Genomic DNA, 143,431 nt, shown 5'->3' with positions numbered 1-143,431 from the left:
TGGATCACTGAATTCTACCCCTGAAACTAATGATACACTATATGTTAATTAATTGAATTTAAATAATTTTTTTAAAGTATTAGTGGTAGTAGCTTTCTGAGAACTGTAGAACTTCAGTACTGAACACCACTTTCTTCCAGAAACCAATTTAACTATTTTTACTCAGGATATGAGCCTTTATTTGACATTTCCCAAACACAGTAGAAGTTGAGCAGGATTGCTTCTCCTCTTGCTTTCAGTGAAGAAGTTTAGCCTCAACATCACCTGTAGGATTGATATTGGGTGACGGTTCCTACACTGTGTTACCTGGACTGTTCTTATATTGAATTAATATTGAAGAAAAGTGTGAAATATGTAATAATTAAAGCAGCACATTTTTATTATTCATAACGTAATTTAGATCAGAGTCATTGGCCCATTTTTTAAAAAACAAATTTGTATGATTTTTAATTTATATATCAAACTTATATGAACGGGTTGTGATAGGGTTCTTTTTATATTTCAGTATGTAGATGATATAGAATTACCTTTCTTTGCCATTCCTTTTATTCTATAATCTAAGGTGAACCTCAGCTTGGCTTTCCCAGATTATCACATGTCACAATTAGTTTCTGAGTAAGTTATGATTAAAGTTTTTCAAATTAAATGTGACATTCTGGTCACAATCACACGACTTCCAGTAGTACTGATTTATCACTGGGGATTTCTTCTCAAATCCAGGGACAGTAATGACTCCTATCCAACCTCTCCACAAAATTTTGAGCTTAATAGAAATATATTTTTCCAAAGTAAGTGAGATACTATTTCTATTCTGAAATGTTCAAACTTGCTGAGAACTCTGAAATAATAATTAAGAATGACAGACTGGATTTAGGAATTTGGAGGCCACTGTTATCTTTCCTAGGAAGGAGACTTGTCTGTGAGCTGTGGGTGTCATTACATAAAATAAATGCAAATTTTGTCATTTCCAGAGCAACAATAATGAGGGAACTTCTCAAGGAACTAGAATTACTACACAGCAGCCACTTCAATTTACATAAAATGCTGTCAGGGCCTTCATTTCAAATGTGAGAAGTTAAGTAATCTTCCCAGACCTACAACACTAAGTTATGGTGCAAAAAGGAGAGGATGAAAGGTCTCCTGACTTGCAATTATCTTCCCACACCTTCAGTTCCTAAACACACTCACACATACATTTGTTGAAATAACTCTTGTATTCAAGTGAGAGAAATAAGTGCTCCTAAAGTTTCAAACTTGTGTGCACATCATTACCCAGCACAAAATTGGCTCACAATATGGGTCCGATAAAATGTTTCACATACAACTGGATCAAATCTTTAAAGTACTTAATTAAAGCAATCTTTTTAATTCAGGAAATTCTAAGTTTCAAAATTGGATCTCAATACTGAATCTCTGACCAGCAACCGATGATGCTTTTCATATCTGAGGCTGATTGGTTTTCAACACAGAGATTACCCAATCCCGAAACAAAAATCAATTCCTTGGTTGGTATTACTTTGCATAGGGGTGAAAGATGGTCCTAGGCCTCACTGAGACTTACCTGCTCCCCAAACCCTGTCCTCTCTGTTCTCCAGCATGGCATGTCTGTGGTCCCCTAGAGGCTTATCAATGGCAGCTTTAATGGTGATACTGATGATGCTGAGCTCTCCCCTGGCTTGGGCTAGAGACACCCCACATAGGTACATATCTTGGCACATAAGATATTGTGGGATAGGGGAAGGAAGGGAGTTAGCTTTGTCACCACATCCAGGCCATGTCCCCTAGAAAATTAAGACATTTTCTTCAGTGGCCACCCATCTTTATTATATGGTTCCCCAGTTCTTTCCACAACAAAAACCCTGCATGCTTGCCCTTTCTACAAGACCTTCGTAAGGGGCCTCCATATATATAGGCCATTTCTTCTTAATTCTCTTCTAATAAAATCTCTCCAGCCTTCCATCCCATTCCTTCAGGTTCTTGAGAAGATTTAGAAATAATGATGTCCAAATAGTTTCCCATCTGGTAGTTCCCTTTTTTTTTAAATTTTTTTATTTTTAGAGAAAGAAAGCAAACATGTGCACATTAGTGAGATAGGGGAGGGGCAGAGGGAGAGGGAGAGAGAATCCCAAGCAGGCTCCACACTCAGCATGGAGCCCAACCTGGGGCTTGATCTCATGATCCTGAGATCATGACCTGAGCTAAAATCAAGAGTCTAATCCTTAACCAACTGAACCACTCAGGCACCCTCTGTGGTTCCCTTTTTTAGTTGAGTTACACCAGTAAAAGTGTAAGTTTGCCTGAAAATTTTATGGGCAGTCAAAAGAAATTAGAAAGATCTCTTTTAGAAGATCTTGTGTTATGGCCTCAGCAGGATCTGTGATGTTGGTGCTTCTCTCTAATATGTAAAGATGAATCAAGGGGCCTCCCACATCATTTCCTTTTCTTTACTCCTGAACCCTAATGTTTATAAGGCCTGTATCTCTGTGCCGTAGGCTACATGACAGAAGCTGGGGTCTGTTTTCCCTCTATTTCTCCTGTGGAGAGCATCCTGGAACTGAAGCAGAGAACCTTAAAGCTTGAAATGACCCTATAGATAAGAAGAATCTGTGGGGTGTTCTTTGATGTCTTAAAGAACTTAAGCCTTCTTCTAAAAACCTGGCACAGATTAATGTTCACTATGAATCTATTTTGACCTTTCTATACTATCAGCTTCTCCTACATCTCCCCTTCTCTGACCTGAGCCCACAAGAAGCGATTCAACTAGTATAGAAAAAATTATATGAAATTCTATTTGCATAAGCCAAAAACAGTCAATTATCAGCAATTTCATATGATTCAAACTGTACACCCTGAGCAGGGTACCAATGGTGTGAAGTTTGCTTATATTCCTGGGGCTGAAAGTCAATAAACAAGTCAAGTAAACTCACTGGCCTCCTGAGTCTTAGCCCCAAATTTCATAGGTTCATTCACCATGCCCTCTCCTTAATTAGCCATGTTTTTTTCCTCTACTTCTAGTTCCTCACTATTCTTTCCCCAGCTATGTCATCACCATTACTGAAAATCCCCAATGTTTGCACAGACCCTCAGTACTATCACATTTCCACTGGATGAAATGAAATATAACAAAATGTTCTCCTTCTGAAAATCACCTTTCCTTACCTGCGAATGTTTCTTCTGACTAAAAGGAGAAAGAGGAAGTTTGTCCAAATTTTCATAGGAAGCAGAAGGGATCTAATGTGTCATCAGAATAAAAGAGTTTTAGAGCTTGAGCCCTTTATTACTCTCAGGATCCTACAGTGATCAAGTTCCAGAACACTGGGTTTATTCATTTAGACCACAGATATTCCTCCAAGCAACTATTATCTATTGGGTTCTGTTTTAGGATCAGAGAATTCTATTTGGATAAGAAAGAAAAGGCCCCTACAGTCATGGAACTTCCCTAACAACAGGGGAGAAAGACAATAACTGAATACATATTTAACAAAAAAGAGGACACCTGGGTGGCTCAGTCAGTCAAGCATCTGCCTTCATCTCTGTGTCAGGCCCTGTGTCAGGCGCCCTGCTCAGTGGGGAGCTTGCTTCTCCCTCTCCCTTTGCTGCTCCCCCTGCTTGTGCTCTCTCTCTGTCAAATAAATAAATAAAATATTTTTTAAAAAGTATTTAATAAAAAAGAAAAAAATTCCAGAGAGCAATACGTGCTCTTTAAAAAAAATATATTAGCGTTGTGAAACAGAGAGAATTGAATTTACTCAACTTCAGCACAAGGGCTAGGGAGCTCTCCCTGGAAAGTGACACTGGTTGACACATGAATGATGAGAACAAACCAGTCGTTTGAAGGACCTAAGCGACAAGTGTTCCTGGGAGAGGAAACAGGAAAGGCCAAAGTACGGGAAGATGTTTGCTGAGTTTAAAAGACACAAAGAAGGGGCGCCTGGGTGGCTCAGTCATTAAGTGTCTGCCTTTGGCTCAGGTCATGATCCCAGGGTCCTGGGATGGAGCCCCACATCGGGCTCCCTGCTCACCAGGAAGCCTGCTTCTCCCTCCTCCACTCCCCCTGCTTGTGTTCCCTCTCTTGCTGTGTCTTTCTCTGTCAAATAAATAAAATCTTTTTTAAAAAAATAAAATAAAATAAAAGACACAAAGAAGATGAGAGTAGCTGAAGTGCCCCGAGCAAACTGGGGAGTGGCATAAGATGAAGTTGGAGAGGAAGTAAGGAGCCAAATCATAGTAGATCCTGATGGCCATGATAAGAAATTTGATTTTTATTTAGAGAGATATGTAGACTACTTAAGGGATAAAGGTAAGTCCATTTATATTTTTTAAAAGATAATTCTAACCACCACGTGGAGACTGGATTGTAGGAGTTCACAAATGGAGTCAGGGAGACTGTCTAGGAACATGATATAACTCTCTAGGGAAGACATTTAGTGTGCTAATGGGTGACAAAGATAGTAGTAAAGGCAAAGTGAACAGGTTTGGGATAGATTTTTATATAACATGTTAATAAATTAAACGGGTGGAGTGGGTAGAAAATCAAGCTTGTCCCTAAGAATTTTGTCTTCCATAATGACTAGGTGGATGCTGATGTTGTTTATTGAGATAGGGAAGACTGAGGGAAGAAATTATTTCAAGTGGTGGTTAAAAATAAAGATTTTCTTAAAGTTTGAAATGATTTTTGACATTTATGTGGAACTCTCAGCAGTCAGTAGACTATATGAGACTGGAGTTCGGGAGGAAGCCAGGGTTTGGAGTTATGTATGTTGGTGTCATTGACACATGTGCTGGGTTAAATACCAGGAAAGCAGAGGAGGTCTCATAGGGACAGAGTGTGTACAAGACAAGAAGAGGCAAGAACCAAAGAGTCAGCAAAGGGGACTGAGAATGGTACCAGTGATGTGGGAGGAAAACCAACATACATGGAAGTCAAGAAAGTGGTTTTTTTCAAGGAGGAGAGAGTGGCCAGTTGTATAAGTAGGTAAGAAACAGTAGAAGAAGTAGGTGGAGTGAGAACATGACAGAGAAGTGAACTGGGTTTGGTGGACTTGACATTTGCAGATTTAATCGAGTATCCAAGATAAAAACTAGATTGGAGCATTTGAAAAGACAATGGGAGCTGAAGAAATGAAAGATGGATTAGAGATGACTCTTTTTTGAGTAGCTGATCTCAGGGAAAGCCTGTGCTCTGGGATCAGGAAGTCAGCTGGACCTAAAGTATAAGAATAAAAGAACCTGAAAAGAAGCTGGGAGAACTTGAGAATCAGAGACATTCAGTCATCAGCAAGGAAGCCCTGGAGTGCCCTTGCAAGCAGAGGTGACGTGTTATGCAAAAAGTCTTTAATTCATACAGGAAATAAATATTAGCAACCTACACTTTACCAGCCATTACCCTAGGTGATGAAGATGGAGTGATGAAAAAAAAAAAAATCTGGTTTCTATCAGCATAAAGCATCATAACATTTTGCAGTTACTACGTAGCAGGCCTATAAATATCAGTGTATAATTCCCATTCCTACCCTATCCTATCTGTAGCAGGTAAAAACATATATATCTATGGAATCTAAAATTCCATAGAATTTAAGTGATTTACCCAGTGTTACATAGTGTTAGAACACAGATTATACAGTATAAATCTAAGTATATTGAAAATCCCTCTTTTCTATGTCATCAGAGTTCTTTTGTATTTAGTTCATGTATACCCCATTATTATGCATAAACCAATGTTTCTGACTTTATATGTTCAAATGGTAATTAGTGATGAAGTTAATAGAAGAAAATTGCCAAATCATAATGAAGATATTATTTGCTTTAGGAGGTTAAGGTAGAAAGATCTTAGGAGGGCGCCTGGGTGGCTCAGATGGTTAAGCGTCTGCCTTCAGCTCAGGTCATGATCCCAGGGTCCTGGGATCGAGTCCCACATCGGGCTCCCTGCTCCTTGGGAGCCTGCTTCTCCCTCTGCTTCTCTCTCTCTCTCTCTCTCTCTCCCTCTGTCTCTCATGAATAAATAAATAAAATCTAAAAAAAAAAAAGAAAGAAAGAAAGATCTTATGAGTTTACATTCATAGGAGTTATAAAAATCAAACTGGTCATATAGATTGAGTAATTATTATGTGATCAGCATAGGAAGAGTCACTATTTAATTTCACACTTAGTAATAACACTGTGAGAATATGATATTATTAAATCTATTTCAGAGATAAAGAAAAAAGGCTCATGGATATTAAAAATTGACCCAAGTGGAAGAGCTCATGTTCAAATTCAAATTTTCTGATTCTAGAGCTTGGGCTTCTAACTACTGTTAGTGAATAGTACTAGATTGGGTAAAACTGATAAAATTTCTGATGTTTATATGTAACAGTGTGTATCTTAGAGTGGGGGAGAGAGGCGAGTGTTGCTAGTTGCCATATACAGAAAAAATTTGCATCCACTTTGTATTTATTACCTAAAAATTTCCATATGAGTTCACACTATGTTCAGGTTGTCATGGGCATGTATTGAAGAATACAAAGAAGTATTAAATACACTCTTTCTGAGATTTTGTTAACAAATTGGGCTAGGGTTTCCAAATAAAAAATAGGATGCCCAGTTAAATCTGAATTTCAGATAAACATTGATAATTTATCTGAAATCCAGATTTAACTGAGCATCTTGTATTTATTTGTATTTGCTAAATCTGCAACCTTAGAACAGGCACATGAACATAGACAGTGATAACCATATAAGCTGCAGTGTGAATAGGACAGCGACTTCACATATTTGTTATTTTTTAACTTTCTCATCTGTCAAGAATGTACTTAGAGAACTTCTGAATAGTAACATAGACCTTACAGGTCTGATCCAGACTGCACTCTTCTCTGCCATCATTTTATGGGGCAAAAGGAGATTTGCAAAGGTCTCTACTCAAAGTTTGGGGACCTGCTCATTTTTGTAAACTATCTATATGAGAATGTCATTATTTTCTTAGTTTCCCTCCTTCTGAGGGGGCTTGACTACAGAAATGAGAGTTCTACATCTGGCCAACGCTAGTAATTTTGATGCCTACCGGTTTTGGGAGCAGGAGACTGAAAGTCAGAAAATAAATTAGTTGGGACATTGAACAGGAATGAAATGGCCGTGGCTGTAGTTTACTACTATAGATAAGCAGGGAACCAACAGCAGGAAAACTAAGAAAGATAAGGTGAAGGATAAATTATGACTTGGTGACTAAGGTATTCTGGTACCAATTCCAGTGTGTAGGGAGGTTTTCCATACCACCAAGCAATTCTCCAACACCAGCTGGGTGTTCCTCAATTCAACTCAAGTCTGATGGTATCTACATGGAGATCCCACAGATTAAGGGCTCAGTCCCACAAGACAGCCCCCCCTCCTACTTTAGATGCCAATCAAAAGTTCAGGTTGTCACCTGTGATTCTGATGGCAGGGACATACTTTGGAGTTTCACATGACTCCCTATTTGGCTTTGACTAATTTGCTAGAGCACTTACAGACCTCAGAGGATGTTTTATTCACCAGTTTGTTATAAAAGGATAAAACTCAAGAACGTCTAGATGAAAGAGATAGGGCACAGAACTTTTTAGACCTCTCCAAGGACACCAGTCTCCCAGAATCTCCACGTGTTCACTAACCCAAAAACTCTCTGAACCATGACTTTTGGATTTTTGTGGAGGCTTCATTACATAAGCATCGTTGATAGATGATTGGCCATTGTGACTGAACTCCATCTTCAGCCTTTCTCCCTTCCCTGAAGGTCAGGGGGGATGGGACTAAAAGTTTCAACCCTCCAATCACATGGTCGATTCTCCTGGCAGCAAACCCCCACCCACAGGGGTATCCAAAGTCAACTCACTAATGTAACAAAAGACACCTTTCCTGCTCTTATCATGTAGGACATTTCCAGAGTTTTAGGAGCTCTGTGCCAGAAACTAAGACCAAATATACATTTCTTATTATAAATCACAATACAACAGTGACTGATTGCCAAGGCAAAGAAATCAGTAAACTTTGGTCCTAAACAAATTTATTTTGCTGGAAACACAGAACTGCACTGGGACCAGATTTTTAGAAAGCATATAAGTTTCATGTAGGATCAAGATTTTCAAGGGGTATGATACTGGAAAACTTTTCCATGTAATTTTCAGAGGCTGCATGATTAATAGTGACTTTTTCACCACAGTTTTCTTAGATGGTTTTCACATGGTTCTCACACAAGGACAGCTCACCACCCCCTCCCCGCAACCGTGTTCCTTCACCGCATGAACATTTGACAATATCTGGAGCCACTTATGGTTTTCTCGCTAGGGCTTTTTTCTGACAACCAGTGGGTAGAGGTCAGAGAGGCTGGTAGATAGTCTACTATGTCCAGAACAGGCCACCTCACTCCCCATCACAAAGATTATGTGGTCCAAAATGTCTACAGTATGTGGTTATATACAATGTGGTTGAAAACTGCTTTACACTGTACTGCTTCTAAAATTTCTAGACTCACACTTTATACACACATTCACCTTCTAATTCAGTATTTCATGGTTTATTTTAGCTTGTTTCATTACTTTAAAAAAACTAGACAGTTGCAAAAATTCACCATGTTTTTGTTGAATCCATTCAAAGTGAGTGCAACACTTCATTTTTATTTTTTGCTTCAAGCCAAATTTTTCAATATTTCATGAGTTTTTGCTCATTACATCTCTATTAACTTTAAACAACTTGCATCTTTAAGTCATAAATGGTGGTGACAGCCACAAATATTTTTCAGTAAAATGCGTCACATTTCTGCAGTAATTCTACTTTCCAGACCATTGGTGATATCAGGAGCTTCCATTTATCCATCTCACTGTTAGCCACAGGGTTATTCTTTAACTCTTTTGGCATTGTCAAATGACAAAACTAAATCAATTTAGTAAAATCTGTGATATCCCTTATTCAAGGGAAACTAATCCCTGGATTAAGGGAGTAAAGTTGACATAGTTTTGGAATATAGGTGAGGTCCTGAGGTGACGGTCAAGAAAGAAATCTTGAGATGTCTGTGGTGCAAAAAGGTGATTTTACTAAAGCATGGGGACAAGACCCGTGGGCAGAAAAAGCTGCATTACAAGGGTGAGGGGTGACTGATTATATACTTGGGAGTTGAGGGTAAAGAAAAAGGAGGTTTTTAAAGGAATTTTTGTGTGCTAAGGAGGGCCTACACGACACCAGAGACCTTGTCATTGTCAAGTTAAGGTTGTTTTTCCCTCTAGTAAAGCATTAACATTAAGACAGTTGGGAGTTTCCTGGAGGAATGTTACTCTGCCTATCGCAAGTCCATGTCAATAGGCTGCAGGTTATAAGAAAATTTTATTTTATTTTATTTACATTTCCTTCTACCTTTGTTTCTCACATCACTGTGGGTGGGTGGGTGATGTTAGGGCTCCAGGAAATTGAGCCTATGGGTCTCTGGAAGTTAGGCTATTGTTAAGAATGCTTTTTTTCTTGTAAATCACTAAGACATTTGTAGACTGAGGGAGACCAATGTCTTGCTGGACTGTGATCTGTATTAGTTAACCATTCGTGTTTTTTTTTTCCTTTCCTTAGTTTTAGGGCAGCCAGGAGTGCCTGAGGAATGTCACATATAACCCACCTGGGGAAGGGGGATTATGCAGGGTGTCAGCTTGTACTTTGTCCTCAGCTTGCCTTCTGCTCCCTCATCAAAGTGACTCACAAACTGTGGAGCACTTTCCCAAAGGATTTGGGAAAGGGTGAATTTATAGAGCTTTAGAAGAGGGAACATGGAAACGGTGCATGACTGGCTAGAAAATCAGGGATTTCCTTATAAGTTTAGCCAGTCTTATTTTCTAGGGTAAAGTGAACTAGCTAAACCTGAGTTTGGAGAACTGTGATTGGTATATGTTAAGTTTCCTTGACAGGTGTTTCTTGTAAGTGCAGGCTGACTTAAGTTTAGATTGGGGTGTGGGTGAGATACTGGGGTGGCCTCCCTCTTATGGGTCCTGATAAAGGAATTGACTACTTTTACAGTTCAACGACATAAAGACAAAAACACCAAAAACATATACATTGATATCATATATACCTATGTTTACACATATTATTCTACCGAAACACAAGTAAGAGCTCTGAGACACATTTGACCCCTTAATTCATCAGGTCAGATTTGCCAAATGAGTTTTGCCACCAAAAAAAACCCTGAATTTCCAAATTCAGAAAAGGGATTATGACCCTATAATAGGATCATGGCTTTACTCTCCTTAAAACTCTTCATGATTTTCCATTACATTTAGTATAAAATCAAAATCCTAATGTCACCCACAGGCTATAAGTGCCCAGCCCCAGGTGACTTCTCCAATACAATCTTTTCCCTTTATTCCTCTCACTGTCTGTGCTTCAGTGAACTTTTCTTCTGGTTTCTTAAGGAAGGTCACCATCAGTTCTTTCAAGATTTTGTACACTGTATTACTTTTACCTGAAACATGCCTCCCTTTCTCCCAAACACACACACACACACACGCGCGGGCACACACACACCCTCCAGTTACATCTAGTTAATCTTTCATGTCACATCTCATGTCACCCTTGAAACCACCTCTCTGGGACCCTAAGGTGATTGAGATCATCCGATTATTCTCTGTTCTAGACCTGCACACTCCTCTTGTGACATTTCTCACCCCCCGTATAAAGTCTTGCCTGGTTGCGTTTTGTGCATCACTTTCCCTCCATTTTAAGCTGTTTCCTTCTCTGGATTCGCAGGGGCGGCAGGGGCCCGAGCCAGCTCAGCCCAAACCAAGTGTTCAGGGGGGAGGGAAGCAGGTGGGACGTGTTTAAGGTCGGGGGTGGGGGGAGGGGGAAGGGCTGTGGGAGGCGAGGAGGGAGGCTGGTGTCTGTCAGGGGGAGGCGCTGAGGGGCGAACGCCCGCGCTGCTCAGGCTGGAAGGTTCGCCGCCGAGCCCGGAACCCAGCGACCCGGGAAGGCTCCCCTGAGACGGGGTCGCCGCGGGCAGAGGAAAGACGAGCCGTGGGCGCTGGTGGTTTGGGGGCGCGGGGGGGGAGCCACCGAGGGTGCCGCCGTCAGTGTCTTCCAGGAGCCCGCGGGTGACCGGATCCTCTCTGTCCCCACAGCTCATTTCTTGCACCTGTGTAAGGCCGATGTCATTATTCCAACGGGACGGAGCGGGTGCGGCTCCTGGTCAGATGCATCTATAACGGGGAGGAGGACGTGCGCTTCGACAGCGACGTGGGGGAGTTCCGGCCGGTGACGGAGCTGGGGCGGCCGAGCGCTGAGTACTGGAACCGCCAGAAGGACGTCATGGAGCAGAAGCGGGCCGAGGTGGACACGGTGTGCAGACACAACTACGGGGTGGGTGAGAGCTTCACGGTGCAGCGGCGAGGTGAGCGCGGCCCGGGGGGGAGGGAGGGGAGCGGGTAGTGGGGGGCTGCATGTGTGTGTCTGTGTGTCTCTGAAACAGACTCCTCCCGTCCGGAGTGAGCGTACAGGGTCTTGAGCAAGTACAACTTACATGGATCCACGTGAGAGTGCGACGTCAGGGACAGTGTGGTCTGTCTGTGTGACTGTGGGAACGGTGGTGTCCATGCATGACTGCGGAAAGGGTGTGGGAGGGGTGCGCTGTGAAGTGAGGGGGACAGAGAACGAGTGTGAGGTGGGGAGTGGGCCTGGATGTGGGGACAGGGAGGGAGAGTGTGTGGGAGAGGGTGCAGGAGTGGGGTGTCAGGCGTCCTTGCTGGCCTCTGACGGAGAGGTTTGGAGGGCACAGGAACTGGAGGTGAAGGAAACACTGACTGGGGCAGGCCATTGAAGAGGTGGGGAAAGCAGAGGAGAGTGTCTGTGGTTGGGGGTGGAAGTTACAAAAGGCTGATGAGAAAAGAAAAGATTGGGGAGAATGTAAGGAGGCCAGTCATACTCTGTTCCTGACACATGCCCTTCTTTTTTTTTTTAATTAAATTTTTTTTTTAATTCGGTGTAGTTGACATACAATGTTACATTAGTTTCAGGTGTACAACATGGCAACTTGACAAGTTATACATTATTCATTGTCCACCACAAATGTAACTACCGTCTGTGGCCATACAGCGTTATTACAATCTCATCCACTATCCTCCTTAGGCTGTGCCTTTTATTCCCATGACTTATTCATCTTATAACTGGAAGCCTGTATCTCCCACTCCCCTTCACCCATTTTGCCCATCCTCCACCCCCTTTCCCCTCTGATAACCAGCTTTGTTCTCTATATTTATAGGCCCGATTCTGCCTTTTTTTTTTAAAGATTTTATTTATTTATTTGAGAGAGAGAATGAGAGAGAGAGAGAAAGCACATGACGGGGGAAGGGTCAGAGAGAGAAGCAGACTCCCTGCTGAGCAGGGAGCCCGATGCGGGACTCGATCCTGAGACTCCAGGATCATGACCTGAGCCGAAGGCAGTCGCTTAACCAACTGAGCCACCCATGCTTTTTTTGTTTATTCACTTGGGTTTTTTTAGATTCCTCGTATGAGTGAAATCATATAGCATTTCTCAGTCTCATTTATTTCATTTATCATAATACCCTTTAGGTCCATCCATGTTGTCACAAATGGCAAGATCCCATCCCTTTTTATGTCTGCATAATACTTCATTGTATATATGTACCACATCTTCCTTATCCATTCCTCTATTGATGGACACTCAGGCTGTTTCCATATCTTGGCTACTGTAAATAATGCTGCAGTAAACATACAAGTGCATATATCTTTTTAAATTAGGATTTTTGTTTTCTTTGGGTAAATACCTAGGAGTGGAATTATTGGATCATATAGTATTTCTACCTTTTATTTTTCGAGGAAGCTCCATATTGTATTCCACAGTGGCTACAGCAGTTTGCATTCCCAACAGTGTACAAGGGTTCCTTTTTCTCCACATTCTCACCAACACTTGTAATTTCTTATCTTTTTTATCTTTGCCATTCCGACTGGTATAATGTGATATCATTGTGGTTTTGATTTGCATTTCCTTGATGATTAGTGATATTTTGAGCATCTTTTCACACATCTGTCAGCCATGTGTATGTCTTCTTCAGAAAATGTCTATTCAGATCCTCTGCCCATTTTTTAATCAGATTTTTTTAAAGATTTTTTAAGTTAACTCTACACCCAACATGGGGCTCGAACTCACAACCCCAAGATCAAGAGTTGCAGGCCCTACTGACTGAGCCAGCAAGACAAACCTAATCAGATTTTTTTTTTTTTTTTGGTGTTGAGTTGTATAAGTTCTTTATATATTTTGGATGTTAACCCCTTAGAGGATATATAATTTGCAAATATCTTCTTTCATTCAGTAGGTTGCCTTTTTGTTTTGTTGATAATTTTCTCCACTGTACAAAAGGTTTATATTTTGCTGTAGTCCCAATGGTTTATTTTGCTTTTGTTTCCCTTACCTTAGGAGACAGATCAAGAAAAATGTTACTAAGGCCAATCTGAGAAATTACTGCCTGTTCTTTTCTAGGACTTTTATGGTTTTAGCACATGCCCTTCTTAATTCTGAAAACCCTAAAATAAGTGTGCCAGTGTCTGTGTACATAAGCATTTCACTGAGAAAAAAAATTATCAGACTAATTTTTGAGGGCTGCGGGGGGACTTTGAGTCACCCTACTCCCTCTAAGGCTTTTCTTAGGTAAATTTCTTGGGACTTTTTCTTTTCTTGGAGAATATGTTTTCACATAATTGAAATGATTTTAAAACTACCTTTTGAATAATAATTTTGGTTCTTAACATTAAAATACTGATGTTTCTCTTTTTATAACACTAATAGTGTTTAAGTAGCTAATATTATTACTTTGTATAGTTACAATTTACCTCACATTTCCCCTTGTTAGATTTCTTTTCAATATTGACACTAAGTTGGAAATTTCTGCTTTTTTAATTTCTAAGATTCTTCTATTTTTTCACATATTTATATGTCAATTGTAAATACTGCTCAAAGTATTTTCTATTATCTATTATGTCTGAGATCCTAGCTTTCCTCAGTGATTTTATGGGTTCTCTATGTAGTAAGATTATTTGATTCAGCATTTTCTTCAGCTGATACTTGATTCAGCATTTTCTTCAGTTTCTGGTGTATATATTATTCTGTTTTTTATTTTCCATGTTAAGAATTTATACATTTTTACTTACTGAAATGTACTGCAAAATTGCTGGCAATGATTCACCATCAATCTTAAATCTACTATTTTGTGATATTATATAAATGTCCACCAAGTTTTCCATTTCTTTCAAAGCAATTGTATTAATTGAGGGCCTGGTAGTGCCAGAAATTGTCCAAATATTAAACACAATGTTAACGAATCCCAGATGCTGCCCTGACTTCAAATAACAGTTTAGAAAAAGAGATAATTATAAAGTGATAACAATTCCAGTAATAAATGTGGCTCTCTTTTTTGCCAAGGACAGGATTGATCAGCGGAGTGCAAAGATAAGAACTTTTTTAAAATTTTTTATTAACATATAATGTATTATTTGTTTCAGGGGTACACGTCTGTGATTCATCAGTCTTACACAATTCACAGCGCTCACCAGAGCACATACCCTCCCCAATGTTCATCACCCACCTACCTCCCCCTCCCTCCCACCTCCTCCACTCCAGCAACCCTCAGTTTGTTTCCTGAGATTAAGAGTCTCTTATGGTTTTTTTCTCTCTCTGGTTTCATCTTGTTTCATTTTTCCCTCCCTTCCCCTATGATCTTCTGTCTTATTTCTCAAAATCCTCATATCAGTGAGATCATACAATACTTATCTTTCTCTGATTGACTTATTTCGCTTAGCCTAATACCCTCTAGTTCCATCCACGTCGTTGCAAATGGCAAGATTTCATTTTTTTGATGGCTGTGTAATATTCCATTGTATATATATACCACATCTTCTTTATCCATTCATCTGTTGATGGACATCTAGCCTCTTTCCATAGTTTGGCTATTGTGGACATTGCTGCTATAAACACTGGGGTGCATGTGCCCCTTCGGATCACTACATTTGCATCTTTGGGGTAAATACCCAATATTGCAATTACTGGGTCATAGGGTAGCTCTATTTTCAACTCTTTGAGGAACCTCCATACTGTTTTCCAGAGTGGCTGCACCAGCTTGCATTCCCACCAACAGTGTAGGAGGTGAAAGATAAGAACTTTTTAGTGAGTGACTTTCCTTCCATTTTCCCCTCTCCTTCAAGATCATGCTTTATTTGAGACTCAACTCATAGAGATGCAAAACCATCTCATCTATTCCTGCTTCCCAGGGTGGAACCATTTCAGTGATTTTCTAAGGTGTGAAAGCACTGAGTAACATTCCCACAGACAACTGCTGTTCCCCAATTTATTCACAGTGCTTTGAATCATATTTTCTCTCATAGGAAACAAAAACAATAAATAGCTAACATATCATGAAGGCTGAGTTCCAGCCATTGCTTTACATATTTTAGATCCACTGACCCTCATAAAATCTTAAGAGGATTATTTTCCCCCTTTGTAGGTAAGACAACTAAAGCACGGAAGAATTCAAAAACTCTCCCAGGTTCAACCAGTAAGAGTCAGAGCTTGGATTTAAACCCAGGCAGCCTAGCTCCAGAAGTGACACTCTCAGTTAATATCTCTAATGTCAAGCAAAGATTTGTAAACACTTCAGTTCAACAATGAATAAGCATTTCACACTATGAAAAACATGCACACACACACACAAATTTCCACAACACCTGTCAAATCTAATGACCCATGCCGTCAGGATTAAATTCAAGACTCATGGCATTGACTCTCATTGGGCCCCATGGCCATCTTTGGGGGAGCCTGCTTGAGACTCAGCCTGGGACCAGAGACTGGAGGCAGCGAGGCAGCCAACCAGGAAGACTGACTCTGGTCTTCCTCACTGAGTCCCTCTACCACTTCTCTTGTAGTTGAGCCTACAGTGACCGTGTATCCTACGAAGACCCAGTCCCTGCAGCACCACAACCTCCTGGTCTGCTCTGTGAATGGTTTCTATCCAGGCCACATTGAAGTCAGGTGGTTTCGGAATGGCCAGGAAGAGGAGGCTGGGGTCGTGTCCACAGGCCTGATCCGGAATGGAGACTGGACCTTCCAGACCCTAGTGATGCTGGAGACAGTTCCTCAGAGTGGAGAGGTCTACACCTGCCAAGTGGAGCACCCAAGCTTGACGAGCCCTGTCACCGTGGAATGGAGTGAGAAGTTTTCTGACCTCCTAAGTTCCTTACCCACCAAGGAGGGGACTTTGCTTATTCCTGAGTATTAGGGTTCTCCGTCTTTACACCATGTTTTCATTTGCTCCATGTTCTCTTCTCTTCAGCATAGATCACTGGGGGTAGCTTGGTAATTGTTCCCACAAATACCTAACTCCCTGGGAGGCGATTATGCCTGGCAGGCAGAAAGAAGTCATCCCTGTTTTGAGCCCTCCATGATATCACAGGTCACAGTTCCCCCCTGACCCTGGGCACTAGTCCCCTTCCTCTGGCTGGGCTTCTACTTCTGGCACTGTTGCTCTGAACTGTTCATTGTGATGTAAGAAGAGGCACAACATCTACAATGTAGGGACCTTCCTGACATGAGGGAAATCCAATCTCAGCTCTGCTTTCTGTTAGCTCTGTCACCCTGGACAAGCTACTTAAACCTCATGGAGTCCCAGGCTCCTTGTCCATCAGATGTTGAAGTAGTAGGTTTATCAGAGCTATGATATTTAAATGAGCTCATTGCCTGAGTCTTGTGCATATTCAGTGTGATTTTTAAATCTCTTTTATGGTAATGCCCAATTATTCTAGTTCTTTCAAGGCAGACTTCTTCCCCCATTCTCAAAGCTCTGAATCCCAGTGTCTCCATCAGAGAAGTTGAATTTGGTGTAAAAATTGCTAAAACTGCTTCTTCCCTCAGGGGCACAGTCTGACTCTGCACAAAGCAAGATGCTGAGTGGAATTGGAGGCTTTGTTCTGGGTCTGCTCTTCCTTGTGGTGGGGCTGTTCATCTACTTCAGGAATCAGAAGGGTAAGGCACCTGTTGGTGAGACTCCCCCTGGACTTTTCTGGGGGAAGAAATATGGCTTTGTTTAAGTTTTATATCAGTGGCCCTGTATAAAACTATATTAACCTGGTCAACCTCAGATTTCCTGGAAATCCAGAAATCAACATTCCATGGTTACTATGTTGAAGTATAATAGGCTATGGCCTGTGGAAATAAGAAAAAGTTTAACAAGCATGGAGATCTCGGTAGAGACCCTGGAGCAAATGCAGGAAGAGCCACTAGTGAAATCGCCCTGGATTTGTGTGACAGAAACTTCATGGGTCACACCTCTCGCTTCCTGGCATCGTGGGATGTGGGTTGTGGTGTTAGAGAAATCTGAGGAGGGGACTTTGGGGCTGGGGACATTGTATCTGGGGACAGACTTGCCTCCATACTTTTAAGTATATGTGTTCCCCCTCTCTTTTCAGGCCACTCTGGACTTCAGCCAACAGGTCATGCTCTTTAATCCTCTTTTAGAGATAGACTTGGTCTTCTAGAACTGATGGTAGAGACAAGCCAGGAGACAGAAATAATGGGAGGATTGAAATGTGATCAGGCAGTTTACAGTAAAGCTTCTTTTCACCACTAAATAAGTGGTCTGCACTCTCTAAAGTAGCATTGGCTCAGGAAGACCTAAGAATATGTTCTTCTTACAGCAGTGCCCTTACTCGAGGCCCTGGAGGCTGCTTGGAGAGGTGGGTCTGGAAACAACACTCTGCTCTGTCTCTCCAGGACTCCTGAGTTGACGTGTGGATGGCGATACTCCAGGAAGAACCTTCCTTCCCAGCTTCTTCGCAGAGTGAAAGGCCTCCAGCTCTCATTCCTCCACACATACAGTGCTTTCTCAGATGGGGTTGGCCCGGCTTCAGTGACCCTGCAGCACCTGTCCTCCCTGTGGTTCCCTCTGCCCCGTCCTTGACCTGGAAGCCCCAGTGTGACTGCAGTACCTCATCTGCATTCTCTCCAGGTCCCCTTCTATGCAGCCCTTCCTGCCTCCCTCGCATGGGAACTCACCTGCTGCTCACGTGTCCTTATAAGCTTTTCTCAAATAAACATGGGGTGAAAATCATCTGCTACATATAGTTTCAAGGAAAAGAAGTATTAAAAAAAGACAAAGGGAGGATTCCATCACATTACAATCATGGTTTTCATTTATATTTCTGAATTTTAGTTACATGTGAATCTGAAGCTTTCCTTGCTTCCTGCCCTGTTTTTTCTTGGGTCTTCCACATTCTATAATTCAGTGTGCTTTCCTGAGGTGAAGGAAGCCCTTAATGACCCATATCGTGGTGATGTTCTATGTCTCTGTGTTCTCAAACACAAACACACAAGTTCCTTCACGCAATGGGATGTGAGAGAGGACAACAAATATAAGAAATGCAGGTTTCAGTTCAAAATGGTGACATACGAAGATCCTAAACTCACCTCTTCCTACAGACACACTGAATCTGTAGCTGCAGGGGGATCATTTTCCTCTGGGGGGTGGAAAAAAACACTAAAACAGGCAGACCCCTTTACACAGGGCAAAAGAGGGAGAAGCCACATGGAAGCCACATGGCTAAGATACAATCTCACCGTAAGCCCCACAGCCAGCAGGCAGCCACAGTAGGAGAGAACTCAAAATCCAAAGTTTCTCCCTGAGGAGTGAAGGGCGCATACCCCATATCAGGCACCCCAACTTTTAAGACCAGCACCTGAGAGATAAACCCCCAAAGCATCTGGTTTTGAAGACTGATGGGGTGAAGCCCATGGGACCCAAGGGGCTGTGGCAAATTGAGTGTTTGAAGGTAGAAGAGGGATGGCAAAGTATCTTCCAAACTGAGAAGGCACTTTGAGACCAGGAAAATGAGGCACGTGACTCCATACAGTTTACGTGGAGTTTTATTCAGGTAACTTACCGATGGGGGATCAGGCGGGCAACAATCCAGGTGCTGTGCAGCTATTCTCGGCAAAGTTTGGATCTTAGCCTACAGATTTTATAGACCAAGAGGATGTGCAGAGGGCACTGTGGTGAGGTCAAAGTGTCTTAACATTTAACAGCCCTCTGATGGCACCTGTGGGCCAGAAAGGGGTGGGGGGGTAGTGACTATGTTATCTCTACAATAAGTTATCAAAGCAACTTTACAGAAGACTAGAACAAGGGTTCCTGCATTCCGGTCAGAGCATACGCTAACCTCCAAGGCCTGGAACACTAATCCCCAAGCGAGGTCATTGCAAGGGGAAAAACAAGATGGAGGGTGAAAGAAGGGGTCAGTATTGTCAGCTGTCCTACAGAAGGAACAGCTCGTAAAGGGCCCATGCAGACTCACCTGCCCCACGGTCCAGCACAGAAGCGGCCCTTCTGAAACATGCCCCAACTTTATGTGAAAGACACTCATTTTTAATTTTAAGTTTTGGTCTGAGGGACAGGTGCCTGCTGGAACACTCTCTGAGTATGGATGCTTGTGAGCACCATCTTCCTACACTCCCTCTGCCTTGCTAAAAAGCCAGCAGTGCAGTCCTTTTTTATTCCCTTTTCCTTTTTTTTTTTTTAATCATTTCTCTTTCTTTTCTCATGGGAGGTCCCACCCTTGCGCTCCCCTCTGCTTTGCTCTTACCAATGAGCATCATCTTTGCGCTCTCCTTCTGCCATGTTCTACAGCACTAACATCTCCCAGAGGGGAGCTTCTACATATGTCTGGTGCCCTGGTTTTTATGCCTGGTGACCTGGTTTTTGCAGCTGCCACCCAAAGTTATGCCCCTTAATTGCCTGGCTCCAAGGGCAGTGGGACTTGTGTCTCAGGTTTGCATAGGACCAAGAGACAGTTCTTGGCAGGCTAATGCTGCCAGGGCACTGCATAGATAGCAGACTGAAACACACTCCCAGTCTTTCTGACAAAGAGGCCTATTTGCTTGGCCTGTAAATTTGGCATGAGGGGCAGGCTTCTGGTTTGGCACACTTATACAGTACTACAGAGGTGCTTTCAGGAAACAGAGACCATCTGATGCAATTTTGTGGTCTCCCTTCACCTTATTATAGCTCACCAGTATCTTATAGAAAGGAGGTTATGCCCTTCTTTGATACACTGCTTTTTGCTGCTGCCACCAGGGGAAACCTCTACTTCACCTGGCCCTGGTGGCTAACTGGTCTTAAACTTGCAGCTACCACAAAACTGTAACCAACAGAGAAAGAGTTCTCAAATAGCTCCCACCCTTAGGGCACAACAAGAAGCAACAGACCCAGAAGCTTAATTTTTCTGCAAAACAGGCCTATCAGCTTATCACTATAGCTGTAACCTAAGAAGAAGGCATCTAATTAAACACTCATCTAAGGGCTGACTGTAAACCTTTCTTGAGACCTCAAAGGGCAGGCATTATCCTTGTGCTCTCCTTCTCACCCCCAGATAGCCTGAGGGTTCTGGGGCCAGTGGGGTTTACACTTGCATGCATAGGACTGTATACATTTGCATTCTATACAAGTTGCTGTCTGAGAAGCTGGCTTCCAATCAGCCTGAATCTAGGTAGTACTGAGATCCTTCCCCTGGGGAGGTCTTGGTACACCCTTAACTACTGGGAGCTATTAAAACAGTCTGCTTGGACAATCACAAAGATTTGAAAGACAACCAAGAGATAGGGCAGAGTTGAACAATGAGGTTTACTTCTACATAAGGCCAACGCTTCAAGACTGGGGCAGGAGGCTCTTTCATCTAATGCATAGAAGCCAACACAGAGAGTCAAGCAAAATGAAGAAACAAAGGAATATGTTGCAAACAAAACAAAAAGATAATAACTCAGAAAAAAAACTTACTGAAATGGAGATAAGTAATTTACCTGATAAACAATGCAAAGTAATAATTAAAGTGATGCTCACTGAACTCAGGAGAATAATGGCTGAACACAGTGAGAACATCAACAAAGAAATAGAAAATATAAAAGAGTTCCAAACAGAAGTCACAGAACTGAAGAATATAACTGAATGAAAAAAAAAATACACTAAAGGGGTTCAACAGCAGACCAGATGAATCAGAAGAAAGGATCAATGAGCTAAAAGGCAGGACAGAGAAACTCACCCAATGAGAGGAGGAGAAAGAAAGAGAGAAAGAGAATAAGGGAAAGAAGAGAGAAGAAAGAAGAAAGAAGAAAGAGAAGAAAGAAAGAAAGAAAGAAAGAAAGAAAGAAAGAAAGAAAGAAAGAAAGAAAGAAAGAAAGAAAGAAAGAAAGAAAAGAAAGAAAAAGAAACTTAAAGGATTTGTGGAACAACAATGAGGACGCTAACTTTCACCTTATAGGGGTCCCAGAAGAAGAGAGAGAAAGGGGCAGAAAACTTATTTGTAGAAATAATGGCTGAAAACTTCTCTAATCTGGAGAAGGAAACAGACATCCAGACCCAGAATTTCCAGACAGTTCCAAATAAGATAAAACCAAACAGCCCCACACCAAGACACATTATAATTAAATGTCAAAAGTTAGACAAAAAGAGAATCTTAAATGCAACAAAAAATAAAATTAAAATTAAAAGCTTGTTACCTTCAAGGAAACCTTCATAAAACTATCAGCAGAGTTTTCAGTGGACACTTTAAGGAGGGAGTGGACCTAAGAACAAAGATTTCCAACCAAGAATACTCAGCAAAATTATCATTCCCAGAATTGAAAGAAAAAAGGAGCACTATTAGTAACAAGAAAATATGAAAGTATAAATTTCACTGGTAAAAGTACATATATAGTAAAAGCAGTGGATTAATACACAGTTTATGAAGCTAGAATAGAGGTTAAAAGACAAAAGTAGTAAAAATACCTGTAACTACAATAATTAGTTAAGGGATGCATAAAATAAAAAGATGTAAAATGTAATATCAGAAACATGAAATAGGGGAGAATTGTAAAATTTAGACCTTTAGTTCAAACTTAAGTTATGAACTTAAAATAGACTGTTTAAGTTGTTATATGTAAGCCCCATAGTAACCATAAAGCAAAAACCTATAATAGATACACAAAGATAATGAAAAAAAAAAAACTAAGCATATAACTAAAGAAGTCTAAAAACACGAAGGAAGAGAGCAAGAGAAGGAGAAAGGAACTAAGGAATTACAAAGCATCCAGGAAACAATTGACAAAATGGCAATAAAAACATACCTATCAATAATTTCTTTAAATGTAAATGGGCTAAATTTTCCAAAAGATGTAGTGACTAAATGGATAAAAATATAAGACCTATTCTACATGCTGCCTACAAGAGATCTGCTCCAGACGTAAGTACACACACATACTGAAAATGGAGGGATGGAAAAAGATATTCCATGAAGACCGAAATCAAAAGAAAGCTGGGCTAGCTATACTTAAATTGACAAAATAGACTTTAAAACAAAGATTGTAACAGGAGACAAAGACAGGCATTACATGATGATAGAGGGATATAACACTTGTAAGTATTTACACATCCCACAGAGGGACACCTTAATATATAAAGCAAATATTAACAGATCTAAAGAAAGAAATAGATAGCAATACAATAATTGTAGGGGATTTAATATCCCACTTTAATCAATGGATAGATCATTCAGACAGAAAATCAATAAAGAAACTCTGACCTTAAATGACCACATTAGGATCTATCAGATATATACAAAACTTTCCATCCAAAGGCAACAGAATACACATTCTTCTCAAGGTCACTTGGAACAATACTCAGGACAGATCATGTGTTAGGACACAAAAACAGGTCTCAATAAACTGAAGAAGATTAAAATCATATCAAGGCATCTTTTCCCTTTTCCCACCATAATGGTATGAAACTAGAAATCAATTACAAAATGAAACTGGAAAGAACATGGTCAAGATTAACATTATTGAAATTAGTATCAACAATAGCACTGAAGGAAAAAAATGTTGACAGTCAAAAGAATTTAGTGTTTAACTCCTGTTCTGGAAGGAAAAAAAACCAACTGCCATGTATTTAGCCTAGATAACAGAATCAACTGCCTATAGGACTGATTCTTGTTGTGCTTCTGTTATTTTTCATCACTTAGAATTTGTAAGAGCAATAAGGTCCTTATTTCTGGAGAAGCTTAAAATTTCTAATAGTCCCTATGTTATTTTCTCCTTTGATTATTAGAAAGCATGTTTTCTCTGGTTAATAATGTAACCATGGTTTGGGAGGAGCAAGATGGCAGAGGAGTAGGAGACCTAAATTTCATCTGGTCCCAAGAATTCAGCTAAATAGGTATCAAACCATTCTGAACACCTACAAACTCAACAGGAGATCAAAGAAAAGAATAGCAGCAACTCTATGAACAGAAAAGCGACCACTTTCTGGAAGGTAGGATGTGCAGAGAAGTAAATCCCAGATGATATTTGGGAAGATAGACCCTGGGGGGAAGGAAGACTCTGGCAGCCACTACCGGCAAGTGATAGAGCAGTGGAGCACAAAATTGGAACATTGAGAAGTCTGCTCTGCTGAGGGATGTCGCTCCAGTGGCTAAGCGGGGGGTGGAACCCTCTCTGGGACAGTGTGGTCTCAGGACCCTTGGGGTCACAGAAAGGCCATGGGTGCCTGAGTGTGGAGAGCTCCCAGGTTATAGGAGCAGAGAAGCCAGCTGCAAAAACGGAGCCGAGGAATGGGCTCTCAGCTCAGGGTTGCCATAAACCATGATCCGCAGCACAGTCAGGCCACTGCTCTTCCAGCAGGGACCCAACAAGCGGCAGATTGGGGGACACTCCCCTTCCTCCCCCCGGGAGGAGCGGCGTGGGAGTCCACCGCAGGAATCTGCTGGGTTTGGAGACTCCACACAGGGTCATGTGCCAGAGATAGAAACACTCAGTCACAGGCTGGGTGAGCACGGAGTGCAGCCGGAGACCCGGGAGACAGGAGTGATGGACTGCTTTTCTCTGAGGGTACACTGAAGAGTGGGGCCCCGAGTTCTCAGCTCCTCCGGGGCAGAGATTGGGAGGCCGCCATTTTCACTCTTGTCCTCCAAAGCTGTACCAAAAGCTTGCAGGGAACAAAAGCTCCCGAGAGCAAACCCGAGCAGATTACTTAGCCTGGACCAGCAAGGGTGGGGCAATTCCGCCTCCGGCAAAGACATCTGGGAACCACAGCAACAGGCCCCTCCCCCAGATCAGCAAGAACAGCCAGCCAAGACCAAGTTTACTGATCAATGAGAACGGCAAAACCCCAGCGCTAGGTAAATACAGCACACAGAATTCATGGCTTATTTCCCCATGATTCTTTAGTCTTTCAAAGTTAATTTTTAAAATTTTCTTTATTTTTTCTTTTTATATTTTTTTGAATTTTTTCTTTTTCCCTTTTTCAACCAATATCTTATCAATTCCTTCTTTTAAAATCTTTTTAAATTTTCATTTTTAGAGTCATATTCTATCCCTTCATTGTATTTAACCTTATTTTTTGTATATATATGATTTTCTTTCTTTAAAATTTTGGAACGCAGTTTCTTCTAACAGACCAAAATACACCCAAATTCTAGTGTGTGGCTCTGATCTATTCATCAGCCTGATCATATCCTTTTTTTTTTTCTTTCCCTTTCCTGGTTTTGGATCTCTTCTGATTTGTTTAGTGTATATTTTTCTGGGGTCATTTTTACCCTTTTAGCATATTGTTCTCTCATTCATCTATTCTCCTCTGGACAAAGTGACAAGATGTAAAAACTCACCTCAAAAAAAAAAAGAACAAGAGGCAATACCGACAGCCAGGGACCAAATCAATACGGACATTAGTAAGATGTCAGAACTAGAGTTCAGAATGACGATTTTAAAGATACTAGCTGGGCTTGAAAAAACATGGAAGATACTAGAGAATCCCTTTCTGGAGAAATAAAAGAACTAAAATCTAATCAAGTCAAAATGAAAAAGACTATTAATGAGGTCCAATAAAAAATGGAGGCTCTAACTGCTAGGATAAATGAGGCAGAAGAGAGAATTAGTGATATAGAAGACCAAACAATGGAGAATAAAGAAGCTGAGAAAAAGAGAGATAAACAACTACTGGATCACGAGGGCAGAATTCGAAAGATAAGTGATACCATAAGACGAAACAATATTAGAATAATTGGGATCCCAGAAGAAGAAGAAAGAGAGAGAGGGGCAGAAGGTATATTGGAGCAAATTATAGCGGAGAACTTCTCTAATTTGGGGAAGGAACAGGCATCAAAATCCAGGAAGCACAGAGAATCCCCGTCAAAATCTATACAAATAGATCAACACCCTGACATCTAATAGTAAAACTTACAAGTCTCAGAGACAAAGAGAAAATCCTGAAAGCAGCTCGGGACAAGAGGTCTGTAACCTACAATGGTAAAAACACTAGATTGACAGCAGGCCTATCCATAGAGACCTGGCAGTCCAGAGAGGACTGGCATGATATATTCAGAGCACTAAACGAGAAAAATATACAGCCAAGAATACTATATCCAGGTAGGCTGTCACTGAAAATAGAAGGAGAGATACAAAGCTTCCAGGACAAACAAAAACTAAAAGAATTTGCAAACATGAAACCAGCCCTACAAGAAATATTGAAAGGGGTCCTCTAAGCAAAGAGAGAGCCCAAAATTAACATCGACTAGAAAGGATAGAGACAATACACAGTAACAGACACCTTACAGGCAATACAATGGCACTAAATTCATATCTTTCACAGTTACACTGAATGTAAATGGGCTAAATGCCCCAATCAAAAGACACAGGGTATCAGATTGGATTAAAAAAAAAAAAGACCCATCAATATGCTGTCTGCAAGAGACTCATTTTAGACCCAAAGACACCCCCAGATTGAAAGTGAGGGGCTGGAAAACCATTTACTGTGCCAATGGACATCAAAAGAAAGCTGGGGTGGCAATCCTTATATCAGACAAATTAGATTTTTTTTAAAGATTTTATTTATTTGACAGAGAGAGACACAGTGACAGAGGGAACACAAGCAGGGGGAGTGCGAGAGGGAGAAGCAGGCTTCCCGCCGAGCAGAAAGCCCAGTGCTTGGCTTGATCCCAGGACCCTGGGATCATGACCTGAGCCAAAGGCAGACGCTTAATGACTGAGCCACCCAGGCACCCCAACAAATTAGATTTTAAACCAAAGACTATAATAAGAGATGAGGAAGAACACTATATCCTACTTAAGGGGTCTATCCAACAAGAAGATCTAACAATTGTAAGTATCTATGCCCCTAACATGGGAGCAGCCAATTATATAAGCCAATTAATAACAAAATCAAAGACATACATTGACAACCATAAAATAATAGTAGGGGATTTTAACACCCCCCTCACTAAAATGGACAGATCATCTAAGCAAAAGATCAACAAGGAAATAAAGGCTTTAAATGACACACTGGACCAAATGGACTTCACAGATATGTTTAGAACATTCCATCCCAAAGCAACAGAATACACATTCTTCTCTAGTGCCCATGGAACATTCTCCAGAATAGATCACATCCTAGGTCACAAATCAGGTCTCAACTGGTACCAAAAGATTGGGATCATTCCCTGCATATTTTCAGACCACAATATTTGAAACTAGAACTCAATCACAAGAGGAAATTTGGAAAGAACTCAAATACAGGGAGGCTAAAGACCATCCTACTAAAGAATGAATGGGTCAACCAGGAAAGTAAAGAATTTTAAAAATTCATGGAAACATATGAAAATGAAAACACAACTGTTCAAAATCTTTGGGATGCAGCAAAGGCAGTCCTAAGAGGAAAGTATAGAGCAATACAAGCCTTTCTCAAGAAACAAGAAAGGTCTCAAATACACAACCTAACCCTACACCTAAAGGAGCTGGAGAAAGAACAGCAAATGAAGCCTAAACCCAGCAGGAGAAGAAAAAATAATAAAGATCAGAGCAGAAGTCAATGAAATAGAAACCAAAAGAACAGTAGAACAGATCAACAAAAGTAGGAGCTGGTTCTTTGAAAGAATTAACAAGATTGATAAACCCCCGGCCAGACTTATGAAAAAGAAAAGAGAAAGGACCCAAATTAATGAACTCATGAATGAAAGAGGAGAGATTACAACCAACAGCTAAGAAATACAAACAATTATAAGAACATATTATGAGCAACCAAATACCAGCAAATTAGACAATCTGGAAGAAATGGATGCATTCCTAGAGGTGTGTAAACTACCAAAACTGAACCAGGAAGAAATAGAAAACCTGAGTAGCCCCATAACCAGTAAGGAAGTTGAAGCAGTAATCAAAAATCTCCCAACAAACAAGAGCCCAGGGCCAGATGGCTTCCCAGGGGAATTCTACCAAACATTTAAAGAATTAATACCTATTCTCCTGAAACTGTTCCAAAAAATAGGAATGGAAGGAAAACTTCCAAACTCTTTTTATGAGGCCAGCATTACCTTGATCCCAAAATGAGAAAAAGACCCCATCAAAAAGGAGAATTACAGACCAATGTCGCTGATGAACATGGATGCAAACATTCTCACAAAACACTAGCCAATAAGATCCAACAGTACATTAAAAGGATTATTCACCACGACCAAGTAGGATTTATTCCTGGGATGCAAGGTTGGTTCAACATCCACAAATCAATCAATGTGATACAATACATTAATAAAAGAAAGAACAAGAACCATATGATCCTCTCAATAGAGGCAGAAAAAGCATTTGACAAAGTACAGCATCCTTTCTTGATTAAAACTCTTCACAGTGTAGGGATAGAGGGTACATACCTCAATATCATAAACGCCATCTGTGAAAAAGACACAGCAAATATCATTCTCAATGGGGAAAAACTGAGAACTTTCCCCCTAAGGACAGGAACATGTCAGGGATGTCCATTATCATCACTGCTATTCAGCATAGTACTAGAATTCCTAGCGTCAGCAATCAGACAACAAAAAGAAAGAAAAGGCATCCTAATCAGCAAAGAAGAAGTCAAACTCTCACTCTTTGCAGATGATATGATACTTTATGTGGAAAACCCAAGAGACTCCACCCCAAAACTGCTAGAACTCATACAGGAATTCAGTAAAGTGGCAGGATATAAAATCAATCCACAGAAATCAGTGGCATTTCTATACACCAATAACAAGACAGAATAAGAGAAATTAGGGAGTTGATCCCATTTACAATTGCACCCAAAACCATAAGATACCTAGGAATAAATCTGACCAAAGAGGCAAAGAATCTGTACTCAGAAAACTATAGAATACTCATGAAAGAAATTGAGGAAGACACAAAGAAATGGAAAAATTTCCATGCTCATGGATTGGAAGAACAAATATTGTGAAAATGTCTATCCTACCTAGAGCAATCTACATATTTAATGCAATCCTTACCAAGATACCATCAACTTTTTTCAAAGAAATGGAACAAATAATCCTAAAATTTGTATGGAACCAGAAAAGACCCCAAATAGCCAGAGAAATGTTCCAAAAGAAAAGCAAAGCTGGTGGCATCACAATTCCAGACTTCCAGCTCTATTACAAAGCTGTCATCATCAAGACAGTATGGTACTGGCACAGAAACAGACACATAGATCAATGGAACAGAATCGAGAGCCCAGAAATGGACCCTCAACTCTATGGTCAACGAATCTTCGACAAAGCAGGAAAGAATGTCCAATGGAAAAAAGACAGTCTCTTCAACAATTGGTGTTGGGAAAATTGGACAGCCACATGCAGAAAAATGAAACTGGACTATTTCCTTACCATACACAAAAATAGACTCAAAATGGATGAAAGGCCTAAATGTGAGATAGGACTCCATCAAAATCCTAGAGGAGAACACAGGCAACAACCTCTTCGACCTCAGTCACGACAACTTCTTCCTAGAAACATCGCCAAAGGCAAGGGAAGCAAGGGCAAAAATGAACTATTGGGACTTCATAAGGACAAAAAGCTTCTGCACAGCAAAAGAAACAGTCAACAAAACCAAAAGACAACCGACAGAATGGGAGAAGATATTTGCAAATGTCATACCAGATAAAGGGCTTGTATCCAAAATCTATAAAGAACTTATCAAACTCAACACCCAAAGAATGAAAAATCCAATCAAGAAATGAGCAGAAGACATGAACAGACATTTCTCCAAAGAAGACATCCAAATGGCCAACAGTCACATGAAAAAGTGTTCAACATCATTTGGCATCAGGTAAATACAAATCAAAACCTCAATGAGATACCACCTCACACCAGTCAGAATGGCTAAAATTGAGAAGTCAGGAAACAACAGATGTTGGCGAGGTTGTGGAGAAAGGGGAACCCTCCTACACTGTTGGTGGGAATGCAAGCTGGTGCAGCCACTCTGGAAAACAGTATGGAGGTTCCTCAAAAAGTTGAAAATACAGCTACCCTTCAGCCCAGTAATTGCACTATTGGGTTTTTACCCCAAAGATAAAAATGTAGTGATCCGAAGGGTTACATGCACCCTGATGTTTATAGCAGCAATGTCCACAATAGCCAAACTATGGAAAGAGGCTAGATGTCCATCAACAGATGAATGGATAAAGATGTGGTATATATATATATACACATACACACACACACACACACACACACACACACACATATATATATATATATATATATATATATACACACACAATGGAATATTATGCAGCCATCAAAAAAAAACCCGAAATCTTGCCATTTGCAACAATGTGGATGGAACTAGAGGGTATTACGCTGAGCGAAATAAGTCATTCAGAGAAAGACAAGTATCATATGATCTCACTGATATGAGGAATTTGAGAAACAAGAGAGAGGATCATAGGGGATGGGAGGGAAAAATGAAACAAGATGAAACCAGAGAAGGAGACAAACCATAAGAGACTCTTAATCTCAGGAAACAAACTGAGGTTTGCTGGAATGGAAGGGGGTGGGAGAGAGGGGGTGGGTGGGTGATGGACATTGGGGAGGGTATGTGCTATGGTGAGCACTGTGAATTGTGTAAGACTGATGAATCACAGAACTATACATCTGAAACAAATAATACATTATATGTTGAAAAAAAAAAGGAAGAAGAAGAAGACAGTAAAAAGGGAAAAGTGAAGGAGGGTATCAGAAGGGGAGAGGAACCATGAGAAACTATGGAAACAAACTGAGGGTTTTAGAGGCCAGGGGTGGGGGGATGGGTGAGCCCAGTGATGGGTATTAAAGAGGGCACATATTGCATGGAGCACTGGGTGTTATACGGAAACAATGAATCATGGAACACTACATCAAAAACTAATGATGTAATGTATGGTGACTAACATAACATAACAAAATAAAATTTTTTTAAAAAGTAATCTCTACACCCAATGTGGAGCTCAAACCCACAACTCTGAGATCAAGAGTTGCGCGCTCTACCAATTGAGCCAATCAGGCATTCCATAGATATTTTTAATCAATAAAAAGATTAGCACCCATCATCTATCAGTCACTTAATAAGTGCTAGGGATGCACATTATTCCCCTCTACTTATTCAGTTTCACTTTCCAGGGTTTCGGTTACCCAAGGAAACCATGGTCTGGAAGCAGATGATCCTCCTTCTGATGATATGTCATAAGGTCAATGGTACCCTAATACTACTTCACAGTGACTATGTCACTCACCTCACTTCATCTCATCACATAGGCATTTTTATCATTTCACCTCCTCACAAGATGAAGAAGTATGAGTATAGTATTATAAGATATTTTAAGATAAAGACTACATTCACATAACTTTTTTATAGTATACTGTCTTATTTTATTATTTTTATCTATTTATTTTATTAGTGTTGTTGTTAATCTCTTACTGTGCCTAATTTATAAATTAAACTTTATCATAAGTATGTTTGTATAGGAAAAAATATGGTATATATAGGACTCAGTACCATCTGTGGTTTCAAAGATCTACTGGGGGTCTTGGGACATATCCCTGTCAGATAAGGGGGGATTATTGGAATATAGAAGAAAAATGGGGTTCAGATTCCAGTTGGTGGACAAATAGTTCCTTTTTCTTTTATCATATTAAGACCTGGAGGAAGAACATTCTAGACAAGAGACAGTGCAAAGCCCCTAAGGAGGGTATGAGCCTCACTTGTTTAAAGAACAAGATCAGTGTGGCTGGAACAAGATTAGAGAGTTTGTAGAGAAAAAAATCATGTAAGACGTGGCAAAGGCTTTTGACTTTATCCTAATGTTAATCAGTGCAGAGGTCTCCACCCTAATACTTGATTATCATATTTCATAAAGACAAATAGAAACACGAAATCTGTCAGTGATTTTTTCTGCTTTTTTCTTTTTTCTTTTCTTTTTTTCTGCTCTTTTTCTAAAGATTTCTTTATATTTTCAAAAATAAATCCAGACAATAGAATATTATTCAGCTCTGAAAAAGAACTATCAAGCCATGGAAAGACATCTAGGAAACTTCAATGCATATTACTAAGTGAAAGAGGCCAATCTAAAAAGTTTACATGGTGCATGATTCCAAGTGTATGACACTCTGGAAAAGACAAAACTATGGACACAATGAAATATCAGTGGTTGCCAGGAGTTGGGGGGAGGGAGGGATGAATAGGCAGAACACAGATGATTTTTAGGGCAGTAAAACTATTCTGTATGATACTATAATGATGGATACATGTCATATACATTTGTCAAAACCCACAGAATATACAACACCAAGAGTGAAACTAGTGTAAACTACGGACTTTGGGTGATAATGATACGTCTGTGTAGGTTCATTGATTGTAACAAACATACCACTTCAGTGTGGGATGTTAATAGTGAGGAAAGGGGTACGTGTGTAGGGACAGATGATGTATGGGAACTCTGTATTTTCTGCTCAATTTTGCTATGAACTTAGAACTGCTGTAAAAAACAAAATCGATTTGAGGAAAAAAATATACATACATACATACAAACATGTAAATAGAAATAAAGAGATAGCATCGAAGAGTAGAACTAAGGAGAAGCAAATCAGGAAGAAAGATATCAGGAAGTAAGAAAGAGCTAGTACTTTTCATTGGTAGCAAGAGGAATTAAGCATTCCTACGTTGAAAGAATGGGGAAAGAACTTAAATTTTTGCACTCTTGCAGGGCGGGGGTGGGGGATATAAAGCTGGCCCTGGATGTCCACCAACAGTGAGAAATGATGAGCAGTGGCCCCTCAGAATAGAAATGTGTTCTCTGAAAGCTCGGAGAAGAGACACCTAACCCAGACTGGGAGAGGGTGTTTATGTTGAAAGAGTATTTCAGGAAAGAATTTTCTGTGAGGAAACATTGACTATGAGTCCCGGAGTACATCACACAAGCCCTCACCTAACTGCCCACCCACATGCCCCCCCAGCTCTCATCTCATACCCCGCTGAGAAGACAAAGGCATTCGCATGCTACTTGTCCTTGGTAACCATAGCAACTTCAGATCTGCTATGACTTTGTGTCACCTGGACTTTGTCTGTCCTTAGAATTCCTAATCTCAGAGGTGGCTTTACACAGACTCTTCAAGTTACAACAGAATTAATAGCTCAGAAGTCTTTTATGAATAACTGAAACCTGATCTGACAGAGCCAGCTGATTCCACCTGACCCCAGCCTTCTTTAGATTTCTTCTTGACATCATCTTCATCTGTGTTCTATTATTAAGGCAGTCACTGCCAAGAAATGCCTGAGAAGATAGTGACCCAGGAAAATATCCTGGTTCTGGGTAAAGTCCTTCTAATTATCCTATTTGGCAAGAGTGTAGTACAAACAGATGTGGGAATGGAAGTAGGAGACAGAAAAGGAAACGGAGTGAATATGAGTGGGAGCAGTTGAGAACAGTCAAGAGAGACTGCCCTGGCGAATACTATATGAGTAAATCCAGATGCTCTCAGTTTTGGAAGATCCTTGGGGACATATGCCAGAAAGATACCATCTTCCTTGATCAACATCTCTCAGAATCTATGCTTTATGAGTAGATTTCAATATCAGAACCTTCTTCCACTACCAGAGCACCCAAGGTCTTATTTTGAATCTAATTTGGAAATCAAGAAATATATAACGAAATTATTCTGTAGTTTTATTTGAACCAACCTCAGTAATTTTCAGTATTCTCCAACGCATTTTTTCCTTCACTAGCAATTACTAATTAATCACTTAATTGCCTTGTAAAGTTTTCGCGTCTTATGTTTTAACCTATACCATCTTTGGACAACCATTTGTATTAATTATTTATGTGCCATTTCGAGTATACCTTTTGTCACAAATTTTCCCTTTCAAATCATAAAATGAGAGTATAAGGGGTATTCTCTTTTTCCTTTTGGGGAAACTAATGAACAAACTAAATTAGTAGATGCATAATCGTAAACACTTCAGAGGTCTGTTATGAACAGCAATTGACAGGTTTTGTAATAGAAAGCTGTGCATGTTGCTTTTTATTAGAATGGGTATGCCTTCCGATTCTCATAGGTCCATCAAAATCAGGTATGTTTCTTTTTTCTAATCTAGAGTTTAATCTCCTAATGATCTGTGAGCTCTTTTTTACAGTCCGGCACATGTAACCAGTTCAGGCCGCGACTCTGTGTCCGGCCCAGTCACCCCCATCTGCCTACACAGTTGCGTCCCCACAGGGGTCTTGACCTAACAAGCCCACAGGCACTTACACACAGTCCTATTCTTGGAACAGATTTCCCAAAAGCAGAGGCCCAAAAAAAAGTCTGTGTCTGAGACCTGAGGCCAGAGAGCTTTGTACTGTCTCATGCTGAGAACAGATTACATGCTCACAGACCATTTTGGCTTTTGCCCTCATATTATTCTTCTTTGATAGTCCCAAGCTTACTTAACTTATTAATGTAATGTACATTGAGATATCTATATTAAATATGTAATGTATACTAAACAATGTGTTGTAGTGTCACAAAATTTTAATTTATTTAGTAAATATTTAACACTATTTAGTGCCAGGCATTGTTCCATGCACTTAAGAAATAATAATCCTCATAAAAATCATATAGGATCAAATACTATTGTCATTCTTATTTTACAGATAGAGCTATTAAGGTATAGAGATGTCAAGTAACATGTCTATGTTCACATGATCATTACATGGCAGGATGGCATTTAAACTCAGAGGGAGAGGAAAAAAGTTATGTATTTTGGCCTCTCTACGTTTCTGTTACCACACCACACAAAAGTAGTGCTAGAGATTTGTTATGCATCAGTAGCCAGAGCTCACTCCGCAGGCCCAATGTAGGTGTGGTGCTCACAGAGGAAGTCAAAGTGAGTGTGGAACAGGTGGTGATTACTGCTGCTGTGAGAGGGTCAGGGATAAATTCTAAAACATCTCACTGCGTGAGTTAAGGATTCACTGAAAAAATGGAAAACTTCAATGCCAAGGATCAACCACATAAGGAAAGGCCACCCTGCCTCCTCCCACAGAGGCATCTACATTCCAGGGCTGGGACCTCACCTCCTTATTGTTCCCCCGTTTATAGGGCAAATGTGAGAAGTTGACCTGTCAGTGGGGATATTCAGATTGGTGCCAAGAAGAGAGGATTTGGGCACAGATATTTACAAGAGTTGTCGGTTGTCGGAGGTGGGGGGAGCTGCCTGGGTGGCTCAGTGGGTTAAGTGTCTGACTTTTGATTTTGGCTCAAATCATGATCTCAGGGTCATGAGATCTAGCCCCAAGTTAGGCTCCATGCTGGCCGGAAAGGCTGCTTAAGAGTCTCTCTCTCTCCAACAGGTGGATGGATAAAGATGTGATAGATGTGTGTGTGTGTGTGTGTGTTGTGTGTGCATGCACACACAACACACACACTCACAATGGACTATTCCTCAGCCATCAAAAAGAATGAAATGTTGCCATTTGCAATGACTTGGATGGAACTAGAGGGTATTATGTTAAGCAAAATAAGTCACTCAGAGAAAGACAAATATATGATTTCACTCATATGTGGAATTTAAAAAACAAAACAGATGAACATAGGGGAAGGGAGGGAAAAATAAAATAAGATGAAATCAGAGGAGACAAACCGTAAGAGACTCTTAACTCTAGGAAACAAACTGAGGGTTGCTGGAGGGAGAGGAGGGTGGGGGGATGGGGTAACTGGGTGATGGGCATTAAGGACGGCCCGTGATGTAATAAGAACTGGGTGTTATATACAACTGATGAATCATTAAACACTACCTCTGAAACTAATAATACACCATATGTTAATTAACTGTTTTTTTTTTAAAAAACGGAAAAAAAAGATTCTCTCTCTACCCCACCCCCCCTCCCCCCCCCCACCTCATGGGCACCCGTCCTCACGCTCATTCTCTCTCAAAAAAAAAAAAAAATTTTTTTTTTTTTTATAAAGAGTTGTATGGGAACACTGTGGGGACCTTCAGCCCATGGGAAGTTGTAATTCTTCTGGCAGGAAGTTGAATATTGGCCTCAGTTCAGCCCCAGCAGCTGGCAAAAGAGGCTCCCTGGGCCAGGCAATCCAAGTGAGTACATAGGTGGCCTTCAGCCTCTCTTCTCGCTGCATGGTGGTGAGTCGGGGTGGAGACCTGCGTGGCTGCTCAACGCAGAACACCAGGGTCAGAAACCAAACGAATGGTGGCTTCAAATATGAGCCACTAATTTAAGAAAAATACAAGGTCTGGATTGCAGAATTGCAGAAATTGATTCTCAGTCAAGTTGTAATTCACATGAATTCTTGTAGCATATCCTAGATAAGGGCAGCAATTTTCATGTCTCAAGAAACACCATACAGTGACGTGTGTATGAATATGCAGATGTGTATATATGTATATATATTCATATTCAGATAAGCTCTACATGTTAACAAAACTATTTATCTGAGGAGGAAGATAAAAAGAAAAAAGAGGACTCCAGTGAATGGGGTCAAGATAGAAGAAAAATAATTTATATAATTTAGACGCTTCTGACAAAAAGAAAATCTTTCTAGATTTCTGGCGACTAAACTGCTTTAAAGAGCGGATGAAGCCTTTTGTACAATAATTAGAACTAAAAGACTCAAAATAGAAATACTGTTGGTTTTATACAAATTTGTGAAAGGAGCACCAAACTGAAAGTAAAAAAACAGTTTACTTTAGCACTAATTGACCTAATGACTATGACAGTATTTAGACCAGTATGGCCTGCATTTTTCTACTTAATTCTTTCATTGAACAAATATTTATTGAGTGGCACTGTTCTAGGCACTGGAAATACATGGGGGCGGGGGGAATAGGCAGCATCCCTGCCCTCCTGGAGCTCAGTTCTAGTAGGACAACATTATACTCAGCCAAATGCGGGGATTTCCGAACTAGATCATCTCTATTGTCCCTTCTAGGCCTAGGGACATCTCATGGTGATTGGGAGGCTGGCCTGTGCCCTGAAGTCACTGAATAGCCAATTTGCCAAAAGGCCTTGCTTCTTGTTAACTCCTAAGTTTTAATTAGCCAGATTTTGTTTTATAGCCATAAGACCGTTTTACAGAATATCACATTCAACTTGTCTTTGACCTAGCTCCCTGTTGCTATAGCTGCAGACTTGCTCTATAAAGGCTGGGCGACAGCCCAAGAAGGGGAGGTTGGGGAAAAGAGAACCAACAGTGAAGGGACAAGCAAGAGGGCTTCTGTGACGGGGCTGGAAGCCTCGAGCCTCTCTTCCGCCTGCCCTGGATTTCTGTGTCCCCCCATAGCTCTGTTCAGACCCTTGCAGACCGACATGATACGAGAAACGAAAGAGACACAAAGGCTACATGGGGAAAGCCCCTTAGAAAATGCTAGATTTCCACGGGGATTCCCTCCACAGAGGAAGTTCAAAAATTTAAATTTTGGTCTCGATGGCCATCTGGTGGTCAAAGGGCCACATCACATCCTTTTGTTTAACAAAATCGGTTTCAAGTTTAAGATTGTTAAATTTCTTGTAAGAAACAAAACAAACGAGGGGCGCCTGGGTGGCTCAGTCGTTAAGCGTCTGCCTTCGGCTCAGGTCATGATCCCGGGGTCCTGGGATCGAGCCCTGCATTGGGCTCCTTGCTCAGCGGGGAGTCTGCTTCTCCCTCTCCCACTCCCCCTGCTTGTGTTCCGTCTCTCGCTGTGTCTTTGTCAAATAAATAAATCTTTAAAAATAAAAAAAAAGAAACAAAACAAACGAGCAAAGGGAGAAAGAGAAATCAAGAAACATACTCATAACTATAGAGAACAAACTAGTGATTCCCAGAGGGGAAGTGGGTAAGGGAGATGGGTGAAATAGGTGGAGGGGATTAAGAGTACAATTATTATAATGAGCACTGAGTCATGTGTAGAACAGTTTATATTGTACACCTGAAACTAATATAACACACTATGTTAACTCTACTGGAGTTAAAATTTAAAAAATAAAATAATAAAAAAGATTGTTAAATTTCTTAACTTTTTTCAACTGGAATTTTATTACAAAATGTGTCCATACCTGCGTCCTGTGTTATGTTAATAAAGCTTGTGCCCTTCCTAGGGTGAAGGCTTTAACATTACAATGAAGCAGAGGTAACTCAGACAAGGGGAGGCAGGAGAGTCAAAGGAGATGTGATGACAAGCATAAATCTGAGTGAAGTGAATGCCGGAGGGGCGACGAATGAAGAACTTGAGGTGGCCCTGTAGAAGCTGGAAAAAGGATATTCTCCTCTAGAGCCTCCAGAAGGAATGCATACCTGCTGACACCTCGATTATTCCCATATGATCTATTTCAGGCTTATAACCTCCGGGATGGCCAGACAATAAATTTGTATTGTTCTAACTCACTAAATTAGCAGTTATTTGTTACAGCAGAAATAGGAAACTGATAATGAAAAGCAATAGAGCTCAGAGCTCAAGTTCTGGAGTCAAAGAGATTTGAATTCTTATCATAGCTACATTACTTCCTACCCATATGAACTTGGGTGTTCGTGAACCTCTCTAAGCCTCTATTTTTCACCTGTAAAATGGGACTGCCCAATAAAGTCTGTGTGGAAAGAAAAAATGGGGAGGCAGTGAGGTCTGCTGTTGTTCATAACAAGCCTGGTACAAATATTTGACATTTTAAACCATGTCTACTTATAACTTTGTTTAAAAGGTTAAATGATTCCGGGGTGCCTGGGGTGCCAGTCGGTTAAACAACCAATTCTTGATTTCAGCTGCAGTCATGATCTCAAGGTCCTAGAATCAAGCCCTGTGTTGGGCTTTGAGCCATGCTTGGTGTGAAGCCTGCTCGGGATTCTCTCTCTGTTCCTCTCCCTCTGCCCCTCCTCCACTTGTGCACGTGCTCTCTCTCTCTCTCAAAAGAAAAAAAAAAAAGGTTAAATGAGTCTAAAGTGTTAAAATACTTAGAGAAATAAAAAGAGGAGAAAAAACTTTCATTTCTGTTTTGTAAGGTAAAAACTCTGATGCATTTCATTTTTAATCCCCTTCAAAAAAAAGTAAATACCATACTTGTGAGATTCATAGAAAATTGCAAATAATTAATATTAACTATATCAGAATATATGTTCTATATCAGAATTTGTCTACTACACATTTAATTAACTATATTAGGTTAAAAATGTTAACAATATTTTGCTAAATTATCACTGCAACTGTGTAACTTAAGAAAGTTTAGGAGATTGTCAGCAAAGGAAATAAAACCTGTCTTCTTCCTTTCTGCACAACAGCAAAGTAGGTGAAATATACAAGATTCTAAGTGTTCATTATACTGTTAACTCAAAACAATACTAATGTCACTTGATAGAATATACTAAGAAACTGATGAATGTCAATCACTCTACTGGACAGTAAGCTACACAAACTAAGAAAATTGCCAGTTCTGACAGAAAAAAAAAGAAAAAAAAAACCTTGCCAAGGATAGAAATAAACTCTAATGGATGATTTGAGATACAGAGCATTTGGTTAATAAATCAGGATTCTTTTTATGGATCATTCCTAAAGTATAACACCATTATGCCTTTTGAGTGCTTTATTAATGGAGATTATATCCACTTGAATAACCTTAAATGTGGATTTGACCCTCAAATAGCATGGAGGGTTTGTCTTAAAGAAAACAACACAGCAGAACTCTCCAGGAACACATGAGGAGAGGTACCCCTGGTAACAGAGAACATATAAATATTGTGGATCCAAGTACACATACCACATGTTTAAGAAAAAAAGGCCCTAGGAGTATAAAAGGGAATCAAATGTCAGTGTACTCTCTTCACAAAACTAAACTGTATGAACCATAGACCACAAGAAGTGCTTACATAGCTGAAATAGTATCAATTTGTGTTGAAAACCTGAAAGGGGAGTAAATACATGACAGAGTCCATGTTCAACACTGTATGTAGGCATTAAATGGAAAGAATATAGCCCATTATATATAGCCCATATAGTCATTCAACCAGTAGAAAAGGCAGCTGTAAAGAAAAGTATAATCCAAGTTAATGATGTACATTCGGGATAAAATCCTCAGAAAAATAAGAATAGAAAGGAACTTCCTCAACTTGATAAATAGCATCTACAAAAAAAACTTACAGCTAACATACTTAGTGGTAAAAGACTGAATGCTTTCCCCCCTAAGACTGGGAACAAGGCAAGGATTTCCACTCCCCACTCTCATTTAACAGCCCTGGGACTTCTGGCCAGTACAATAGCAAGACAAGGAAACAAAAAGCACGTAGAAGGTAAAGGAAGAAAAAAAATTGTATTTTCAGGAATCATGACTGGCTACATAGAAATTCCGATGAATATACATATAAACTACTAGAACTAAAAATTGAGTTCAGCAAGTTATAGGATATATGATAAACATATAAAAATCAGTTGTATCTCCATATACTAGCAAAGAACACACAAATACCAAAATTAAAAATATGACAACATTTTAAATCACTTAAGCCTTTCTGGAGATGGTGGCCTCCCAATAAGAATATGCTTCTTGCAGAAGTTCTCCAGAAGAGAAAAGGAAACACAAAAGAAGCAACTGGCTCAGAGCCCCAATTCCTACTTCATGGATGTGAAATGCCCAGGATGCTATAAAATCACCACAGCCTTTAGCCAGGTGCAAACAGTAGTTTTGTCTGTCAACTGCTCCACAGTCCTCTGCCTATCTACTGGAGAGAAAGTAAGCTTACAGAAGATGATCCTTCAGACAGAAGCAGCACTAAACCACCCTGAATCAAAGTGAGTGGGAAACCAACCCAATAAACACATTATAGGTTTTGAAAATCACTCAAAAATGAACTGTGCAGGTATAATTCTAACAAAACATGCAAAATTTGTATGCTGAAGACTACATAATACTGAGAAATCAAAGAATATCTAAATAAATGGAGAGACACACTGCATTTATGGAATGAAAGACCCAACATAGTAAAGATGCCAATTCTTCCAAATTGATAAACAGGTTCAACTCAATGCCTATAAAAAATAAAACAGCAAGACTTCCTTTAGATATGAACAAGATTATTCTAAAACTTATATGCAAAGACAAGGGAACTAGAGCAGATTAAAAAAAAGAATGATAATGGGAGGAATCTCTCTGCCTGATTTCAAGACTGATTATACAGTTGGAGTAATCAGGACTGTGATATTGGCAGAGGTACACACACATAGATCGATGGAACGGAATAAAGAACCCAGAAACAGACCCATGCAATGTCCTGAACTGATTTTTGAACAAAGGTGCAAAAGCAATTCAACAAAGGAAACCATTCAACAAATGGTGCTAGAGCAACTAGACTACTATAGGCAAAAGAAAGTATCACACATTATATAAAAATAAACTTGAAATGGATCACAGACTAATATGTAGTGTAGAACCATAAAACTTTCAGGAAAATATCTTCAGGATCTAGGACTAAGCATAAAGTTCTCAGACTGAACACCAGAAGCATGATTCATGAAAGGAAAAATTATAATTAAAACCTTTTTCTTTTAAAAATTAAAACCTTTTACTTTTTCCTTTGGAAAAGACCCTCTTAAGAGAATGAAAAGACAAGATACAGACTGGGAGAAAATATTTGCAAATCATGTAACTGATGAAGGACTAGTACCTAGATTATATAAAGAACTCTCAAAATTCAACAATAAAGGGGCACCTGGATGGCTCAGTCACTTAAGTGTCCAACTCTTGATCTCAGCTCAGGTCTTGATCTCAGGGTCATGAGTTCAAGCCCTGCATTGGGCTCCACACGGGACATGAAGCCTATTAAAAAAAAAAAAAATTCAACAGTAAAAAAACAAACAATCCAATTAGAAAATGGGCAAAAGACGTAAAATGACGTTTCACCAAAGAGGAGATACAGATGCCAAATGATGACATGAAAAGATGTGCAACGTCATCAGCCATCAGAGAAATGCAAATTAAAACCACAGTGAGGGGCGCCTGGGTGGCTCAGTCGGTTAAGTGTCTGCCTTCGGCTCGGGTCGTGGTCCCAGGGTCCTGGGATCAAGCCCCGCATCGGGCTCCCTGCTCTGTGGGAAGCCTGCCTCTCCCTCTCCCACTCCCCCTGCTTGTGTTCCCTCTCTCACTGTCTCTCTCTCTCTCTGTCAAATAAATTAATAAAATCTTTAAAAAAAACACAGTGATATATCACTACACACCTATCAGAATGGCTAAAATAAAAAATGACAATATCAATAGCAAAAACAAGGTTGCAGGAAAACTGGATCATTGATACATTACTGGTGAAACTGTAATGTGGTAAAGCTGCTCTGGAGAACAGTTTGGTAGTTTCTTTAAAACCTAAACATGCAACCACTATGCAACCCAGCAGTTATCTCAGAGAAATAAAGATCTGTGTTCACACAAAAACCTATACAGGAATGTTTAGAGCAGTTTTATTCATAATAGTCAAAAACTGGAAGCAAACTGTGGTATATACATAGCATGTGATGCTAGCTAGCAATAGAAAAAAACAAAGATACACACAACAACCTGGATGAATCTGCAGGGAATTATGCTGAGTGGGGGATAAAAAGGTCAATCCCAAAGGGTTATACAGTGTATGATTCTATTTATATAACGTTTTTGAAACGACAAAATTATAGAAATGAAAATGGATTAACGGGTCCAGAGGTTAAGGAAGGAGTAGGAGGAGAAGTGGGTGTGGTTATTAAAGTGCAAGATGAGGGACCGCTTGGTGATGGAAATGTTCTGTAATTGGACTAAATCAAGGTCAATATTCAGATTGTGACAATTTACTATAGTTTACAAGATGTCATGGATACATGAGATCTCTGTATTATTTCTTATAAGTACATCTTATAATCTACAATTATATCAAAGTGAAAAGTTTAATTTTAAAAAGCATATTAAATTTTCAACAAAACTAGATGATAAGGTACATCCATGCACCTCAAAAGACAAGTTGGTGGGGGCAATCCACTAACAGTCACAAGATCTCCCTGGAATTAGTGTCTGTGCTGGAGAATGTGGGTGGAAACAACCAGGCGCTTGACATGTCTGAGAATAGGATAAATCCCAAACAGTCAACAGATACTCATTGAAAAACACAGCAGATCAATACAAGAGCAGCAGATGAAACTAGGAAGGACCCGCCCAATCCAATAGTGGTTGAACACAAAGGGCCTGGGTAAGGTTAGAAGCGGATGGAGCAGTCTCACCCCTAGGAATTGTCTAAACTGACCATCCAGGAACTTTTCCAAGGCAGGGCCCTACACTGAGGAAAATACTGGGAGTAGTGGCATCAAAATTGAGCCAAGCAGAAATAAGGAGATGAAGAAAAAGAAGCTTGAAGAGACGGATGGAAACATAGTCAGGAACTCTCCCAAGCAAGCTGCCATATTTTTTAGCATTATGCAAAAATAACAGGAGAGCTCTGTGAAGTGGGAAGTTATCCTGAAGTATGCCACCTTCTAAAATTCAAGGAGATCAATTTCATATAAAAAGAGCAACAGAAAAAGATTGAAGCTATATCTTCTACAAAGTTAGTGTAAATATGAAGAGAATATGGAACAGAATAAGATCCTTACAGTCAAAGCAAACCAGAAAAAGCACACCACCAAAAAGACTAAACCATAACCTATTTAGAACAAGTTAAATGTCATTAAGAAAGTGTTAGAAGATATGAAATAGCAACATAAATCAGAATTACATAGACAATAATACTGTATTATAAGATGTGCTTAATGATATACTAAATATTGCTTCAATGACAATCATACTACAATATATAAGTGTATCAAAATAACACACTTGTACACTTGAAATTTATAAAATGTAGCATGTCAAATTTATCAAATAAGAAAACAGTAATTTTTTTTAAATTTCAGAAATATGGTCACAGTACTCAGGAGATAATTAGAAGTAAAATCCACTTCAAAAATGAAGACTAAACTAGAAAGAACAGAAGAACAAATAGACACAATGAAGAAGGCCCCAAAAGAAAGAAAGAAGGAAAAAAGAAAAAATTTAAAGAAAAAAGAAATGAGAGGTCAAGAGGATTCAAAAGAAAATGACAAATATTGAAGATTTGCAAAAAAAAATCTAATATGTAAATGGTAGGAGTTTCTAAAAAAGGAAAACTAAAGAAAATACTAAAAAATATAATTCAATAAAATATTCCTAAAATAAAAAAGATTTGAACAATATATTGAAAGAGAATATGGCAGGGTGCCTGGGTGGCTCAGCAGGTTAACTCTTGATTTCGACTCTTGACTTCAGCTCACGTCATAATCTTAGGGTCATGGGATCAAGCCCGGGGTCTGATCCACATTGAGCACGGAGTCGGCTTGAGATTCTCTCTCTCCCTCTCCCTTGCCCCTTCCCCATGCTCTCAGTCTAAATAAATAAATAAATAAATAAAATCTTAAAAAAAAAAAAAAGGAAAGAGAATATGGCTTATTTGAGAACCTCAACCCAGATGACCAAAACCAAGATGTATTCTAATACAATTTCTGAACATTAAAGGAAACAAAAGCACTACCTAGGCAGCTCAGCCAAAACAGTAACTGACTTGATAATTAGATTAGCATCATATGTTTTGATAACAATGTTGCATGAAAATGTAGTAACATTATTAAGGTACTCAAGACCAGAAAATAGGAACCAAAGTTTTTATATCCAGCAAAACTGTCTTTCAAACTATTAAATATAAGATCTTCCTAGCAAGCAACTACAGAAAGAGCTTCAGACAACCACAATGACTATATGGGTAGTTCACAGCTTTTTGTGTCAGGATCCCTTTGCAATCTTAAGAATTACTGGGAACTCCAGTAATTACTGGGTGGCTCGGTCGGTTAAGCGTCTGCCTTTGGTTCAGGTCGGGATCCCAGGGTCCTGGGATCAAGTTCTGCATCGGGCTCCCTGTTCAGCGTAGAGTCTGCTTCACCCTCTGCTCCTCCCCCATGCTCATGCTCATGCTCACTTTCTCTCTCTCTCAAATAAATTTTAAAAATCTTAAAAAAAAAAAAAAAGAATTACTGGGAACTCCAAAGAGCTTTAGTTTATGTGGGTTATGTCAAGCAATACTTTTCATATTAGAAATTAAAACTGAAAAACTTTTAATATTTATTTGTTCATTTAAATAACAGTAATAAACCCATGACATGTTAACATAAATAACATATTTATGAAAAGCAGCTATATTTTATAGCACAGAAAAAAGTGAGAGAAAAAGGAATTTTATTACATTTTTAAAGATCTTTTTAAAGATTTATTTATTTAAGAGAGAGAAAGAGCACACCTGAGTCGAGGGAGGAGCAAAGGGAGACAGAGAGAGAGAATCCCAAACAGCTCCATGTGGGGCTCCATGTGGGGCTCAATCTCACAACCCTGAGATCATGACCTGAGCCAAAATCAAGAGCTGGAGGTTTAATCGACTGAGCCACACAGGTGCCCCTAAAAAATCTTTTTAATGTCTCAGTTATGACTCACTTGGTCGTATATTCTCCTACATTCAGTCCGTAACAATATATTTTTACAGACTGAATATGTTTTGGTTAAAACACATGAAGAAAATGTGGCCTCACTCAGATAGGTAGCTGGAAAGAGGGGAAGAAATTTAATAGCCTTTCCGTTACTGTGTATATTCTTCTTTGATAAGATACTAAAACTCAACAAATGGTAGATTTTTACAAATTAGTTGCAGTGTGGAATCTGAAATCTTATCGATGATCTTTTCATGATCTGTTATGTTAAAATTCATTGGTCTACCTTGTACTTTGGACCTTCTAACCATGATAATTTTGCAGTATCATGCATTGATCATTTGGAAAGAGGTTTAAAGGATTATGCCAATCTCCAAAATGCTGACACGGTTCACTAAACAATATGAAAAGATCATATTTGGTAATATCACCATTAATCTCATCCAAATAATCTTTATTATTGGGAAGCTGTGGCAAACACAAATTTTCCAAGATTTCAATTTTCTCTGGAAAACTGATTTTCACTTTCAATATCATTTTCTTTGAAGTGACAGCCTTCTTTTATTTATTTTTGAGAAAATGTCTACCAAACATACCCAAGGCATAATAACCATAGTGTGTCTGTCAGTCACTCTTTCAAGAAAAATGACAGTCCATTAGAAAAAGAAGAGAAGGCCAGTTTTACCTACAACTCAAGCAATTACACAGTGCTTTTCCACAAGATAAATGTCTTTCCATCACTTTGCAGCAGAAATGCTAATTTGTCACATCGTGTATTAAAAAGATGCCTATTTGAGATTCAAAAGTTAGTAAAGCTAATGATTTTTATTGCTTCATCAAGGCTATCTTTAAGTGAAACTGGTCTTTTTCAGGATTTTTCACTGCAGGTGCATGGCAGCCAAGGATACCATGACTACTTGTACAGTTCGGTGTTACTGCCTGGATTCACGCTAAGGCACCAAAAGTTTTATGCACCATAGATTTTGCATCACCAGTACAAATACAGTGAAAAGAGCAAATAAGATCTTGTTATTATTATTAAAGAAAGTTTTGACCTTGCAGATCCCGCAAAAAGTTCTCAAGGACCTCCTGGAGTCCACAGACCACAACTTGAGAACCACTGCACTCAAGGGACACTGACATAAGGAATAGTAGTCGGCAGTAAACATGTTATTACTCACAGAACTAAGACTAAAAAGGGAGCAAGTATCCTGTGTCATGGTATATGATCCATTAATCTAGATATAGGATGACTATAAGAAGGAAAAATGATGAGAACAAAGCAAAAGGAATATTAACTGTTTTCCGTAGTCATTTTGGTGGCTGTATGTAGTATGAGTATCATTATCCTCAGACAGCTGTGTGCATTCACTTGGTAAAAGCAAGTGAGTATGGGTGGATACTCTAATTGTAAGTATCCCTGTGTCTTTGAAAACCAGAATAGTTTGTGTGGAAGAAAGGAGACACAAGTGTAATATAGAAGGGATTAATTTTTTACTTATAGATACATAAATTTTATGCTTCTATAAATATGAATATTGCACATAAACATTTTGTTTCCACCAGAAAGACCTGATAATAATGACGAACTCCTAACTCCACATTACGGTCTTAATGACATTTCCCACTAAAATAAGCCAGGGCTTTCTAAAACAATAGCTGGTTGCAGGTCTGGGCAGATGTACCGAACATCTTGTCATATAACAGATGACAAAGAAACTATCAAAAGACTTGTGTCAAAAGGACTTGGGAGCCACTTGAGGAAGTTTCCATGCACCTAAGGTGATACGACTGAACTCACGGCTAAAAACTTCCATGAGCTAAAATCCATTGAATACATTCATATCCTTGAGCTTATAATGATACAAAAAACAAAAAGTAAAACCCAACCGCTCATCTTTGGATAATAGTAGGAACCAAATTAGCCGGAAAACTAATAAAGGTAAAGAGTTAAACACTGATCCTTTCTTTCCACTGTACCACTGGGCAACCCACCAGTAAATGAAGGGAAGTGTCTCTTTACGGAAGCAATAAAGCATATAAATGAAGAACGAATGACAGAATGAGGATATCCCCATTCTGCAGCCCCCAGGGAATGAAAGGGCCTAGGCCAAGAGCACCAAGAGTGACGGCACCATAAAAGGAGACACAACTGGACGGTCTGTGCCTCATGGTGAAAAAAACACACTGCCGCCTACAGACATGCCAAAGAAATTAAACCTAAGTCTATCCAGCCTCTGCATCCAGAGGCCAACTTGCAGAAAATGCAGAGGACAGAAGGACATGCTAAACTGCCTGCAGCTGGTAAAATCCAGACTGTGGGAAACTCTGCAGGTCAAATGCCCTAGGCTTTTCAAAATATTAATCATAAGGGAGGGAAAGGGATGCAGAAGAAACCAGTAAAGTATGAGACACAAAAGACAACTAAGCTATGTTGTCATGAATTCAGACTTGAGTGAACAGGGAATTAAAAAATACAACAAAGTGGTTACTCTGACAGTCAGAACAGGATTACTTTTGAGAGGACAGAGTGGGGATTCGATGGGTCTGAGGTACATGGAGACCCCTGCATGGCTGGTAAAGTTCTATTTCTTGACCTGTGTGGTAATTACAGGGGTTTTGCCTTAAATAATTCATTAAACTCTACATTTTGTGTGGTTATCGGTATCTCAGTTTTATTTTACAGTAAAAAAAAAAAAGGTCATAAAAAACAATGAAAAAGAAACACTGCCGCTGAGCGTTTGTCTTCTGGAGACAGTGGGGAGCACGGCTGGAAAGAGGAAGACGTGAGGGTAACTCACAGGGCTCCTTAGTCCTGGGCTCAAGCCCCTCGGTACTACTTCAGGCTCCAGGGCAAGAAGCTTTGGTTGGGACTTTAGCATGGTTGTGGTGAAGGAACTGTGCTTGAGACCTGCAGGGACAGTGATCAGGGTCTCAGGAGGGAACCCACCCTCCCATCCTAGAGACTCGGCACCCAGGGCCACCCAGCCAGAGCCAGCTTTACATCCTATCCCCAAGACATCTCCCTCTAGCCAAAGCGTTGGGAGAACAATCAGCCATCCAAAGACAAGGAAGAAGACATTACCTCATCACCAGACAACTGAGGCTCCACATATCCTGGAATGAAAGCAAGAAACAGAATGCCTCTCATTAGGACCAAATGTTGTGATTACCCTGAATGGTGGGGGGTGACCTGAAATATCAGAACTCCGTCTCTGCTGACCCACACCCCAAATGTTTCTTGCTTCAGAAAGGACTATCCTGGCAATTCCTGAGAAGTACAATCAGCCCTCCCTGCCTTGCATCTTTGAAATTGGGGCAAGTGGGAAGTGGGAGAAGCCACAGGGCAGGTGGTGGGGGACTCCTGAGAAGCTCATTTACCTTTCTGAGCCCTGAGGCAGATGACAGTCCCCACCAGAAAGAAGATCAGCCCAAGCAGGAAGGCTGCAATTCCACTTAGCATCTTTCTCCAAGAATATGCAGACTGAGCTCCTATGGGAAGCAGGTCTTAAAATTAGTAAAAAGCTCCCAATATTTGGTGTGCCTTCCCAGAATCCCAGAACCTGTACTGGACACCAAATTAAATGCTATCGGGAAAAGAACTACATTTAGAAATGGTTCTTTGAAGCCAAGGTTTGCACCCATGGAGTTTCTGTAACTGATTCTTGCAGCCCACAAGAATGCCCCATAACCTACTAAGACAAAGTATTAGAGGTCACTAGTTCCCACAGTTGGAAATAAGTGATGAGGTGATTAGACCTCCTTATTTCTTGGAAGATACAAGCATAGACATCTGCCATGTCTTTGCCCACCCTAACCCGAGGACCCCGATTTCCATGACTCCCTCAGATCAGGGGAAAGAAGAATGAGTGTTGGGACCAAGATGAATGCGGAGGTCACACAGGCCCTGGGCTGAGGCAGCATCACCCTGTGTCGGACCCAGAGAGTACAAGAAGCTGCTTCTCACTCCACTCCACAGCAACAGGGCTCAGCAGGCTGGGATGATTAACAAGGCAGGTGTAGACATCTCCAAGTTCAGAAGTCATTTCCAGCATCACCATGGTCTGGAAGGTCCAGTCTCCATTCCTGATAAGGCCAGTGGACACGACCCCGACACTCTCTTCCTGCCCATTCCGGAACCACCTGATCTTGATGTCCCCTGGATAGAAACCGGTCACATAGCAGAGCAGCAGGTTGTGGTGCTGCAGGGACGGGGTCCTCTCTGGATACACTGTCACCTCTGGTTGTACTGGGAGGGGGAGAGAACAATGAGACATTGTGAAGGAAAACCACCAAAAGCCAGGACAGGTTCCTTGAGAGACTATCTCTGCCCCTAATCTCCATCTCATACCGCCCAAGTGGAAACTGGAAATGGGAAGAAATCTCTGCCCCCAAGACTCAGAAACTGGGTATGTCAATGCCCCAAGGAGGAGTTAGGCCTTATCAGAGACTCCCACAATTACCCCTTCTACTTGAGAGCCCACCGTGACTTAAAGTCCTTGAGAACTTTGGGGGTCTGGGACCAAGACCACAGTGACCAGACCTGTGAGGATAATGAGTGAATCACAACTGGGGGGGACGGAACATATATACAGACTCTCCTGCTCGTAAGCCATTTATCCTGAAGCAGGAAATTGCCCATCATAAGGAAGTAAAGCCCGTGGTCAGGTTCACATGTGGCAGATTCCTGAGCCCCACCAGGCCTCACCTTCCACCTCACCTTTTCTCCCCACAGTGAAGGGTGCACCTAGCTTGTAGTTATGCCTGCAGAGGGCATCCACAGAAGCTCTACTCCTCTCCAGTATATCCGGCCGACTGTTCCACAGCTCAGCGTCAGGCTTCCCCAGCTCTGTCAATGCCACAAACATTCCCACATGGCTGTCGAAACGTGCATACTCTTCCAAGTTAAAAATAAATCTCACCACAAACTGCACTTTCTCTGTCCCATTGATGAAGTAACAGTCAGCCTTTGCTTGAATCACAAAATCTTCTAGAAAACAACAACAAAAAAGACTGTAAACCAACCCCCACTTTTAGGAAACCATACATGGTAAATTATGCCAGACCACATGGATTTGAGGAGGCTTTTGATCTCAGTAAATAGGTCACGGTAGCCTCTTTTCCCCTGGGCCTCACCCTGGTTCCGTTTAGCAAAGAGACATCCATTGTGGAAAGAAGCCCGAGGCCCATCCTACTGGGCCAGCCAAACAGAAGACATGTAACCTAAAAAAGGCAAGCCAAAGAGAGAGTCCCAAGAGACATAAACATTCATTCCGCAAATATTTTTTGACCGTTTGTGTTTTGCTGGCACGGTTGGTTTCTCTAAGCCAAGTTTTCAGAAGCCCAAGGTTTTAACTCCCCTTGTTATCAAGTCGAAAACATCCATCCCCAAACGAAATAATTCAAGAGTACTCTTGTCCTTAGCAGGTGCATTCTATACATTCCTTCTGGAGTGAAGTGAAGGAGTGATGGGGGGGTGACAGGGACGACAAAGAAATGCAGACCAGGTAACCATTTTGATGTGAAACTAACTTCCCTTCTACTTTTCACTCACTATGGGTTTTCTCCAAGAATTTTCTTTTGGATCTTTCCCCTTGCACTCTTTTTTTTTTTTTTTCATAAGAGTCAGAGAGAGAGAGAGAGGCATAGGCAGAGAGAGAAGCAGGCTCCCCGCCTAGCAGGGAGCCTGATGCAGGACTCGATCCCAGGACCCTGGGATCATGACCTGAGCTGAAGGCAGATGCTTAACCATCTGAGTCACCCACGCGCCCTTCCCCTTGCACTCTTACTTAGAGATCTCACCCCTCTGCTGGCTCTAATAAGGTAATGATTTCATTAACTTTGTTGGTGTGAAGTAAAATAATACGAATCCATGATTCAAAGAGTAATATTACCATCAGTATCATTGGCACTATACCTACCATGCCAGTACTACAAGAACATGGTGACAGGAAATATACAGTTAGCTTAAACCTTCTTTGGGGGGTTTTACATGAAATAGTGCCATTAAAGGTGGAATAAAAAAAATACCTAATTCCATTGTCTGATTATGATTTTCTACTTTCAGAGCACCTTACTAATGTTGATAGTGATTAGTTTATTCTTTCATACAAGGTCTACTCTGTTCATGTTCTTCAAGGTAATTTAACACTCAAAAATTATGTAATCTGTCCTCATTGGTAAGAAAAAGTATAATTCTTATTCACTGAGCGCACAGCGTGCTCTGGTCTGAGTGTTTGTGCCCCTCCCCCAAAATTCATGTGTTGAAATCCTAACCCCCAAAGGTGATGTTATCAGTAGCAGGTGCTTTTGAGAGGTGCTTGGGTCATGAGTGTGGAGCCATCCCTCACGAATGGGATTAGCCCTTATAAAGGAGGCTCCAGAGAGATCCCAAGACCCTTCCACCACATGACACAGGGAGAAGGTGCCACCTAAGAACCAGGAAGAGAGTCTCCACCAGAACACAGCCATGCTGACACCTTGATCTTGGACTTCCCAGCCTCCAGAACTGCGAGCAATAAACTTCTGTTGCTTATAAGCCCACCCAGTCTGGGGTATTTTGGAACAGCAGCCAGAATGGACTAAGACACAATGATATCTGTCATAGATTTGAAGATCTGAAAAATTTTAAGTGACAAATTGGTAAACAGCCCCAGGTTATGTTTCAGTTGATCTGAGTACTAGTTCTATATCCAGTAGTTGTACCTAGAACCACTTACCCTCCCTGACCTGCTTTCCATTGAAAACAACACTGAAGCAGAGCTCGAAAGCATAGTGTTAAGTGACCAAAAAAAAGCAGAATGTGATTCAAAGCACAATGACATTTATTAAAATTTTAAAATACACATGAAAAACAATACTAGATATTTGTAAAGGCCAGCCTCGTAAAGACACACCAGACACATTAGAATGGATCTTTAAGGAAAGGAGGGTGTGGAAACGCAGACCACGAAAGAGGAGAGAGTCCTTGCGGGGACAAATGATTGCCAAGTGCTGTGAATTCACTGGGTAGGATTGATGCAATTCTCTGTATGCCCTCGAGAACAACAAAAATAAAAGGAAATTCAAATGGGTTGATAAGGCAGGTTGGTCAGAAAAGATCTCCCTGCAGAAATGGCATGAGTTAAGGCTTGAAGGATAATCGTTACTGATCCTGAGTTGTAAATTTGCTTTCATTTCTAAACCCAGAGGCCTCCTCCGGGAACTACTGAGCTGAACGTTAAGGACGGCAGCATCCTTCTTGAATCAGCTCTTATCAGCTAAAGTCAGCTCTAACCTCCAGTGCTCTTCCTTCTTACAGTTTAAATCAGAAAAAGAAAATTATTTTTGGGTCAGATTTAAGATCTGAACTGACCTTATTTTTTTCATTTGTGTTGTTTAATGGACATTATAAGCTCAGAGAGGTTTCTATTCTGGGAGAATAACGATCCTCTCCTACCCAGCCCGCCCTCCCAGGTTTGTTCCTCTTTTGTGTTTAAAGAAACTTTGACGTTTAAACAGGCTCTGTTTTTAGCGCATTATATCCTGTTTTCTACTGATAAATATGTCTTCAGGGTGTAATACTGCCTCATGTTCGCACAGCCCATCTCCTTGGCTAGAAAAATAACAGCAATAAATACCCAGGAACCTGAGGACAGGCATGATGCATTCAACTTCTCTTATTTCTAAAAACTGGGGTCAATAAATGCCAAAAGAAAGAAACCCGTGTTTCCAATTTCTTTTGTCCACATGTATCCCAGTTGGACAAATGTAAAAACAGTTGCAATCATCAGAGCAAAATCCTGTCTGGAAAAATGGCAACTATTCTCAGACTGGCCCCAGTTGATACAGTTCTTGAGACTGACATTGGTACAATAAGGACTCTAAGCAAGGCAAAATGTTTCCCTTCTTCCTACCACCCTACTCCTTGAAGCTGCAGCTCTGGTACAGGAAGTTCCTTTTCCCATCAGTCCATTGTGTGTGGTAAAGAGGGGAGGTTTATTTTAATTTCAAAGGGAAGAACACTTTGAAGGCAGAAGCCAGTTCAGTCTGGTCTGCAGCCTGGACCTACAGGGGAAAGCATCCCTCCCCCATGCCCATTCTTGCATACACACCTGAAAAAAATTTGCTCTGGTCTTACCTGGAGAGTTTCTGACTTGAGTCATGGAGGAATCCAGTCTGATTACATTCACTAGCAGAGCCACCATCCATGGAACCCACCCAGAACTCATTCTGTAAGGAAAAATAAAAAATTAGACAGTAAAATCATCAACTTCTTCAGAATGGGGCTTACCCCCACAAAACTCAGTGAAAAAATATTTATGAAGAGTATGAATACCTTTCTGGTTTCCTCGGATTGGAAACTCTTCACACTGATAACCAATCATGATAGAAGAGTTTTACATCATTAGATGCTGGGTAGACTACTTTCATAAAGTCGTGTATACCACTCAAGAATTGTTTACCTGCAGAATCACTGATGGTAGTCTAATGTATGTGGGAAATGGACTGTGAGAAAAAAAATTTTAAAAATAGTGTACATAGTATGTGGTCCTAGAAGAACTATGCAGATTGTTTATTATACATTCTGCTATCTTTTAACCAACAAGTCTCTTCTCCTATGGGGTGGCTGACATTGCCAACAGAGTGTGCAAATAAAGCAGAAAGTAGACAGCATTCTGAAGCTTTTGCCTTAAGAGGAGTTAATGACGGGATTATCAGAAAAGAAATAGAAGAGATTGAGAACCACCTAGACAGTATGATTTCCTATAAACCAAGAGAGGCCCACAAAAAAGAAAATGAAGAGAAGATTCTCAAAAGAATAAAATGCTGCAAAAATGTTCAAGAGGGGGGCTCCTGGGTGGCTCAGTCGGTTAAGCATCTGATTTTGGCTCAGGTCATGATCTCAGGGCTCTGGGATTGAGCCCCTGATGGGCTTACCGCTCAGTGGGATTTTGCTTGTTTTTCTGTCCCTCCCCACACCGCCTCAAATAAATAAATAGAATCTTCTTAAAAAATGTTCAAGAGGATAAAATATAAGAAGGATAATTTTGTTTTATAATTAGTGGAGCACCAACAACCTTCACCGGGACATAGCGTATTAGAAACGAAGGCAGTAGATATAAACAGTCCTTCAAGAATGTTAGAAGTGAAAACAAGGGAAAAGAGGGGACTCTGACTTGAGCAAAAAGCCACACAAAAGATAAGTTACCTTTAAGAAAGACCTTAACAGCTAAATGGGTGATGGGTATTATGGAGGGCACTTGTTGTGATGAACACTGGGTGTTATATGTACATGATGAATCGCTAAATTCTACTCCTGAAACCAATATTACACTATATGTTAACAAACTAGAATTTAAAAACTTGAAACGGAAAAAGAAAAAAAAAGGAAAGACCTCAACAAGTTTCTCAGTCAAGTGGAAGGCATCTGTACATGGGAGAAATTGAACATAACGAGAAGAAAAAAGAAATTACCCCCAGAATTCTTAATGGAATCCAAAAAAGAGATCGTCAGACTTGGTTATAAAAAGGAACACTTGTTCAGAGACTAGAATGGGGACAGGGAGATTGGAGGTGAGAAGGAGGGGAATAAGGAAGTTCTAGTTGTATGGCTTCAATGGACTCCATTTAGGACAAGGCAAAAATCTCTCTCTTTTTTTAAAGATTTTATTCATTTATTTGATAGAGAGAGAGAGCACAAGTAGGCAGAGCTGGAGACAGAGGGAGAAGAGAAGCAGGCTCCCCGCTGAGCAGACAGCCTGACGTGGGGCTCGATCCCAGGACCCTGGGATCATGACCTGAGCCGAAGGCAGACGCTTAACTGACTGAGCCACCCAGGGGCCCCAAGGCAAAAATCTCTTGCTAGAAAGGAATTGGAAGAAAATCTATTTGACAACTACAGAGAGAAGGCTGCTTTTTAACCAAAGTAGTCTATATTATTATTTATTTAGCACAGAGCCATCCATGCCCAATATTATGGACCATGCAGTGATGACACAGACATGTTCCTTATTCTCAAGAAATGTGCAACCTAAACAGAGTGACAAGGGGACAATCTACTGTAATGCCAGGAAGAATGAGATTAATTTGCTAATGTTTGGGTACATGAGAAGAGTAAATTTTAACTTAATCTAGAAAGAGTTCATGATAAAGTTGATAGCTGATACAAGCGATGTAACAAGCAGAGATTTTTAGAATTAGGAACACCCAGTACATGTGGACAACAGAAAGGAGATAAACAGTGAAATAAAAAGTTTATCCAGAATCCCTTTCAAAGTCCTGATTATCTGCAATAAATAAATACATGCCTACTACTTCATTGAAAGGGAAAAGATATAATTTTTTTTTAATTCTTCACTTCCCAAAGAGAACACACATGCTTTGGCGGGTATGTAAGGTAGGATTATGATGGTAGTTGACCAGGACACCCAGGAATACTTGACTTAATAATACGCTTGGGAGGCCCTCAGGAAATCTCTACCCATAAGTAGTAATGCCAAATTGTAAATCAAAGACTGACTCTGTTATTAGCTGGTCAAATCTCTGCTACCCCAGGAGAAAGTTTTATGATAAGTTTCTCTGAAGCATGAAACCCAAGCAAGGTCTCATGTTCCCTCTTAAATCCATCACTTGTACTGCTAGCCAGCTATAAATCCTGAAGGATTAAGAACTCTCAAACGTAAGAGTAATAGCATAGGTCACAAAGGGATTCTGCTCAAGATGGCAGAAATAGGATTCAGAAAAGAGGTGAAATGCAACTACGTAACCTTTAAACACTGTGGCCCTCACACTCTTAGTAAACATGCCCTGCCCTGGGATCTGACCAATCAAAATAATAATTCCTTCTCCTGGGAGATCACGACAGATAAAGAAAAAGATGGGGAAGTGGGGAAGACATCACTAGTGTTCACCAACATCTTCTACTTCCTGGGCACATGGAAAACTGTACTTCCTGGTTTCCCAGGACTGTGTGACTAGTTCTAGCCAATGGTTAGTGAACAAAAAGGTTCTTAGTCAAAGAATTTAACTACCATTGGATGACTCTTCTCTTCTTCCCTTACCAAGTCAACCAAGACAGCCTTACGTTGAAATGGTAGAATCAGAATACAAAAGCAGTTTAATTAGCAGAGTCATTATGAAGAGGAGAAGCCCTAGAGAGTCACCCAAACCCACAACAGGTGCTGTATGAATGAGAGTTTTGCTTGATTAAGGCTCTGAGGGTGGTTACCACAGCCTGGCCTAACTTAACCTAACTAATATAGGACAAGAACGAGAATGTTGACCTGCCCCCTCCACATCCCTCAAGTAGATTTGAATATTCATGAATTAGAAGCCTGAGAACAGGCCAAAACTGGTAGACTCTGTCCACAGAGCATCTGACCCATGACTGTGGGTACTTCTTCTAGAGGCATATGGTTGTGTTGCTACCACTTGGGGGGGCACGTGTGGAGCTGAGTGAAAAGGTGGTAATCAGAAGGAGCTCAAGCCACTGAGTTTTAACTTCCTCCCTTCCTCCAACCCACACCTACCTTAGTCTTTCCCATGTATTTTATCTCATTTGGAAGTGGAGAAGAACATTCTACTTGAAGCTAAGTGAATGAGAACCTGACATTGATATTATCAGAAGCAGCAAAAGCATGAGAGGGTAATAGAGGCTTAAGTCCAAGTCTGGTTAGCTCCTCTGCAGGCAATACTGTAGCTGGGCTTCTCAAGGATGAGAGAGACATCTTGAGGAGAGAAGAAAGAGTGAGGCCTAGAGAATACAGATAAAAGGTGTGCCTGTATTTGGATTTAGAGGAAGAGAAAGAGTTGATAGATGGTAAGAGGTGTTGAGGGGAGACTGGAGGATGTGGATGCTGAACCAGAAAGTTAGGAGGGCTGCTCTTTCCTACTTCTAGTGTAAACGTGTTTAAGGCTCATAAACTCTAAAACCTGACTTGCCTACATCATCATCATAATAGCTAATATTTGTTGATTATACATTATGAGTCAGTTTTCTAAGCACTGTGAATGTCTGTGTGTATGGTGGTGGGGGATGAGGGGAGAGAGAGAGAGAAAAAGAAGAATAGAGAGAGAATCATAATAATAACCCTTTGCAGAGATATTATTATGATCTCCCTTTTATAGCTGAAGTAGTGAAAGAATAAACCAAGGGTCACATAACTAGTAATTCTATCAGCAGTGCTTTTTCCATTGCATGGTATTTCTTACTTGGGGGCCCAGGAAAGCTTTATTTCTACTCCTTCAGTATCCTTGCAATGATAAGATGCACAAAGGAGCAAAATAACTGAAGGATTTTATTAGAACTACTTGGAACCAGAATAGACCCCCATCATATCCTACCTCACAATAGGAAATCAGTGGTCTCATACATCGAAAGCAAAGAGTGGCATAGAACCTATCTATGGGCACTAAGAAGAGAAAGCAGTATCAACCTATGAATCTCCCTTGTCCGTGGCCTCTGACACAAGCATCAATTCATGCAGTTAGAAACTTTGTTGAATCAGTTCTGGGGGAAAGCTAAAAAAGGGAGAGGTGGTGGCCTGGCTCCTTTCTCCCATGTTTTTGTCTTCGTGTTCTACTTGTATGAGCTTGAAAAACAAGGTGGGGCATTCTGATCTCCCTCTTCCTGTCTGATTTTAGCCAAGAGCCCTACCTAATATAGATACAGGCTCTTCTGTGATTTTTCATTCAAATTTGTATCTTGCATCCCTCTTCCTCGTTCCCTCTCTATTCTATTCTCTAGGGAGTGAGAGAAGGTAGGTATGATAGATGTGATTGTTTCCTTTTGTTTAGAGAGAGAGCACACACTAGAGTGGGGGCAGGTGGGGGAGGGGCAGAGAGAGACTTAAGCAGACTCCGCACTGAGCGCAGAGTCCAACATGGGGTCGATCTCACAACGCTGAGATCATGACCTGAGCCGAGATCAAGAGTCAGATGCTTAACTGACTAGGCCACCCCGGCACCGCAATGTGATTGTTTCTTGAGAGAGGTATAAAATCATTATTCTCCCTAGTATCTGACACAAATCCCCTCCAATTACTATTTTGGTGACTTTAAAGTTGACAGAAACTGTTCATTTACATTCATTTTCCTCTTCCTACACCTTCCTATCACAAGAAACATAAACCACCTTGGAGACATTAGAAAAATATTCTGAGTTACTGAACAGAAAATGAAAACATAGGGGCGCCTCACTGGCTCAGTCGGTAGAGCATGAGACTTGATCTTGGGGTCATGAGTTTGAGAAAATGGGGTGCCTGGGTGGCTCAGTTGCTTAAGCATCTGACTTTTGACTTCGGCTCAGGTCATGATCTCAGTGTCATGGGATCAAGCCCCACATGGGGCTCCTGCACGCTCAGTGCAGAGTCTGCTTGTCCCTCTCCCTCTGCTCCGCCCCCTTGCACTGTCTCAAATTAATAAATAAGATCTTATAAAAAAAGAATTAAAACATATTTTTAGGGAACACTGTGTGTTGAGACACAGTTTAACTGAAGGAATTGTACTAAGAATTTTGCCAGCTCAAAATACTTGCTAAATCCTCCTTCAGTGCTGATACAGTGAGGGGAAAGGTAAGAAGGAAAGAATATGAGAAACAACAGAAATCGTTGGGGCCTCTTTTTCGTGGCGCCTCGGAGGCGGTAGGCTGCTTCAGGATGAAGCTGAACATCTCTTTCCCAGCTACTGGCTGCCAGAAACTCATTGAAGTGGACGATGAACGCAAACTTCGTACCTTTTATGAGAAGCGTATGGCCACAGAAGTTGCTGCTGATGCTCTGGGTGAAGAATGGAAGGGTTATGTGGTCCGAATCAGTGGTGGCAATGACAAACAGGGCTTCCCCATGAAGCAGGGTGTCTTGACCCACGGTCGTGTCCACCTGCTGCTGAGTAAGGGGCATTCCTGCTATAGACCAAGGCGGACTGGAGAGAGAAAGCGCAAATCCGTTCGGGGTTGCATTGTGGATGCCAATCTCAGCGTTCTCAACTTGGTCATTGTAAAAAAAGGGGAGAAGGATATTCCTGGACTCACTGATACTACTGTGCCTCGTCGCCTGGGGCCCAAAAGAGCCAGCAGAATCCGCAAACTTTTCAATCTCTCTAAAGAAGATGATGTCCGCCAGTATGTTGTGAGAAAGCCCCTAAACAAAGAAGGGAAGAAACCTAGAACCAAAGCGCCTAAGATTCAGCGTCTTGTTACTCCACGAGTCCTCCAGCACAAACGGCGGCGTATTGCTTTGCAGAAGCAGCGCACTAAGAAAAATAAGGAAGAGGCTGCAGAATATGCTAAACTTTTGGCCAAGAGAATGAAGGAGGCCAAAGAAAAACGCCAGGAACAGATTGCCAAGAGACGGAGGCTGTCCTCTCTGAGAGCCTCTACCTCTAAGTCTGAGTCCAGTCAAAAATGAGATTTTCTATGAGTGACAAATAAATATGATCAGACATCAAAAAAAAAAAAAAAAGAAAAAGAAATCGTTGGAATTTGGGGTGTCAGAAGCAAACTTGTGATCTTAGTCTGTGAGAGTCCATTTGGGAATGAGGAACCAAAAGGCTGGGCCCTAATCAGCTATCATTTGTTTAATATGACTGCCGGCTGGGTGGATTCACCCAGCATATTGATTTATGCTTACTATGTGACACCTTTCTCCTAGGATGGTTTTGTCCCTCACATCATCCTGGAAAAGTGAATGTTGGTGGTTTTTTGTTCTGCTAATTTGTTTATTTGAACTCATTATTCTTAGGAAATACCCACTGAAATGATCATATAATGAACTTTAAAAAGGCTCTCTAGAACAAACCCAACCCTATCTTGATGTGTTTTTTTTTTCAATTTGTGCTACATTCTGTTTACAACAGAATGTTGTGAATATTTTTAAGGATTTTTGCATCAATATTAATAAGTAAATCATCTATAGTTTTATTTTCATGCATTGTCATAGTTTAATATTGATATTATACTTACTTCACTAAAAGAACACATTTGCTGCTGCTGAACCATTTAATTAGGATTAGAATTCTCTTTTTTTTTTCTTTAAAGACTTTAATTACACTGCCCTAAATATCTGGACCTGAAGTTTTATTGGGGTAGCTCTTTTACAATTTTTCTTGCTTCTTCATTGGAAATTATTCTATACAAATATTCTACCTCTAAAGGGATTGGTTTTGGTATAGAGAATTATTCATTCAATCCAAGTTTTCAAGTTTATTTTTATAAAATTGAATAAAACAATTTCTTGTGGTTTTTCCCCTGTTCATTATTAATTTTGTCCTTGTCATTTCTTATTTTCTCTACTTTTTTAGTAGGGAAATTAGCCAAATTAGGTTTGTCAGTGGTTTATTTATTCTATTGAAATTTTTTAGAGCTTTTGAATTTATTCTATTTTTCTGTTTTCTAGCTCTTCAATTTCTGCTTTTATTTTTATTATCTGCTCCTGTTTTCATGTGACTGATTGTGTTGTTCTTTTCACTTAATTCACTTGGTTTCCTTCTTTCCTTTAATTGATTTAAGCAATTAAGGCCATGAATTCTCTGCTGAGCCCTGCCTGAGCTATATCCCATGAATTTTGATATGTGATTTTTAATTATTTTTCTAGAAATTCTTCATTTTTGTTTTTCTCTCTGATCAAGAAAGAAATGGTTTCTTTGAGTTTCAATGTGGATAAGTATTTATCTGTTCTGATTTTTTTATTATTACCCAGCTTGTTCCATTATGGTCAGAGAATAGTATCTATATCATTTCTACTTTTAGGAACTTACTGAGGTTTTTTTTGTACTGTAATATATAGTCCATTTTCATTAATGTTTTGCTGGAACTTGAAAAGTTGTGTTCTCTATTTTTTTGTTTTGTTTTTTCTTTTTTTATTGTGTTATGTTAATCACCATACATTACATCATTAGTTTTTGATGTAGCGTTCCATGATTCATTGTTTGCATATAACACCCAGTGCTCCATTCAGTACGTGCCCTCCTTAATACCCATCACCAGGCTAACCCATCCTCCCACCCCGCCTCCCCTCTAGAACCCTCAGTTTGTTTTTCAGAGTCCATCGTCTCTCATGGTTCTTCTCCCCCTCCGATTTCCCCCCCTTCATTCTTCCCCTCCTGCTATCTTCTTCTTCTTCTTTTTTTTCCTTAACATATAATGTATTATTTGTTTCAGAGGTACAGGTCCGCGCTTCAACAGTCTTACACAATTCACAGCGCTCACCATGTGTTCTCTATTTTTAATGAAGAAAGTTTAATATAGATCCATCAGATCTAATTTTATACTGTTGGAATATCTTCTGTGATCATACTTATTTTTGTCCACTGAGAAAAGTAAATTAAAATCACCTTATACTAATTAATTAAAATCACCTAATACATTTCTGAATATTTTCCTTGCATCTGCCTTAATTTCAGCTTTGTGAGAGTTCCTTATGTGCTATCTAGAACTTAAATGCACATCTCTTATATATTCATTATGAATTTTACACTTCACATTATAAAGTGTCTTCTTGTCTCACTCAACTTTTTCCATTTGAATTTTACCTGTTTAATAATGGTGTTGTGATCTCTGCTTCTTTTTTATTTGCATTCTTTTGCTATGCTTTTCCCATCATTTTATTTTTTGAATAAATGAATGGACCTTTCTGAGTCACTCTATTTTAGGTGTTTTTTTGTATATTGCAAACAGCAGTTTTTCTTTCAATCTAACCTAAAACCATTTTAATTTTATATATCAGTTAAGCCCATTTATGATTAACATAGCAAATAGGTGCAGTGTAATTTGTGATTTGTAAGTAATATCATTTTGTTCAATATGCCATTTATATGAGTATTTCTTTTAAAAAATCTTTCATTGTGTCTCATGTTTTCCAAATTGCAGTTTTTCAGATATTTTAAAAGGTGTATATTTTGGGGTTGTCCTGATAATTTTATTCTTATATAATCCAATAAGTTTCCTCTTTAGGTAGTTTCTATCAGTTTGAACATCATAAAAGTGCTAGCATACCTCCTCTCCTCTCCTCTTCCATTTTCATTGTGTTTACCTTTGTACTCTTAAAGTGTTCTAAATATGAATACTTGTTTTGCCCATTTTGTGAGATAGCTTTAGATTCCCAGATATTATAGACAAGGCCATAAATAAGCTTATTCTATATCCTTAATCATTTTTCCACTCAATCTACAATTATTGAGAAATATATTTCTGTTTGTCAATTTCTTCTAATTCTGACTATATTTTCCTACATATTTTGTGGTATCTTTGTTAGGTGTAGACTGAGTCTGTTTTAGTATAATGTTCTAGTGACATCTTGGTATCATTATCCAATGATCGTCTTTGTTTCTACTAATGCCTTTGCTCTTGGACTATATGTTTAGGCATCAAAGTAATGACAAAACTTGTCTTCTGATAGTGTCTGTTTCATATATCTTATTGCATGTTTTGGTTTTAAACTTTTCATGTCTTTAGGTTTTCTTTGTGATTAATATGAAGAGCGTGTAACTGGATTTTGTGATCCCCTCCCACGGCTTCACGCTTCACTTTCCGCAGTTTCATGACACATGGTCAACTATCACCCACAAGTCAAGGATCCTCCTTCTGACAACAGAAGGTCAGAAGGTCAATGGTAGTCTAATGCTAGGTCACAATGCCTACATAACTTGCCTCACTTAATCTCATCACATAGTCATTTTATCATCTCACATCATCATAAGAAGGGTGAGCACAGTACAATAAGGTATTTTGAGAGAGAGAAAGAATACATAACTTTTATTACAGTATATTGTTACATTTGTTCTATTTTATTATTAGTTACTGTTGTTAATCTCTTACTGTGCCTAAATTACAAATTAAACCTTATTATAGGTATGTACATATAGAGAAAAGCAAAGTATACATGGAGTTCAGTTACTATCTGTGGTTTCAGGCATCCACTGGGGGGTCTTGGAACATATCCCCCACAGAGAAGGTTAGGAGAGCTATATTATTAATCCAATCTGAAAACCCCTTTCTTTTAACTTCAAATTTAAGCTATTTATATTTATTAGGATTACTAAACTATCTAGATTTGTTTCTACTATTGTTGTGTTTTCTATTTTGTTATGTTCTTTCTTTGCTTTTTTTCTCCTTTCATCACTTATATTAAATTGATTACATTTTTAAAGTATTCTCTAATTTCCTCTTACTGGCCTAAGGATTTAAGATTTTATTTATTTATTTGACAGAGAGAGACGCAGCAAGAGAAGGAACACAAGCTGGGGGAGTGGGAGAGGGAGAAGCAGGCTTCCGGCCGAACAGGGAGGCTGATGCAGGGCTCGATCCCAGGACCCTGGGATCATGACCCGAGCCAAAGGCAGACGCTTAATGACTGAGCCACCCAGGCACCCCCTGGCTTAAGGATTTTAAATTCTAGTTATATTAGTTAAGAGTTACCCCTACACTTTTTAAAGTTTTTTATTTAAATTCAATTTAATTAACATATACTGCATGATTAGTTTCAGAGATAGAATTTAGTGATTCATCAGTTGCATATAACACCCAACACTCATCACATCAAGTGGCCTCCTTAATGCCCATCACCCAATTACCCCATCCCCCCACCCACTTCCCTTCAGCAACCCTCAGTTTATTTCCTATAGTTAAGAGTCTCTTATGATTTGCCTCCCTCTGTTTTCATCTTATTTTATTTTTCCTTTCCTTCCCCTATGTTCATCTGTTTTGTTTCTTAAATTTCACATATGAGTGAAATCCCATGGTATTTGTCTTTCTCTGACTGACTTATTCTGCTTAGCATAATACCCTCTAGTTCCATCCATGTCATTGCAAATGGCAAGAATTCATTTTTTTTTTGATGGCTGAGTAATATTCCTGTGTGTGTGTGTGTGTGTGTGTGTGTGTGTGTGTGTGTGTACCACATCTTCTTTATCCATTCATCTGTCGATGGACATCTGGGCTTTCTCCATAGGTTGGCTATTGTGGACATTGCTGCTATAAACACCGGGGTGCGGGTGCCCCTTCAGTTCACTATGTTTGTATCCTTTGGGTAAATACCTCGTAGTGCAATTGCTGGGTTGTTGGGTAGCTCTATTTTTACCCCTACATTTTTAACATAGCTGCCTAAACTGGCAACATCCGAAGTTAAACTCTACCCTCTTTCCAAATAAGACAAAGGCTTAAGAATGTTTTACTTTATCTGCCTCCTTCTCATGTTGTGATTGTTCTATCAGGGTCTTAAATTTAATGGTCATAACTGTTAGTGATTTTTATAGTCATTTTTCATTCCTCATTCTGATTTACCAATATTTTAGACAGATGTTTTGTTGTTATTGTTGTGTGTGTGTGTGTGTGTGTTTCTCATCTTTGCTTCCTGTGTCCCAAATTTTCTTGCTGAATTTAGTATCCTTATGTAAGTGGTAATAAAAGAAAAACAAATGACAACTACCATATGATGTCACTTTTTATCCATAAGATTGACAAAACCTAATTTCACAACATTCCATGTTGATGAGAATGTGGGAAAACAGATAAACTCATATATTGCTGATGGAACTGCACATGAATACAACCTCTATGAAGGCAATTTTGCAACATATATCAATATTAGTAATGTATAGTCACTTGGACTCAGCAACTCCCCCTTTAGAATTTTATCCTATGGATATTCTTGCACATGTGTATTATAATGTCTATACAAGGCATTGCTTATAATAGCTAAAGACTTCCAGTAACCTAACTACCCATCAATAGAAGACAAGCTAAATGAAATACGGTACTTCCATAAAATAGAATGCTATATAGTCATGTATTTCTAAGTATAAAAACTAAAGTTCAGAACAGTGGATCTAAGGACCTGCTATTTGTAAAAATAGGGAACAAGAACATATACACATATTTGCTTAAATATACATGAAATTTCCCTAGAAGGATAAACATAAAGCTTGGAGCATGGATTGTGTATGCAATCTCACATATGCATCGAGAAAAGTAAAATTAAACCTTGTTTCCCATGGCAAACCACGGGAAGGATGGGAGAGAGGGTTTCCTCTGCATAGCTTTTTGTGGCTTTTGAATTTTATATCACATTAATATATTGCCTATTCACATAAATCATATCTTTAAGAAAGAATAGTAGGAGGGTAAGCAGATAGAGGGAGTATAGGCAACTCTTCTGAGGAGTTTTGTAGTAAAGCTGGGCAGAGTCCACCTTTTCCAAGCTTGGTGACCCAGGCAATGTACCTAAACCTCCATTTTCTCATTCTTAGAATTGATATAGTAATATCTGCCACATAGGATTATCTTGAAGAAAAAGTACAAAGATATACATCAGGCACTTAGCATAGCACTTGAATGATTATTGTCATTAAAGTTATTACAATTCATAAGTCCATAAAACTCTAGGTTCAAAACCCAGTATTTCCTAGGATCACTAGATGGGCATCAGACTCAATCAGATGGGTGCTTTTTTGGCTCACTCAGCGCCAAAAACCAGGAAGATCTTTTGTTTTGCTTACTCCCTACTCCTTTCTCCAAAATTCTGACAACTGCACTCTTCCTCCTCTTGAACCACACTGCCATGTGGACTGCAGGTGGCTACCTACTCCGCTGGGGAATAAAGGACTTGAAATTCAACACCATTTCCACACTGGGCAAAGCAGATGGGGTGGGAGGTGGTCCAGGGGCTCCAAAGAAATCTATGAGAGTTTCTTAGGTTTACCCTCTCCATTCATACCATCCTTTGGCAAGAGTAAAATACAACCGAATGGGAAAGATGCCGAAAGTAAGTGAAAAGAAGGGGAAGTTAAGGGGCAGGCAGATCAAATGGTGTTCAAGGGGAGGTGAGGTGAATGAAAAGAACTAGAACTCGGGAACAGACTAGAATTACCCATATCTGTGGTTACCAGACAGACCACACTTGTAGGCATTTGCCGAAGTTCCACACTTTGACCTCCAGGGAACATTTCTAGAATGTGTCCCTGACATAAGGCCTACTTGGGAGTTTCCCTGAGATAACCAACTTTCGAGACATCCTAAGATCCTGAGGTCTGCTGCATCTTTCTGAACTGCCCATCTGGATGCCTGTTTTCTTCCCAGTTCAATCACTGAGTAGCCCTGTGATTTCAGGCCAGTTCTCCTTTCTGTAAAGTAAGATTTGACTGCTATGTTACTTTTAAGATGCCTTCCAGGCTTAAACTATTAGGAGTCTTTGGGTGTCATACTAGGGATAGCAAAGAATTTTAACAGATCATCTTCTTCCATGAGGGCAACAGTCTCCCTAAGGTTGGGAGATATAGGAATGATTATTCCCATTGTATAAGTAAAGGAAGGATGTTTGGTTGAAAGGGGAAGGAATTAGGCTAGACTTCTCTCTCCTGTGGGTATTTCTCGAGACACAAACAGCAGAATGAAGCAAAGGCTTATCTGCATGAAAAAGCTCCCTACTCTCACCCTGCCTCTTTCCCAACAGTTACCAGGCAGAGAAAAAAAAAAAAGCAAAACATAAGTTCTTGCTAGTTCATTGCTAGAGCTGGAAAGTACCTGGTGTTTCTGGGAATGTGAAAGTTTCTCTTTCCTAGAATAGGAACCTTCAAAGGTAACTCCCTCCCAAAAGGCAGTAATGTACACAGCTCTGAATTCTCAGTGGTTGGTGTATAGAAAGGACAGAGAAGATTTACTCATTTGTGCAACAGACATTGGCTTATTGTCTGCTATGAATCGACAACCTGTACGAGGTTGTCAATATAAAGCTTAGTAGGACATATGGCCTTCCCCCCAGGAGCTCATGGTCTAGTGGGAGAACAGAGAGGTGGGAGGATAAGGAGTTTATTACAGGCTGTGAAATAGGTAAACGCTCGGGGGATAGAAGCACATGGAAAGGACACTTTCTCCTGACTGAGATCAGGAAAGGCTTCCTGGAAGACCTGACCCCTGAGTTAAACCTTGAAGGACTTGGGGTAAATCAGGAAGGGTGGTTCAGGAAACAGCAAGAACACACCATATGCAAAGGCACAAAGGCATGTAAGTTTGCTGCAGGAGTTCAATGCAACAGGAAAGGGTGCTGCAAATGAGCTGCACAACCTTGCATGCTGTGAGGAAGATCTGAGCAGAAAGGAATGAAGAGCGCTTGAAGAACTTTACGGAAGTGACGTCATCTTATGTGTCTGCTAGAAAGAAAAATTACTTCACAAAGAATGGCTGGAAAAGGTGAACCAATGGTGGGGAAACCTCTTTGGAAATGAGATCGTCTAAGACTAAATGAAAGTTTATAATAACAATGGGACTAGAGAGAAGGCAGTGGATTCAGAGCTATTTACTGGATCTGAGTATGAATTCGAGATTATGAACACATGATGTCATATAATTTATTGGTTGAGATTGTGGACCCGGGTCAGGCCTGGATTCAACTCCAACTCCACCACTGTATAACCTTGGAAAAGTTATTTAATCTCTTTGAGACTCAGTTTCCTCATCTGTAAGATGGGAATAATAATAACCAACCTCACAGGGTTGAGGAAAAGGACTAAATATGATAATGCCTGAAAAATATTTAGCATAGTTCCTATTCATATTAAAACTCTACAAATAGTAGATATTACCAATGTTTTATTAACACTGTTAATTAGGAAACTGTGTTCTACCCCTCCATAAACTAACTTCCCCCAAAATATCAGACATCAGTGCAAATAGAGAAAGATACAGAAAGGCAACCTCATGAATATTTATGTCATATTCGCTAACATTTATCTCAAAGTAGAGACAAGACACAGATAGGTAGCTGGCAAAATAGTAGCTATGGTGACCTCTGGGAAGTGAAACAAAGGTTAATTTTACTTTTCTCGATGCATATGTGCTATTTACATAATAAGGAAAATATTTTTAAATAGATGTATTATGCCACAATACACTACTCAGCACCAGGGAAATGATCTTGGAAACAGACGGCACCCCCCTCCCCCTCACTCCCAGCCCCAATAGGAGCACACACGGTCCAAACTTCCACCCAGCCTCCAGCTTCATGAACAACTACCCGGGGGCACAAGCCCAGGGAAACCCCGAGCACAAGCTACTCTGGGTCACAGAGATGGCCATGAGAAGGGCCCGGGGACGGGGCCTCAGTCCTCCAGTAGTTGCTGCACCAGGCGGGAATAGAGGTCCTGGCCCTCCATGAGCTGTGCATGCTCCAGCAGCTCTCCCTGCCTGAGCACCAGGATCTGGTCAGCACTCTGCACCGTCTGCAGCCTGTGAGCGATCACCAGCACCGTTCGGTCTCCATGGGATTTCCAGTCCTGCAGCTGAAGGGAGAAGATCATAATGCCTCAGAAAGGTAAGAACCGGGGCACTTGGGTGGCTCAGTTGGTTAAGTATCTGCCTTAGGCTCAGGTTATGATCCCAGGGTCCTGGGATCACGGCCCAAGTTGGGCTCCCTGCTCATCAGGGAGTCTGCTTCTCCCTCTCCCTCTGCTGTTCACCCTGCTTGAGCTCTCTCGCTCTCTCTCTCTCTCTCAAATAAATAAAATCTCTAAAAACAAAAAAAAATAGGGGCGCCTAGATGGCTCAGTTGTTAAGCGTCTGCCTTTGGCTCAGGTCATGATCCCAGGGTCCTGGGATCGAGTCCCGCATCGGGCTCCCTGCTCGGCAGGGAGTCTGCTTCTCCTTCTGCTCCTCCCCCCACTTGTCCTCTCTCTCTCTGTGTGTCTCTTCCTCAAATCCTTTGAAAATAATAATAATAAAGGTAAGAACAGGATGGGCACCATATCCCCACTGGGCACCATGTCTTGTGGCATGGGGTAAAGAAGGGGTGAAAGATGAGAAAGTCGGAAAGAGTGAACGATAGAGTCTGCACTGCCCTTCACTCTCAGCTGTCCTACTGCAGGAGGCACATAGAAAAGGGAGCTGTGGACAAAGAGGGGGTGTTCCCACACCCCATACTCTCCACTCCACTCCCCACCCCCTGCGAAAGCACAGACACTCTTCCATTCGTCTTGCCTCTGCCCAATTCTGCATAGGCTGCTCCTTCAACCGTGACGCTCAGGCCGCACTGCGCCGCCCTCCCACACTGGTACTCACGGCCTGCTCACACTGGACGTCCAGGGCACCGGTGGCTTCATCCAGGATGAGGACTCGTGGGTCCCGCACTAGGGCCCGGGCAATGGCCAGACACTGTTTCTGTCCCGCAGCCAACTGGTTCCCTTTTTCCCCTACATCTGAGGAAACGGAGAAATACCTTTCCTCAGACACAAGTGGCCACGACAACATCCTCCCCACGAGCAGGGGCAAGTGCACAGCTGGTCTTTCCACCAGCACCCATTAGGAGGCATGAGAGCCGGTGTCAGGAGGGCAGGGGTGGACACCTGCTGGGGTGGCCCTCGGAGAGGGAGCACAACTACCCCGTGGCCATTGGGAACAAAGACTCCCTAACAGGACAGGCAACTAGAGAGCTCCTGGTGCCGGGGAAGGCGGGGAAGTGGGAGCCAAGCAAAGGGCAAGGAAAGAGCAGACACAACCCGCACCCCCAAGAAGCAGCTCCAGTTCCTCTTCTGACTGAAGGTACCTGTATACAGGCCCCGCTCCATCTCCTGTATGAAGCCGGCCGCGCTGGCGGCCTGGGCAGCTGCCATCACCTTCTCATCACTGCAGCTCTTCAGCCCGTACGCAATGTTGTCCCTCACGGAACCAGAGAAGAGCACAGGCTCCTGCCCCACCGAAGTCACCTGTGCAGAGAGAGGGGATGGGAGCAGCGGACGGTGCCTTAACCCCCATGGCAGGGATTTTCTTTTCCTCCTGGTCTAGCTCCCTCAGAATGGGCTCCTTGTGTTTCTTCCCACGGCTCTCCCACACTCTCTGGACCCGCTTCTTCCCTCCTATCTCCTGTCCCTCTTCTTCCTCTGCCACCACCCACCTGTCGGTGCAGGTAGCAGTGTTCATACTGGGAGATGGGCTTCCCATCCAGCAGCAGCCTGCCCCCCGTGGGCTGGTACAGATTCTGCAGCAACGCGGCCACTGTGCTCTTCCCCGACCCATTGGGCCCCACCAGAGCCGTCATCTGGCCAGGACGGAGGGTGAACGTCAGCCCCTAGAAAAGCCAGGAAACAGTCAGAGGCTTGCCTCTGGGCCCTCCCCGTCCCGTTCTGCCTGAGGGAAGATCCACTTCTCAGAGGCAAAGGATCTACAGGCCGCGCTGCCAGGGAGCGCGTGGGGCCCGGGTTTCCTCCCCGCGGCCCCTTTCAGGCAGGCACCTTGAGCACAGGCTGGTCGGGGCGGTTGGGATACGCGAAGGAGACGTCTTGGAATTCCACCAGCCCCCGCAGAGTGGGAGGGGCCAGCGTCCCGGGCGGGGGCAGCTTGGGCTTTCGGTCCAGGTACTGAAACACCTTCTCCGCAGCCCCGACGTTGCTGAGCATATCGCCACACATGTAAACCAGGGACTGGAAAACAGGAACGGAAGGGTCAGCTAATCAAATGCAGCTTCATCAGAAACCAGCTCCCCAGCTCCTCCCTGCCACACACCGCCGGGCCAAGCTTCTCCTCCCCTCATCCAAAAAGGATTCCCTACCCCTAAATGTGCAATTTAGATGGAATTTAAAGGCAACCCAATACCCCAGCAATGTAAAGGATGGAGAGGTCCGTACTTAATTTGCAATGTAAAGGGTGGAGAGGTCCATACTCCTCCCGTTCAGCGCTACTTCTATCCCCAGACCTTCCAATGCCCATTCTGTATTACTCGCGCACAGCTCTGTTTTGCCTAGCTGGACAGGGGGCTCCTTAAAAGCAGGCACGGTGCCCACCTCATCTTTGCAGCCACCAGAGTGCCTAGCCCAGCTCTCCATACATAAAAGATGGTTCACAAATATCTAGGAAAATTATAAAATAACGACCAAGATGAAGTAATGATTTATTTTTGAAAACTGGTAAATATAGGGAAAGAACTAAATGCTATTCTGCCTTTCCTACTCAAACTGTACCAGTGGGTTACCAAAGAGTAGACGAGGGTAAGTCTCCCTGGATAGATGTATTCAAGCTAATAAGTGGAGGAATGGTAGAGTGTCACCGTCTTGCAGCCCCTCATGATTTTAATGGATCTAGGCATTGGGAGTTAATGGCTGATCCTACCAGACATACACGAGAGAGAGAAATGTAATATATACACATATGTTACATGGATGAGACAAGTGGAAATATAACCCCTGTATTTGATGAATTTTAGGAATTACTGTTATACTTTTTTGGTGTGAGAAGGCCTTCGTGGTTATATTTTTTTAATGTTTATGTTTTAGAGATACGCCCTGATGCATTTACAGATAAAACTATATCTTGAATTTGCTTCAGAATCATATGGGTGGGGATACAGTTGAAACAGAATGGCCATGAGTTGATAATTTTAAAGCAGGTGATGGGTACATGCAGGTTCATTACAGTTTATCTTTTTTTTTTTTTTGCGTATGTTTGAAATTCTCCATAATACAATGAGTTGGGATTTGGTTTGGTTTTGTATTTTTAAGGGATGCAAATAAAGGCCAAGGCCCAGAGGCCAGAGAGAAAAACAGGGGGAGCCGTGGTGGGGGGGGAGAAGAGTATGCCCAGGCTCCTGACTCACCTGTACATAATGGCCCGTGTCTTCCTGGTAGAGCAGGAAGGAGAGCAGCCCACCTTGGGTGAGGTCCCCAGCCAGGATCTGCTGCAGCCCACAGTTCAGCATCAGCACCTGCATCCCCAAGTGCAGCATCTGCAGGGCAAGAAGAAAGCACTAAGAGTCCACTCCTACCACAGCGGGGAACCCATTGCCTTCCCTGCCCCTCCCTGGCTCCTAGCCCCAGCCACGCAGCCTCCTCACCCTCTGAAAGAGTAAGTAGAGGGCACATTCCAGGTCTCGTTGCCACCACAGCTGCCGGCACCGCTCCAGGGCCTCCTCATAGAGACAGCACTCGTGCTCCTCAGCCCCAAAACTGCGCACCGTCTGCAGCCCTCCAACTGCCTCCCGCACCACCTGTCCTGCTTTCGCCACAGCATTCTGGATCTCACGAAGCACAACCTGCAAAAGTGAGCCAGGGGATGTAAGGGGCTGTTGGGGCAGAAGACAGGAGACCCCCCCCATGTCTCATCCTGCCCCGGGGATGCTCCCCCGAGCTACCTAAAACTATCTAACCATTCTCTTTCCCTCTTCCTTACATTTCTTTCCAGAAGGACTAATGAGAGTAGAGAGGGAGGGAACAAAATGTTACAGAGCTCTCAGTGCTGGGTAGTGTAGGGGATACAGGTGATTTTTGCTCCTTCATTTAAGGGAAGTCACACCACCCTTGTTGTCTGAACGAAGGCAGAAGGGATCATTTTCCTAAGTGGCCACAGCTAGTTAACAAAAGGTGGGACTGTAACTCAAAATGGATCAAAAACCTAAACCAGAGCTAAAACCATAAAACTCTTAGAAGAAAACATCAGGGCAAAGCTTCATGACACTAGATTTGGTGATGATTTCTTGGATATAAACCTAAAGTACAGGCAACAAAAGAAAAAAACAGATAAATTGGTCTTCATCAAAATTAGAAACTTTTGTGTATCAAAGGACTCTATCCACAGAAAAGGAACCCCACCGAATGGGAGAAAACATTTCCCAAATCATGTATCTGATAAGGGGCTAATATCCAGAATAGTGAAAGAAGTCCTACAATTCAACAAGTAAAACACAACGCAATTTAAAAAATGAGCAAAGAACTTAGACATTTTTCCAAAAAAAGATATAAAAATGGCCAACAAGCACGTGAAAAGATGTTCAACACCACTAGTCACTAGGGAAATGCAAATCAAAACCATGGTGAGCCATCACCTCACAAAAATTAGGATGGCTGTTATTTTTTTAAAAGTGGGGCATATTATGTATACAGAGGAATTTTACTCAGCCATAAAAAAAAGAAGGAAATCCTGCCATTTGCAACAACATGGATGGACCCTGAGGGCATTATGCTAAGTGAAATAAGCCAGGCAGAAGACAAATACTGTATGATCTCATTTATATGTGCCATCTAAAGAAAAAAAAATTCACAGAAAAGGAGATCAGATTTGTAGTTACCAGAGACCAGAGGCAGGGGTGGGGATTGATTGGAGGAAGGTGGTCAAAAGGTACAAACTTCCAGTTATAAGATAAATAAGTACTGGGGAATGTAATAAAGAAGAAACAAACAGAAGATAACAAGCGTTGGAGAAGGATGTGGAGAAATCGAAACCCTTGTGTATTGCCAAGGGGAATGTAAAATGGTGCAGGCTCTGTGAAAACAGTATGGTGGCAGCTCTTCCAAATATTAAAAATAGAATCACCATAGGATCCAGCAGTTCTACCTCTGGGTATACACCCAAAAGAACTGAAAGCAGAGACTCGAACAGATATTTGTACACCCATGTTCACAGCAGCATTATTCACAATAGCCAAAAGGTGGAAGCAACCCAAGCATCCAGCAACAGACAAATGGATAAACAAAATGTGGTCTGTGCATCATTGGAGTATTAGCCTTAAAAAGGATGAAAATTCTGACACGTGCTACAACAGGGATGAACCTGGAGGACATTACGCTAAATGAAATAAGCCAATCACAAAAAGATAAATACTGGATGATCCCACTTACATGAGATACTGAGAGTAATCAAATTCATAGAGACAGACAATAAACTGGTCATTGTCAGGGGCTGGGAGTAGGGGAAGTGGGCAGTTATTATTTAATAGGTACCGAGTTTCAGCTTGGGAAGATGAAGAAAGTTCTGGAGATGGATGGTGGTGATCCTTGCACAACAGTGTGTACGTACTTAATGCCACTGACATGGCACAATTAAAAATAGTAAAAATGGTAAATTTTATGTTATGTATACTTTTTTTCCCATAGCTATCTTTGGATCTCTATTTTCCCACATAAATTGTTTTTATTAATATATAATGTATTATTTGTTTCAGGGGTACAGGTCTGTGATTCATCAGTCTTACACAATTCACAGCGCTCACCATAGCACATACCCTCCCCAATGTCCATCACCCAGCCACCCCCTCCCTCCCACCCCCCCTCCACTCCAGCAACCCTCAGTTTGTTTCCTGAGATTAAGAGTCTCTTATGGTTTGTCTCCCTCTCTGGTTTCATCTTGTTTCATTTTTCCCTCCCTTCCCCATGCTCCTCTGTCTTGTTTCTCGAATTCCTCATATCAGTGAGATCATATGATACTTGTCTTTCTCTGACTGACTCACTTCACTTAGCATAATCCCCTCCAGTTCCATCCGCGTCATTGCAAATGTTATGTATACTTTACCACCATTTTTCTAAAAAGAGAGAAAGCGGAGCTGATATTCAGACTCAGGACTTCCTGACTGCACTTTCCACTTTCTCTACACTCCATCCAAATTCCTTTCTAATCAGGGGAAAACTCTACCTAAAAATCCTCTAAGACAGCATTTTTAATCTTTTGTGGGGAAGGTATGGACAGACCCCTTTGAGAATTTGGTAAGAAGCTATCCTGTTCCCACCTCCCACACTCTTGGTGGGAATGCAAGCTGGGGCAGCCCCTCTGGAAAACAGTGTGGGGGTTCCTCAAACAGTTGAAAATAGAGCTACCCTATGCCCCAGCAATTGCACTACTGGGTATTTACCCCAAAGATACATCGGGGTACGTGCACCCGATGTTTATAGCAGCAATGGCCACAATAGCCAAACTGTGGAAAGAGCCAAGATGTCCATCGACAGATGAATGGATAAAGAAGATGTGGTATATATACACAATGGAATATCATGCAGCCATCAAAAGGAATGAGATCTTGCCATTTGCAACGACGTGGATGGAACTGGAGGGTGTTACGCTGAGTGAAATAAGTCAATCAGAGAAAGACATGTATCCTATGACTTCACTGATATGAGGAATTCTTAATCTCAGTAAACAAACTGAGGGTTGCTGGAGTGGTGGGGGGTGGGAGGGATGGGGTGGCTGGCTGATAGACATTGGGGAGGGTATGTGCTCTGGTGAGCGCTGTGAATTGTGCAAGACTGTTGAATCACAGACCTGTACCTCTGAAACAAATAATACATTATGTGTTAAAAACAAAAAAGAAGAAGAAGATAGCAGGAGGGGAAGAATGAAGGGGGGGAAATCGGAGGAGGAGACGGACCATGAGAGACGATGGACTCTGAAAAACGAACTGAGGGTTCTAGAGGGGAGGGGGATGGGGGGATGGGTTAGCCCGGTGATGGGTATTAAGGAGGGCACGTACTGCATGGAGCACTGGGTGTTGTACGCAAACAATGAATCATGGGACGCTATATCAAAAACTATTGATGTAATATATGGTGATTAACATAACATAATAATAAAAAATAAAATAAAATGAGGCTTATAATTGTGGGGGAAAAAAAGAAGTTATCCTGTTCCCAGAAAAATGCTCTCTCTTCTTCTCTCTCATACACACACACACACACACACACACACACACACACACACACACACTTACATAAAATCCCAGGGGTCAGCACCCTTCTCAAGCCTGTCAGAACTGCTGCTCTTGAGGCTGAGAAGAGAAGACCTCTGGAGAGTTTTCTTCTGCCCCGGGGATTCCCTAACGTCCCCACATACCTGACGGCGGACATCGTACACTTTTTGAGCCGTTACTGCCAGAGGCACCTTGAGCAGAGAGAGGAGGGCGAGTCGCGGGGACAGGCTGAGCATGAAGCTATACAGCCCCACCACTTTGACCAGGCTTCGCAAGAACACGTTGGCATTAAGAGCAAGCCAGTTGCTCATCAATTTGGTATCGGAGTTCAGCCTCGAATTCAGCTCCCCTGGGGACGACAGAGCTGGTGAGGAAACTCTGCGTAATGCAGAACCCCCCGAGACTGATGCCAACCCTCCCCATTGACACAAGCCCGTCTTATAAACACCCCCCCCTCACTTGCAGAGTCTGGGGGAGGCGACCTCACTGTCCCATCCCAAAAGAGAACTCAGCAGCTCTTCAGCAGCTCCTGGCACAGCGAGCGGAAGAGAGGCTGTTTACGGGATACCCGGAAGGTAGAGAGGCAAGAAATGTCCAGGGGAATCCCAGACCTGGACTCCAGGCCCCACCTGTCTTAGTATCCTGGAAGAAACTGAGGTCCTGGCGCAGAAGGGAGGAGAAAAGCAGCTGCCGGACCCGCATATTGATTCTGGACATGGTGAAGGTGAAGCAGCTTCCCCGGCAGCCGGCACACAGGGAGCTGTGGAGGAAGGAGGGAACCGGGCTGAAGCGGACATGGGCGCTCGGGAGGGAACGAGCGCGGGAAGCAGAGGAGAAAGCACAGAATGAAAAGAAATACAAGGCCGGGGAAAGTGTACCAGGAGAGGCAGAAGAGAGGCAGAGAGAGAGGGAGACAAGGGGAGGGGCAGGAATGAACAGAGGGAAGAAAAACAGAACAGGGAGAGCTAGACGTGGGAACAGAATCATAACACATACAAATTCACGAGTATCTCTGGAGCTCACTCCGTGCTAGACACAGGGAAGACTATGACAGAAATGAAGAGATGTTGTCCAGAGAAATAGCCTATGGCCTCCTTCAGTGCTGTCCCTCTACTGTCCCCCTCTGTCTTGGTCTCTTTCCTCCCCACCCCAAAGTCTTTCTTCCTACTTTACTGGGGGAACTGCAGCAATGAATTCCCTTGGCCTCCCCTTCTCTGGAGCCCCGGAGACATGCTGTTCCCTCATCTCTATTGTCCCTGGAGTTGAGCATTCCTCTTAGGCCAACCATTTATACAACTAAACTTAAAGGAAAAATGTGAAAACAGAGAAGCAAGTATTTCACAAAATATGGTTTCTATGTTTAGAAGGTTGTTGGGCTAGTCAGACATAAAATGAGGAGAGTTTGAACTCCAGCGATCACAGTGAGAATGGCCAGAAAAGCGCCACAGGAGAAATACTTTGAAAGCAGAAAATGATGGGGCTAGTGTCTGAACATCAGAAAGGCATCAACAATACTGATGCTTGGAGCCCAGGAAACTGATTGTTTCGTACATGGGAATAAAAGAGGGAGGCACTTTCAACAAGACCAGGAGGGAGTGTAATACATTTGAAGCTCTGGGCATGTGGAGTGTAAGATGACAGTGGGCTGTCCAACGGAAATGTCAAGAAGACAACTGGACTACAAGACTAGAGCTGGGTGTAGAAATATGGGTCTGGGAGTCACTTCTGAGGAACTGGTTTCAGCAAAGAGTAGCAAGTATGGATTAGAAGCCTAATGTCAGGTAAGTATGGTGAAGGAAAGAATAAACAGATGAGTGTGTGAAATAGAATGGCGAATAAACAAATTCACACCTATTTTGGCTGAAGTATTTTATGCTTCGTGTACTAAAGGATCTGAAAACAGAGTTAGGAAATGCTAGGTCCCTGTAAAGGTGAAGGGCTAGCAAATGAACCCCATCAAGCATCACCTACCTCCCAATGGAGAAGAGACACATGAAAAAGATGGTGCTGGCAAAGGCATCAGGGTCAAAATCACCTCTCAGGATGTCAATGACATGACCCGAATAGTAAGGGATGACTGTCTCACCTGAAAGAGGCATGAAGGAGAACGGATGAACATGCTGGCACCAAGGGTCTTTGCCCACCTCCAATTCCCAATGCCCTCCTCCTGACTCACCCAGCACGGCAGCAATGAGGAAGCAGAAGGCTGCAACAAGGTAAGGCAAGTCCGGCCAGGAGAGCTTCAGCAGCCTCCACATCAAGTCTGTGTTGTTCTCCTGGCCCTGCTTCCTCTCCTGGGCTTCTGGGGAGCTCAGCAGAGCCCACATGGCCCAGCTTAGCCACGCAGCCGCATACCCCACCAGCAGCCAGCTCCAGGGGGCTGAAGCCACTCTGACTGGGGGAGCACTCAAGGCCCTTGGGACCAGGGCCCTCAGGGAGAGAAACAGCGGGGTCCCCAGGCAGAGCGGGGGCAGCAGTGTTCCCACAAATCCCAGCAGTCCTCCCACCTTTAGCAGCCACCAGAGCCCTCCAAGTCGCAGGGTCCCCTCCAGCCACAGGCCTGGAAGCCCCGGGGGAAGGAGAGCCCCCAGAGTCCCCTGAAGCAGCCAGAGTAGAGCCAAGTCGGCGAGCAGCAGGAAGGCGCAGGGTCTCAGGTCAGGGAACCGCATGGTGTTATCTAGGGGTAGAAGATGAGGAATTACAGAGCTGGGGTGCCCATCCTCGCCTCTATGCTCACCACCCTGACTCCGCTCAACCCGTCCATCGGCTTCTCATTTTACCCACCCCTACCCTGAATGATCCCCTGGGTCCCCGGTGCCCATCAGTACGGCCCGCTTCCGACAGAAGGCATTCTGCCTGTCAGAGGGATACTCATCCTTTAAAAAAAAAAAAAAGTGACACCCCCCCCTCCCCCTACGCCCCACCCCCACCGGCCCGCCGCAGCCGAGTTCCGAGGAGCCGCCCTGCGGTCCCCACCCGCCTCCCTTGCACTACCCGGGAGGCCAGAGGGACGGGAGGCGGGGGGCGCGGAGTGGGCGGCGGGTTGGGATGCGTCGGTTAGCGCTCCAGGCTTCCGGCCGTACGAACTCACCGGCGGCGGCTTCGGGACTGCAGCTCCGGGGAGGGTCTTTCGGCTACGTGCCTCGCACCGATCTTTGAGATCCGCTCGCGCTGGCTCACCTTCGTTCTCCCCTTCTGTGGTGCCCGAGGCACTCTGCAAGCGGGGGCGTCCCGGCGCCCGCCGCTTTCGCTTTCGCTTCCCCAGACCGAGCCCCGGTTCCGGGCAGGGCGGCCACCGGCGGGGGACGCGCGACACCTGCCGTCCGCGGAAGCCCGGGACCGAGGCGGGCGCGCACGCGCCCCGTCGCGCAGTGAGTCTTTCGCGGTTAGCAACCCTTACTCTGGAACAGAAAACTCCTGCAAGTGTTTTAAATTGTCATTAACTAAAACAAAGCTATTTCAAGGATTGAGATGTTTTGTAATTGGAGAACCACTGGATTTTCTTGCCTCGAGCTCTGATCCTGTTTTGAGAACTGCCTCTTCCTCCATCCAAAGCTCCTGTTTTAGGGTCTGGGATCAAAACAGAGCCAGATTCTGAGCGAGAAACACTCAGGACCTCTCCTAAATAGGAGGTCCCAGACACTTTCACCAGGGCCTAAGTGGGTTTCCACTTACACAGATTTTGAGCTGAAAGGCCCTGATTCTTTATATTCATCCTCAACACAGCTCCTTGAGCAGAGCTCATGTTCGGGTGCTTCTAGGTGTGTGTTTCGGATTATGTCTTGGGAGCATCTCTGGTATAGGAGGAGGATGGACTTTGTTTCCTGGTCTATTTTAACATTGATTAAGCAGTAGACAGGATTCTACAGTTCCTGCCTGACCCAGAGCCCATCTATGGAACATGCTGGTTTGTTTATTCCAGAAATAACTCTTCAGATTGAAACTATCCCCCCAACTCAAAATACCCCCAAAGGAAGGATCACTTGGATTCCAAACCACCCCTTTGAAATATTACTGGCATGTTTACCAATGAGGCACTTCTGGTTTAAAGGGTGGGTGGTGTATTTGAAGTAGAGGATTATTAAAATTTCTCCAACCGTGCGATTCTGAGATTTTAAGAATCTCTCCCTAATGGAAAAAAAAAAAAAGCTCCCTGTTCAGCTGCTAACTACTTTCAAGTTTTTTCTTTGACTAACTCTCCCTAAGAGGGGACATCATCCATGCTTCTTGCATGATTCAGAAAATCTCATTATGTCTGTCTCATTTTCCTAACCTGCTTACTTTTTCCTCATATTTCCCTCTTCAAGGAGGGAGTCCTCTTCCTCTTCAATCATGGTCCTGTCATCTTGCAACTGAGCATGACACATCATGAAATTGAACCCCTAATGTCCATCTTTGCATTCAATATCCAGTATCTCCAAAGTGTTATTTGAGGTAAATGTACCATGTTTCCAATCACCATATACACATGAGGTGGAAGCTTTTTCATCTGACTCCACAATGTCAAAAACAGTTGTTCTAGTACCCTACTCCCAGACACCCAAACCATTAACAATGAACCACACAGGAGTCTTCAGGTTGTGTCCCTATAAAAAGGACCCTAATCTAAATTACATGGCAAATATGTGTCCACAGACCTTGACCGGCCTTCCTGAGGGTATGGAGAGATGAGTGTGGAAGGAAAACCCAACAGAAATATTTGGTGAGGCCCCATTTTTTACGTTGGGGTTCGGGTCTGTTCTCAGGGAAAGCGTCTCTATTTCCTGCCCCCTCCCAACAACAACCCCAGCCCCAAGCCCACTCATCCACAACACAGAGGCATTTATAACCATTTTCCTTTATTGTGCTTAGTGGGGCTCCCAGAGGTTGGGGTAGGGGGAATGCTCCTTGAAACAGAGAACACGCAAAAGGGTAAACTCCACCCTACCCCACTGGCCACTGGTTCTCCCCCTCAGGGCTCAGGTTAAGGCTCCCCTTTCCTGTGGGGTGTAAGCTAGCCCAGGTTCCTGAGTTGGTCAGGCTCTACCAGAAAAGGCGTGCCTAGCCACGGCAGTTACTGACTGGTCTCCCGGTACTGGAGCAGCAGGTCACTGACGTCTGTACTTTCCACTTTCACCCAACCATCTTCCTTCATGTGGTACACTGTGGGCAAATGAGAATGAACAGGGAGTCACCTTTCACTCCAGCAAGTTCCTGTTAATGGTGTTATGTGGAAAGGTGACAATAACATACTCCCAAACATACGCTCAACACATACTTGTTTACTACCACTTCAGTGCCCCCCTTTGGATGCTGAAAATCTCTTCCCCACGCCTGGGCAGCTCAGTCAGTTAAGCCTCTGACTCTTGGTTTTGGCTCACTTCAAGATCTCAGGGTCATGAGATCGAGCCCGCATCAGGCTCCACACCCAGCATGGAGTCTGCTTGAAGTTTCTCTCCCTCTGCCTCTCCCCACACTCGCATGCCTTCTCTCTCTCTCTCTCTCTCTCTCTCAAATAAATAAATAAATCTGAAAGAAAGAAAGAGAGAAAGAAGAAAGAAAGGAAAGAAAGAAAGAAAGAAGAAAGAAAAGAAGGAAAGAAAGAAAGAAAGAAAGAAAGAAAGAAAAAGAAAGACAAAGAAAGAAAGAAAGAAAAAGGAAGGAAGGAAGGAAGGAAGGAAGGAAGGAAGAAAGAAAGAAAGAAAAAGAAAGAAAGAAAGAAAGAAAGAAAGAAAGAAAGAAAGAAAGAAAGAAAGAAAGAAAGAAAGAAAAAGAAAGAAAGAAAGAAAGAAAGAAAGAAAGAAAGAAAGAAAGAAAGAAAGAAAGAAAGAAAGAAAGAAAAAGAAAGAAAGAAAGAAAACCTCCTCCCTACCACTTTGTCTCCTGTAACTCTCCCAATCTCGGATGCCCCTTCCCCACCCAGGGGTGCGGTAGCATTGGTCTCTTACTGTTGACAACACCTCCAGAATAGCTGTCTCGGTGGGTGGCATAAACAATAGCCCTGCGGCCCAGTTCATAGGCCTCTTCAGGGCTAAGATCAGGCCGATAGCCGCTATCCATGACCCCATAGGCATAGGTATTCCCACTGCCAGTGGAGAACATATTTCCTGAGAGCCGAGTCCCATTTTCATTCACATAGTAGAGTCCAGGACCCTATAGGAAGCAAGAAGTTTCCCAGAGGGAGTTTTCAGTAACATACAGGTTCAAGTGTGAGCCATAAAAAGTGGGTAGAAGAATAAGAATTACGCGGGAACATTTGAACCAAGACAACATTTTAGTAACAATCATAGACCTTTAGGGGGAAAAAGTGGGAATCAGCTATTTTATCCAAAGGAACAAGCTTACGAAATAATGGTCCACATCTAGACCCAGAAATAATAGTCCATGGATAATGCTGGAACGGCTCTATAACCCAGTGTTCTATGTGCCACGCATCTTACAGGGGAGGGCGTGGGAGTGTACGATGAGGAACCCGGTCTCCTATCCGTCGTGGGGGAATAGGGAGAATGGAGAGCACCCACCTTCTTATCCCAGCCACAGATCATACTGCCCATGGACAGGTTCATGCCTCGATACTGGAACACCATGTTGGAGAGCAGTTTGGAGGCTGCTGACACTGAGATTCGCTCCCCGTTCCTCAGATAGTACAGCCTGGGTACAACAGGGTGGTGGGGCAGCGGACTCAGAGGTGGCAGGAGAAGGCTAGCTCTCGGAGCAGCCCACTCGATGTGCAGGAAATAATTAAAGAGATAAGCATTTGAGAAGAATGCTTTTGTAGGATCTAAGGATCAGGGAAAGATTTGGAATTTAAAGTATCCAAATCATATAAGAAATCCTAGCAAATGACACCATCCCACCAGCGTTGATGACGTCAGTGCTAAATAACTGACAACTTACCTGGCTTATTGGCAAGAGCACAGGCTGAGATTTGGGAGAAGGTTTTCTAATCACCAAAAGGCTGTTTTGTGAAATACTGCATTAGCACCAAGATGCTACATTGGCCCAGGGGGAAAGGAGGAGGAACAGTGATCTGGAGGTTCCAGGATCCACGACTGACCACAGGGCTTAGGAGGGAGATAGGAGGCCTGGCCTACCTGCACTCCTTGGCCAGGAGACGCTCCCAGTACTGACAGTCTGCAGCACAGCCAGACATGGTGCCGAGCAGGTAAGGGTTAATCTCAATCACCTTGTTAATCCTTGAGGTGCCTGGAAGAAGACGGAGCTTTGAGAGAGTTGGATTGACCCCACAGCTCTCCCAGTGTGTCTGAAATCAATATCTGCTTCTGCTTTGATGCAGATGTGGGGCTCCTGCTGAGAGAGGGGCCCAGCTTCCCAGATTCTGCCTGCTGGCGCGCGCACGCGCGCGCGCGCGCGCGCGCACACACACACACACACACTCACTAATATAATTTCCAGCGGTAGCCCGAGAATCCACTGCCACAATCACTCCTTGCTGGAATTTGAAGGCCAAAGTGGTAGTGCCATGGTTCATCTCAATCCGAAGCTTCCTTTCTCCATTCCCACCAAGGGACTGGAAGAATTCAGTGGGCTAATGAGAGAGAAAAGGCAGAGAAAGGGACACTGAAACCTTCTGAAACACAAGGCTCCAGGAAAGGTTTCACGAGAGACTGGGAGTGAGGAGACGGGCAGAAATTCTCCAGCCATTAAAAACTGGAACAGTTAATAACCAATCTCTACCAGGATATGACTTGGGAGAGGGAAAAGAAGAAGCACATGATGCCAACCTTTTCCATCTTCCAGCAGGATAGATATGAGAGGAAATAAATGCTAACCATAAGTAAACATTTTAAGGGCGACTTTAATGGGTGTTTTTTTTTTCCACTCATGGGTCATTTAACACTCTCCACACGTTTTATTAATAATATCCCCAAGCGATGCCCCAGACCTAGACGAAGTGATTGAGCCAAGACACACAACAGAGTGGCTGAGAGGAGGCTAACAAAGTTCCCCAGTTTTCCAAGGCACGTGAGAGCCCCAGGAGAAAGGCTTCATGATTCGTGATTCGTGATTCGTGATTCCTGTGTGAGGGAGAACTGGCAGGAAAGTTCTCTTGTCTCCCTCCACCACACCTCTTAACTCTTTGCCCTAATCTGTACTTTCTAACCCTCAGGCGGTCAGCCCCCGATTCCCACGTGGCCTCTTCCCTGGCACCGGGCCCTGGACGTGGCTCTCCTTCGCTGAAGGATGGCCCCCTCTGGGTTTCCCGGCCTCCCGACCCAGAGGACCCAGAGGGCGACCCTCCCTTCCTCTGCGCCCTCCTCCCCGCCTCCCCTCCAGGCCGGATTCTCTTTACAGCCCCGACCTGCATTCCCCGGGGGAAGGCGAGCTCCGGAGATCGCAGAGAGAAGCTGTAGTGTCCAGGGTCCGAGCGAAGCTGGCTTCCCAGGGCCGGGAACGCGCAATCCTTCCGCTGCCCTCGGGGGGCTCCGCACACCTCCAGCAGCGCCATTGTCGCCTAGGACCCAGAAATCGTCGGAGGAGGAAGCGAAAGCGAAAGCCTGCAGCCTTAAGGGGAGGGAACCAGAATTTTTTCTACATCCCCCTGCCCTTTCCGAGAAGAGGCCAGTGGGCGACTGGAGACCAGGAATATCATTTTGGGAACAAGTTTCTCTCCTCCGCCCTTACGTTAGTTGGGGAAACAATGGGTGACGACAGACTGTCAGAAGAAAAGGAGAAAGAGAGGGAGCGGCTTCGAAAGCCCCCTTCGTGCAGAAATTCCAGTGAGAGACACCAACACGCCGTCGGGTATCTTCTGGAACAGTTACGAAGTGGGTTTGGGGTTGTATCGTCTAAAGGCTTAGACTCAACCGGAAAGCTGCAAGCCAGCAAGAGGCTGGGAGTAGTTTCACCTCCGGGGCTTGGGGTGTTCATAGGAGCATCCTTTTATAAAAGTGGGAGGAAGAGGAGTACGTGGGGGCAGTGAGGCTTGAGGACAGGTTCTGGGGCAACCGGCGACAGAATATACCCACAGTGTGTGGGGGAAGGAGGCACCAAGGAGAGAGCGCAGTCTCTGAATCTTTCGACTTAGTCCCTCAGGGCCTCTCCTGGTTCAACGGTCTCCCTAACCTATAGCCACCCAGAAGAAGCGCCCTTTCTACCCGCACCTCCTTGCAAGACTGTTGCTCCACTAAGCACAGCGGAGAACGCCTCTAAACTCCGCCTCTCCTTGCAACCTCTGTTGGCCCAAACTGCCCGGCAACCGTTGACGTCACACACCAAGGCCCTCCCAGAATGGAAGAGATTTACTAGACAACCCCGCCCACTACCCTGAAGTTACCCCGGCAGGTGTCATCTCTGAGCCAGGCGAGCTCTTCGGGAAGGGACCAGGGCGGGGAAGGCGGTAAAGTCAGTTTCACGGTCGGCGCGCTTGCACTCCCTCTTCCGCTAGCTACGCTCGACCTCCATTTTCCCCCTCAGAAAGGCCAGGGCTCCGAACTGCAGCTGCTAGTGCTTGGAGGGTGCTGTATCCCACTCTGGCTCATCCTCGGGGGCCGACGTAGGGGCGTGGGAGAGTGGAGGAGGCAACCATAGGAAACAGACAACTTAAGGGAGGATATGGCCCACTTAGGACTGTGAAGCATTGAGGCTGCTGAAGGAGGGAGACAGCAGACGCCTGAAAAATTCACTGCAAAAGTTGGTGAGCCATTCGGTGCGCTGAAAACACGAGAAACCACAGTACAAAACACCAATTTTATTATAAATATCAAGAATCCAGAGGGTGCTTATGGGCCGGCATATGACTTTAGTCATATTGGAAAGCAGCTGATCTCCCCTTTTCTGTATATTCTAAAGTTCTCATTTCCAGGGTTCCACACCAAAATCCTGGCTCTGAACCCAGTTACACGAAAAAGTTCTAAACCCTGTTTTCTTCCAAGAAATCTGCATTATCAAGAGGAGTTTGGAGAGGGGGCAACACTCATGGCGGAATTTCAGGCATCAGCTAGTGAGTTATGTTCTAGGATGTCGCTCCTCCTAAAAGCAGCTGCCTACTGTGCAGCTCTGGTAAGCCATTTGTTCCCAAACTCTCCACTAGAGAGGAGAAAAGAAGGGAGGGAGACGGCATATGCAGGTCTCAGAAGTCTTTCATTCTGGAGCTTCTGACCCGCCAGGAGCCTGCATCATGGCCCAGAAGTGCCCCCTCCTCTCCATGAGCTGCTGGTGGGTTCCTGCTTCACAGATGGTGCCTCCTTCCAGAAAGAGGATTTGGTCAGCCTGCTCCAACGAGCTGAGACAATGGGTGATGAGAAGCACAGACCGAGAGCACCGCTCAGGGCTTTTGTACAGGAGCTGCTCCACCTGAGAAAAGACGCAGACTCTGTCAAGAGCCCAGGGAGACATCTGTGTTTCCAGAGCCCGGAAAGCTTTCACCAGATCACTGCCACCTCTGCCAACAAGCCCAAGGAGTCGCAGATTCTCGTTCTGAGTGCTTGTCTGTCCAGCCTTTGATTTGTTAAGGACTATTTACATGAGGTGGCAACAGTGGAAAAAAGTAAGGGCCCTAAGGTGAAACCCATAAGAAAAGAGTGAAGGGTATCGAATAGACTCTCCTTTCTACCTATAAACTGGGATTTTTATATTCTGTTTTGAAGAAATACAACTTAGTGGTAAAAAGCATGAACATTCAAGTCAGGTGGGCTTGACTTTGGGTCTATGTTCTGCTACTCAACAGCTCAGTGACATTGAGCAGGTGGTTCAGCCTCTCTTGGCCCCCTTTTTATCATCTGTAGGATGAGGATAACAATGCCCAGCTCACAGGCATTCACGATGAATAAAGGAGTGAAATAATACATGGAGAGGGCCTAGTCGCAGGTCTGGCACATAGTAAAGGAGTAAAAGCTCAATAGATATTAATATTATTAGGATGGCCTTCTTATGTTTGGCTTCAGAGATTCGGAGTCTATAGAGAGTGTCTCTGAATTGGTTCTAAGCATCTTGGGGAGCAGCTATTGGGAACTGAGATTTGCAAGGACAGGTTTGGATAATTATGTTAGTATAAATAACATAGGATGAGGGAAGGAAGGAAGACTGGAGGGGATATAGTCACTAAAAGAATGTCCCTCTCACCCGTAACTGGCTGTCTGCATCAAGGGCACTGGTAGCATCATCCAGGATGAGTACACGTGGTTTCCGGATCAATGCTCGAGCCAAGGCCACTGCCTGTCGCTGACCCCCCGATAGCTGGCTCCCCGCCTCGCCTACCTCTGCGGAGACAAGAGCCAAGGTGAGGGCTGGATAACCACATGTGCCTCCACGTGCTTGCCTGTGTGTGCACATGGGCGCACACTCACACATATACACACCAAGGACTGATGGATGCAGCTGGATAGGGAAGGTTCTGGAAAGGTGACCGAGTTCTGAGGATGTGAGCATGAAAAAGCCATAGGAACAAGACCCTACAAGTTCAAACTGATGTCAGCGGGTTGGAAAGAACTACAGAATAAAGGTTTCGGTAAAGATGTCCGGGTGAGGGTATGAGCTGAAAGAGCACCTGTGTCATAGCCCTCAGGGAGTTCAGAGATGAAACTATGGGCTCCAGACACCACTGCAGCAGCTATGATTTCCTCCACAGTTGGCTTCGGGACAAGGCCGTAGGCAATATTTTCTTGAAAACTCCTTCCAAATAGCTGCGGCTCTTGTCTCACTGCAGCCACCTAGGACAAAATATGATGAAGAGTCAGAGAACAAGGAGCACAGGAGTGTGGTTATCTAGAGACGGATGACTCCAAATCTCTGCTGAAAGCATATCACAAAATTACACACTCTCTCTCCTGACTATACCCCATCTCCACCCAAGGTCTATCATTCCCTGGTCCTCCTTTCAGAGTGCTCGGTTAGAACGTTCAGTGATGTCCCCCGCCCCCCCCATCTTCTTGCTCACCTGTGTGTGCAGGTAGCGGTGTTCATAGTGGGGAAGGGGCTTCCCATCCAGCAGCAGCCTGCCCCCCGTGGGCTGGTACAGATTCTGCAGCAAGGCAGCCACTGTGCTCTTCCCAGACCCATTGGGCCCCACCAGAGCCGTCACCTCACCGGGACGTAGGGTGAACGTCAGCCCCTGGAGGCCAGAGAATCAAAAAAAATAAGAGACAGGGGCACCTGGGTGGCTCAGTCATTAAGCATCTGCCTTCGCCTCAGGTCGTGACCCCAGGGTCCTGGGATCGAGCCCCGCATCGGGCTCCCTGCTCAGCGGGAAGCCTGCTTCTCCCTCTCCCACTCCCCCTGCTTGTGTTCCCTCTCTCGCTGTGTCTCTCTCTGTCAAAATAAATAAATAAAATCTTTAAAAAAAAGAGAGAGAGAGAGAGAGAGAGAGCCTAAGGCCTCTAACCTTGAGGCTGTCATTGTCTTATTACATAGTAGGATGTCTTACCCCAGGGAAGAAAGGGGGGAAAACGGGAAAATACAGCAACTCCTATCCTCCCACAGGCATAGATTTCTGTTCCTCAAGGATGATAGATAGCTCTCCAAGGAGCAGAGATGGAAGGCGAGGCAAAGGTCAGGACAAAGACCAAGCACCACTATGTCACACACTTGATATCAAATATCATGAGAAAACAGGAAAAAAAATCATATTCTAAATGACAAATGGAAAGAAAAGGAAAAGATAGTAGAGACAGATTTTGCTTCAGCAGTTCCTTAGGATGTGAGACCCTTTTCCCTGACAGCCTCTTCTTCCATTCCCCTTACAAATCCAAACAGGTTCTTGAGTTTGGGGCAGTTGTGTGGCGTAGATGGTGCTCATCTTTGCCTTTGAGGGGTTAGGAAGGATCTATCTGTACCTCGTGTACAGGCTGACGGCAGGAAGGAAGTTTAGGATGGTAGAGATGAGAGTCAGGCTGGTGAAAACCAAAGATTGGTAGGTTGTACCTGCAGCACCGGGACATCTGGACGGTTTGGGTAGGCGAAGGAGACATCTTGAAACTGGACAAGGCCCTCCAAGTTTAAGGAAGTCAACACACCACTGGCAGGACAGCGAGGAATCCGGTCCAGGTATTCAAATATTTTCTCTGAGGAGCCCACAGCCTTCTGTACACTGGGGTAGGTGGAGAGCAGTGCCTGGAGGGGAGGTATGAGTATTGAGAAGGGAGAGAACAAATCTGCTTGCCAGGGCGATGTGATATGAGAAGGGTAAAGAATGGAAGGTGACACAGACGGTGACGGGACCTAAGAAGGAAAAGCACTGGGGAGTGGAAATGGAAGGCTCTCACCTCTACAGCTGAGGTGAACTGCATCTGGTAGAGAATAAATGTGACAAGGCTCCCGCTGCTTACAGCCCCACTTGTCACCAGATGCCCACCAATGTATAAGATTCCCACCTTCAGCAGCATCCCTGAGATCTGTGGAGAGACCACGGAGAAAAGGGATTGTGGTTGAAAAATCTAGAGGGGGGTGCAAAGAACTAAATTCATTAGCATTATGAAGATAGAAAGTCCCTTTCCGCCAGGTAACAGCAGGAGGCTCCACAGGGGGAAGGGGATCATGCACCATGGAGGCTCCATGGAGTCTTGCTCAGCTATGCCATAGAAGTCATCACTGTCCTCCCCATCACCATTATCGCTTTGTGTGCAGAGCACTTATTTGCAGAGCACTCTTCACAAAAGGCTTTAAATGAATATGTCATCTAATATTCATAGCAGGAACCCTATAAACAAGGTTATACCATCCCCACTTTTTTAACCAACTGAGCCACCCAGGCGCCCCATCCCCACTTTTTTAAATGAGGAAACAGGGGCGCCTGGGTGGCTCAGTCAGTTGAGCATCCAACTCTTGGTTTCCATGCAGGTCATGATCTCAGAGTCCTGAGATTGAACCCCAAGTTGTTGGGCTCCCCACTCAGCGGGGAGTCTGCTTCCCCTCTCTTTATCCCTCTGCCCCGCCCCCTGCTCATGCTCTCTCTCTCTCTCTCAAATAAATAAATCTTTTTAAAAAACTAAAAAATAAAAATAAAATGAGGAAACAGTCTCGAGAAAGTAAGTTATTAGCCCATGATCACAGAGCTAGTAAATGGCAGCACTGAGCCGGGAATTCCTGAATGCTGCTCTGGTTCTCTTTCAGTGACGGAACAGATGCCCCTCATCCTTGGCTTCTTCTGTTCCCACGGCTCTCACTAGCACATCCACATAGTCCCACATGACGCAGGCCGGGTGCAGGACTTTATGCCTCAGGGCGGCCTGAGAGGCAAAGGAAGGGCCTGCAACTGAAAGACATGGCACCTCCCTAAAAGGGGGGCTGGATGGATTCTGTGCACCATGGTGACAGGAAGCCATCTGGCAGGTCTAAAAAGAGGGAGGCGGTTAGGAAAGCTGAGTAGGGTAATTGAGCCCCAGGTTGCTAGGATGAGAACACCGAACCAACACACTGTTCACTGTGCATATGGAGTAGGGCCATGGAAAAGGGAATGGAGTCGAGGCATCTCGGGGACAAGGGACTAGGCATTCATGTCCAGGTTGCTCACACTGATGGTCCAGAGGTTGACTGCATAGGCCAGAGCCTCCTTCTGATGGAGGGTACTCATATCCTGCAGCTTTTGGCTAAACTTCTGGGCCTCAGCCTCCTCATTGGCAAAGCTCCGGACTGTGGGCATAGCTGACAGCACCTCGATGGCCACCTGGCTGGACTCTGCCAGAGACTTCTGCACCTGGGCTGCCAGCACCTTTGGAGACATGGACAAGAGACGTCACACAGGGTTGGCAAACCATCAGGGACACTAGTACCTGAGTCACCTAGTTGGAGATTAAAGATGAGAGGAGGCAGAATAATGAAGGAAAGAGAAAGGGGCACAGTTGTTCTTTCTGGATACTAAAGGGGTACAGAGCAGAGGAAATTATTCAGAAGGGTCACAGGGGATCATAATCTTAAGACTGGTGATCATGTTCATACATACAGATTGTGGGCAGAAGTTGGAAGAGAAGACGCAGAGAGTATGGAGCTCAACACTGAACAATCTGGGAACATGGGCTAGAGGGAAGGTGGGGTATCAGTGAGGGTGCCAAGAAAGAAACCTGAGAGGAATTAATTCCACCCAATCTGGGAAATGAAGGTCTGTGTGGGGTGAGGCAACTCCCTGGACATACCTGGTACCATTTTCCCAGCTTCTTAGGCAGAAGGAAAAGCAGAGGCAGGGCGACCAGGGTGACCATGGTGAGTGACAGTGACCCCCAGAGCATGAGCCCCAAGAGACACAGCCCCCGCACCAGGTACCACAACAGTAGGCTCAGCTTCTCACTCAGAGACTCACTCAGGGTGGATGTGTCCTCTGTCACCCGAGAAGTGATGGCTCCTGCCAGGGTTTGGGGAGAAGAGAGTGGATGAATGAGAGGCTCAGAGTGGCGGGAGGGACTAGCGATGAGCCAGGGGGAGGAGCCAGGGGAAGGGGTCAGCAACATGGTGTTCTGAGAAGGCTGAGGAAAACAAGGTAAGGGGGTAGGGGAGTTTAGGGATCTCGGTGCAGGCAGAATGAGTGTTAGAGAGTAAAAACCTGGCGAAAGACTTTCATTTCAACCATAAAGAAATTGATGCCCATGTGAATTTCCATTTCTCTGACACATTTCTGTCCCGTAAAGAGCATGTATACCCCATGCTGCACAACAGAGGCAAGAAGAGCTTAAGCTGGTCATATAACAGAGCTGGAGAAAAACAGAGAGTGCTGCTAGAAAGCAGTCCAGAAAACTCTACCGAGTACTGGGCTGGGGATCAACCCCAAGCTCACCCCTATCCATATGTGACCATGCCAGTTTCAGCATTTTAGGGTCCAGGCCTCAGCTTCCTTCTCTGCAAACTAGGCAGTTGGACTCTGTGATCTCAAAATGTCCAGGTTTGAAATTCTACAGTTTCTATCTAAATATACACATAGGGATAAATTTATGGAAATTTAGATGGAAAAACTAGGTTTTTCTGAAGGTAAAGAATACAATACTCGAGGTATATCAAGAATAAGAAATGACAATGTCTATGTGAGAAAGAGAGAGAAAGATCAAGGTTATAAGTAAAAGAGGATATATGGGGAAAATAAAGAGTATACAGATGTGTAATGAAAGAGTTTCATGACACACCCGTTTGGTTCTGTTGGAAAAACTCCGTTTCCTGGCGCAGGACAGCCCGAAATACTTCTCCCTGAAAGTGGCTGCGCACACGGCCCATGGTGCTGTTATAGATCCCATCAGCCACGAACTCCAGCACGGCACTAGAGAGAGATGGGGGAGAAGGATCGGGGTGTGTTCGGGGGACGGAGAGAAGGTCCCAAACAAGTGCACTTTGGACAGCAGCCCCAACTTCCAGATCCCTCTTTTTCAGGGTCCCCCATTCTCAGCCTTCCATCTTCAGCCCCCAGACCTGGCTGTGGTGAGAATGGACATGAGCGTTATGTTCCGTGTGAAGGCAGAGGCTGTCCTGTCTTGTAGAATCCAGTCAGTGAGGTGGCCGGTGAAGAAGGGAATGGCCATTTCCCCTGGAGACCAAGAGGAGGGAGGGGTCAGTCACAAATATCAAGTCCAAGCAGAGCAGTTCCAAGCAGACTGCCCCCTTCCGCCATCCCACTCTTTCTCGAACCGGTCAGGGGTATCCTGGAGGGCCCCGGCAGAAAGAGGACACTGAGGACCCAGCCCTGCACCTGAACCCCGGAACTCACAACCCTGCGCCCCACCAGACCTTCAGAGATTTACACAGGAAGACCAGGGGTCATAGGCTGTGCTGCCCAGAAGAAAAGACTTGCCCAAGGTGGGTAGTGAAGCAACGCCTGAAGCAGCATTGGAGTCCAGGACTCCTGACTTCCCACCCAGTCCAGGGCTCTTTCCTTGACACCGGACTAAGTCTTCTCACGACCAGAGCTCGGTCGCCTTCTCCTGATCCACATTTCCCAGACCCCACACTAACCGATCTCACTGACCATTATTACTATGATCCTTGCCCGGGCCCCTAGTGTCCGTCCCTCTGCCCCTGCGTCCCTCTTACCAAGACTGGAGAGAACCAACAGGACCAGCAGGAGCCGGAGGCGTCGTATCTCGGAACCCAGACAGCCTAGAAGACGGCGCACCGCGTCTCCTGAACCCCTGTGACTTTCCGGCCCCCAAAGTCCGCTGAGCTTATGCCACATGGCGGCTGCGGGCAGTGCTGCCAAGTAACTGAGGGCGAAAGCGTCCAGGCGACTTCCCCAGTGCAGGAGCCTGGAGCTGTCAGAATCCCTGGGAACTCCCCACGAGCGCAGCTCTCGGAACAAGGCCAGTCCCGGCAGGGCCAAGCCCAGCGCCGCCGCCAATGGCTGCAGAGCGGCCAGCCATCCCCGGACTCCTGCGCTTTCCCTGCCGGAGCCCACCGTTGTCCGGAGAACACCACGGGCCCCCAGCCACAGCACAGCCCAGCGGCTCAGGCCCACCACACAGACCCGGAGCAGGGGCTGCTCGGTGGGGACCAGCACGGAGCATATTCTGGGGAGCGCCTCCCGGAGCAGCACCCAGTCGGCGAGAAGCAGCAGCGATACCCCCAGCCACGCCAGGGAAGCTCGGGACGAGCAGAGGCAGCCGCAGGGGCTGGGGGACCCTGAGCTGCCCATGGGCGCGTGGGTGCTGCCGGAGGTCGCGCCCCGGCCTGGGACTCCCCGCTGTCGGCGCCGGGCCGCAGGCTCCGGGTGCTGTCCGAGACTGTACCGGACAGGGCGCTATGACTCGCGGCCGGGAGAGGGGGGCAGGGCGGGCGGAGGCGGGGATCCCGGAAAGTCCCGGGACCGGCTGGTTCTGGCCGCGCTACTAGAAGCGGGCGGTTTCGCGGAAAGAGAAAACGAAAGCGGCAGCCGGCTCTGTAGATCCGCCCCGCTGCAGAATGTGGCCCGCCCAGGCTATTTTGGGAGAAGGCGCGGAAATCAGATGTGAGGTTCTTGGGGAGCAGCCTTGCGGCTGCACCTTCTCCATCACAAACACTCGTCGTCCTTCCTTTCTTTGCTTCGTCTCGCGAATTCCACTTGTCGGGACGTTTTTACCCCAGCCTCCGAACTGTCTTACCCCAGCCTCTTTCGTCACCTGTCTCCCGGCAGATCTATGCCAATTAGGTTAGCGCCGGGTGCGAAGCCTCACAGAGGGGACCCAGGCGCCCCCTAGCGGGCGTGGTGAAGGCGCGGGGCGGGAGGCACGCGCGGCCCGAGGTCCCAGGTCGGACGGAAACCAGAGACCCAGGCGGCAAGCGGCGCGGCGCCGAGATGCTGCGGATCGGAGAAGTCCACACTGGGGTAAGGAGTGCGGGCTAGAGGTTTAGCAGAGAGCTGGAGAAGGTGGAGAGACAGGGGGACGCGGCAACTCCGAGGAGTGAATGCGGGGACTGAAAGAGTGAGGAGGCAGCTTTGTAGCAGCCAGTGCTTGCAGAGATTCCCTGCGATGAAGAACGGGCATCTCTATTCTGAAGGGGGTCACGTAGGAGTCCGCCAAGGGACTGGGCCCGCGAGGCGGGTGGAGAAGGGGGTGCCGTGGCTCTTAGCTGGAAGCGTCAAGGGGAAGCGCCTCTAAAGCGCTTTCGCTTTCAACTCTGGACTGGGGAGAGGGGCTGGTTAAATCAAGGGAGGGCGTCGGAGAAGGTGCAGATTGGTGATGAAATGGTGCCCTCGGTGAAGTAGGACAGCACTCGGGCGAGGAGAATATGGGCACTGATTGAGAAGGGACAGCTCATCACACAGACTGCGGGGTAACTCATAGCCCTAGCCCTGATAACAGGGGTTCCTTGTGAGACGGTGGTGTCCTTCCCCAGCCTGATCCAAGAAGGCTCCCACCTGGCCCAGGGGCTGCCACGTTCCTTTCCCTGTGTCCTTCCCGCCCACTCCCACCCGCTTGCCCAACTGGGCAACTGAGGCTGTCCGCAGGCCAAGGCTGGCTGGCTTCTGCTCCCAAGCTACTGCCACCACTCTTGGCTTGGGGGCAGCTTTGTTTTAGAGGAATAACCTCTAGGATGGGGCTGCCCTTTCTCAATGGGCCTCAATTCATGGTAGATCAGTATGTCAGAAAACACACTCAGGGCAATGGCCCTGGGGTCTGGACTTACCTACGGAGTGATGACGATGCACTAAAACCATTTGCAAGGTAGAACATTCCCCCCTCACTGCCAGATGAGCAGTGGGAAATAGGAAGCAGAAGTCACAGCAAGAGATGGGAGTTAGGCCTGGGTTTTAGTCCCAGTCTGGGACCAGTCTGTTAATTCTGGGTGACCTTGACAAGTCAATCACCTCCTCCATGACTCAGTTTTCCTCATTTGAACCAAGGATCTTTAAGGCCCTTTCCAACTCAACAGGAGTAGAAAACATGTAGCTTTATCCCTTTCACCTTCTTTAGTTCTTTTCCTTGATTTCTTCTCTTAACCTGAAAAAGTGAGCTCAAACTCCCCAGGCAAATCCTCTCTTGGTACAGATCTCTTCCCCTGGCTACTGAGATACCTATTGACCTCTTGATCAAAATTCTTTAAATGAGGGGCACCTGGGTGGCTCAGTCGGTTAAGTGACTGACCCTTGATCTCAGCTCAGGTCTTGATCTCAGGGTCCTGTGTTCAAGTCCCACATTGAGCTCCACGCTGACCATGGAGCCCACTTTAAAAAAAGAAAAAAAAAAGAAATCCTTAAATGAAACCTTTATTTTAAACCATCTCGTGTGTTCCTGGCTGCTTCCCTCCTTACTTAATGTGTGACCCGCCTAACCACCGCACTCCTTGATGTTTCTGCTGTTTAATAAACTGGTTATGGGGTGTGAGGTGGAGAATTAGGGGCCAAAAAAAGACTTGAGCTTGTTTCCCAAGGTCACACTAACCTGCTTTGTGTTGGGTCTGAACCACATCTGCACGCACCACGAGCACACGTGGTGAAGGTCATTCGCTTGTGGGGCTGCCTCGCCCGCCAGTGCTTGGAAGCACCCCCATGAACCAAATGTCTGCCTCTGCGAACCTCATCCCCCTCTCTCTCTTTATAGTGGGAAGGATTCGACTTAGGAAGGTTGGGGCCCAGGGATAGGATTCTTTCCGTGTTGTGCCAGGACCAGGCTGTGACATTCCCCTGCAGCTGGGAGAGGAGATGGAGAACGTGGAGGGATGGAGGGGACATCCGCTCTGGCCTAAATTGCTCTATGATCTTGAGCCAGTCACCTCCCCTCTCCAGGAATGTTTCCTCATCTGTAACATGAGAGAATCAAAGTTCATCCTGCTCTGACATTTCCATCCTCTGTGTCTCCGCAGACAACCATCATGGCAGTGGAGTTTGACGGAGGTGTTGTGGTGGGTTCTGATTCCCGGGTGTCTGCAGGGTAAGTACCGGACAAGGTGAATACTTCTGGAAGGAAGCCAACGGCCCCAAATACAGATTTTTCTTACCCATTCATGAAGATACTGGTAAAGTGGAGTTTTGCAGAAATTGAGTTAACCTTCCAGAAAGGCCCCTCTGATGAGATACTGGGCAAGTGCTTGGGTCCCTGAATTAGTGGAGGAGAATCTGGGGCCTGAATGCTTATGTGGCCTGTCCCTACAGGGACGGGTATAAAAGAATAGGGTATGAGAAGGAGGTAGGACCCAAAGATTTCAGGGGCCCTCCTTCCAACTATATTTAGAGATAGAAAAGATGGTTCAGGGGTGCCTGGGTGGCTCAGTGGGTTAAGCCTTTGGTTCAGGTCATGATCCCAGGGTACTGGGATCGAGCCCCATGTTGGGCTCCCTGCTCAGCGGGGAGCCTGCTTCTCTTTCTGCCTGCCGCTCCCCCTGCTTGTGCTCTCTCTCTCACTCTCTCTCTTTAATAAACAAATAAAATCTTAAAAAGAAAAGAAAAGAACAAAAAGATAGTCCTGCCAAGCAGATATTCTGGTTTCTCATCCAACACACGTTGAACTAATTTTGTCTCCTCCATCCTGGCCAGTTTCCCCATATGCAAAATGAGTATATGGGGTTAGGTCAATATTACTGACTTTATGTCCCATAGAGCACATCCTCAAGATGGGTGTAGCAAAGAAAAATTGCTTAAGGACATGATTCTTCATTTACTATTTTTTGTCTTATTATAAAGTCTAAGCCTGAAAATGTCTAATTTTGATAATTACTTGCAGTGTTTCATTTATTTGAGGTGATTTTTTTTCTTCCTGTTTTAATCCAAGTATTAAATTTCATGGACTCCGGGGCTATTCTCTTGTCAAATAAATTTGAGAAACACTGGATGATTAACCTCAAAAATTCTGGCATTGCTAATGTTGATGACTGCTGACTCCTTCCCGGCAGAGAGGCGGTGGTAAACCGGGTGTTTGACAAGCTATCCCCACTACACCAGCACATCTACTGTGCTCTCTCTGGTTCAGCTGCTGATGCCCAAGCCATGGTTGACATGGCCGCCTACCAACTGGAGCTCCACGGGTATGAAGCTTTGGGGTCCTCAAGTCCACATTCACCAGAGTTGTCCCCACCAGCCAACCCCGAGACAGTGTCCCATTCCAGGAATGCTGCAGTGAAAAATGAAAACTTCTTGTTTGTGCTCCTGTTTTTATTAGCTTTGAACTGGCACTTGAATCTCCAATGTGGCTTCCGCCTCTGTAAAGTGGAGATAATTAATAGTACCTACCCTATCTCACCCGACGGTTATTTTGAGAATCAAATGATATATGTGAAAATGGCCTGAACATTGTAAATCACGGTCCCGCTCTAAATAGCGAGAAAGACGATGATGTGGCTCACCATATATCAGGAAGTTACCGGGTGAGAAACCAAGGTTATTGGTGCAGGAGTAAAGCTTATCTGCTTTTACCCACATGGGCACGGCCCTTGCAGCTAAGCGTTGTATAATTGGGGGATGGGTGGGTGGGACAGAGTAAAGGAAGGGAACGTTGAATCTTCTTACTGGTGGGTGGTGTGAGATTAGTCCCCCTGTCCATGTGGGAGAGGAGCTGGAGTTTGAACTCTTGCAACCACAGGTTTCAGGTGTCACGTGTCACTTGGCAGGGATGTTGGTAACGGCACAGGTGAGTGGAACTTCAGGAAATTATACTGACCCCTATTACTAACACTTCCTTTAGGTTGGAACTGGAAGAACCTCCGCTTGTTCTGGCTGCTGCGAACGTGGTGAGGAATATCAGTTATAAGTATCGGGAGGACCTGTCCGCGCATCTCATAGTAGCCGGCTGGGACCGACGTGCCGGGGGCCAGGTGCATGTCTTCCTATGTACCCCGTCCCTTGGTGTTCCCCACCACCCTATAGGGGGAGATAAAGGTTATATCCTTCTAGCAATGGGCTCCCAGGACACCGCCTCTGAAAGCAGAGTATAATCGCAACCGATGGGAGTAGGAGATGGGGGGCTTCACTGCAGGACACGGAGACACCCTGCCTGTCTCAGTGGCGAGGAAAGGACTGATGCTTCCATAGTCTCACCTGAGGAGCCCCCTCTAGGTGTATGGAACCCTGGAAGGAATGCTGACTCGGCAGCCCTTCGCCATCGGTGGCTCTGGCAGCACCTATATCTACGGCTATGTGGATGCAGCATATAAGTCGGGCATGTCCCCTGAGGAGTGCAGGAGCTTCACCACAGATGGTAACTAACCAAGTGGTAGGGTACCCGGGGAGGGTTTTTAAACCTGGGAAGGAAGGAGAGTGTGAGGAACACAGTGAGGAGTACATGGGTAACCGTTTAATTTAATGTCCAAACTGGAACACTTTTGAGAGGGAAAGGGAGCAGGACAATGCTAAACTAGATGGGATTCCAGAACCCAGGGCAGAAACCAGGACTGTTTTGAGTACCCCAAAATCAAAATATACAGTTACTATAAGAATCAGGGGTGTGCTGGAGCTGGCTTGGGCCAGCTCATGAGAGCCAATTGTTAAATATCCAAGAACTCAGGAGCTGCTTATCTAGCTATTTACAACTTGAAATCAATCCTGGTGGGAGTTTTGAGACCATGGGTACCAGGAGATGTTACATATAAAGGCTTATTTTTTTTTTAAGTTGATTTACCTGCACACCCCTTGATATGTGTCCCTAGGAGACGGGTTTTGAGGTCTGAGAGGGGTGGTAAGCACGTGAACGGGAGAGGAATGTGAAGATTCCTGAAGCTAAGTCATTCTCTCTCCCCCTCTCCACCCTGAAACTCTCTACAGCTATCGCTCTGGCCATGAACCGGGATGGCTCTAGCGGCGGCGTCATCTACCTGGTCACTATTACAGCTGCTGGTGTGGACCATCAAGTAATCTTGGGTAATGAGCTGCCGAAATTCTATGACGAGTGAATCTTCCTCAGACCTCCCTTCGTCATTTTGTAATAAACTCTCTCACACCAGAACCTGGAATGGTCAATGGAAAATGGGAGCTCAGGGAAATGAAGCTTAGGTGAGGGGGCCTCTTCCCTCCCAGGTGTTAGATACCCTTTCCATAAGGTGTTCATTGACATTGGAGATCAATACGTGATAAGTGTATAAAATTGAGGGATTTGTGAGTTTCAAAGAATAATAACAACAACCAAAACATTGAGCAAGTCATTAGCTAAATGCTTATAAGCTTTATCTCTTATAACCCAAACAAAAAGCCTTTATAAGATTAAACTACTAGGTCTATTTACTGACAGATGAAGGCTTAGAAAAAATAAGTCCCTTAACCAAAGTCATAGTGAATTCAAAAGCTGAAAACTGGGATTTGTTGTTTGTTTGTTTGTTTTACTATACGCCCTTCTCCCTCATAAAACATAAAATTTTCCATTCCCTCAAGCTTTGTATATCATGTCCCCCTTGAAATCTGCGATAATAGCCCAGCACAGCAGTTGACACTTAGGAAGTTATTAGCAGATGCCTGAGTAACTGTTGTTAAACAGGCTAAGTTCTGGCCCAGTTTTTGCCATGCACTTCCCGAGTGACAGAACAAATTATTCCCCTTCTGTGAGCCCTTATTTCCTCTTCTGTCAAACGAAGGCGTTGACTTCTAAGGTGGTTTACAGTATGAACAGTCAATGCCATTTTGCTCGTAAGTAAGCAGTTAAGAGGTATATTTAACAGAAATCATAATGAGCTCCCCAGGAAGCTTTGGTCTGCTTTTCTTTCTGGAGCTCAGATTTAACATAAAAATTCAAAGTACCCTAAAACAGTGCTATGCCCTTGGGAGCGGGTGTATTTTTTGTGGGGTGGGGGTAGGAGCAGAGTCTAAAATCATAGAGACTTGAGTTTTTTCTAGCCATGATATTTAATTTATTTTGAAGTTTAAAATAATAGTTTAAGGGGGCTTCTGGGTGGCTCGGTCTGTTAAGCGCCTGCCTTCGGCTCAGGTCATGATCTCAGCGTCCTGAGATCAAGTCCCGCATTGGGGTCTCTGCCCAGCGGGGAGCCCACTTCTCCCTCTCCCTCTGTCTACCGTTCTGCCTACTTGTGCTCTCTCTCTCTGTCAAATAAATAAATAAAATCTTTTTTTAAAAAATAAAATAATAGTTTAAGAGCCAATCTCTCCCGCTGATCACAACTAGAAAAACTCTGGAAAGCATACAAAAAGCAAGTGCTGAAGGACTCTGGAAAATAGACAAAAGCATGTGGGCCATGAGAAGAGCCAGAGCTTGGAGAGGAAATGCTCCCTCTGGGTGATTTTCAATTTTTTCTCTCTCTTTCATCTCCCAGGTTTGCCCTGAGAAGTCAGGCTTAAGGTGCAAAGCTGTAGTGCCCTAAATTGCCAAGAGAAACACCATAGTCAGTTCTGGCCAAAGGAATGGAGGAACCAGAGAAAAGGGGCCCCTGCGGGCAGGAAAGTGGAGGGGGTTTCCCACATGAGGGAACTGGAGAAGGGGATTCCTTAATTCTAGGTTGGAACTCTCACGAGTACCCGGTGACCCCTGAGCTACACATACATGAGGCACACCCAAAACAGTCCAGCACAGACTTTGAGAGCCGAACTAAGACTTAAGCCTTTAAAATTAGAAAACTATTTTTTCTTTTTTTTTTTAAGATTTTGTTTATTTATTTGACAGAGAGAGACACAGCGAGAGAGGGAACACAAGCAGGGGGAGTGGGAGAGGGAGAAGCAGGCTTCCCGCTGAGCAGGGAGCCCGATGGATGCGGGGCTCGATCCCAGGACCCTGGGGTCATGACCTGAGCCGAAGGCAGACGCTTAACGACTGAGCCACCCAGGCGCCCAAAAACTATCTTTTTCTTTATTGACCAAAGAATTGTGTCCTTGTGTCCCTCATTCCAAAAAGCGCTAATAGCTGCTCACAGAGGCAGACATGATTTAAAGGCAAACTCCTTTAACAAAAGGAGAAGGAGAAACTGGGACAAAGAGAAAATAAAGCTAAGAAATAAGTAAAGCCCAGGGGTCAAACTAAAATACAAATGAATATCTTTAAAAAAAAAAAAAAAAGGAGTACGGGAGCTGTCTTATACTGGCCAAAAGGAGCAAATTGTAAAATATTCAGGAATTTTGAAAGACAGTTGTTGACCATGGGTAGCTTCACATTGGTCTTGATGGAAGTATTTATTCTACAGAAACCAGGAATGTTACATGTCAGAATGTTTTTGGGTTTTTTTTTTCCCCCAGAGAGCCAGTTTAATGGGACATATTTTTATCACCCAGCTACAGATGGGTAAAAAAGAACTGGCTCTGAGCTACAAGGAAGTGAAAACGAAGAAGGAAAGGAAATTAGGTATGAGGTTCAAAAGATTCATTTAGGGGCTCCTGGGTGGCTCAGTCAGTTAAGCGTCTGCCTTCGGCTCAAGTCATGATCCCAGGGCCCTGGGATGGAGTCCCGCATTGGGGTCCCGCAGTGGACTCCATGCTCAGCGGGGAGCCTGCTTCTGTGCGCTCTCTCTCTCTCTCTCTCTGGCAAATAAATAAATAAAATCTTTTAAAAATAAATCAAAAGATTCATTTAAAAAGGTACAGCATAGGGAATATAGTCAATGGCATTGTAATAGTGTTGTACGGTGACAGATGGGAGCTACACTTGCAGTGAGCATAGCATAACATATAAACTTGAGGGATCACTATGTTGTACACCTGCAACTAATTGTGTGTCCACTATACTTCAATTGAAAAAAGAAAAAGATTCATTGAAAAGAAAAGCCAGGGGCTGCTGGGTGGCTCAGTCAGTTAAGCATCCAACTCTTGATTTGGGCTCAGGTCAGGATCTCAAGGTTGTTAGACTGAGCCCCGCATGGGACTCCATACTCAGCAGGGAGTCTGCTGAGGATTCTCTCTCTACCTCTGCCTCGGCCTCTCCTCACCAAGTAAATAAATAAATCTTTAAAAAAAAAAAAAACATCCAACAAAACTCCTCTCTATGTATGTATCAATTTTCAAGTCACACAGAGGATTTGCTAAAACACAATATGCATTAGGCCATAAAGAAAACTACAATAGATTTCAAAGTATCAGTATCTTTGAAAAAAGCTACATTTTGTAGCAATATTATAATAAAATTAGAACTTGATAACAAAAGGATACCTAAAATTCAGACAGTTTGCAAACTAAGAAAATATTGATAAATAACCTGGATTTACAAGGCAGTCATAAAGGAAATAACACATTTAGAGCTAAGTGGTAAAAATGTTGCATATCAAATTTTCTGAGATACAGTTAAAGCAATACTCAGAAAGAACTTTATAAAGGGACACCTGGGTGGCTCAGTTGGTTAAGCGTCTGCCTTCGGCTCAGGTCATGATCTTGGGGTTCAGGGACTGAGTCCCGTATCGGGCTCCCTGCTCAGCGGGGAGTCTGATTCTCCCTCTGCCCCTCCCCCCTCATGCTCTCTTTCTCTCTCTCTCTCTCTCTCTCTCTGTCTCATTCTTTCTCTCTCAAATAAATAAATAAAATCTTTAAAAAAGATAATTTTATACCTTCAAATACATTTATTAGAACAAGAAAAGTTAAACATAAATGACCTAAAAATTCTCCAAAATTTTGAAAAAGCAAGTGAGCAAGCTTAAAGTAATAAGAAGGAAGGAAATAATAAAGAACAGAAAGCAATTTAATAGAGAACAAAAGCTATGTAGTAAAAACTCACAAAACCAAAAGCTAGCTGCTTCTTAAAAAAATATTTGTAAGATATTCAGATTTAGAACAAGACTGATCATGAATAAAGGGGAGGAAAAAATGAAGAAACAAAATATGGAATGAAAAGGGGGGAATAGGTACAGATATAACAGAGACATAAAACATAATAAAGGGGGGGGCGGCGCCTGGGTGGCTCAGTTGGTTAAGCGACTGCCTTCGGCTCAGGTCATGATCCTGGAGTCCCGGGATCGAGTCCCGCATCGGGCTCCCTGCTCAGCAGGGAGTCTGCTTCTCCCTCTGACCCTCCCCCTTCTCATGCTCTCTGTCTCTATTTCATTCTCTCTCTCAAATAAATAAATAAAATCTTTAAAAAAACATAATAAAGGGTGTAATGGACACATATATGCTAATAAATTTGAAAAATTTTGATGAGATAGGTAAACTCCTAGAAAAACTTAATCTAATGCAATTCGCAGAAGAAATAAATTTTGAGTATACTGGTAAACATTGAAGAAATGAAAACAGTTGCTAATGGCATCTGATAAAAATAAATTTTTAAAGGCCCACATGGTTTCACAGGTGAGTTACACCAAATATTCACGGAACATACAACTCCTATTTTATGTGTTTTTTTCCCAGAAAATAGAAAAAACATTAAAACTGTTCAGCTAACTTTGTCAGGCTAGCATGATCTTGATTTCAAATTGAGGTATGGAAAATTCAAGGAAAGAAAACAATAGGCCCATCTCATTTTGAACATATATGGAAAAAATAAATAATTATCTATGAACTGAATTCAACAGTATTAAAAATAATAATACACACTATAGAGAACAAACTGATGATTACCAGAGGGGAGGTGGGCGGGGGAGATGGGTGAAATAGGGAATGGGGATTAAGGAGTGCACTTGTGATGAGCACCAGGTGTTGTGTGGAAGTGTTAAATCACTATATTGTACACCTGAAACTAATATTACACTGTATGTTAACTAACTGGAATTAAAATAAAAACTAGAAGGCACCTTGGTTGTTCAGTTGGTTAGGCGACTGCCTTCAGCTCAGGTCATGATACTGGAGTCCCGGGATCAAGTCCCGCATCGGGCTCCCTGCTCGGTGGGGAGTCTGCTTCTCCATTTGACCCTCCTGCCTCTCATGCTCTCTCTCAAATAAATAAAATCTTTAAAAATAAAAACTAGGGAAAAAATAATAATACATCGAGATGAAATGAGAAATCCTTAAATGCAAGGATGCTTCCAATATAATAAAATATATTACTATAATTCACCATAATTATAGACTAAAGAGGAAAACTCATCTGCTTTTCTCAATTAATAAATAATTTATAAAGTTTAATTTATAAAATTAAATATCCATTTATGATTTTTAAAAAACCCGTTAAGGAACCCAGAATCATATAAAACTTTCTTATCTTGGTAAAGGTCATATTCCAAAAAAATCTATAAGAAGCAGCATACATAATGGAAAAAATTTAGGTGCCCAAGACTATTATTACTAGTAAAACATAGCACTAGAGTTCAGACCAGTGCATAAGGAGAGAAAGGGATGTGAGCAAAACAGATAAATTTGCAGATCATATGATCATCTCAGAAATAAAAAAAAAAGCAACAGAAGCAGCAAACTATTAAGATAACAAAAGAATGTATCAAGGCTTTTAGCCTTTACAAAAATTACTAACACTTCCCTACACCAGAATAACCAATAAGAGATACAATAAAGGGGTGCTCAGTCAGTAAGCATCTGCCTTTGGCTCAGGTCATGATCCTGGAATCCTGGAATGGAGTCCTACATCAGGGTCCCTGCTCAGCAGGGAGGCTGCTTCTCCCTCTGCTCCTCCCCCCTGCTCATGTTCTCTCTCTCTCTCTCTCTCTCTCAAGTAAATAAATAAATAAATAAATAAATAAATCTTAAAAAATAGAATATGCGTTGAGGATTAGACTCTTTAAAAAAAAAAGAGATACAATAAAAGTTAGAAATCACACTAGCCAAAAAGACATGAAGTATCTACTGACTAGCTTAATTAAGAATTCATAGAGGGGCAGGGCACCTGGGTGGCTCAGTCGGTTAAGCACCCCACTCTTGATTTTGGCTCAGGTCACAGTCTCAGGGTCATGAGATCAAGCCCTGTGTAGGGCTCCACCCTAGGCGTAGAGCCTGCTTGGGATTCTCTCTCTCCCTTTCCCTCTGCCCCTCTCCCTGGCACACACCCACACTCTCTGTAAAAAAAAAGGATTTATAAAAAATGTAAAGCTCTAAAAGAAGTCATTGAATATGATTTGAAATAATGGAGAGTCATTTTGCCTTCTTGGATGGAACCACAACCTTATAAAGATATCAATTGCCCCCAACCTTAACTTTAAATTGAGTATAATCTCAATCAAAACTCTGCTTAATAAATAAATAAATAAATAAATAAATAAATAAATAAAACTCCATTTAACCTTTTTGAGGAAATTTATAAGTTTACTCTAAAATATATATGACATAATAATGGTCCTCAAATAGCTAAGCAAACCTTTAAGTAAACATACTTGTCTTAAACATTAAGGGGGATACTTGTCTTAAACATGAAGACATTCAATGGAACTCTAATTATAAAAAAAAGACATACTGTAAGTCTAATTTTTTTTAAATATATAAATTGGGGCACCTGAGTGGCTCAGATGATTAAGCCTCTGTCTTCAGCTCAGGTCATGGTCTCCAGGTCCTGGGATCGAGCCCCATGTTGGGCTCCTAGCTCAGCAGGGTGTCTGCCTCTCCCTCTCCCTCTGCCTCTCCCCCTGTTTGTGCTCTCCTTGTCTCTCTCAGATGAATAAATAAAGTCTTAAAAAAATATTTCAAATAAATAACTAAAATAAGTAAAAAATATATAAATTGACAGGGGAACAAAATTCCAAAATGAGGTATAGAGAGAGAGAGCTGAGAGACAAACATATTTATGCAGGAACCTAATATACAATAAAGTTGGCGCCATAAATTAATGGGGGAAATTGTGGGTTATTTAATAGGTGTATGTAGAAAGAGAAAAAACGGGTCACTATACAAAGAAAAATAAAGCTGGATCCTGACCTAACGCCACATACCCACATACAATAGCAGGACAGTTGAAGCCACAAAAGAGAAATGTGTAGCTTTAAACATAACAGAATAAAATATAAAAATGATTTTTGGGACTAGATAGGGAAGGATTTCTTTATATAAAATCTGTGAAACCATAATGGCAAATATTTTGTTATTTCATTACATCAAAATGAAAGATTTTTTTTTTAGCAGACACCATAGACAATTCTTATAAACAAATTGCAGGATAGGAGAGGATATTTGCATTGTCTGAAACCAATTAGGGATAATATCTAGAAAATACAGTGAACTGCAACTGTAACAAAAAGGCATCAACCCTAGAGAAAAATGCACAAAAGACATAAACATGGACTTTACAGAAGAGGAAACAAAGAAGCTGATGAGCATTTGAAGAGATAATCAAACTCAACAAAAATCACAATAAAACAGATTTATCCACTACTTTATACCTATTAGACTGGAAAACATGAGACTTTGATAATGCCAAATGTTGGTGAGGAAATAGGCATGAGGGAAGTCTCCCGCCCTGCCAGTGGAAATGTAAACTGGTGTAGCCATTCAGGAGAAAATTCTGCACTACGTAATCAAGTGAAAAACATTCTAGGATCCAACAATTCTGCTCCTGAAAATACACCCCCCTCAGAACTGTCTCCCTGAGGAGACCTGTAGGATGTTGTTCTTGGTGGCAGAGAGATAGGGGCAAACTTCATGCCTACCAGAGAGACCGTAGGAAAAATGCTGTGAGTGCACAGCAGTAACATGGAATGGAAACGGCGGACTGGGGCAGAAAAAAACAAAGGAATGAGCTATAAGCACAAAGTAACTCACTTTGAATAAAAATAAATACGCACAAAACAATACACATTTTTCAAGAATACATATAACAAAAACATATATACAAAATACATGAGAAGGGTTGCCTTCAGTGAAAGGAAAGAAACTGGAATTTGGGGAATGTGCATAAAAAGGAATAAATAATAAACATGGAGAAGATCTTGTATTGACCAATGATGACCATGTGCCATCAAGTGAGGAATATAATTCTACCATTTGCATATAAGATTTTTTTAGAGTTAACGACTCAAAGAAAATCATAGCTCTGAGAGCAATTTATTCTATATTTCCATGACAGATATTAGATAATTCCCTATATTTTCCATCCAACTAAATAAATATGGTTCAAGTGTTCGGTTGAAGATCATGATTTAGAAAGGGAGGGTAGAAATTAGAAAAACTTAGATTTCTCCCTACATTTACAGCATCCCTCTTCAATAATATGTATTATTTTTTTGTTCCAAATCTTTTAAAATCTAATCAACATGTTCTTTTACATAGAATGAGCCAGAATATATGGATTATCTTTGGTCCTCTTTACCAAATTCTTAAAACTGCCGGTTATGGGCATACATTGTAAGAAAAAGTGTCTTAATTCCACTGAGCTTATTCAGAAGTATTGGAAATTGGAAATTGGTTCAGCAGTGTTTATGACAGAGTTGTATGTGTAGTATAAGCGTGTGTGATACAGACTAAATGCTCTCAAAAACTCAGAGATGAAGTATGGATATTCAATTTTCATCTAAACTCTGTTGGCATGGAGGAGAGTGGATTTCCCTGGGCAGTGCCTTCCCTAGGAAATGTAATAGTCAGGGTTCTCCAGAGAAATAGAACCAATAGGATGTATAGAGAGAGAGACTTATTTTAAGGAATTGGCTTATGTGATCGAGAGGACTGGTAAGTTCAAAATCTGCAGGGCAGGTTGGAGATGCAAGGAAGAGCTGATGCTGCAAGCCCAAGTCCAACAGCAATCTAGAGACAGAATACCCTCTTCCTCAGTGAACCTCAGTCTTTTCCTCTGAAGTCCTCCAACAGATTGGAAGGTCACCACATTATGGAGGGTATGGAGGGTAATCAGCTTTACTCAAAATCTACTGATTTAAATGTTAAATCTCATCTTTAAAAATGCCTTCACAACAGTATCTACACTGCTACCCAAATATCTGGGTACCTTAGCCTAACCCAGGTGACACAAAATCAGCCATCACATGGCTCAAGGTGAAACTTCAAGGAAATGTAGTGGGCGTGCTGAGGAAGGAAATGGACTCAGTGTTAACCCATTAGGGCAGCTGAAACATCACTGAGGTGTGGCACTGACCTCACATCCCAGGTAACATGCTATCTAAAACTGGGTTTTAGATTAGGATAGGTACCAGACAAATGCTGAGTGATTTCCCTGAAGATTTTTTGTCCCTACCTGTATAGGCTGACTACCTCAGACTGCTCTAGAGAGCATACAAAGAGAAAAGAATAAATTAAAAGCTTTTCAACAAATCTCAAGACATGAATGAGAGATTTTTTTAAAAAACAATGTAGCAATTTGAAAGGACACTTTTTCTTCGAAAACCTGTAGATGAGGGTCATAGAGCTATTAATTGCATAACCCCATAGGGTCTCCCATGCTAAGAAAAGGCCACTGGTTGGGATGGATTTGGACCCTGAGATATGAAATGGGGACATATGAACAGACACAGGGAAGTCAGACAACTGTGAATTACCAAATTCCCTGAACATCTTTGCTGTCATGCCCACTGTATCAGTTATCTATTGTTGTGTAACAAATGGCACCAAAATTTAGCAGCTTAAAATAACAAACATTTATTATGGAGCATTATTGGGACAAGAGGAGAAATTTGAATATGGACTGTGTGTATTTGATAATTGTGTATCAATTTTACGTGTCTTGGGGTGATGGTGGTATTATGGTTATGTAGGAGAAATATCCTTGTTCTTAAAACACACTGCCAAACCACTTAGGGGTGCATTGTCATAATGTCCACAGATTATTCTCAAATGCTTTAACAAAATGGTTCCTCAACAATAAACGGATAAAAAAATGTTGTATATTCACACAATGAAATACTGTATAGTTGATGATTATGAATAAACTGATAATTCAATAACGGATAAATCTAATAGAAACAATATCGAGTGAAGAAGACAGGCACACACAAAAAATACGCAATGTATGTTTCAGTTATCTTTTGCAGTGTGGAAACCACCCCTAAACTTAGCGGCTTAAAACAAAAACAATCATTTTATTATCTCTTGGGAGTGTGTCGGTTAACTGGGCTTTAAGAATTACTAATGAAGCCCATGAACCAAAGCACTTATTCACAGCACACCCTCCGCACAGCATCTCTCATTCCATGCTTATGGTTTCTGGCTGCCTATGGGATTTGGAAATCTTTAGAATACTCTAAAATGTTCCCTACCTTATGCATCCTCCCTCCCCATAGTAAAAATCAGAAAAGTCAATGCCCTAGCCCTCTTTGAAGCTAGGGCACCAGTCAAAGTCATCCACCTGAGACTTCAATTCTAAACAACAGGAGGAAATAGAGATCCACTCTATAATCATGTTCCTGACAAAGGTGACAGGAAACGCAACTGACTTTGGGGGAAGCAGTGGTAAGAAAAGGAGAAGTTCCTGGAACAGAAGTGGCTGAGGAGGTGTCTTCAAACCCGGTTGTGGTAAAGCCCCGTTCCTAACAACAGAACAGCGGTGGGACAACAGAAGTGATGTGGTTTATCAGACGTATTCTGTGTGTGTGGCAGGGAGGAGTGGGGTGGTCTTGTTCTGTTTACAATGAGCTGCCACCGGTTGTCTCAGTATTTCCACTCTAAAAGCCTAATTCTGAGAGAAATATATTTTTTTAGACTTTTTGAAGGAGCCAGGAAGAATAAAAGAGAAATGATTCAAAGACAAAAACAAAAAAACAACAAAAAAAAGCAGAGCCAAGATGTATGTAGTCAGGAAAACTTGCTGTTAAAGATTAAAAATGGTTAATGTACAACAGGGCAATAAAATCATAACCTTGGCATTACCTTCTTTACCAGAGAAAAAGCAAAGCCATCCTACCTTATCAGCTTTCTCCAGATTAATCTCTAATAGTACAGGGCTGGCTGGGTTCTTTTTATTCAAGTTACAATCCCTAAGACACCCAGATTTTGATCAGGCAGGATTATGAGATAGTATCCAAGTATGATATTAAGTAACAAAGCAAGCAAAATTTTGCCTTATTTCTAATTTTTAGAACAGTTTTTCTTACACAATTCCTGCTCCTAAGGTACAGAATTGACCAAATAAGATTTTTCAGAAATGTTTTAATTCAGTATCATTAATTGGATGCTCTCTTTTATTTAGCCAGTTTAGGATTGAGACATAAAGACCTCCTTGTTGCATGTTTAACAAAGCCAAGGTCTTATTATTTATTTTTATTGACATGCAATATTATATTAGTTCCAGATGTACAACATAGTAATTTGACATTTATACACATTACAAAATGATCATCACAATAAGTCCTACTTACCATCCGTCACCATACATAGTTATTACAATATTATTGCCTATATTCTGTACTGCGCTTTACATCCCTGTGATTTATTTATTTTATAACTGGAAATTTGTACTTTTTAATCTTTTTCACCTATTTCATCCATCCCCCCATTCTCTTCTCCTCTGGCAAGCACCAGTTTGTTCTCTGTGTTTATGAATTATTTCTGTTTTGTTTTGTTTGTTCATTTCTTTTGTTTTTTAGATTCTACATTTAGTGAGATCATATGGTATTTGTCTCTCTCTGACTAATTTCACTCAGCATAACACCCTCTACATTTTTCCATGTTGTCACAAATGGCAAGATTTCATTCTTTTTATGGTTGAGTAATATTCCTCTGTGTGTGTGTGTGTGTGTGTGTGTATGTGCGCACGCGCGCGTGTAGCCACATCTTCTTGATCCATTCATCTTTGATGGACACTTGGGTTGCTTTCATATCATATCTTGGCTTATTGTCAATAATGCTGTAATAACTATAGGGGTGCATATATTTTTTCAAATTAATGTTTTTGTTTTTTTAGATGAGTACCCAGAAGTGGAAGTTCTTCTATGGTATTTCTATTTTTAATGTTTTAAGGAATCTCTACTGTTCTCCATAGTGGCTGCACCAATTTACATTCCCAGCAACAGCTCAGGAGCATTCCCTTTTCTCCATATCCTACCCAACACTTGTTATTTCTTGCGGTTTTTTATACTAACCATCCTGACAGATGTGAAGTCATATTTCATTGTGGTTTTTGATTTGTATTTCCTGGTAATTAGTGATGTTGAGCATAGTTTCATATGTCTATTGGCCATTTGTATACATTCTTTGGAAAATGTCTATTTGGGTCCTCTGCCCATATTTTAATTGGACTCTTTGCTTTTTGTGTGTGTTGGCTTGTACTAGTTCTTAATATATTTTGGATATTAACCCCTTAGCAAATATATTAATTGCAAATTTCTTCTCCTATTCAGTAGACTGCCTTTTCATTTTGTTGATGGTTTTCTTTGCTGTGCAAAAAGTTTTTAGTTTGGGGGCACCTGGGTGACTCAGTCAGTTACACTCCTGACTCTTGATTTTAGCTCAGGTCATGATCTCAGGGTCATGGGATTGAGCCCAGGGTCAGGCTCCCTCTCAGCACAGAGTTTGCTTGTCCCTCTCCCTACTCACTCTTACTTTCTCTCTCTCTAAAATAAATATGCAAAATCTTAAAAACAAAAACCTTCTTAGTTTGTTGTAGTCCCAACTACAGAAAATATAGTTCATTTTTGCTTTGTTGCTCTTGCCTGAGGAGATAGATCCAAAAATATATGTATATTGTGAAGACTAATTTCCAAGAGTTAACTGCCTGTTTTCTTTTAGGATTTTTATGGTTTCAGGTCTTATATTTAGGTCTTTAATACATTTTGAGTTTATTTTTGTATGTGGTGTAAGAAAGTGGTTCAGTTTCCTTCTTTTGCATGTAGCAGTCCAGTTTTCCCAACACCATTTAGGGTTTTTTTGGTTTTGTTTTGTTTTTTAATTTAAATTCAAGTTAGTTAACATATAGTGTAGTATTGATTTTAGGAGTAGAATTTAGTGATTCATCACTTACATATAACACCCTGTGCTCATCCCAACAAGTGCCCTCCTTAATGCCCATCACCCATTTACGCCATCCCCCCACCCACCTCCCCTCCAGCAACCACCAGTTTGTTCTCTATATTTAAGAGTCTCATGTGGTTTGTCTTCCTCTCTGTTTTTATCTTATTTTATTTTCCTTCCCTTCCCTTATATTCCTCTGTTTCGTTTCTTCAATTCCACATATGAGTGAAATCATATAATATTTGTCTATCTCTGACTTATTTCACTTAGCATAATATACTGTAGTTCCATCCACATTGTTGCAAATGGCAAGATTTCATTCTTTCTGATTGCCAAGTAATATTCCATTCCAACACCATTTGCTAAAGAAACTGTCTTTTCCCCATTGTATGTTCTCTCTTTTGTTGTCATAGATTAATCGATCATATAAGCCTAGGTTCAGTTCTGGGCTCTTTATTCTGCTCCACTGATCTATGAGAGTCTCTTTTGTGCCAGTACCATACTACTCTGATTATTACAGTTTTGTAGTATAGTTTGAAATCAGGAATTGTGATACCTCCTGCTTTGTTCTTCTTTCTTAAGATTCTTTGGCTTTGGGGGTCTTTTGTAGTTTCATACAAATTGTAGGATTCTTTGTTCTAGTTCTGTGAAAAATGCCTTTGGTATTTTGGTAGAGATTGCATTGAATCTGTATATCATTTTGGATAGTAGACATTTTAACAATATTAATTCTTCCAATCCACAAGCACAGTATATCCTTCCATTTATTCGTATCACCTTTAATTTCTTTCATCAATGTCTTATAATTTTCCAAGTACAGGTCTTTTACCTTCTTGGTTAAATTTATACTTATGTATTTGTATTCTTTTTTATGCAATTGTAAATGGGATTATTTTCTTAACTTCTTTCTGATAGTTTATTATTATTATTGTATAGAGATACAACAATTCCTGTATATTAATTTTGTATCCTGCAACTTTACAGAATTCATTTATTCCTCTAAAATTTTCTGGTGGAGGGGCGCCTGGGTGGCTCAGTTGGTTGAGTATCCAACTCTTGATTTCCACTCAGGTCATGATCTCAGGGTTCTGAGATCGAGCCCTGTGCTGGGCTTTGCACACTCAATGCAGTCTGCTTGAGATTCTCTCTCCCCCTCTCTCTCTGCCCCTCTCCCTGATCTCTCTCTAAATTAATTAATTAATTGAGTGTGTGAGGGGTTTAAAAAAATCTTTGTTTAAAAACTATGTTAGTATTTTTTTTTACGTGAACAGAACTAATCAAGGAAGGTTGAACTCCTGTTCTTTACTTGTCAGCTTTTTCCACATCATCGGTTTGAGAGACAGGGTAGCTCTTTTGATAATATAAAATTAATTTAAAATATATAGAGCCTGCCAAATGCACCTAATTACTTCTTCCTGTTTTATAAGGTAAAAGATTAAGCCTTTGGTGCTACCTAGTGGTGAAGTTGGTAATGACTACTTTTTTTTTTTTAAGAGTTAAAAGATATCGACAGTTTTAACTCCTGAATCCAGGATCTGGGTTTCAGGAAGGCAACAAAAACAAAAAATTTCTGACAGAAACTGATTACTTAATTAAGTGCACAAGTACCTGAGAATGAGCAATTGTTTTAGCTTTTGTTAGCCCAATAACCAGAGTGACAATAAAACATCTAAAAATAAATATAAATACTGCATGGAGCACTGGGTGTTATAGGAAAACAATGGATCGTGGATCACCACATCAAAAACTAATGATGTATTGTATGGTGACTAACATAACATAATAAAAATTTTAAAAATAAATAAATAAATAAATATAAAGATGATAACATGAAAATTATGTTTTAGGTCTCTCAGAAGCAAAGGGATTTTACTTGTTTCAAAAATAATTTGACAAAGTGACACAGCACAAAGCACTGAAAGTTATCGGGATACTGAATGAGAGTATTCTAAAATAAATCTCTGCTAGCTAGGCAGATTATACTAAAGGAAAAAAGAAACTTTTCTACATCTTTTTAAGAGTATAATGAGTATTCCAAGACCAAGTTTGAATTGCAAGTTTTCTCCGTTTTTGGTTGTTAATTTAATCCATCATTATGTATGTGTTTTAATCATACAGAAATATGTATATAATTGGATGACAATATTATTTAACTTCAGCTTTAAGATGTAACTATATCAATACAATACACTAATGTGTATGTTACATTGAATTTACCACCTTAATCTGAGTTGTGCAAAACAAAATACAGATAAGAGTATATATATAAAAGTTGCTTGATGATCCAGTATTTTTTTCTTTGTCTCTATGAATCATTTCTTTTTTTTTTTTAGATTTTATTTAAATTCAAGTTAGTTAACATAGAGTGTATTATTAGTTTCAGGGGTAGAATTTAGTGATTCATCAGTTGCATATAACACTCAGTGCTCATTACATCATGTGCCCTCCTTAATGCCCATCACCCAGTTACCACATCCCCCATCCACCACCCCTCCAGCAACCCTCAGTTTGTTTCCTAGAGTTAAGAGTCTCTCATGGTTTGCCTCCTTCTTCTATGAATTATTTCTTTTCAGAATTTTGCAGGTAATCAAAAGTCACTGGGACGCCTGGGTGGCTCAGTCGGTTAAGCGTCTGCCTTCGGCTCAGGTCATGATCCCAGGGTCCTGGGATCGAGTCCCGCATCAGGCTCCTTGCTCAGCAGGGAGCCTGCTTCTCCCTCTGCTGCTCTTCCTGCTTGTGCTCTCTCCCACTATGTCAAATAAATAAATAAAATCTTAAAAAATTTTAAAAACAAAAGTCACTTATTCATTCACTCAAATTAATCCAAAGTCATAAAATCATTTAAGTTGAGACTACAGGGCAACATAATCACTCTTGATCTTACAAATTTTTCAAAGAAGCAAAATTTTTAAATTTTACAAAGTAAGTAAAGTAAGTCAAATAATTTGCAGCATTGTCTAAAGTTCACAAGAACCAATCATTTCAAAAAATAGAAGCGTGTCTTGTGATAATGTAGTTAGATTAGCTACATATGTTTACATTTAGGTTTGCTTCCCAGAAACTGAGACAACAAATGAGTCAAAGAACAAGGAACAAATCCCTTTTTTCCCCAAAACCAATTTACAGTGATTAAAATCAAATTAATAGCTGTGTACGGTAGGGAGTACAAAGGGGTAGGAGGAATGACTACAAAAGGGCAAGAGGGAACTTGTGGGGCAAAAAAATATTCTGTATATTGTATTCTGTAGCAGTTCTATGGTATATACATCTGCCAGAACTCATGAAACTGAATGATTCAAATGTTTCCATTTGTTTTATGTGAATTACACCTCAATAAAGTTGACTAAAAACCATAAAATGAGATCAAAAGTTTCAGTTGTCAAGTTTGTGGACTTTAGCTACAGAGAACCAAAAAGGTCATTATGTCAAGCATAGCACAAACATGCCTTTTCCCTTCTCAATTTTTAAAATTTAGTTTATTTTAAACTAAAAATCAAAACCATTCACCCATTTCTACCACCCCGTATCCCCACAAATTATTTTTATAAGTCAGGTAGTTTATAATTCGCTTCCAACAAAATAGAAAGAGGACATAATCAAGTTGTAAGCTGTTACATTATTTAAAATAATTTTTGATGATACCTCACTACGGTATTTAGAAAATAAAATTCTGCAGAAATTCAAGCAGTTAAGCAAAATTGCTACAACAAAATTCCATCCATTACCACCTACTTATCTATGTGCACAAAGTTTCCAAGTGCTTATGTATATAAAAGGAAAATTCAAAATAAAACTAATGCTACATTTTGTCTCATTCTAGAAATAAGTATTATTTACCCACAGATATATTAAATTAATTGGGAAAAGCGCCATCTATCTCATAAAGAGATTCATTGTCAAGATAATTTTACTTTTTTATGGTTGATAATTACTTATAAAAGTGTCTAATAAATTTACTCTTTTGATCTATTGTGTACTATACCAAATTGCAATAAGTCAAACAAAAGAAGCATTTTTTTCCATTAACGGCATTTTATTTGCACATATGTATTACATCCCTAGAAAAAGAATCCCAGGATTTTCTCTCCTGTGTGTTTTTGTCTTGTTTCTTCATGGTCCGTGATGCCAGGTGAGGTTGTCAGGACAATGAAACCAAACTGGTAGGACGGGAGCAGTTTACTCTGTCATTTTTCTAGATCTTTCAGTAGTACATCAAATCTGGGACTGATCACTCCACACTTGTTTCACTTGCCCGTGAGGTTCCCAGTTCTGTGGTCATCAATGATTTCAAATTCGCCAATGTAACCGAGCTTCATCATCACAATGAGAAACTGGACGATGACTTTGGAGCATGGCCTAATAAGAACCTGGCGTTTGCCTCTCTTTTCACATTGTTCATGCTCTTCCAGGACATTCATGCACACCACTGCGGCAGAATGGAAAGATGGTGGAAAGAGCACAAAAGAAACATTTTAACTCTTAGAAATTTATGGCAATAGAAACTTATTTTGATAGATTTTGTTCGGGTTTTTTTCTAAAATTTTATTTCTAAGTAATCTCTACATCCAACGTGGGACTCAAACTTACAATCCTGAGATCATGAGTCACATGTTCTACTGACTGAGCTAGTCATGCATCCCTATAGATTTTGGTTTTGCAGAGAAGTAAAATATGGTGACCAACCAAAATATTTTGCATGTTTAAATTTAGGATAAAATTTAAGCAAGTTGAGAATAAAATTGGAGAAAAGAAAAACAATGCAAAATGTCTGAATGTTTATATTTATGAAACAGTTGCCAGACATAAAATCTTGGATACATTTTTAAATGACGTAACAGTTTTATTTTTTAAATACCAATAATGACCATAAACTTACATATGTTTAAACAATGAAAATTTCCTTGTCGACTTCAAAATGTATGGGGAGAAGAACTCGCTTCCAAGAAATAGAGTAGATGTACTTTTTCCTCTTCCTCCTGCTAACTACAACTAAAGACCATGGACATTATTGTAAAACAAGTATAAGAAGACTCTGAAAGGTGGAGAGAAAGCAGACTGGCTAGCTACTTCAGGACTCAAGCAATCACACGATGGTGAGGTCCCCAGATTCCCCTTTGCCTTAAGTATCTCAGACTTAGAGCTCAAAAAGCCAGCAACCCAGAAACACAGGAAAAACAGCCAACAGGAATAGCTGGGGGAAAAAAGAGGTGGGGGCAGCCTAGCAAGGCAGAAAATTTTAGACAATTCCTCTACTCCAGCTAAATCCCACCAAAAAATCTGACTCCACCTCCACCAGCAAAGGCCAATTGAGAAGCTTAGACTTCCAACCCTCCCACATAACACACACTCTATGTCAGTGGAAGTGAGTAGGGAACCTGAATGTTCATCCCTTCCTGGTGGCAATGGGCCCCCAGTCCCCAACCTCCACAGTGTTGATGGAGACATAGGCTTCTACCCTGCATCAATAATGAATCACTTCGGGCACCTGGGTGGCTCAGTTGGTTAAGCGACTGCCTTCGGCTCAGGTCATGATCCTGGAGTCCCGGGATCGGGTCCCGGGATCGGGTCCCGCGTCGGGCTCCCTGCTCGGCGGGGAGTCTGCTTCTCCCTCTGACCCTCTCCCCTCTCATGCTCTCTCTCTATCTCATTCTCTCTCTCAAATAAATAAATAAAATCTTTTTTAAAAAATAAATAAATAAATAAAAATAATGAATCACCTCTTCCCGGCCCCAGGGGTGGGGGGAAGGTGTCACACAATGCCTGGTGCAGAGTCAGGATTCTATCAAGAGGGTAGGACCTCATCTAATATGACTGTTGTCCTTTAATAAGGAGAAGAGATTAGGACACAGGCATACACAGAGGGAAGGCCCCTCTGTGTATACACAGAAGGAAGATGGCCACCTCCAAGCCAGGGAGAGAGGCTTCAGAAGAGACCAACCCCACTGACTTCCAGCTTTCACAACTGTGAGAAAATAAACTTCTGTTGTGTAAACCTCCCCAGACTTATGGAGGCCCAAGCAAATCAGGTCTTGTATTTGGCCCTAGGCCTAGTCCTTATTAAGGAAGGAATTTCTAAGGTGAGACAGTAACATTTAGTACGATTGTACTGAAGGCTAGGGCAGTTGGAGAAAATGAAAATAGGAAACCCTTCGATTCTGATGGCAGAGAATATGGATGTTAGAGACCACAGGACCCTCCAAGGGTTTTCCAACTAGAAACAAAACAGGGGTTGCCCGATTCTACCAATGCCTGCCCAAATTTCTTAGGTCTTAGCCCTGCACTGCGTACCGGCTGGGGTCCTGCTCCTATAGCATTTCCATCTCTTTCCTGAAGGCTTTCTCCAAAGCTCTGGAGGTCACTGCCCCACTCACAGTGAACTAGAGGGGACAGGAAGTTCACACACCAAGAAGCAGTTTTCAACCAATGACTGAGGGAATCTAGCTCCCTTGTTCCTCAGCTGGGATGACTCTGAGGCCTGCAGTCCACGTCATTTCCCAGAGTTCCCTACAGGGTTCAACTCCAGTCATTCACCCTTTATTGGCTGCCCTCCCTTCCCTGTCTAACTTCCCCCCAATCTGCTACTGAGGATTCCCACACCTCCAAAATAAACTGCTTTCACTTGTGTCCTTGTCTGAGGAACTGCTTCTGGTAGAAACCTAAGTAAGGGGCAATCCTCTCAGGTCCCCTCCCTCTTTGGGAGCTTTGTACTATATCTCAATAAACTCTGCTGCCCACCAAAAAAAAAAGAAAAGAAAAGAAAAAAGAGGGCGGCACTTGGGTGGCCCAGTCAGTTAAGTGTCTGCCTTTGGCTCAGGTCATGATCTCAGGGTCCTGGGATAGAGTCCCGTATGGGGCTTCCTGCTCAGTGGGGAGTCTGCTTCTCCTTCTCCTTCTGCCCCTCCCCCCTGCTCATGGTCTCTCTCTCTCTCTCAAATAAATAAATAAAATCTTAAAAAAAGAAAGGAAGAAAGGAAGGAAGAAAGCCGAAGTAAGGCACCTGGCTGACTTCTTACTGCTTTCACAGCAGTACAAGTCAACTTCTCTCTACCCGTCACTCAAGAGTAATTAAGGGTGACTCTTGATCATGGTGCCTGGGGATCCAGCACCCTGTCTCTCAAAAACTCCTTATTCCTTTCCTTGCCAGGATTTTTCCTTCTTCAGCACAGATGACAGCCCAATCTATTGACTATTAAGCAAAGACAGTTTAGAAACTGTTGGAAATATTTTTATTCTGTTCAAATTTGTAATAAGAGAGACAATACACCCTCTCTGGGCCTGCCCTTGTATGCTGAGTATCTGAGTTTGGGGGAGCACTGATCATCTGTGACACAGTCTTAAAGGATTATAGGGCACAAGGCCCCCAGACTGAGACCCTCTCCTCAGCCCACGGATTCTGTATCAGCTCCAAAGCAGGAAAACTGGCTCTGATTTCATCAAGAGTCCTTCTCAAATCTATAATTTATGGCATAAGCACTGGCTTAGACATTTAGTAATCAAGGCCTTTCTTTCATCTTGCCTCTTCCATGGTTTTCAAAAGTAAATTTTAAATGCAAGAACTGCATCTTTTGATCATCATTGTTCTGCTGTGGTCACCCAAGGCATGAAGAGGAAAGACCTTATCTGCCTCGAAAGTAGAAAGACAAAACAATCTTCAGTTGACATCCTAGAATTTTTCCCGCCACACACCTGCCTTATACCATTCTATATGGTTTGAACATTTTATAACAAGAACGAGTTCAGGTATTTACTGTGGAATTTTTTAAACAAATGATAAGAAATAGGACTTTTTTTCAAAAGAAGGAATTCCCACTAGGGGGTAGTAGAGAATCACAATCAATCTTAGTCTGACCCTGAAGGGCAAAAGGAAATGTACGTTAAACTGGGAATTCAAACACTGTAGCCCGTTTGTAGCTACAAATATTTATTAACTAGCTCAGTCTAAGGTGTAATTTCTTCATAATGCCAGATGATACATATCATATTCTTTTGAGCAATGTTTTTCTACTTATGGTCTCCTATAACTTGCTTTTCTGTAAACTGGCCTGCATCCACTTATATAGGACTACTGAAATTGAACAATTGGGGGACATTATGGTTGGAATGATAGAATTTGGAGAGGAGATACACTGATAATAAAAACACATACTCTTTCTCCATAGGTGAAGTAAAATTATAGTAATATACATTGGATCTGCACACATTCCTCTCCTTAAGTCTCCCTGGATAAAATGAGGCAAGTGTATTCTGAAAAAAGGAGTAACCAGAAGTGGGCTGTAGCATCCTTACCTAATCTCCAGCATGTGTGACCAGGCTGCATCAATGACCCTCAGGCCTCTGCCCAGTTGTTTTGCCCATTTCCTTTATCCTAGCCCATCCCCAGCTCTGATCTGGCCCAATAGGTGTGAGATCTGGATATTCTCACCTGTGATGTGCTATTCCTTTTCCCTAGAGGCCAGACTGGAGGTCTCACAACCACCTGTACCATCTTGCAGGGATCCTTCGAAATGCATGGCCAGATTCACCTCATTATGGTTGGGTACCACCATGACCCCACAGATTTATTTCCCTTGGGATCCCAGTTCTCCGGACTGGACAACAGTTTAATCCTTGAATGCATTCTATTAGACCCTGGTTCAGGACCCTTGCGTCTCATCCTCTGTCGCCCCTTCCTCAGCCGTGCCTTAAATTTAATTTTCTTTGATTCTAACTCATGCCAATTCCAGGAGAGACACAGTCTCCTTCATCATTGGTCAGAGTTCCCAGCAAGTTGTGCTGGAAATCCAATGGGCAAACGAGGGCTATTTCTGAGTTCAAAAGTCCGTCTTTTGACTATTTTTCTCTTGGATTATTGTTAAATGTTCTGAATATAATCCTGTGTAAATTATGTGTGATGCAAATAAATCTAGTTTTTGGCTCTTGGGTTTTCTTTCTTTAGGGTGTACTTTGACAAAAGTTTCTAATTTTAATGTGGCCAGATTTATTAACTTTTTCTTTTATTTTTATGTTTCTTTTTTAATTCTGTATAGTTAATATACAGTGTTATATTAGTTTCAGGTGTACAATATAGTGATTCAACAATTCTTAATTTTTTTAAAGATTTTATTTATTTATTTGAGAGAGAGAGAATGAGAGAGAGAGAGAGAGAGAGCATGAGAGGGAGAGGGTCAGAGGGAGCAGACTCCCTGCCGAGCAGGGAGCCCGATGTGGGACGCGATCCTGGGACTCCAGGGATCATGACTTGAGCTGAAGGCAGTCGCTTAACCAACTGAGCCACCCAGGCGCCCCCAGTGATTCAACAATTCTATATATCACCCGATGCTCATCACAAGTGCACTCCTTAATCCCCATCATTTATCTCACCCATCACCCCACCAACCCAAACCATCAGTTTGTTCTCTATAGTTAAGAGTCTGTGTCTTGGTTTCTCTCTCTCTCTTTTCTCCTTGGTTCGTTTGCTTTATTTCTTAAATTCCACATATGAGTGAAGTCATATGGTATTTGTCCTTCTCTGACTGACTTCACTTAGCATTATAACATCTAGATCCATCAATGTTGTTGCAAAAGACAAGATTTCATTCCTCTTTATGGCTGATCCAGGACTATATTGAATAAAAGTGGTCAGAGTGGACATTCTTGTTCCTGATCTTAGGAGGAAAGCTTTCAGTTTTCCACCATTGAGTATGATGAATTTATTTCTCACTTCTACCGAATTTATTTATCAGTTCTAGCAGTTTTTTTAGTGGAGTCTTTCAGGTTTTCTATATATAGTATCATGTCATCTGCAAATAGTAACCGTTTTTACTTCTTCCTTACCCATGGGTGCATTTTATTTCTTTTTCTTGTCTGATTGCTATGGCTAGGACTTCTAGAGGAAAGCTCTCAGTTTTTTACCATTGAGTATGATGTTAGCTGTGGTTTTCTCATATATGGCCTTTATTATGTTGAGGTATGTTCCCTCTACACCTACTTTGTTGAGGGTTTTTATCATGAATCGGTGTTTTTACTTTACCAAATGCTTTTTCTGCATCTATTGAACTGATCATATGGTTTTTATCCTTTCTCTTATTGATGTGATGTATCACATTGATTGATTTGCAAATATTGAACCACACTTGCAACCCAGGAATAAATCCCACCTGGTTGTGGTGAATGATTCTTTTAATGCATTGTTGGATTCGGTTTGCTAATATTTTGTTGAGGAATTTCACGTCTATGTTCATCAGAGATATTGGCCTGTAGTTCTCTTTTTTTTTTTTTTTTGTAGTGTCTTTTATTTGGTTTTGGTACCAGGGTAATGCTGGCCTCCCAGAATGAATTTGGAAACTTTCCTTCCTCTTTTATTTTTTGGAATGTTTTGAGAATGGGTATTAGCTCTTCTTTAAATGTTTGGCAGAATTCCCTTATGAGGCCATCTGGTCAGGACATTTATTTGTTGGGAGCATTTTGATTACTGACTCAATTTCATTGCTGGTAATTGGTCTGTTCAAATTTTCTATTTCTTTATGATTCAGTTTTGATAGTTTATATGTTTCTAGGAATTTATCCAATTCTTCTAGGTTGTCAAATTTGCTGGGATAAAAATTTTTTTTAAAGATTTTATTTATTTGACAGAGAGAGCACCAGCAGAGGGAGAGAGAGGGGCAAGCAGGTTCCCTGCTGAGCAAGGAGCCCGATGTGGGACTCGATCCCAAGACCCCAGGATGATGACCTGGGCCGAAGGCAGCCGCTTAACCAACTGAGCCACCCAGGCGTCCTTGGGATAAAATTTTTCATAGTACTCTCTTATAATCCTTTGTAATTCTGTGGTGTTGGTTTTCATTTCTCCTCTTTCATTTCTGATTTTGCTTATTTGAGTCCTCTCTCTCCCTTTTTTGTGAGTCTGGTTGAAGGTTTATTAATTTTGTTGATATTTTCAAAGAACCAGTTCCTGGTTTCATTGATCTGTTCTATTGTTTTTTTACTTTCTATTTCATTTATTTCTGGTCTAATCTTTATTATTTCCTTCCTTTTACTGGTTTTGGATTTTGTTTGTTGTTCTTTCTATAGCTCCTTTAGATGTATGGTTAGGTTATTTGAGATTTTTCTTGCTTCTTGAGGTAGGCCTGCATTGCTATAAACTTCCCTCTAAGAACAACTTTTACTGAATCCCAAAGATTTTGGACCATTGTGTTCTCATTTTCATTTGTGTCCATGTATTTTTTTTATTTCCTCTTTAATTTCTTGGTTGACCCATTCATCATTTAGTAGCATGTTATGTAACCTCCATGTACTTGTGTTCTTCCAAGATTTTTTCTTGTGGTTAATTTCTAGTTTCATAGCATTGTGGTTGGGAAAGATGCATGGTATGACTTCAATCTTTTTTAATTTGTTGAGACTTATTTTGTGACCTAACATGTTATGTATTCTGGAAATGTCCCATGTGCACTTGAAAAGAATGTGTATTCTGTTTTAGGATGGAATGTTCTGAATATTTGTGTTGGATCCAACTGGTCCAATGTGTCATTCAAAGCCACTGTTTCCTTGTTGATTTTTCTCTTCAGATGCTCTATCCGTTGACGTAAGTGGGGTGTTAAAGTCCCCTACTATTATTGTATTATGATAGATTTTTTCCTTTATGTTTATTAGCTGCTTTATGTATTTCTATGTTTTTAAAAAGTTATGTGTGTCTTATGTAATAAATATTGCCCTACCTTAAAGTCATATAGTTATTTCTTTTACATTTGATCTGAAACTTTTAATATTTGTTTTTAATATTTTAGTACTTCGTTCATTTGGAGTTTATTTTTATGTATGATGAATGTATATCCAATTATTCCATTGTTATTTATTGAATAGTACATCTTTTATCCATTTATCTTTAATGTCCACTCTTCACACACAAGAAGCTCTGATACTATCTTTCCATTCTATTCTGTTGGTCCAGTTGCCTATACACCCTGCCACCACCAATAGTGCAGGGTCTTAGTGACAGTATCAGTCTTCAGTAGTATCTTGCCTTTTCTTTTGTTTTTTAAGATTTTTTTTATTTATTTATTTGACAGAGAGAGAGAGCACAAGCAGGAGGAGCTGCAGGCAGAGAGAGAGGGAGAAGCAGGCTCTCCACGGAGCAGGGAGCCTGATGTGGGTCTCCATCCCAGGACTCTGGCATGACCAAAGGCAGACGCTTAACTGACTGAACCACCCAGGTGCCCATATCTTGTCTTTTCTTAACCTTGTACTACTTTGTTTTATTTTAAAATCAGTTTGTGTAAATTCCATAAAATATCCTGAAGAGACTCTTCTAGGAATTATATTGAAGCTATAGAATGTATTGGGAAGACTAACATTTTTGTAATATTGAGGCTTCCTAACCATGAATATGGTGTATCTCTCCATTTATACAGGACCTCACCACTGTCTTTCAATGTTTTTAATTTTCCCTGTTAGGATCTTGCATGCCCTTTCTTTCTGAGAATTTATTCCTGATGACTTTAAGTATTACTATAAGTTACTATCAAAAGGGACCATTTTATCACATTTCCTATCTTTTTGTTTGATAGAAAAATGCAATTGACTTTTTGTGTATCTCTCTAACCACCTTGCTAAACTCTCTTATTAATTCTTGTGTTTAGATTATTTTGTATTTTCTCTGTAGACAATCATATCACCTATGAATAATGAAAGCTTGCTTTCTTCCTTCTTACGCTTCTAACTTTTCTTCCTCTCCTCCTACTTTCTTTTCTTTTCAGCTGTTGTTCAAAGTCCCCTATTCCCTGCCTAAGTAAACCTAATGTATCATTTTCCATTTCATATTGTAAAATTTTACTCTCTAACAGGGTCTGCCTTTTTCTTTTAACCCAATGCCAATAATGGAATTTCAGTTCTTAGCCTTGAATTGCCAGTGACAACATTCTCAGCAAGATAAAAAGCAAAAAATGTTCTTTCTTGTCCCAAAAGCTGGGAAGAACAATGTATCTTTAACACAAAACTTTCTTATAAATGATATTTCTAACAAGGATAATTTTTCAAACCGCTAGGCTTCAAAGATTTGGGGTGAGGCCTGATAAAATTACCTTAACCCATAAAACATCTGTAATTTTGATTACTCATCTTTCTTAATAATTTAGTGTTCTTGTAATAATGTTGAGTTAACGTCTTCATCTACAGGAAGGTAAAATTACTTATGAATGTTCTCTGTCAAACCAGAAAAGAAACATTGGCATTTCCCTGTACTCACACACAGAGAATAAGATGGTTCTACTGAAATTTTTTTTAAAGAAAATGTGAGCGACTGTTGGATAAACCAAGCAGAGAGTAGAGATTTAAGGAGAGTGGTTGCATACGGAGCCTAAAAATGAGCCACAATAAAAAATTTTAAAAGATTTTTAATTTTAAAAGCCAAATTAAGATAAATCTGTACTTGGGGGTGCCTGGGTGGCTCAGCTGGTTAAGCGACTGCCTTCGGCTTGGGTCATGATCCTGGAGTCCCAGGATCAAGTCCCGCATCGGGCTCCCTGCTCAGCAGGGAGTCTGCTTCTCCTTCTGACCTTCCTCCCTCTCATGCTCTCTCTCTACCATTCTCTCTCTCTCTCAATAAATAAATAAAAATCCTTAAAATAAAAAAAAAATCTGTACTTGGGCCTCAGTGGGAAACTACTTGCCTCTGTGATCTTTCCCAGCTAGCTCAAAACTTTGCTGTTAAAGAATTATTCTTACTAAAAATCCAGAGCTGTTCGAAAATAAGAAAATTGTGGTATTTTATTGTGTTGTTGATTTTGTCTAAAGGTTTTTGCCAGAAGTCACTGGTGATATGGGTTCAAGTAGAGTGTTACCCGTGAGTGTGTTAGCAGTTGAATCAGAGTGGGCGCTCCCAAACTTGAGTGCACCAGGATCGGCTAGAAGGCTTGTTAAAATGCAGATTCCTGGGACACCCATCCAGAGTTTCTAATTCAGAGCTAGGTCTGGGTTTAGACCTGAGATTTTGCATTTTAGTACATTTCCAGGTGATGCTGAAGCTGCTGATCCAGAGACCGTATTTCGAGAACTGATAGAGTAGAATGATAGTAATTTCTGTATTATGTTCTATCATCCGTTTTCCTAAGCTGATTGAGTTATAATTTCATGCGATTCAAAGTAAGTGATTCTTTGAGAAAAATGAGGCTAAGGGGCGCCTGGATGGCTCAGTTGTTAAGCACCTGCCTTCTGCTCAGGTCATGATCTCAGAGTCCTGGGATTGAGCACCAAGCCCTGCATCAGCTCCCTGCTCAGCAGGGAGTCAGCTTCTCCCTCCCTCTGCCTCTTCCCTGGCTTGTGTACACACTCTCTCTCAAAAAAAATAAATAAAATCTTTTTTAAAAATTTAAAAAAGAAAAATGAGGCTAAGATGGAGAGAATCTCCATGGAGAGCACTAAGAATAACCCAGCCTGGGTTTAAGTACACAATGCAGAACACAGAGGTTCTGTGTTGCTTTTTGAAGTAACAGAGATCCACAACCCATCACCCCAAGGTATTTTTTTAAAGAAACATATGGAAGCTGTGTGATTTTTTTTTCCCCTCTTCTAGATGTCTGCATTTTCTCCTTTCTTTTCCTTGGAAGGAAAGTGCTACTGTACGACCTTCAGCTTTCCCAAGAAATTAATGATTTCCTCTTTTATTTGAGTGCAAATAATGCGGGACTTGATCCTGGGACTCCAGGATCATGACCCAAGCCGAAGGCAGTCGCTTAACCAGCTGAGCCACCCAGGCACCCCCAAGTACAGATTTATCTTAATTTGGCTTTTAAAATTAAAAATTGAGTGCAAGATTTATTTTTCCTGTGTGAAAGTCCATGTGAACTGTGTTTAGGATTTTTTAAATCCTTGACAATATATATATTGACTTATAATTTTCCTTTCTTGTAGGGTCCCTGTCAAGTTTTTAGTATAAGGGTTATACTAGTCTCATAAAATGAGAAGGGGATATATCCTCTTTTCATATTCTGTAAAGACTTCTGTAGGATTAGAGTTATTTTTTCCTTTGAGTGTTCGTTGCAACTTACTGGTAGAGCCATCAGGACTTTGCATTTCCCTTGTGGGAAGATATTCAACAGTCAATTCAATTTTTTCTGCTGGAAAGAGGATTCAGTGTAACTGAAAAATGATGAGTAGATCATTGTGTGGTACCCCCAACTAACGACTATTTTCAGAAAGAAAGAGCAAAGCTCCTTTCTATCACCTACCAGGTCCTGAAGAAAACTCATTCTTTGGATAGATGAGTCTAAGGGGTGGGCGGGGCGAGTGCAGGGCTCACAGGGAGAAGGCCTTGGGTTACTTTGGGAGCAAGAGCACCAAGAATTCAGTTCTAAGAGAAGGATCAGTGTTTTTTCAAACTTTTTTGTAGTTTGTGCTAACACAGACAAACATAAGCACACACATTTAACAGAAACAAATGTTACATGAAACTATAGTTATGCTCACTGCCTGTGATGCAGGCTGGCATTTTCTGTTCCATTTTATTCTAGTCCATCCCAAAGCTAATGGTCATTTAGCATGGTAATCGGCACTGAACATTGGTCTATTTTATTCTATCCCATTCCACTAAATATCTATATTTATATATTATATATATGATTAAAATTTTCTATTACTATATACATATATATAATGTATGGGTGCTTCTCGGCCGCCGATCCCTGGCCTGGCTGCCCCGCGCCCCGGGGTTTGGGGGACGGAGCCTGGGAGCTGAGAATGCAGGGGGGGCGAAACGGAGTACCGGGATCCCGGCCCTGGGGGCAGGAACAGCGCACACAAACTGGGAGAACCTTGGGGACGGTGACTGAGGGCACCCGGAGAAGTGGGAATAACCCCAAGCGGCTTTAAGCAGTGGGGACCCTCCGCAGCTCCCCCCGCCCCCACTGCGCCGAGCTCTGATTGACGTTCAGTGGAGCCAATCATAGCCAGGCCCCTGCGAGCCCGCGGATGCGCTCCCGGAGGATTCCGGAAGTCAGGGCAGCAGCCCCCGCAGGGGGGCCCCTGGGAGCCCTGAGGCTTCGCGCCTGGGGGGGCCCTCCCTGAAATGCCGGCGCCCTGTTGAAGACCTGGACGGAAGCGGTCACTGCGGCTGGAAACCCGAGGCTCCATGGGAGGTCCCTTACTGTCCCTGAGCGCCTGCCTGGAGGAAGAGGGCATCCAGTGGCTCTGCAAATACCTGAAGAACGCGCAGGGGACGCTAATGCAGGTGAGATTTGGGGAGGAAATCGTGTCCCCCAGGCATCACCCAGCTGGGGTAGTGAGGAAGGGATACGGGCCTCTAGGTTTCTCTCCGGGTCTCTCCGGGTCTCTCCGTGGCGCCTTGGAGTGAGGTGGGGGAGAGCAGTGAGAACGGGTCTGTCCCCGACGGGAGAGGAGGGGTGGACCCTTAGACCCTTAGGCCCTCTACTGGTAGGAGGTGTACGAGTGCTCTTGTCCTCGCGGCATCAGTGAAACGAATCCAGGCCCTGGGAGAGGGTCCCCGGAGAATACCTAGAGTCGGACATTTATTCCTTCAGTTCTCATCACGTTTGTTCGGGAATATAACTCGTCCCCTTTCACGTGAGGTGGCTGCGTTTGTGCCACAGCCTTCTTCTCTCTCACACAACCCTCTGGCCTCACGCTGGGTCCCTCAGACTGAGACGCGGTTCGGAGGGACAAGTGGGAAAGGAAACCTCGGCTCAGGCACTGTGCACGGTGGCTTAAGCACGACCAGGGTTCCAGCCTAGAGAGAAGTATAAACCCTCTCCTCTTGCCTTCTCAAAGCCATCTTCCTACCTCCTTATAATCATCATGGATATAAATGCTGGCCTACTTGTCCGAGGTGCTCTGGTTATTAGAGAGGAATTTGAATAATATAGACGAAAAGCTTGAGTAAAAGCGAGTGGGGATACCAGGCCTCTTCAGCTTGACTGGTGGGTTTCCCACACTTAATAGGTGAGGTTCGCAATATCCCGCTGCTTGTAAGCTAGGGTGACTCACAGATGTGCTAGAGGATGGAAGGGAGTGTGCCCTTCGGGAAGGCAAGTCAGCCTGGCAGGCAGACAGTGTGGCCAAGAAGCCACCAGGTGGGGGTCAGCACATGCAAGCGAGCTCCTGCTGCTGCTTGGATGGGAGGAGGTGTGGCAAGAGGCTGGGGAAAACTCATCCTGATGGTCAGTCTGAGAAGCAGTCAAGATGGAGAACTGCAAAATCTGCAGTACTCATTCTCCGGGAGTCCCAGTGCCCAATGACAGGCTCCACCAGGGATGGCCAGCCCCTGTGGGCTGAGCTCTGCAGGCCTGATCTGCATTCGGATCTCCCCTACTTCTTCACATGGTCAGGGGAAGTTGAGCCAGGAGCTCAGAGAATAACCGGAAGGGCACACAGGCACCTGAGAAATGGTTACCTTAAATCCAAGAGATCCACTTCAAGAACTCTTCTTGCATTCCCCAAATTTTCCTCTGTGATTCAATGGGAGGAAGCCAGGTCCCAGCGTTGATTAAAAACAAATAAACAGAGCGCCTAGGTAGCTCAGTTGGTTAAGCATCTGCCTTTGGCTCAGGTCATGGTCCTGGGATTGAGCCCCAAGTCTGGTTCCTTGCTCAGTGGGGAGTCAGCTTGTCCCTCTCCGTCTATGCCCCTCCTCCCCACTCGTGCTCTCTCTCTCTCAAATAAACAAAATCTTTAAAAATAAATAAATGAACAAAGAAAACTCTTAAGTGAGCATGTGTGAGTGTGTAAATGGTGCTACGCAGTGATGTGATTGGGTAATCAAAAGGGATATCCACCCCAGGCAAATACGAGGAGCAAATTTGGAGTCAAAGAAACTTGGTGTGGTCCCCAGATGCAGGGTTCATTAAAGAAAAGACACTGCTTTGGGACAGATTCTAGGACTGCAGTCGTCTAATGCCAGGGACTTGCACCTCTTTTCCTGCATTGTTTCCCAATTTTGCCCCAGTTCTGGCATTTAAATGTTTATACCACTTCAAGTTTAAGACTAATGGTTTGCTCTACAACCTCCTAACTCCCACTTCCCTGCTAGCCTCACACAAGTCATTTTCTCTTCCCAGGTAGTAAAAGGGGGTAATATGCTCATCTTCAAGTAAATAAGAGGGAGGAATGAATATTGTGAGGGAGGGAAAAATTGGGTCTCTGCAGTAGGGGAAGAGTTGCTAAAAATTAAAGAACTTACTGTATAAATGGGAGCTTCAAGACTAGTGTGTCTTTCCATTCATGTTTCCTTCCTCAGTTTGAGAGGAATTTTTGGCAGAGAACTGAAAAAACTGTCTACTCCTTCATCTCTCTCCTAACACCTATAGGTTCTCTCCTCCAAGTGTTTGTCCATTTCCGATTAGGGGAACATGAGAAGGGAGAATAATAGCTCAATGGTCTTTCCTTCACATCTCCCTGGAGAGAGTTGTGAAATAAATGCCTCCTTCCACAGGCTTAGGTGGACCTGAAATTCTCAGCATGTATCCAAAGAGTTGCAAAGAATATAATTTCCAACACATCACATATATTAACACATTTAAATAAATCTGTTAATCACCTTGTCATGTGTCCCGTGGGATCTAATTACCATAATTTATTGACACCCATCACTAATTTTTAAAATGCACAACCTCTTCCTTAACAGTTGGAAATTTTACATTGCTCCTTTTTTTTCTTTTGAATTCATATTTTCATTTTCCTCCCCCTGTAGAATTTTTTTTTTCTCAACCCTGGCCCAACATTCTAATGTAATGTATTTTTGGTCTTGGAAATCTTTTCTTGATCCATCTAGCATGCTTCTTTGCAACAAAATATGTTCTTAAAATAAATCTTTTATTTCCTGATCTAAGTGTTTGAAAAGTCAGATGAATCAAGATAGTACTACAATTATTAGAGATAATTGATCAAAATAATATAAATAACACAGATTTGAGTAAATAAAAGTAGAAAACATAAATTTTTAAAAAGTAACTATTTAATTGGAAATGTTTCTCTTACAGAGATGGATAGGGGCTTTATTTTCCCTACTTCATGTTGATGAAAGTTATTTATTGTTATTATGAAGCCAGTTCCATATGATTTCTATTCCTTTAAAAATATTTTAACATAAAGAACTAAAAAATCTTACATATAAAAGTATGGAAACAGAATAAGTATAAGAATGGAAGGAATTTTGTTGTAGCAACTTCACCCAATTTTTAAAATTTCTTCTTGGTGGGCGCCTGGGTGGCTCAGTTGGTTAAGCAACTGCCTTTGGCTCAGGTCATGATCCTGGAGTCCTGGGATCGAGTCCTGCATCAGGCTCCCGCTTGGCAGGGAGTCTACTTCTCCCTCTGACCCTCCCCCACTCATGTGTTCTCTCTCTCATTCTTTCTCTCAAATAAATAAATAAAATCTTTTAAAAAATAAAATAAAATAAAATAAAATTTCTTCTTGGTTATATGCCAAAACTCACATGGTGCACTATTATTAAATACTATTTCAAATAATCGCACAACTCAAATGTAGAGTTCTTCTTCAATTTTGTTGAAGCAAAGAATTAGAAACTACCTGATTTGCAAAACTCTTTTTACACATTAGTTTCTTTCACTCAGTTCTTAGAATATACCAAAGAAGCTTTTAAAATTCTTATGAAATAACTAATATTTATACGTTAGAGGCATCTTGTTTGTGAAACTCAAATTGGATGAAACTAGGGTTAGAAAGAAACCCACAGATTTGGAAATTAAAAATCAATAGGTTCTGAATAAAGACCTTTTCCCCATTTTTTAATGTCATTTGGAAGTGCATTTAAAAATTATGACAGAGATGGGCACTAAACTATTGTGCATGTGTATGTGTGTAATTTCATGTGACCGTAGAAAATGATTAATTTTGTAATCATGCATTTGTTAGGTATAGAACAGTGTATCAACATCCAAGAGGGAGAAATTAATCCCAAATAAATGAACCTGGATTTCTAGAGTTTAGAGTATTACAACCAAGACTACATTTTGGAACATTTTGTTTTGTATCCCCAGATAAGTGGATTTCTGCTTTTAAGAACACAATTTAATCTACTCAGTGGAAATTAACTGCAAAATGAAGAGAAGGTATTAGATCATTACCCAGTGTAAGTTTACAGAAATTCTATTTCTGATTGCTATGTGAATTATTTACAGCAGAATCCACAAAATATTTCCATCAGATTAACCTGAATCTAGTGGGTATATATAAAAACAAATAAATGAGCAGAGAAATAACAGTATATCATAGACTTATACCCAAATAGAAAAATGTCTTTGTATGATCCAGTAATATTTGGTAAAAGTCCATAAAAATATTTCTTATATAAGTCAGAATAAGCTCAAGAAAACATATATTAAAGTACTCCCAATATGTGTTTATTTTACTCCAAAATATGATGTCGATCTGTCAGAAGTAAATGTCGAGACTTTTGCCTTCACTGCTTTCAAATCATGCAACCTAAGCCAGGGAAGTACAGATGAGACGAGTGAGTAGGTCTTTGTTAGTTCTTAGGGAACTCCGTTGCAAGTTACTATTTCTTTACATGATTTTTATAAATTGAGGATATTCTTTTTTTTTTATTTTTAGAAAGAGAGCATGCGTGCCAGTGGGGGTGGGGGTAGGGGTGGGGCAGAGGGAGGAGACAGAGAATCTTTTTTTTTCTTCTTCTTTAAATTTTTTATTGTTATGTTAATCACCATACATTACATCATTAGTTTTTGATATAGTGTTCCATGATTCATTGTTTGTGCATAACACCCAGTGCTCCACGCAGAACGTGCCCGGAGAGAGAGAATCTTAAGCAGCCTCCACACCCATCGTGAGCCCAGTGCAGGGCTCAATCTCACAACCCTGAGATCATGACCTGAGCTGAAATCAAGAGTCAAATGCTTAACCAACTGAGCCACCCAGGCACCCTTAAACTGAGAATATTCTAATGCCAAAACAGATAAGGATTGGAACTTTGCCATGAATTTGTCACCTGAATGAAATTTAAAAACCACCACCATCAGTATTTCTTGCCAATGCTAAGGAGCCATTAATCCTTTAAAATTAGAAAAGGAAGCCTTCTGGGCGCCTGGGTGACTCAGTCCTGGGACCAGCCCCACCTTGGGCTCCCTGTTCAACGGGGTGTCTGCTTCTCCTGTTCCCTCTGCCGCTGCCCGCCCCCCCCCCCCCGCCCGCTAGTGCGCACTCTCTCTCTCAAATAAATAAAATCATAAAAAAAAACAAGAAAGAAAAGGAAGCCTCAAGGTTATCAGATGCAATTTTTCAGCATTCCAACTTTTCCACTGAGGAATTATGCAAATCCAGAATATTGTAACACAGGCCAAAACTCCCCCATTTCTTATGCCACATATCACCCTTAACATATAAAGTTACTCAACTTGGAGCATTATTGACATTTGGAGTTGAATAAATTATTCATTGTCAGGTATCCCGTGCATTGTAGGATGTTTAGCAGCATTCCCCACCTCTACCCACTAGTACTGATCCCCGACCAGAACCCTTTCAGTTATGGCAATAAAAAACTGTCTGCAGATATTGCCAGGTGTCTCCCCTGAGGGGCAAAATGGTTGAGGATCAGTGCCCTTAACAGAAATATAGAAGGACACAAAGTTGTGGTTAAAGGAGGCTTCATGTCTACAGGTTTTGAACTGTCCTTTTCTTTGGTACTCAGAAGTATTTTATTCCCAGGTCAAGGCACCATAATTAGATCTTGGATAGGTAAGTGGTACACCTTCCTCTTGTAATGTGGGAGAAAAAGATTAAATACTATAAGAGCAGTCATAAGCATGTCACTTTTATTTTTTTTTTTAAAGGGGCTTAAAACACCAAGCGTTTGATTAAGCACATCACTTTTTCAAGAGTATGCACATGGATGTTGTGGGTCTAGATTCCCTTAAAATTTTCTGTGCCTATGTCCCCTTTGGAAAGCCTTCTGATACCCCCGAAAATACAAAACCCCAGTTTGAAGACTGCTACTCTTGGAGACTATTACAAACACTGGTACAAACACAGAGCCATGCTAAATAGAGCAAATAAGTTCTACATGCAAGACATGAACTTCTTTCTTTTTATCTCTAGGGTAAAAAAAGAAAGAAATACCCATTCCCTAAAATCAGATCAATTCCATATCCTGAACATTTAGGAAGATTTTCAACTCCAGCTGCCCAGCTGCTCAACACAGATCGCCTCACATAGCACAAAGATTCCTCCCTTGATATTAAATGGAAATGTGAAAACGACCTCAGCATTTAGAAACCTTAAGTCTTACATGAATTGTTCTAACAGTCCAATGAATATCATTAGTATAGCTTTGAATTCCCATAGAAAAATGTTAGTTGGGTATTAACTAGATTTAAAGATTTCACAGTGTCTTCAGCAGAAAGTGACACAAGGGCTGTTAGAAATGTAAGCTCTTCTCTCTACTGTTTTTGTAATTGTCTACCCAGTCATGACAATCGTGAAAAATGTTAACAGACATCTGAGAAGTGAAACACATGCTCAAGTGCAGCAACCATTTAGGCAGAAGATACCAGACCAAGGTCCCAAAGTCAATTAGAGATTTTAGAAGTTTACATTAGGTTAATATTAAAGAAAAATATAATCAGGGTACCTGGGTGGCTCCGTAGGTTAAGCAACCTTTGGCTCGGGTCATGATCCTAGAGTCCTGGGATCAAGCCCTGCATCAGGCTCCTTGCTCAGCGGGGAGCCTGCTTCTCCCTCTCCATCTGCCTGCTGCTCCCCCTGCTTGTGCTCTCTCTCTTTCTCTCTGTCAAATTAAAAAAAAAAATCTTAAAGAAAAATACAATCACCATTAATATAAAAAATTTGTCTGTGGGACGCCTGGATGGCTCAGTGGGTTAGGCGTCTGCCTTCAGCTCATTTCATGACTCAGGATCCTTGGGATCCAGCTCCGCATCTTCCAGGGCCCCTGCTCAGCGGGGAGTCTGCTTCTCCCTCTCCCTCTGTGCCTCCCCCTACTTGTGCTCACAAGCTCTCTCTCTTTCTCTCTCAAATAAATAAAATTTTTAAAAAAAATTGTCTGAGAAGTATGACACTTTAACTTTTACCAGATACTGTAATTGGAATAACATGAGGATTCCATGTCATTTGTGATACTGAATTTTTAAGTTGTATCTCTGAGCACCCATGACTACGTTTACATACCTCTAACATTAATTTAAGACATAACAAAGTCTGCTCTATAAGGTAAGTGAATGAAATTTAGGACATTCCATTTAATGTAGCCTTTCAATTTGAAAAGATGGGGGCTGCCAAAACTTGTAAGTAATAAGAGATCCTTCAGTGGGTAAATGGATAAACAATTGGTACATTCACACAATGGAATATTTTTAAGCAATTTTTTTAAATGAGCTATCAAACCACAAAAAGACATGGAGGAAACTTAAATGCATATTGCTAAGTAAAAGAAGTTATCTGAAAAGGCTACATACTGTGATTCCCAACTATATGACATTCTGAAAAAGGTCAAACTGGAGACAGTAAAAAGACCGTAAAAAGATCGGTGATCACCAGGGTTTCATTGGGAAAGAGGGAAGCAGAGAAGAATAGATGGAGGTCAGGGTATTATTAGGGCAGTGAAGCTATTCTGTATGATATTGAAATGGTGGATACATATAATTACATATTTGCCAAAACCCATAGAATGTACAATACAAAGAGTGAACCCTAATGTAAAACTATAGACTTTACTTAATAATGTAACAATAGGGTGCCTGGGTGGCTCAGTCGGTTTATCAGGTCATAATCCCAGGGTCCTGGGATCAAGCGTCATGTTGGGCTCCCTGCTTGGCAGGGAGTCTGCTTCTCCCTCTACCCCTGCCCCTGCTTGTGATCTCTCTCTCACTCTCTCAAATAAATAAATGAAATATTTTTTTTAAATAATGTAACTACATTGGCTCATCAATTGTAACAAATATACCACAGTAGTGCAAGATGTTACTAACAGAGGAATTTGGGAGAAGGTAGGGAGTGAGGGAACATATGAAAACTATCTGTACTTTCCACTCAATTTTTCTGTAAACCTGAAACTGCCCCCCCAAAAAAGTATTCTTAAAAAAAAAAAAGGCATGGTTTTATATGGACAGAAATGCTATGATTCCATTTTTATTTTATACATGATGAAATCAGCAGGGACATAATTTAAACTCAAAATGCACAAAATAATTTAACTTATGAACATGTTTACCCAGCTCAAGAATATTAAATAAGCGTAGATTAAAATTAAGTTCTCTTGAATTTACTTTATTGAGTAATCGTCTACATACTAGTTTAGATTTTTAGTGCAGAGAGGTTTTTTTTTAAGTTTATTTATTTAAACAATCTCTACACCCAACGTGGGGCTCAAATTCACGACCCTGAGATCAAGCATCACATGCTCCACCAACTGAGCCCGCTGGGTGCCCCACTGCAGAGAAATTTTTAGTCTTTTTATGACCACTTATTATTGGTCTACAGTCCAGTTGCATATCTGATTTTTATTTTATAACTTACCAAAGACACTGAGGAAATTAAACCAGAATTATATTTTCCCATTTTTTATACAAAAATGTTTTAGGAACAGGAAGTATATTTAAAAAAAAACCGTTTAAGCATTCATTATAACTTAGTTATTTTTACATGAGTTTGTACTTTTTCATCTTACATTTATCAGAGTATAGTATTTACTTTTGAACTAAGGTTTTATAATAAGTCTATACTTTTCTAATTTGCAAGGCACCTTTCTTGCCATTCACAACTATCGGGGTGGAGCTAGAGTGTATTATGCTACGAAAAATTAAAGAAAGACAAATACCATATGATTTCACTCAAATGTGGAATTTAGGAAACAAAACAGATGAACATATGGGGTTGGAGAGAGAGAGAGGGAAATAAACCATAAGAGACTCTTAATGATAGAGAACAATCTGAGGATAGATGGAGGGAGGTGGGTGGGGGATGGGTTAAGTGGGTGATGGGTATTAAGGAAGGCACTTGTGATGAGCACTGGGGGGTATATGTAAGTGATGAACCACTGAATTCTACTCCTGAAGCCAATTTTGTGCTGTATGTTAACTAATTAGAATTAATTAGAAATAAAAATTCGAAGAATAAAAAAAAAAAGGAAGACAACTTTTCCAAGTAGAAAATCATTAAAAGATCCATCCTCTGAAGGCTAATTTCTTTAACTTACTTAACCTAATTGTGTTACTTACAGATTGGAATTTTTCTCTGCAATCTCTGGAAAAAAGGGTGGTGGAGAACTCAGGTTCACAGATCCTGTACTTTGACCTTATCCCAGCCTGGAATTTTTCTTAAATGTTATGAACATTTAAAGCATTAGGAACCGTGGTTAATTTCTCCCCCCGCCCCGCCACCCCGCAACTATGTATTTGAGACTCCTGTCTTGGATTCATGTGAGTTAATAATAATCTCTTGGAATCAATAAAAACAGGAGCTCCATTGAACATGACGGACAATAGTTTTCATTTTCCAATATCCTCCAGATGAGGACTTCGTTGTAATTTAAGGGCACCTTCCAAAGAAGGCTCCTTTCCTTGAAACCCACAGTGTAGCCACACCAGTTCTCTAAGAAACAAGCAGCAGACTCCCAGCCTTTAAATTTCCTACTCTAAAGACATACAAACTGATCGGCAGTTTCTCCCATGGAAACTGTATACCTGGTCAATTTTCCAGGGCCTTGTTTTTAAGTCAAGAACTCTGCAGCCTACTCTCCTTCTCACAGTCTGGGTTTGTTTCCTGGGTTTACTTGGGTTATCTCGCTGATTCACTGTTGCTGTAAAAACGGGGCTGAGCATGCTGTGTTGAAAGCCACTCACTGAAAAAGCAGAGGAGACTAGTCATGAAAACCCTATCGGCTGATAGATTTCTTTCTGATAACTGCTCATAAATGGTAGCACTTTTTTTTTTCCAATCGAGCAAATCTTCAGGAGCTGACCAGGATCCAGAGCTGTTTCAGCCTAACTTGGCTGTGATCTCCTTCCCTATGCTTGAGGGCATGGAGCTATATGGACTATATGTCTGAAAATACCCTAGATGAATTGAATATTGAATTACTGTACAATAAACTGTACAAATCTTACCTCGAGGCATTCTATAAATTCTGTAAGAATCATGGTGATGTCACAGCAGAAATTATGCATCCCATTCTTGAGTTTGAGGCTACCAAAGGTGCTTTTATCACTTTTAACGCCTTTGGCATTGAACTGAGTAAAGATGACCGGGAGACCCTCTACCCGATCTGTAGCGAGCTCTATCCTGAGGGGTGGCACCTGTTGGCTCAAGCAGAAGACTGATCAGATCAGATGAGGAGAGTAGCAGACCGTTATGGAGGATATAAGCCTTTGTTTGAGACTGTGGGTGATGGCAGCAGAAGAAAGACGTTGGAAGATGTGTTTTATGAGCGTGAGGTACAAATGAACGTGCTGGCATTCAACATGTAATCCCACTACGGCATGTTTTTCGTATACACAAAGCTGAAGGAACAAGAAATGAGAAATACCATGTAGATAGCAGAATGCATTTCACAAAGACATCGAAGTAAACAGTTACATTCCAGTGTTATGGCCCAGTGTGGGGCTTCAAATGAAGAAAATCATAAATATTAAGAGGTTTTGAGGAAAATAAAAAGAATTGTGTTATATGATCTGGGTTATTCAAAAATAATCCATACTGCACCTTCATGAATTGCAGGCTCACTGGAAACAGTAAACTAACCCTGAAACAGTGTTTCTTTTTTTTTCCAGCAGCTTTAAATTTTGTTTCCACGTTTATGTCTCATTTTTTACCAGACCTTAGACATTAATTCTAATTAACCCTATGGTAACTTTTTCTAGTCTTGTTTGGTTGTATTAAAAATCAGATCTAATTTTTAAAAAATAAAAAAAAGAAATGTGCAGCTTCTGCACCAAAACAGCTGGAGTTTGAGATTCTAGATCCTCTTGGATACCTCACTTTCCACTTCACAATTAACCCATGTTTTTACATAGGAAGGGAGAAAAAAATCTATCAAATAATGGAAAAAATAATTAGCTTCTTGGGAAAGTTGAAAATTATCCAACAACCCCTTTCCAAGGGGAAAATAATGCATATATTAGAAGAGAAAACACAGTGATATAGCTTCCCTAAGCTTCTCAAACACCAAGCATCACCCACCTACGTATCCTCCAGAGAGCAACAGGTGGATTGTAAAACAGGAGATTTACTGATTTCAGGCTGCAAGTTCTGCACATTAGCGGCTCCCGTACTGCTCCCCAGTATCAATATGGGAAAACAGACTTTGCCAGACTTCAGTTCACATGAAGCAAGACACCTCACTAGAGTCTAAAATGAGGCTAATTTAGATCACAAAATCTAGAGGTAAACAACAATTTTGGCTTGAAATTTTCCAGCAACCAACTCAAAATGCTGTTAACAGTGGCTGTCATATAAAATGAATCCAAAGCAAGACCAGGAAATTTCTCAAGTTCCTATTTTTAAAAAGTGAGCCTCTCAACAATACTGTTTTAGGAAGTCCAATAGGGGGTTTCACAGGCCTGTTTCTTATGTGATTACTCAATATAGGTAAACATCGGGGTGCCTGGGTGGCTCAGTTGGTTGAGCATCTCCCTTCGGCTCAGGTCATGATCCTGGAGTCCCAGGATTGAGCCCGCATGGGGCTCCCCGCTCAACCGGGAGTCTGCTTCTGCCACTTCCCCCACTGGTGCTCTCTCTCACTCTCTCTCTCAAATAAATAAATAAAATCTTTAAAATACGTGTGTGTGTGTGTGTGTGTGTGTGTATAAACATCATCAAACCAAAAGATAATTCTGTAACAAGAATTCTACAGAGACCCAAGGCATTACAGAAGGATATGTACAGCAATAGAAAAAAAAATACAAAGTAACCCAGAAAAATAAAGGGACTAACTCTTACTGGTATGAAGCAGGTCAAGAAAAGTTTCCTGGAGAAGGAGACATCTGAATGGAATTTTCCAAGTAAGCAGTAGAAGGGGAACATTCCAGACAAAAGAAACCACAAGAAAGTAAAGGCAGGCAGTCATGAATCAGCATGTTTTCATAAAGATCTATATCTATAATCAGATTAACTGACTGGGGAAAAAAGTGAAACAGGGAGATACAGGAGAGGTAGGCAGTAGCAAGATCAAGAAATGCCTTCTCTGCTGTGTTAGAGATTTGACATTCATTATAAAACAAGTAAAATTATCAAAGCTCTAAATGAAGACATTAAAAATAGTATTGAAGATGAGAGAATATACTTAAGGCTGTCTGAGAGGTGGAATTTACACTAAGTATTGAGTAATAAAATGAAGGGTTTGAGGGAAATGTAAGAATGTGAGTCTAAAGTTTCTGATTCAGGGGATAAATGACAGGAAATCATTGAAATCCATTGACCTATCCTGCACTTTAAAAGGATTTCTTTGCCCATACAGGCTTCTGCAACAATCATGTATTGATCATTAGAGAATATCAGATTTATGCAGATATTTGAAATGTCAACACACTTTATATACTATCTTTTCAAATCATATTCATTAATATTGCCACTGATCTCATCAGAAAAAAAAATTTTTTTAAGATTTTATTTATTTGACAGAGAAACAGCGGGAGAGGGAACACAAGCAGGAGTAGTGGGAGAGGGAGAAGCAGGCTTCCTGCTGAGCAGGGAGCCCGATGCAGGCTCGATCCCAGGACCCCGGGATCATGACCTGAGCCGAAGGCAGACGCTTAATGACTGAGCCACCCAGGTGCCCCTCACCAGAAAATTTTTAAGTACCCCATGATAGCAGATACAAGCTTCCCAAAATTCTAATTTCGCTCAAAAGCTTAAATGTTATCATTGGCAAAAGATACAATCAGCTGTTTTCCTTGAAGTGATGGTCCCCCTTTGTTCATACTCAAGAAAATGTCTCCCATATGCCCAAGTCTGAATAACCAATTTTCTGTCAGTTGTTTGTTTGTTTTTCCAAGTGAAAAAAAAAATGTGTTCCATTAAAAAAGTAGCTAGTTCAGCTTGCAACTCAAAGTTTCCCCTAGAGACGACCACCATATTTTAGTATGCAGCAGAAGAGCTTAATGGGCACTTCTCATTTCATCCCAGAATACTTCTTAAAACGTGCTCAAGAGTTGAGATTTAATAAAAATAATTCTTATTCCTTCACTAGACATTCTCCAGGGAAACTGACTTTTTAAAAACTGTGGAGGTGTCATAATAAAGAATATAATGAATGCTAAAACAATTTGAGCTCTTAACTTGGTTCATGCCAAGGCACTAGTGATATTACCCACCATTGTTCTTGCACCCTCGGTACAAATGTTAACACAGGTGTTGCAGGAAAAACCATGAGATTCAAAAAAGGTGGTACAACACTGTTAATGTTTTGCACCCCTGTGTATGTTGCCAAGCCTGCATGTAAAATAAGATCAATGATTAGTTGGCAATGATACCAAATGAGTACAAGCCAACCAGCATGTCCAGACACATCTACAGATCTGCCCATTTGTAAGGCAAAGGTACAACTTTTCAGATGAGATATTAACTCAGTCTTTATGTTTGCAGTTAAATCTTTAATTTGACAAGTTAATATCATTGGAAAATGGTAGAACTATGCTTTCTTATACTGTCTTTTCATCAGGCAGGAATTCATGAAGCAATGCAACTAGACAAGGCTTCATTAGTCTTTTTACTATTGTAGGAGCTCCTCCAGCCAAGGCAACATGATAAGTCATCCTGTAAGAGGCTTTTACAGACTTTATAACATCTACATTTAAAACATTTAAGTCCTTTTTTCTTTGATCACTGAATGATTGGACCCAAAATAATGCTACAACCTAATCAGAACCATACTAGTTTTTGAAACTATTCTGTTGAATCAGACACAATAAGATAAATTGTTGACATCTATAAAGCTGAAGAAGGGGTACCTTTTGACATTTTTTCATAGTTACAATTTCCCCAGTTTCTTTTGAAACATATTCCTCCTTTCCATGAGTTAGAGAACTTCCTGATGTATCGGTTTCATCTTTTTCAGACGTAGGCAACATAGACACAGGTTGAGAAAATGTGTCCTCTGGGGGCACAGGGGTGGTTCAGTCCGTTAAGCCTCAGACTCTTGATTTCAGCACGGGTCATGATCTCAGGGTCTTGAGATCAAGCCCCGTGTCCAGCTCCATACTGGGCATGGAGCCTGCTTAAGATTCTCCTTCTGCCCCTCCCCACCACACCCCACCATGCATGAGTTCTCTCTCTCCCTCAAAAAAAAAAAAGTCTTCTGATATCTTTTTTTAAGCCAACAATCCATCCTTAAATCCAAGAAAATGTATTATAAATAGTGTTTATTTTAGAATAAAATATTCAATTCTAAAATAATACATTTCATATAAAATTTTGAAAATTGGGCGCCTGGGTGGCTCAGATGGTTAAGCATCTGCCTTCGGCTCAGGTCATGATCCCAGGGTCCTGGGATCGAGTCCCGCATCGGGCTCCCTGCTCCTTGGGAGCCTGCTTCTCCCTCTGCTTCTCTCTCTCTCTCTCTCCCTCTCTCTCTCTCCCTCTGTCCCTCATGAATAAATAAATAAATAAATTGAAAATTAAAAATGGTTTTGGAAAATATTTTAATATTGTTGCAAAACAAGATAAACTTAATTCTTGTATTTATGTATAGGTGCAGGAAAATCTCTGGGATTTAAAAATTATGATTTCTTAGAAGATAATGAGATTACAGAGACTATAGCAGACGTAACTGAAAAGAGCTGGTTGGAGCACAATAGAGTAGTGAGAACAAACTGAGTTAATTTTTTTAAATGTACGTATTTATACTCTAAACTCACTGCCTTAGAAAATCCTAGAAAGTACAATACACGGTACACAATTTATTAACTGTTAAAGCAATGATGTCATCACATGCCACTGTAGCCTTTGGGAAACTCTACTGTTCACTCATGAGAGTAAAAGTGAAAAAGACAAATAACATCTTCATATTATGAATAGCTTTAACCTTGTGGACCCTATAAAAGAATCTCAGGAATCTCTCTTCCCCAGAGATCCTCTGGCCATAATTTGAGAACTACAGCACAAGTCAGCTAATGGTCCTAAGAAAATTGGCTATGTCCACTAAAGGTGAAAATCAGAAGCCTAATTCACACCATACAAAAATAAATTTCAAATGAATTAAAGGTCTAATGTGAATAAGTAAAACTGTTGGAATAAAGTATAGAATAATAACTTCATTATCTCACCGTAGATAGCCTGGCGATACCAAGGGCTGATGGAGAGATGGGGAGAAACCAGAATTTGCATACACTTATGGTGAAAAGCTTAAGTAGTTTTCCAGCTTATTTCAACCACTTATTTCACATATGTAATGTTGAATAAATTTCAAGGGTGCAAATATCCTACAACCCGACTATTCTACTTCAACTTATGTGTCCCAGAGCTTTAGAGAATCTCTCATCTATGTGCACAAGGAAATGTACATAAGGATGTTCATTGCAACCTTGTTTATCTTTAGTAATCAGGAGATATCCATCGTGGCTAAACAAGTGAATAAAATTATGTTGTATTCATACAATATAATATTGAACAACCATTAAAATAAGCTAAATGTACATATTTCATGAGGACAATTCTCAAAACATAATGAAGACTGATGTGCACTAATTTTAAACCAGTAATTGCATTGGGGAGAGAAAAGAAAGGCAGCACTGAAGTCAGGTACAGAAAGCACAACTGTATTTGAATAGTGGGTACATGGGTATTGTTCCCTATATGTTCTCTGTGTTGGAAATATTCAATATTATCTATAACAGGGGCACCTGGGTGGCTCAGTTGTCAAACGTCTGCCTTTGGCTAAGGTCATGATTCCAGAGTCCTGGGATCGAGCCCCGCATCGGGCTCCCTGCTCCCTCTCCCCCTGCTTGTGCTTTCTCTCTCTCTCTATCTCTCAAATAAATCAATAAAAATAAAAATAAAATATTACCCATAACAACATAAAATGTACCCCAGTTCCTTCATGCTATCAATTACAGAATATCTGCTTCTCTGATCAAACTTTTTATTCTTATAATCACTTTACAGATAATAAAATAAGTTTTAAGTTAATTCTGTCTAGTTCTAACATAATCAGGTACTATTAATTATGTCTAGTTCTTTGGGTATTAACAACTGACTTTGTTTCTATGCTTAATATTTTTTAAAATCCATTAGTTTGCTCATCTCTATGATTTTTATTTTAATGTATCT

General features: G+C 41.9%; 5 protein-coding genes and 3 pseudogenes across 8 annotated transcripts; 4 read left to right on the top strand and 4 right to left on the bottom strand.

Moving 5' to 3' along the window:
- The first annotated feature begins 9,048 nt into the window (after positions 1-9,048).
- LOC114222085 (H-2 class II histocompatibility antigen, E-S beta chain-like) lies at positions 9,049-17,489 on the top strand (annotated as a pseudogene). Its single transcript, XR_015768278.1, has 5 exons — positions 9,049-9,090; positions 10,910-11,371; positions 15,913-16,194; positions 16,898-17,008; positions 17,452-17,489. The product of XR_015768278.1 is annotated as an H-2 class II histocompatibility antigen, E-S beta chain-like (transcript).
- Positions 17,490-46,268: 28,779 nt separating this feature from the next.
- On the bottom strand, positions 46,269-53,081 carry LOC114222228 (HLA class II histocompatibility antigen, DO beta chain). 2 transcript variants are annotated; one of them, XM_028120649.2, is made up of 6 exons: positions 52,911-53,081; positions 49,500-49,781; positions 48,759-49,040; positions 48,173-48,283; positions 47,877-47,908; positions 46,269-47,702 (listed from the first exon to the last, which is right to left on the bottom strand). In XM_028120649.2, exons 1-6 carry the CDS (start codon positions 52,999-53,001, stop codon positions 47,667-47,669), a joined length of 834 nt encoding a protein of 277 aa, XP_027976450.2. In that variant the 5' UTR covers positions 53,002-53,081; the 3' UTR covers positions 46,269-47,666. The 2 variants fall into 2 exon arrangements, with proteins under 2 accessions (XP_027976450.2, XP_027976451.2); XM_028120650.2 differs by having other exon boundaries at positions 49,512-49,781.
- A 5,313-nt stretch (positions 53,082-58,394) lies between these two features.
- Positions 58,395-59,192, top strand: LOC114222248 (small ribosomal subunit protein eS6 pseudogene; annotated as a pseudogene).
- An 8,143-nt stretch (positions 59,193-67,335) lies between these two features.
- Positions 67,336-78,493, bottom strand: TAP2 (transporter 2, ATP binding cassette subfamily B member). 2 transcript variants are annotated; one of them, XM_028120506.2, is made up of 12 exons: positions 78,290-78,493; positions 77,375-77,875; positions 77,170-77,284; positions 75,828-75,958; positions 75,342-75,547; positions 71,581-71,778; positions 71,344-71,472; positions 69,986-70,174; positions 69,649-69,822; positions 69,301-69,460; positions 68,817-68,953; positions 67,336-68,041 (listed from the first exon to the last, which is right to left on the bottom strand). In XM_028120506.2, exons 2-12 carry the CDS (start codon positions 77,865-77,867, stop codon positions 67,862-67,864), a joined length of 2,112 nt encoding a protein of 703 aa, XP_027976307.2. In that variant the 5' UTR covers positions 77,868-77,875; positions 78,290-78,493; the 3' UTR covers positions 67,336-67,861. The 2 variants fall into 2 exon arrangements, with proteins under 2 accessions (XP_027976307.2, XP_027976308.2); XM_028120507.2 differs by lacking the exon at positions 78,290-78,493 and adding an exon at positions 77,989-78,075.
- Positions 78,494-80,019: 1,526 nt separating this feature from the next.
- On the bottom strand, positions 80,020-83,691 carry PSMB8 (proteasome 20S subunit beta 8). Its single transcript, XM_028120508.2, has 6 exons — positions 83,501-83,691; positions 82,579-82,726; positions 82,272-82,383; positions 81,699-81,828; positions 81,126-81,330; positions 80,020-80,340 (listed from the first exon to the last, which is right to left on the bottom strand). Exons 1-6 carry the CDS (start codon positions 83,645-83,647, stop codon positions 80,252-80,254), a joined length of 831 nt encoding a protein of 276 aa, XP_027976309.2. The 5' UTR covers positions 83,648-83,691; the 3' UTR covers positions 80,020-80,251.
- Positions 83,692-84,874: 1,183 nt separating this feature from the next.
- TAP1 (transporter 1, ATP binding cassette subfamily B member) lies at positions 84,875-93,158 on the bottom strand. Its single transcript, XM_028120505.2, has 11 exons — positions 92,143-93,158; positions 91,525-91,639; positions 91,245-91,375; positions 90,267-90,472; positions 89,648-89,845; positions 88,401-88,529; positions 88,060-88,248; positions 87,077-87,250; positions 86,687-86,849; positions 86,263-86,399; positions 84,875-85,494 (listed from the first exon to the last, which is right to left on the bottom strand). Exons 1-11 carry the CDS (start codon positions 92,738-92,740, stop codon positions 85,282-85,284), a joined length of 2,253 nt encoding a protein of 750 aa, XP_027976306.1. The 5' UTR covers positions 92,741-93,158; the 3' UTR covers positions 84,875-85,281.
- PSMB9 (proteasome 20S subunit beta 9) lies at positions 93,030-98,459 on the top strand. Its single transcript, XM_028120509.2, has 6 exons — positions 93,030-93,409; positions 95,389-95,456; positions 96,415-96,546; positions 97,203-97,332; positions 97,574-97,715; positions 98,279-98,459. The coding sequence occupies exons 1-6, from the start codon at positions 93,380-93,382 to the stop codon at positions 98,404-98,406; spliced, it is 630 nt and encodes a 209-aa protein (XP_027976310.1). The 5' UTR covers positions 93,030-93,379; the 3' UTR covers positions 98,407-98,459.
- A 38,740-nt stretch (positions 98,460-137,199) lies between these two features.
- On the top strand, positions 137,200-137,976 carry LOC114222084 (V-type proton ATPase subunit d 2 pseudogene; annotated as a pseudogene).
- Positions 137,977-143,431: the final 5,455 nt, after the last annotated feature.

The sequence above is a fragment of the Eumetopias jubatus genome, unplaced genomic scaffold, assembly GCF_037043125.1.
Source record: "Eumetopias jubatus isolate StellerSeaLion01/CBP00866 unplaced genomic scaffold, mEumJub1_p1.0 scaffold_6, whole genome shotgun sequence".
NCBI lineage: Eukaryota > Metazoa > Chordata > Mammalia > Carnivora > Otariidae > Eumetopias > Eumetopias jubatus.
Note: the sequence above shows the minus strand (reverse complement) of the source record. Positions and strands in the feature narration are given on the sequence as shown.

Bases quoted from the DNA above. Each gene is read 5' to 3' on its own strand.
- LOC114222228 (XM_028120649.2), bottom strand. From the start codon at position 53,001: ATGAGTTCTGGGTGGGTTCCATGGATGGTGGCTCTGCTAGTGAATGTA. The intron at 49,782-52,910 runs GTAAGACCAGAG...GTTGTTTTCTAG, and splicing joins TCAAGTCAGAAACTCTCCAG to AAGATTTTGTGATTCAAGCA. The intron at 48,284-48,758 runs GTGAGAAGCAGC...TGCTTCCCATAG, and splicing joins CCCTGTTGCTGTGGAGTGGA to GAGCTCAGTCTGCATATTCT.
- TAP2 (XM_028120506.2), bottom strand. From the start codon at position 77,867: ATGCGGTTCCCTGACCTGAGACCCTGCGCCTTCCTGCTGCTCGCCGAC. The intron at 70,175-71,343 runs GTGAGTCAGGAG...CCTGTTTTCCAG, and splicing joins ACACGGGCCATTATGTACAG to TCCCTGGTTTACATGTGTGG. The intron at 69,823-69,985 runs GTGCCTGCCTGA...TGGCTTTTCTAG, and splicing joins CCGACCAGCCTGTGCTCAAG to GGGCTGACGTTCACCCTCCG.
- PSMB8 (XM_028120508.2), bottom strand. From the start codon at position 83,647: ATGGCGCTGCTGGAGGTGTGCGGAGCCCCCCGAGGGCAGCGGAAGGAT. The intron at 81,829-82,271 runs GTAGGCCAGGCC...TGTTGTACCCAG, and splicing joins CTCCTGGCCAAGGAGTGCAG to GCTGTACTATCTGAGGAACG. The intron at 81,331-81,698 runs GTGGGTGCTCTC...TGCTTCCTATAG, and splicing joins TCTGTGGCTGGGATAAGAAG to GGTCCTGGACTCTACTATGT.
- TAP1 (XM_028120505.2), bottom strand. From the start codon at position 92,740: ATGGGCAGCTCAGGGTCCCCCAGCCCCTGCGGCTGCCTCTGCTCGTCC. The intron at 90,473-91,244 runs GTGTGTCATGAA...AAACCCTGGCAG, and splicing joins TTTCCAACAGAACCAAACGG to GAGCCATCACTTCTCGGGTG. The intron at 86,400-86,686 runs GTGCTCTTTCAG...TTGTCTCCGCAG, and splicing joins CCCTGAGGGCTATGACACAG to AGGTAGGCGAGGCGGGGAGC.
- PSMB9 (XM_028120509.2), top strand. From the start codon at position 93,380: ATGCTGCGGATCGGAGAAGTCCACACTGGG. The intron at 93,410-95,388 runs GTAAGGAGTGCG...GTGTCTCCGCAG, and splicing joins TCGGAGAAGTCCACACTGGG to ACAACCATCATGGCAGTGGA. The intron at 96,547-97,202 runs GTATGAAGCTTT...CACTTCCTTTAG, and splicing joins TACCAACTGGAGCTCCACGG to GTTGGAACTGGAAGAACCTC.